General features: G+C 41.5%; 2 protein-coding genes across 3 annotated transcripts; one reads left to right on the top strand and one right to left on the bottom strand.

Moving 5' to 3' along the window:
- Window positions 1-6,714: 6,714 nt before the first annotated feature.
- On the top strand, window positions 6,715-7,056 carry LOC129114054 (serine-rich and transmembrane domain-containing protein 1). The gene has a single exon (XM_054626559.1). It carries the CDS (start codon window positions 6,715-6,717, stop codon window positions 7,054-7,056), a length of 342 nt encoding a protein of 113 aa, XP_054482534.1.
- Window positions 7,057-10,299: 3,243 nt separating this feature from the next.
- Window positions 10,300-100,730, bottom strand: LOC129113068 (neurobeachin-like). Of its 2 annotated transcripts, none has more exons than XM_054625193.1 (61): window positions 100,419-100,730; window positions 72,991-73,222; window positions 70,088-70,188; window positions 68,177-68,272; window positions 67,809-67,930; window positions 65,121-65,247; window positions 63,708-63,827; window positions 62,410-62,556; window positions 55,791-55,988; window positions 54,685-54,818; window positions 54,066-54,174; window positions 53,052-53,204; window positions 51,002-51,170; window positions 45,586-45,665; window positions 45,006-45,068; window positions 44,535-44,632; window positions 43,728-43,820; window positions 41,772-41,880; window positions 41,603-41,684; window positions 41,203-41,326; window positions 40,884-41,076; window positions 39,172-39,858; window positions 38,536-38,985; window positions 37,311-37,528; window positions 36,984-37,137; window positions 36,389-36,412; window positions 35,837-35,920; window positions 34,953-35,133; window positions 34,557-34,681; window positions 34,370-34,438; window positions 34,061-34,229; window positions 33,375-33,739; window positions 32,465-32,601; window positions 30,916-31,070; window positions 29,862-29,988; window positions 28,611-28,730; window positions 27,446-27,573; window positions 26,680-26,741; window positions 25,041-25,105; window positions 24,486-24,594; window positions 24,190-24,356; window positions 22,314-22,438; window positions 22,059-22,208; window positions 21,362-21,497; window positions 21,091-21,227; window positions 20,599-20,701; window positions 20,302-20,417; window positions 19,016-19,128; window positions 18,546-18,686; window positions 16,153-16,272; window positions 15,668-15,820; window positions 15,373-15,537; window positions 14,895-14,984; window positions 14,001-14,193; window positions 13,037-13,108; window positions 12,620-12,775; window positions 12,249-12,419; window positions 12,039-12,140; window positions 11,647-11,843; window positions 11,274-11,425; window positions 10,300-10,992 (listed from the first exon to the last, which is right to left on the bottom strand). In XM_054625193.1, the coding sequence occupies exons 1-61, from the start codon at window positions 100,728-100,730 to the stop codon at window positions 10,902-10,904; spliced, it is 9,141 nt and encodes a 3,046-aa protein (XP_054481168.1). In that variant the 3' UTR covers window positions 10,300-10,901. The 2 variants fall into 2 exon arrangements, with proteins under 2 accessions (XP_054481168.1, XP_054481167.1); XM_054625192.1 differs by having other exon boundaries at window positions 21,091-21,208; window positions 21,361-21,497; window positions 27,440-27,573.
- Window positions 100,731-106,378: the final 5,648 nt, after the last annotated feature.

Here is a 106,378-nt window from a genome sequence, read left to right on the forward strand (position 1 = left end):
AAATAAAACAAATGTCTCGAAGTCTTAAAACTGTATGCATGTAAAAAAAAATACACACTCTAGTAAAAAACTTTATACAAATAGCCTACACCTGAAAAGATAAAACCGTGTAAAATATACAAGAGCACAGGATATTTATGTGGTCAGAACTCATCAGACAAGACAAATTGTGCCAAATATATACTCACTAAACGCAGACAGTGAGGAAGATTATAAGGAGATGATGAGAAAATAAAGGAATGTGAGGAACAGATTGAGAAAGTGGAGCAGAGGAAGCTTCACGGCACTGCGTCTCAGGGGGAGTTTTGCTGAACATACTCCACCGGCAGAGAATGAGATTGTTTGGGGAGGGACTCAGGAAGGAGTTTGATCAGGACAAAAGGGAGCGTTGGGAGTCAAAGCCTACTCTCAATAAATTCAGACTTGTGGAGGACAAAACATATGCTCAAGTTAAGACCAAACAAGCAAAGGGGGGAGCAGAGTGAGAAGAAAGTTGTGGAAACTCATGAAGAGAAATTTGCTCAAAGCAACCCGGTTTGAAGAGTGTGCAGTAGAGTTATCCAAGGCTATACCAAAGGAAAAAAAAGCTCTTCACATCACAGCTGACAGTGAAATGTAAAAGCATTTCTACTAAGGTCCGTTGATGGGCTCAAGGCTCCAGGCTCAGGAGGAAACGGGAGAGAGGAGGCTGAAATGCCTGAACTCCACAAGGCCCTGTCTGGGAGTGAGGGGGACGTACTTCTATGTTGAGTTGTTAAAGAAGGACAGAGACGTAGGCCATGTCAAAGAATGAGCAGCTCTTGTGATGTCCAAGTAATGCCAGTGACTTGTGAAGACCAGTTAGAGTATTGCCACTTGCCTCTTGGAGGACCAGCTTACAGCAGCTTTCATTATCCTGAAGCAGCAGTCAAAGAGAGAAAAGGCCATATCAGCTCAGAGAGAAGTGTAGAAGAAGATCACACCTGAGTCAATTTCAGACTAAGCAAGACTCCTTTCCTCAGTTAGAGAGAAAATGACAGCAAGAAGAGCATTTAGTGTCTGTACATGGTGTCAATTAAACTTTAAAAACTGTGGCAAGCTCAATTTACATTGTCAGATGAGCTGTGTGTAAAAAAAACAATGGCATAAATTGCACGTTTTTTTATCTGACCTCGATAAAACCCAATATGTAAGGGTTTCCGTAACGATTGTAGTTGTAACACTTCAAACTGGGCTTGCACATAGGGTGAATGTTCATTTTTGGAAGCAATCCTCATCAATTAGAATAAGTTGTGTGTGTAACTTAAGCTGATGTTGTTGTATGTTTGTTTGAGCTTTTAAAGAAGACCCAAGACCCAAAACAGAACATTAGGGTTAAGCAAAAGCTGAAGTTAAGCCAGGCTTATGTTACAAATACTCAGATAAGATTACAGCTCAGTGGTAGAGTGATAAAAAAGAAAGATAAAATCACAATTCTCTTATTCTCTTGTCTCAGAAAAGAAATACTGGGAAGCTTAGCTGACCAAAGAACTGACCAAAGTCACACTAGTCTTTGGGATGTGAAGAGAATCAACTAAGAGAAAGAGGATCAGCTGACTGTATCGATCATCACTGTATCCATCCGAATGAGTAGCAAGCAAAGCATCATTGCAGAAAATTACATCTCGAAGAAATACGAAAACCATCACAGTCAAAAGAAAAACTGAAATAATTAAAATACTTTGTTGTCACATCCAAACTGTAAAACCAAACAAAAGTGTGCGTTAATGACTAACTGCTGCAAGACACACAGATAGTTCACACAGAAACCCCTTCATTCAAAACCCATGATATTACCATGCCCCTGGTTGAATGCACCCGCCCACCTAAAGGCAATGAAAGACCCTTTCTGTTGTAAACCAGGGAGATAGACTTCACAATCCAGTGAGAAAGCTGCTGTTTGGACACGGCTTTGCCCTTGGCTGGATCAACAAAACAGATAAACAACCGGTCTATGCAGGCACGAATCACAGGCACAGGACAAAGGGAACGCATCCTCCTCGGTGGAAAAAGCTCAGGAGCTCATAAGCCATAGAGCTATAGGATGCAGGGACAGTTAAAAACCAATACGCCTCTTTGTACTTAATTGTAACCTTGGATATCTGTATCTGAGGTGAACGGTGTACAATATGGGTTCATGTATATCAATAGACTCAATGGGCTCAAATGGGGATCCCAAAGACCCTCAAGCACCAAGGCCAAATGGATTTAGTCCGCTTTAAAAACGCATGGCAAGAGAGCGAGCTTGGTGTCACCTGGTTAGCAAGGAGAGCCTCTTATCCTGCAGCTTCTTAAAATAATATCAATACATCCACAATGGAGCACTGAAATGGGAGTACATTTTGGTCCAGACACTATTGCTCGATTGCCCGGCATGAAACTGAGCTAGTTTGGACTCTGGCAAAGGAGCATATTTCCTGACCTAGAAAATATAAACTGCTGACTCTGGATAAGAAAGCTTTTTTTTGCATATTTACTAAAAAGCCTGAGATTGAATGCTCCAGAGCTTCATCCTCCGACTAGCCATGCATGTCTAAACCGATGTCCAGCTCCTCCTCCTCTTCATCATCATCATCATCATCATCGTGGTAAGCGGCCAGCTCCAGCGGCTGGACAGGGCTCACGGCGGGCTCAGACTTGAAACTCCTCGATGTGGTCAGCCCAGCTACCAGCGGGGACTCAAACCAAAAGCTCTTCGCTGTCTGACTCAGACGAAGTTTGATCCCTTTTCTCACCACGGAGGGGAGAGGATCATGCTACAGATATCGTAGCTTCTTTAATTCTTACAGTTATGAAAGTGTGACGTTCTATAAAAGCAAAATACGGTTAATCCCAACAACCCATACTGCTAGCACATCAGAGGCCCTGGCTGCTGCCTCTGTACCCTCCACAAGCACTTCTTCTATATACACTTGATTAGGTTTGATTTTATTTGAGAATTAAGCTCATCCCATGATAATGAATGTTATAGAGGTGATCATGTTAAAATCTGAAAAATATATATATTTTTTTTAATTGTAGGGTAAATCAATCTACCCTCCACCGACTCTAATCATAGGGTAGAAGCAAACTTGTTATTTCCTAGCATCAAACTGTTTCTTATAGCCTTAATTACAACCAATTGAATCAAGTGATTCGACCCAGCTACCTTCCGTCTACTAGTGCACTTCTTTAGCTACCTTCTGCCCAAGTTGCCCACCTGCTATTTCTACCAGCACACCCTCATATAGCGGGCTAAAACCCTGTTGCTTTGTTGCTTAGCACAAAAATACAGAATGCAGAAGATTGCTGATCATTTGGGGACAAAAATAAACTCAGATCCAACATTTCTTCCTCTCTCAACCAAATAAAACAGCCAAGACATTTTGAACATAGCTATAATTTTCTCAACAGGGAGGCTTCACTTTTCCAATTAGTCCTTGGTGTTTTCTGTAATGCCCTTGTAGCTATTTCTAAGAAAAATAACTACTGGTATATATTTAACGTAGGCGTGTGTGTGTGCGTGTGTGTGTGCGTGTGCATGCGATTGTGTGACCTCTTCAGCCTCAGCGGGACTGCATGGCTTGCCCCCTTAAAGTAGATTAGCTTGAAAAAGAACTGAACGTACCTTGTTGCCTGGATACAAAAAGCATCATTAAACCCAATTATCAGCCACTTCAGCTGACAATGAGCAAGCTTCATCACAGATTTGAAAACAACATATCATTCCCGACAGCAACCTATACAGAAAAATGGTGGCAAAGTAGAAGAAATTAGAGTAGAGCGATGGAGAATGAGCGAGCGGGCGGGGGTTCAGTGTTATGTTCGTGGACTTTTCTTTTCGTTGATTGACACATTTTCAGCGGAAAATTACAAAATTAGTTAATTTGAAAGTTAAAATTATACTTACAAAATTACAAGTGGACCTTTTTTCACCGCTTTCAGGGATTAAAACTTGAAAGGAATATAGTGTAAATATTCCTGAAATAAAGATCTCTCAGGAATACTTTACAATATGAAAAAGTGTTTCTCCTTTTCTAATGGAAAAAGGAAGAGTGACCCGATCAAGACCCTCTGATGGTTTTCTGCACCTCTCCATCACATTTTCTGACCCTTATGTATGTATAAATTTGTATTCTTTATGAGTTTGCAAATAAACCAACTAATGAAATAAATGAAAGTGATGATTGAAGACAGCAAAAAACTGATAAGAGAGAAGATAAATAGCCAGATAGCAGCAGAAGGAGGGAATGGCAACGCGCAGTGAAAATCAATACTGAACTCTGAAAGTTGCAGGAGAGAAAGAGACTACAAGTCAACAAAAGTGGCGAGACAGTTTTCATTGGGCTGGGAAGACCACTGGGAGTATTTGATAAATAAAACAGAGTTGGGGCAAGAGAGCATGGAATCACAGTCAGCCACAGAAAGAGCGCGGCCTGACTCTTCCTCCCTCATTATGCTGTGTATCTCCCCGGAGGTACAGTGGGCCGTAAATTAAAGAGAGCTCCTGTCAGCTGTATCATCCAGAGAGAAACAAAACGGAGAGAATAAAGGGGAGTGAATAAGTTAAGAAGAAAAGGAGTTTGGGGACAGAGTGGCTCGCTTAAGCTTCAAAAGAGACGCTGCTCAATTGAAGATTAAGAAAAAGTTTTGTACCAACATTGACAAGTGTTACAAGCTCAGAATGAACTGCTGGCAAAGCCTAATGCTAATAATAGTCAGCAAAGTTATTCATATCTTCATCTAGCATTAACATTATCAGCTCTGCTCATGTACTGTAAATGGGGCAAGAATATCTTCAAGGCATGCAATAAACTTCTCACAACACTTCAGTGTAAAGGCTTAGTACTTGAGGTGTTTCTACACTGCATCCACAATCAATAACATGTTCAAAGCCAAAGAACAAAAAGAAACCAATTAAACATAAAATAAACATATTTTGCCTGCATCCTCCGCAAAATTCTCCCATCAACTGTTTTATGGGTTGAAAACCACTTAATTTCCCTCTGTTTAATTTACTGTATCAAACATTATCATTGCTCTCCAACCAAGCATTTCTTGACAAACTAATTATCAACAGGCTGACGGGTTTGACTATGGAAGTTAACGTTAGCTCAGATGTCTACCAGGCTGTGTTAACGATTAGCATTAGCGGTTAGCTTTGGCATTTCATGTATTAGCGAATGGCCATTTGGAGTCGCTAAAGCCCCGTGAAAAGATACTTTAATATTGACCAACCCTAGTGTTATTGTTTGATGTTATTATATAGTTTTACTGTGATCTACAAATAGTTTTTTTTATGCATTCAGAGTGTGTTGAATTTAGAAACTTTGCTAGATGACAGAAGTAACCATTGCCAATCGCTTCCAGCAAATACACACATCCCAGCCTTGCACGTAAACTCAAATTTGCAGTATTATTTTTGTCCCAAATAAATGTTTATAGTGTTCAAAAAAGTGTACACTCTATTTTGTCACAGTATGAGGCCGATTGTAGCTCACTTACGGGGCTTTTAATAAAATTCAGCTTTTTTTCTAAACTAGTTTTCCCATGGAATATGTTCTATTAACTAGTCCACACATGCAGTTATTGCATCCCAGAGGCTCATGGTATATGTTCGATTATTTAGTTCAGGCTACTCTCCTCTATATAATGTGGCGGGGGGCACATATCGTATGGCGAAATGCATGACCATGAAATGGAGGGGAAAGAGGGAAATAATGGCAGATAGTAGAGAAATGAGCACACACGACTGTGAGGCAAAGAGTGCCCCTGCTTTCATTCTGGTCATGGTCAATCATTCCTCCCTTTGAAGTGTCTTTCTCCGATCAAATCAAGACACAATGCTGGTCTAACCCAAATACAAATCCAGCCTCCCTTTTCCCTGTCTCTCACCAACACAAAGACTTTGTACGTTTCTGCACTACAAAGCACAATCACATCCTTCAGTCAGTTTCGTGCCTTGCAGTAATTTGCAGTGGAACATTATTAGCAGTATTAATATGCAGCGGAGGAGGAGGGTAGGCTCTCAGCTGTCTTTGTGAAAGCTGATTATGAGGACTTTAATTTCATCAGATAAGAATGCCTTCGTTTATGAGCGAGGCCTGGTGCCTGACAGGCCTTTAACGAGACAAGCACTCCCCCTGCTGTTACTCTTTATTATGGTCCGTCAATATAGCACCTTCAATTTATATTAAATGACCACAACACACCAGCGTTCATACTGCAGGAGTTTTGCTTTTTTTTGTGATTAGCCAGAAAATCATCCTTATACCTACATGTTCACATTGCATCAACTTTTAATAATCAATCAAGAATTCTGCAAACCACACTTCCAAAAATCATGTTCTGTTTAAAGGTATATATGTTTATATGGGTATATATGGGAGTATTATTTGCAACTATTTGTTTTGCATCTGGGGGCATCTGAAGTAATTTGTTTGCCCTGATTCAGAATCGTAGAAGTGCTCTCTGTCTTCTTCTTAATCTCAGCCAAAGCTGAGGATGTGTGTGAAAGCTCTTGTGTCAGCAAGCATCTGCCATGCCGAAGTGTCCTGGAGGGAGAAAATAAATCCGTGGCAGCTTCATCAGACAAAAGAGAATTTCTTATAAAGGTCTTATAAATTATAAATGTTAAAGTATCTTTCGGTTGTTTCACAATAAATCTCACTCATCTTTTTTTTCTCTTGTGCAAAACTATGCTGGACATCAGCCAGGATGTCAGGGATAGAAGTCTCGTCAGTGGACCATAATGAGACTGGAATCTCTCCAATAGACGATGGGACCTTCCTCCGCTTCTCCCCAACCTCTGCTTCCACTTCCGCGGCCGCCTCGTCGCCAGGACGTCAGGGCAACCTTTATGTTTATGTGTGGCTCTTCCTCGGCCTGCTGGTATTCCTGCTGACGCTGCTCATCATCTCCCTCCACAGGCTGAAGAACATCATCTCCTCCTCTTCATCTGTCCCTGACTGCAGCAGCGAGGGAGGGAGCTCCTTCACCAACATGGAGATCTGTAGCATCTCCTCTCAGAGGTCCACCATCTCCTCACTGTCCACTTGAGGGAGACACATGGGCGTACAGTATTATGTCTGTGTGCATTTCCTTGTGCATGCATGCTGCAATTCAAACAGCAGGCAAGCATGCATACACACAAAGCACATGGAGGCCCTCACTGTGACAAATCAACACAAAAAACACTTGTGTCAGCCACAAGGAAGGTGACAGCACAGCAGTACACTGAATGCATGCATCTTTTAATCCCGATGGTCTAGTGAGTCAGGTGTGTCCATGCAATATCCATAAGCACGGGGTAAATAAAGCTCACATGTGATGAAGAGGTACTGAGAAGTGAGACTGACCTTTCTGAGCCTTATTTCAACAACGAAAACAAAATAAACTGCTTTCTCTCAGCAGATAAAAAGCATAATGAGGAACTGTTATCTTTCCTCTCCATTTTTGTAAAATAAATATCTTGCACTGTGCTTGTCATATTTACTGTGGAACAATAACATTGCTTTCAGGTTTGTACATAATGTATCATAATGTCTGTAGACTACATTACAAAAAACAGAATAACATATTTAAAACCATTACTCTGTACCGAAATGCATGATTGTGTCTCAATAAAGAGTGAGATACCTTAAAAACTGTACACATACCAAATTATTTCAAAGTCTCCTGGGGAGAGGACGATGCACAAGCCATCCTGCTGTGGAGGTTAAGGTGAGAAAGAAATGATTGTTGTGTCTCAGACAGGCAGTCGGCCTCGGACTTCAGCTACAGACCGGGACAAAACTGCCATAACAAAATGAGATTCTGGGCCTGAAGGACAGGTCTTCCAGCATGACGGATTACCCTCTCTTGACTGTCAGCTCATATGGCGTTTGATTGCGGTCTACATGGTGCCTGAAGTGTGAGAGCCTTGTGCAGCTGTCAAAACTAATTTTGATTCCAAGCTTAAGCTATAGTAATGGTCATATCACATCAGTTTTAATTGTGTGAGATGTAGTTTCTTTGACATGTCAATAGAAATACACCACACACTCAGAACAAATTATAAGAAAAAAGTTAATTCATCTTTGTCACTCTTTTCCACAAAATTCAATAACTGAAGGTTCAGAGAGCAGTGATGGCCACTGCAAGGCCACGAACAATTCATTCAGGTCTGTTAGTGTTCGGCTGTTGCTGAATCTGATTACACACCAGTATATAGGTTATGATCTCCAGAACCTGTTTGGTTTAATGTAGAAAAAGATTCAAAGTTTGATATCGTCACTCACTGTCTGTTTTTAAGTTAACCAGGAAGCAAAATCCTTGTATTAATCGTGATGATAAAGAATAAATGTGCAGATTGAACCGCCTGATTGAGTTGTTTTGTTATATTGGAGCTCTTATTTTCAGTTCTAGTCCTGCAAACACAGATACATAATAGAGCGAAGAAACAAAGTAGATTTAAACATTTTCCAGCTTGACTGACTTTTGTCTTTATCCTTATATGGATACTGGACCGTTCCCTGCATGATTTACTGCACTGCATACCTTCCGATCTTATATCTGTCAATTGTCCATGGGTTCAATGAATGCCACTAATGATTTAATTCTATTTTACACATTGCACTAATTATCTATTTTAATGCTTGTAAGGAATGTATCCCTACTTTTGTCTCTATTTGATTACTGGGTCTGCTGAATAAGACGCTTTGAAATCCTGTTGACTGAAAATTTCAGCACCATGAGCACAACAAGTCTACAGCAACCTGTGACATTTTCAATTATGAAGACTCAAACGTGAAACTTTAGTGTTTTAAGAGGCTTCACAGGAGTGCCTTTGAGTTTTTTCAAGGGAACTTTAGTTGTTTTTAATGGATTGGATTAAAGTAAAGAGAGACAATGCAGAGCCAGACCCTTCAGGTTGAAAAGGCATGCAGCTAGTGCTGAGAGTGAAACTTTATTAAACTCACATTTCTAAATATGTGTTCTTAGGAAGTGCTGCAGGATATGACCCCCAAAAACAGACAATGAAATGAAAAACACAGCAAGGCAGGTAGTTCAACAATGTTGTCAATCGTGTTTAGAGTGTAACATTTTAACTCGAGAGTCTCTTGAAATCATTTGATGAAGAAGGATTTCTTTCAGACTGGTGTCTCATGATTCGTGAATGCTACAATAAGTCGTCATTGATGGGTCACTCTCTCTGAAGCTACTGCCTTTAAGCAAAACAGAAACCTTTTCGTGAGACAAAATATGCGACCAATGAAAAGTCAAGTCATCAAATTCTTTGCATATTTTATTTTTCTTATCATGATTTTTTTTTTCAACTCACACATGTCATATTTTACATCTTTGCAATAAAACATGAATACAATAGTTTTTAGGGTTTCATAGATCCAAAAATATTTAACCTTTTTTTGGATACGTAAGTTGAACCTGTCGATAGAGTATGTGCATGTGCGCATTTGATCAAGATGGCTTCACACATACAGTACATCTCACATTTCATCCCCTCTCCTCCCTCCTTCCCGCCTCTATCAGCTACAGAATCATGATATTGCTTACAACTGTGAGGTTGTAAAACCTAATAATCACACATGAGCTCAACGCTTTAAATACAAACATCAATGCACAAATAATCCCGAAGGGAAAATGGACCTAAACAAAATGGCAGCCGACCAGAAAGAACCAAGCTAATAAATAATGATATGTGATTGGTGCAAAGTGCAAATACAAAACAAACTTTTACATTGATTTGATTCTCTTCTTTTAAATAATCAACAAATGTGGGTAAGTGAAGGTTTCCTTTGCGCTTTCTGTCTTATTCAGCTGATTAAGTCTCCCACCAAGCCTGAACCAAGACTATATGTACATATTTGACAAAACAATCACCAAATATACAAAGGAAATCCTGTCAGTCTTGTGTTTGTCATCCTTGGTGGCTCTGGCAAGATCTCTTTATCATTACCATCTCTGGCAAAACAATCACCATCCTTGACGCTGCCGTTATTATCATCAGTCTTGTCAACATTATAATAATTATTACACAGTATTTTACATACAGCAAGTCATTAATAAATTAAAGGTGATAAGCGCAGTTTGTGTAGTGAAAGAACACGTGTAGACTCTGAAGGAAGCAGAGCCTTATTTACATAAGAATCAGATTTAACCCTGCTGCGGGTAAAAAGAAAAAAATATATATTGTAACATTATAAAATAAAATAAAATCAGATAAAATCAAATAAGATACTGTCAAATAAAATGATAACCCCAGGCAATTTTTTCATGGGTGAATTTTAAGATCAAGCCAATAGCACCGTTCTTTTTTTTTTTTTAAAGCAGTGGATCATATCTGACCATTTCTAATCAGTTTAGACACATTGAAGGAGTCTTAATTTATAGTCCACCCAATAATTCCCAGACTAAACTCCCTTCAAATGAAAAGTATAGAACGATATTGATAAAGACAAAAATAAAAAGAATATAAGGGAAAACGAAACTTAGTTCTTTGTCTGTGAAGCATTAAGCGTACCAGGAACAGTAACTGCACCAGTCCTGTGAGTGGCACGGGTATGATCGACCTCTACAAGGTCTGCTTGACTTGCTCTTTTCCCCCATTCTGCGGTCTATTTTATTTGCAGGTTTTGGTGTGTATCTTCGGAGTGTTATGTGTCTGTGGCTACACACGTGTGTATGTAACCATGTGCACAGAGGAAGTTATTCCCACCAGCGCTGCCGCATCCTCAAATCAAGTAAACTTCAACAAGGGAATAGAGCCTAAGGTCCGGTTCTTGTTTTTCCTTCCTCTCGGTACCTTTAGTTTCCCTGCGTTGCAGATACACAGCAGAATGCTTCACCTCCTCACCCTCTTGTTCTTCTCTCCTCTCTCCTTCCGCTTCCTCACGCTGTCCACCTCAGTACCTGTTCTGGTGTTCGTAGTGCCAGCGGTTGAAGTCTATGTTGAACGCCACAATGCTGCCGGACGCCATGCCAGTGATCAGAGTCCTGAGGGCAGAGCACACAGAGCGTCACATCTGCAATCCAAACTATACACATAAAATACTTATTGTTTTTAGGGTTGCAGTGAATCAATCATTGTACATTTCCCCAGGTCTGGGACATCATCTGAGGTCTGGGTAAATAACTGCCCCATTATTGATCATTCAATATTTGCTGCTGCCCCCTTTGAAGTGAGCCAGTTCCCTCAGCAACAGCAGTCCTTAAAACAGGTCACGCTGTCTGCCTCTTCTCCTCTCTGTCAGAGTGGCACCCTGTGTCTGTTTTACCTCTGGTCATGTGAGAGGTCCATGGCCCGGATGCCTGCGTCACAGCCTGGATAGATGTAAAGCTGTTTGAAGTCGCACGCCTGCCACACTTCCACAACGCCATTATCGCCTCCAGTCACCAGGTTCTGTCCGTCGCTGCTCAACAGGATCGCCTGGAGGCAGAAAAAAGACACAGAGCAGTCAATAGAGGCACAATGGCTCCTGTGTGTTGTACAACGGTATATTGTATTGTTTATGTAAATATTTATATATTTTAAGCTCTTTAGTGGTCGGAAGATCAAAATGGCATTCTATCAATGCACGTCCAGTTACCATTTATCTATGCATCAATAAACCAAAAATAATATTACAGTCTTATCTCCTACAGCCTTACCCGTGTGGAATCGTTGACCTCCATTTGTGCCAGCAGTTTTCCATTTATGCTGAAGTTGCAGAAGCGGCCTCTCTCATAGTAGATGATGCAGTGGCCCTCGCTGGACACGGAGATGAGGCGAGGTCGCTGACACAGCTCTGGCCCCTCCAGGGCCCTGAGCAGGTCCCCTGTGATGGTGTGGACCAAGCACGGGCCCTCTGAGGAACAGGACCAAAGCAAGATAGCTAAAAATCTTTTGCCCTAATTGTACATGTTTGGTTTTTGTGGAGTTAGCCTAAATGTTCTGAGGTCAGTTATCAATATATTTGTTTTTAAATATGAAATATCTTTGTGGAAAACATAAAATGCAAAACTGAAATTTCTCAAAGAAAGACGTATTAAGACACACAAACCTTTAGCCCCACTGATGACCAGTCCAAGCTCTGCACAGACAGACACACACACCACCTCGTGGTCATGTCCCGTCAGTACTGCCCTCGGAGCCGGATAGTCACCTGGAAGAAAAGAGACACTGTAAACCTCTGGGAGCCGTATTGTTTCTGAACTCATTCATGAACTAGGAACTGAGGCAATCATTCACACATGTTGTTGTTTCCACTCACTGTTGTTCGGGTTGTCCCCAATAATGTGGTGTCGTCCACTCCAGTACCACAGAAGAAGAGTGGCATCCCTGGAGCCTGACACGATGTAGCAGTCTCCGCCAATGTAGGACTCTGATCTTGCCAGACACGTCACTACATCCCAGTGGCCAAAAACTATCTGGGTCAGTTTTCCTGTGGAGAGAAAAGGAGGAAGAAAGCCGAAGTTAAACCAGCAGGTCAGTGAGTAAAGTGTCACTAAATCTCTGGACCGACAAATACATAAATCACAAATTACAGCCTTAATAAGGAGGAAAAAAAACCAACTGCTATCTAAAAGTAAGTTTTTACTGTACTCAATGCTCAACGTGTCTCATAAATTATAGAAAACTTACCAGTTTCAGTTGAGTAAACACGGAAGCTCTTGTCCCAGAAGCCGCAGACCAGGATGTAGCGGTTGTCAGCAGTAACCACAAAACAGTGCGTGTTGATTTGGATGCTCTGGTCCACAAGGTCAGTGATCTGGCGCTTGTTCACGCCTGAGTTGTTTGCTTCACGGGAGCACAAAGATGTCAGTAGGTTAATAAGGGGCAAACAAATGCAATATGGCTCATAAGCTTTGTAATGAACTCAAACCTTTGCTGATCTTTCACCACTCAGGTTCATTTTTGCCACCTGCATCTCAGCAATATATGCACATAAACCCCCAGTGTATCATGTGATGTATCGACTTAAGTCCCATAACTTGTGTCCTTAATATTACTATTGTGTAAAACTAATTAAATCTGCTGTGGAGATTTTTGTGCACTGACCTATGAGAGGGTCCATCTCAATGGGTAGATGATGAGCCTGCTCTAAGGAGTATCCTGGAGCTCCACGGAGGCCTGAAGGATATCAGGGTCAAACATTACAGAGAGTCACACATACACACCCGCACATACACACATCATAAAACGGAGGAGGATAAATGCTCAACTACAGCCTCTCACATAATCCCCCGGTCGAGGGTTCTCTAATGAAAGCTCTGATGTAGGCTTATGTAAAAAAAACAAAACACTGAGAGCCTCGATAACAAAAGTCACTTGAGCTGCTTTATGACCTTCCATAATTACATTACCACAATTCATTAATCATACTACTCTGTGCTAATTAGGTTATTAAAGGTTAATTGGGGATTTGATTAACTAATATTTCCATGTCAACATGTGGACAAAATAAAAGTAAACACTAATATAATTCAATCTAAATTGGCTCTATAACTACCACTGAAATCACATCTCATTAGAGGCTTCCACAGTCTTAATTGTAAAGCCAGTGATATACTATTTTAATAATGTGATTTATATGAATATTTCTGATTATTCCTTTAATTATTTATACTAATAAATGTCAACCGATTTTGAAAAATGCTCATTACAATTTCTCAGGGCCTAAAGAGATGTTGTTAAATTTATATTTAGCCAAACACACAGCATGTGTTTGGTATTTCTCTTTGATAAATTAACTAATTTATATAAAATGTCAAAATTGTGACTGTGATCAATTTTCTGTTGCCTTACTGTATTTGTTACTGTATAATCAAGGGATTGCACGAGGGTAGTTTCACTTTTGTTAGAAAGCTGCTCAAAACAGTTAACATAATAAAACTGTATACTGTTAAGATAATGTGATGTCATCCTCTGTTCGTCATGATTGTGTAACTTGTAAATTTGCATAACTAAGGATCTTTGGATTCAATTTCCATTTCTCGATGATTCTTTTTCATCGTGCACTCACCGACTGTGTTGTGCCAGCGGTTGACGGCAAACAGCCGGCTACACGTGACGGTGACCGCTGCTGGTATGCTGAGGTGGGGGAGCGTGTTGGCTGCGACGTGAGTGACGGGGGAGTTGGAGGGGAACTTGAGCACCATGATGACGTCCTGCTGCATCTGATCCTTAAACATCAGCGGGCTCTGGGGAAGGAAACACTGGTGAGACAGACAGAGAAAGAGAGAGGGACAGAGAAGAAGAGGAGGAGGGCATAGCGGGGAGGGAAAGGTCGGGGGGAGGGGAGAGAGAGGAGGAGGAGGAGGAGGAGGGGAAATGGAGACGGAGGTAGAGGGAGAGACAGAACAGATGGGACGGAGGGAGGGGAGGGAAAAGGATTATTAGTGGGAGCACAGGGTCAGAGCAGGTACACACAATGAGGGTGGCTCTAGGCCTATAGGGGAGGAGGTGGAGGCACTGGTTGGTTCGGGGGTTCGGGGGACTGACAGGTTTGGGTTGACATGGATGGGTTTGACCTGAAGACACTGAGGCCTAGTTCTGCTGAGGGTAGCAGGGGAGGACAGAGAGGCTAAAACCAGGGCAGAGCTTACTCTGAAAAAACATAATTGGATAAACTTGTGTGTAATAAAAACTTATTTTTTAGGAAAAGATAAATCTTAACCTGTCCATAAAAATGAAAGATATTGTGAAAATCTCTCTTCCTGTTCTCAAAGTGATAATTTTCTCAATAACAACCTCTAAATAGAATAACATTGACTTAGGGAATATGCAACAAATAGGTATGTATATTTCTCTTGTGTATTTCCGTAGGTCTGCAGCTGAGGTCTAATATGTGAGTATAGCTGACCTGGTGTGTTTTTTGTTTTTTTTAAATCAAGCATATACGTCAAGGTATTCTCACCAGGTGCATAGCGGAGGAGCGAGGTGGGTGTGGCTCGATCAGCAGATGGGATGGGACCTGACCACATGCCTGAATCTGGGACTCAATCCCCTAGAGTTGGAGAGACAGAGACGGACGGGGTTAACATCGGAGAGGAAGAGGAAGGTTACCCACTTTTGAGGAACATAAAAACAAGTTTAGGAAACACACATATACCCCCCTCTACCTTCCCGTTTTCTCCACTTTCTTTAAATATGCATTGTCTTTTGTGTATGCTTCCTGAACTTCATGCATGTATTTTGACTTCATCCCTTGGTAGAACTATTTTCTCAGACAGAAAAAGTAATCATACAGAAACTATTTATCTCAGAGCTTTATATTTTACATCTATCTGATCCTACCACATGATGGAGAAGACATCAATCTCTTTCATGGCATGAGAAACTCATGAAGGGGAGATTTCTGCCTGCATTGTTGATGTGTTGTCATAGAAACCAACCTCTCGTTGGGCAGCGTCTGCATTGTCTAGGTTGATTGCTCCCTCGTAGGACAAGAAGTTGAACACGTTGAGACCTCGGACTGCCTCTGGCCCTCGCTGCTTGTAGCCAAATATTAGATCAATCCACTGGTGAAGCTGGCACGACACAAACTCGCTCTCCAAGGCCTGGTTGAAGTAACAGGTGCAGAGAGAGGAAGGAAGAGGGTCAAGAATATGTTCAGTGTCAATATAAAGGCAGAAGGAACAAGCTTTTATTTTAGCTTTTTCATATTCTAGAAAAGACGTCGTCTCTCACCATCCGGTTAATGCGGACAAAGTCTTCAGGTTTCTTTGCCCAGACGGGAAGCTCCACGTCGCACACAGAAACTCCATCATCACGCACCCCGAGCTCGTACTCATTACTGTTAACGAACATCTCAGGCAAGTAGTAGAACTCTGGGATCAGCTCCTGATGGACACCACAAAACACATTTTTAATGTCAACAAAATGATTACTTAATGCTGAAATTAGTTGATTTTACAACTCACAAATTCTGACCTACAGGTTGTGATACAGGGCATTAGAAAATGTGTGAATGTCTTCACTCCTTATACATTTAGATATCTTCAAATTAAAACTAAACTAAATGGCATCATTATGTTTTCAAACATATTTTTTACCTATTACTTTTGGTGCTTCCTGCTCTTGTGTTTTCAGTTGTTTGTCTCTATAATTAATTGTTTTACATATATCATAACTTAACTTGTGGGACGTTCTTTCAGCCCATCGGGAATAGTTACCTTGACATCAGCTGTGTCTCTCTGGCAGTTCCTCCACGAGCAGCCGATACCAGAGAAGGCTCTTTCCGGATGGTCGAACTTGTTATCGTTAGCGTTGAGGAAAAACGTTGTAAAGGGCTCCTACAGGCACACACATAGACAAATTAATTGAATACTCTCTATCTACTGCTAAAGCGGCTTTTTTTCTGCTCTAAAATCCTAACCTCTGCTTCCAATCCTAAAAACTCTTTGAAACTTTCTCTTCACTCCTCCAACCCCCACCCCCTCCTCCTACTTCCTCCCTTCTCCCTGATGATTTCGCCAACTTCTTTGACAAGAAGGTAAACGATATCAGATCCTCCTTCTCTCAGCGCCCCTCTCCCTGTCCATCCCCTCTCCCTCTCCAGCTCTTCCCCCTCAGCTCCCCCTTCCCTCTCCACACCCCATCTTACCCTATTTTGCTCCCCTCTCCCCTAACAAGGTCCTCGACCTTGTTACATCTAACCGCCCCACCACGTGCTCCCTTGACCCGATCCCCTCCCCTCTTCTTCAGTCTATTGCCACTGAACTCCTTCCTTTCCTCACCCACCTCATCAACACATCTCTTGTATCGGGATGCTTTCCCTCGGCTTTCAAGACTGCCAGAGTCACCCCCCTTCTGAAAAAACCATCACTTGACCCCTCTGATGTCAAGAACTTCAGACCGGTTTCTCTTCTACCCATTCTATCCAAAACACTTGAAAGCGCTGCGGCTGTCTCTAAACAACTGTCTTCCTACCTCCACCAGAACAACCTGGATGTTGCTTGGACCCCCACCAGTCCGGGTTCAAGGTGGGTCTCAAACTCATCAGAGACCCCCACCAGTCCGGGTTCCTCCTTGCGGTGACAGAGTCGCTTCACGCCACGAGAGCGAACTCTCTCTCCTCTGTCCTGATTCTCCTGGACCTGTCAGTGGCGTTTGACACGGTGAACCACCAGATCCTCCTCTCCACCCTCGAGGGGATGGGCGTCTCAGGCTCTGCACTCTCCCTGTTTGCATCCTACCTGACAGGTCGATCCTACCAGGTGACATGGAGGGGGCCATGTCGGAACCACGCATGCTGACTACGGGGGTTCCACAAGGTTCAGTTCTGGGCCCCCTTCTCTTCTCGCTCTACACAACATCTCTGGGTTCTGTTATTCGCTCGCATGACTTCTCTTACCATTGTTATGCCGATGACACCCAGCTGGTCTTGTCATTTCCCCCGGTGACACCCAAGTGGAGGCACGCATTGCTGCGTGCTTGGCTGACATCTCGAAGTGGATGGCGACACACCACCTGAAGCTCAACCTGGACAAAACCGAGCTACTGTTCCTCCCAGGGAAGGGTTGCCTGCACTGAGACCTGTCCATCACCATTGATGATGCCTTGGTGACGCCAACTCGGACTGTGAGGAATCTGGGTGTGACCCTGGACGACCAACTGTCGTTCTCAGCAAACATTGCATCGGTCACACGCTCCTGCAGATTCCTCCTCTACAACATCAGGAGGATTCGCCCCTTCCTCACTGACGAGACGGCGCAGGTGCTCATCCAGGCTCTGGTCATCTCCCGCCTGGACTACTGCAACTCACTACTTGCCAGAGCCCCGGCATCAGACCTCTGGAGCTTGTCCAGAAAGCTGCAGCTCGTCTGGTGTTCAATCGCCCCAAGTTCTCCCACACAACTTCCCTTCTCCGTTCTCTACACTGGCTCCCTGTAAGAGCTTGCATCCAGTTTAAGACTCTGGTGCTAGCCTACAGGGCAGTGAAAGGAACAGCTCCTTCCTATCTCCAGGCCATGGTCAAGCCCTACACCCCCGCCCGACCACTTCGCTCTGCTGCCTCTCCCTGCGGCCGATCGACCCGGTCACAGCTTTTTTCTGTCCTGGCCCCACAGTGGTGGAATGAACTCCCCACTGACGTCAGGACAGCAGAGTCACTGCCCATCTTTCGGCGCAGGCTGAAAACTCACCTCTTCAAGAAGTACTACCCTGAGCCTTCCTCGTAGCACTTATTGCATTCGTATTAGTTTGTTGCACTTATTGTATTCGTATTAGTTCGTTGCACTTATTCTATTCGTATTAGTTTGTTGCACTTATTGTATTCGTATTAGTTTGTTGCAATTATTGTTTTCGTAGTAATTTGCTTCTGCACTATACTTTTGCTCTGGTTTATGCTTTTAGATGCTTGTTTAAGAAAGGAGATGCACTTATGACTTCTGGTGACTAGCAGTTCTCTTGAATACCTATGTTGAATACACTTCCTGTAAGTCGCTTTGGATAAAAGCGTCTGCTAAATGACTGTAATGTAATAGCCTTGGGTCTCTGCCATGTGCTCAAGCGGCTCTCTGAAGGTTAAAGCCTGTAAGTGTGTGAAGTTCAGCAATGTGCTTACTATTCTGAGCATCCACATCAGCGTTGAATGAGCAGTGGAGTACAGGGTTGTATAGTGGTGAGGAGGCGTGCTGTCGTCGTCCCACGTCTCATAGCGTTCTGCATAAAACGCTGCTCGCTTGGGATTCAGGGCACCGATTGGCTGCAAGAAACCAGAGAGAAATAATTGGTTTAATTCAACGATGACACAAGTAAATCATACATTGGTCTCAGGGAGCATGTCATACATTATTCTTTAAAAACAGTCAACGAATTGACAATAAAAGCAACAAGCTCATGCTCTGATCCTCTCTGGGAAGAGGGCTGGCAAGAAATGACATACATGGTGTTATTATGTGGCTTTGATTTGTTTTTACTCTAATTGTTGAAAATTCAACAAGGATTTTTATCCTCTGTTTAGGTTTATAGCTTCTTCTTTGTAGCATACATGAAATTCATTGGAAAAAGTGCTGTATGTTAGAGTGCTCTAACCTTGGAGAGGTCTCTGAAGTTGCCAGGTAGAGTGAGGTCGAGCTCCTCTGAATCATAGTTGGTCAAGACCCAGGGGAAGATGGGGTACTGGTTCAAATCATTATAAGTCCTCCCTGCAGAGACAAAAGATGGATGGAAGAAGGAGTTATATTCAATTATAGCTGTGTCACAAGATGGTCCCATATTGCAACATGCTCTATTATTGTTCTGCTCATTACTACATCAGCTTGAGTTTTACACTGGAAAATGTTGGCGGTCTCCTGCTGGAGTCTGAGCCGAAAGACTTTCTGGTGAACCTTCATGATTTCATCTGATTTCATGTGTAATCCGACCCGGTGGCAACAATGACAAACATTAAGAATAACTATTGATAAATAGTCAATCTTTACTCTGATGGTCTTGTTTTCTTACGTAGCTAATATAGAGTCATCAGTATTACATTGAGACAGTCTCATACCCAGTTAAAAGTTCCTCTAAGTAAGTTTAACACATGCTACAATATGTTAACTGTACACTGCAACATAAAACTTTTGCTACCAATTTTCCGGTTTTACAACCTCCATGCCTCATACATAAGGCTGAAACGTTTAATTAATGAGACTAACTTCTTGATGCGAGCGAAGATTACGTGATAGACTGGAACTACAATTATGCGGACCAAGGTTTTTTGTTAGTTTGATAAAAGACAATCTCTGCAGGGAGAGACGTAAACGCACAAGCTGTTGACACACTGCCTCATGTCAGCATACATACATATAACAAAATGTATTATGAGATATTGTTTTTTTTTATGAATTTCAAATCCTTACCAAGTGCTCAATATGGCTGCTTTACTGTATTGACAGGTCACACAGGTGACTGCTAAAAAAGGTTTGTCTTATTCAAATCTACAAGGTTCTTTATCTGATCTCTTCAGTGAAGTATTTTTTTACATTGGCTTCTTTTTTAATTCACATGGAGAGAAATTTCTGGCTGTGCAGTTATTTTTGAACAACACAGCACCCCAGGAACTGTAACAACATCCAGATTAGGTCACATTAGTAAAATCGTCACAGCAAATAAGGTAGAAAATGTCAACATCACACGGTGGTAAGAGGGACAATGAAGGAAACAGGAAGCATGCTCTCAGTTAATTATATGATTTGGTCTGGGAACAAAGATGGCTACATTAGACAGGGTTGTGTGTTCGACCAATAACTGTTCATCTATTATTTAGAGACTAAGATCCACAATAACAGACTTAGCAGAATGAGAGCTCCTGAAATGTGATTGAATGTGGACTTTACCTGCAATCGTGTTGAGGAACATGAGGTACTCAAAGTTGGAGATCTCTCTCCTCTGCCAGCGCTGGGTCATGTTGGATGACTTGAAGAGCTGACGAGGGGTGGCCAAGGAAATCCGCCTAGGACACACACACACACACACACACACACACACACACACACACACACACACACACACACACACACACACACACACACACACACACACACACACATTGAAGTTCCTTTCCATCACACCAGAAAGAAACACCTCTCTTATACACCATAGTGGTGGACCAGCTGATTAAACCCTGCACCTACCTGGCCTGTGGCAGCCCGTAACTCGTTCCTACCCCGACCCGTGGGAGACTGTAGACCACCCGTTTGACCGTGGCCTGGTCAGGGAAGTTAAACATCACAGACGCTGGAGAGAGAAGGAGACAAGATATAGTCAATAGATATAATCACTCCCAATGACAACTAATGTTGAACAGGTACAAAACAGCTAATACAATACTTCATAGTGGGGACATTAGTATGGGTGGCAACAATGCAATATAACATTAGAGCCCAGGCAGTGTTAGTGCTCTTTATTGTGAACTATAGCAGACAGAAGGAACGATTCAGTGTAATAATACTTGGGATAACAATGATGCTATTTCTAATGTTCCTCATTACATGTTTTACTCATTAAATATTGCTAAGAGACATATTTCAAACATCAATTGGATATCTATTTCTAGTTCTTCCAAAAAAACATTAACCATTTTCTTAGACTTGTCATTAACGCTAATAAGAAATCTGCAGACTTACTTCTGTTGGCCATGAAGACCTCTAGTCCGGTATTCTGCAGCAGGTAGCGTCTGGAGAACACAGCTCGGATCTCACTGAACATCCATTTACCATGCAGACCCTCTGAGTAGGCCAGCACCTGTTGAGGTTTGACATCCATTGGAAAATATATTTTAACATACAGAAAAACCTACAAATGAATCCCAAATTAATTGAATCAATGAGTGAAAAGCAGAGAGTAAAAATGCTAACTTTTTCCTGTAAAAAAAAAAGAGGACAACTTGCCCTTACTTTAGCATCAGTCGTCTTGAATGTAGGATCCTCTTCATCCACCTCAAAGTAGATCTCAGTAGTGGTGACGGACAGAGTGCCTCGAGCCACCACCACTGGAGCCACCAACTGAGCTGGAGTACTCAGAACCACTGGGCCTGGCGATCCAAATGTATTACTTAGGTATTACTAATTCAGGCATTTAAAGTATTGACAACCTCCCTGGTACACAACAGTAATCATCACACACAACAGAAAATTAATAATCACACAATCTTTAATTGAGTAATTTCATGTTAGTTAAGTTGATTATTTATTTGCTTCTACTTTATATACTATTGTAGAAAACTCCTCAGATGTGTCAGAAGTCAAAGAGGACCACCGGATTAAATAAGGGATTTGGTCTTGCATCAGTTTTTTAGTGAATTATTAAATTAGATTAATCAGCTGGATGGTTAGTGCAGCTGCAACCTTTGAAATGACTTGCCTTTGGAGATAAAAAGTCTTGGACGGAAACGTACTAAAAACAAGAGTCATAGACAGTTTACTGTTCAGTTGTACTGTAGCATGGTGACTGTGTGTGTGTGTGTGTGTGTGTGTGTGTGTGTGTGTGTGTGTGTGTGTGTGTGTGTGTGTGTGTGTGTGTGTGTGTGTGTGTGTGTGTGTGTGTGTGTGTGTGTGTGTGTGTGTGTGTGTGTCTTTATGCGGGTACATCTTACCAGCAAGGTTATCAATCTCTTTCTCCTGCAGCAGGCTGACTGCGTCGTCGTCTCCCTCCAGCATTAACTCCGCCTCTGGGTTCTGCGTGACCACTGATTGGCTGCGGAAAGTTTTCTTTGATTTAAGCCCTTCCTCGTCTTCTTCTGTACCTGTTTTGAGTGTGTTTTTTTTTAAGTGTTCATGTTAGGAGTGAGTGTATGCAAAAAGAAAATTTGACCAAGTACACTATGTTTACATTGGTACACATTACTGACCGTATTCCTCCAGATCTTTGAGTGATATGTCGGCGTGAGTAGATCCAGAGGCATTTCGCACAAATCTCCTTCTCCTCCTCAGGTCGTCCTCCCAGTAGTCTAGACGCCAGAAGTCATGTAATTGGCTGAAGACATAAAACACGAGGAACACAGATGAGTAATTTCATCATTTCATCATTTCAAAATACATAAAATTGACCTCTTCAATCTTGACAACATAAACATTTGAAATCGCCACCTTCGTTTTTCCTGTTGCAATGGTAAAGGTATGTTAATACATTAGCTGACAAGGAAACTATAAAAGATAGGAGGGTCATTATGACTGCATTATATTTTTGCATTGGTGCCAGACTTTGGTGCCAGTTCTATTAGAGTAAATGGAGCGAGCATGGCGTGTCCCATGGTAACCCAGCATATCTGTGTTGTTTCACCTCTGACTGAAGAAGAACACAACACATTATGTGATATTGACTGATGTTTCTTTATCTAAATGTTTGTTTTCCTTGTTATTGTACTGCAAACAGATCATGGCTCTGTCCAGCAGCTACATAGCGCTCAACTCAAGATATTACATGATCATGTTACATGACCAAATTATAATCCCTGACCAGACTGAAATTATACGCTGATGACCTTATTAATGGCTCTGATTATAACTGGCTGGATTTAATGACACGGTCTGTCAGAGTAAGGTAAACATTCTTAATTAGGACTTGATTATGAGCTAATGCCTTCAATTTGCCTCAGTGATTTACATTCATGCACGTCATCTATATTATAAGCTAGCACACACATAGGTCATGACAGCAATTAAGATAGAGGGGATGTAACATTCACCAACACCTCAGCTCACTGTCTGTTCTTACCAATGTTAACAGTTTTATCTCCAAATTAATGCAGATATTGCTGGCGAACGTCAGCTAAACAAAGCCAAAATAATAATCTAGTTCATTGACTAACAAAGTAACAAGTACCGGTATGAAGGCCTAGATTTATGCATATAAAATTTGGTGCCACCTCCTTACAGTTAAATTAAATTATATTGAGCTGAATAACATTAAAATTATTAAATATGATTTTACAGTTTGATGGTTTTTGAAATAAAAGATGCTTTATAACAACCAAGCTCATGCAGAATACTAGCTGCTAGGCACCAATGTGAGTTCAGTGACGTAATGACCCTTCCTTCCTTTATATGTTCCTTAGTAGCTGACAGGAAGTAAACTTGGACCAAAGCTGTTGCCCTAGCAACAGAATGGCAATGAAAAGGTCTATAGACCAACAGTGACATGAAGAAGACAGGCTTCAGATAACAAGCAATCATTTATTTAATATGTCTGAGTGTGCTAAATAAGGAGATCAGTCCTACACAGCTACTAGGCAGCAACAATGTTAGGATTCAGCTGTCTGAGTGTGCTGAAGTTGATGTACGATAAATTATGTTAAATGAGACCTGATTGCTTCATGAAGCCTGCTTAACACGGAGCACGTCATGTTTTATTAAAAGTATTTATTTCAGCACTGAACATACCCATGATATGGAAACTTTCTCAGAAATCAGATTTCCTGAGTCTGTGATGTAAAGCTGATGCTACTCTGTTGGATTTATGAATTTACGGTGTTAAATGATCCTACTTTTGCACAAATACAGCAATAATTTACAGTGGTAATGTGGTATAGTGCTGGACATGATGGACGGTGCTGACTTAATAATCGCGACACATACGGATGACATTTTCTCATTACATGCAAGAAATGCTCCATGTGCACTCAGCCGGTGTACCGTCTGCTGTCAAATGACATCCTGAGGAACAACAATCTTAAAAATGGCCCCGAGCATAATTTGACACGAAGTTCAACCCATCCTCATCCTCACCTCTGTGACATTGTCCCCCAAGCTCCGTGCTTATTGGTCAGGATGTTGAGGATCTTCTGTTTCAGCTGGTTAGCGGTCACATGATCTCTGTGCTTGGCAGCGCTGATGAGGTGATCGCACATTTTCTCCTCCTCTCTCCGGTCTGCAGCGTACTGGGCGCAGTTAGACTGCAGGAGAGTGGGAAGTAAAATCAGTAACAACAAAGAGCATTATACATTAGATGCTTTATGTGTCTTTTGACCTGCAGGCTTTAATGACACATATCATCATATGTATCACATGTATCATATTGTTACCTCAAATTCAGCATGTTTGTGTACATCCTCTGCCCTCTGTCTGTTCAGGATGAACTCTGCTTCGTTGGCAACACGCACAATATGGTCCTTCATGGCGTGGCAGAGAAGTCTGGTGAGGGATTGAGGAGAGCGACAGACATTACAGGCAATAGAAACACCTCCATTTACAAAAAAAATCTAATTTTCAACGACAGGGAATGTAAGCAAGTTTCCATCAATGTGTCAACCTTTTCTAAATGACACCAATAAGACTTATCCATCCGCTGCTGAAGCTTATGTATGTATTGGTAAACAGTATGTTTAAAATGTAGCTTCTTTTATTTTAATGCATATTTATCTTTTTTTTTTAGTTGCACTTCAATTTTGTACAGTTTGGAGTAAAACAGGCACTGTGAATAGACCTGGACATATCAAATGTACACTCAATTGCACTGTAATGATTTGACTTTCTACTGAACTCACATGGCACTGTGCACCTTAAGACTCTATCATACCTATTACCTGTAGTTGCTAAGCGCTGATAACAGTGTTGCTGTCATGTGTAAATCACATTACCTTCCTTCGTTGATGAGCTCAATGAAGGCCAGTCCAGCGTTCTTTTGAATGGAGTTTTGCCACTCCTAAGTGTAGAGGATGCATCAGAATTAACATGGTAAGGGGTATGGGTGTATCATATGGATGAAAAAACGAAATAGATCATTTGATGCTGATATTCATTTTCTGGAGTTTTGTTAAAAACTTGTTCATAAAGCCATATTTAAATGTCGGATTTGGCTTATGTTGTTTATCTCAGAAATCCAGATATTGCCTCACTAAAATCCTGTAAATTCAATATTGCCACAAAGCAATCCTGCTTATCAATTTGCAACTTTGTCCACAATGGCCAAATGAAAACTTTGTAATGTTACCAGAGCTATTTGGGTATACATAATATAGCAAAATCCTTTTGTCTATGTTTTCACAGTATATATGGTCACAGAGCTACGGTTTAACAGCTGATCAACATGTAAGAAGCGTCAGTGAATACCAAGATAAAAAATAAAGCTTTATTCCAGAGGAAATATACATTCTCATCATCTACCAACATTAGTCTAAAGGTACACTAGCACAAAACTGCAAAACATAAGGGAGAAGAAACATCCTAAAAGCTTTCTAATGCACCCGTCCGCCTAAGAGGACGTGAGTGTTTAATGTGTATGTGCATATTAGAGGGGAGACTTCTGAACAGGATGAGAGTGTTGCTGAAAGCCTCAAAATATCAGAGCTCCATTAGCTCCACAAGCTTTCAAGGCTGTCGAAGGACACGTGGGACCATCTCAGGTTACACCCGCCCCAATCCGGAGGATCGATATCTGAGATAGGGTTCGCTCTCCTGGGCATCTAATGGCAGACAAGGCCGGAGCCAGGGGTAATACTATACATGCTGACGAGCCGCTAGGCAGGAGAGTGGAGGGGAGGAGAACGGAGAGGGAGTGGTGAGAGGACGGGGCAGTGTGGAGAGTGGTGGAAGATGAAAGCAGTTTCCACCGAAACACTCTGTTAAATTGGACCAGTAGAGCAGTGATGGTAAGGTAGGAGATGAAGCAGTAAGAGAGAAGAAAGTGGAGACTATAGAAGTAGAGTTGAAGAGAAAAAGGAAAGAAGTGAGAGGCTCCTCTAAGAAATGAAGAGCTCTTAGAGGCAGCCAGCAAACCAGACACTTCATAATTTAAAAGAAAAAGAAGACTGGTCACCTGCGCCATCAGTGGAAAGCTTTTTAGTGGTAAGTACCTCTCTGTTGTCACCTTGTCTTTAGAGTGTTATTGAGGAAAATAAAGATGCTGGCTTTGCATGGAAGTTAGATAAACAACCCCAATACCATTAATTAAGTAAAATCAAGTCAGAGAAGTTTATGTGCATGTGATTGACATGGAAGAATATTTTTGTGGCCTTGCTATTGGTGATGGGAAATCTATGGTGCGATGATGCATATAAGTCAATATTATATTACATCTGCAATGCGCTCATTACATAGTCATCACTGCCTCACAGGGCAGGGCAATAACTCAACAGCTTCCCGTGTGCAGCCGACTCAGCCATTATTATGGGCCTTAAAACACAAAAACACTTTCAGAATGGGTTAGAAATTAGATAAATTAAGTGGGTCATATGTGTGAGGACAGTAAACAGAGAGGAGAGGTGAAGGGTTACCAACCTGAGAACAGAGCAGCATTACGAGCTCCACCACAGACGTGCTAGACTTCATGCACACCAGACCTGCAGCACAGAGACACACAGCACAGTCAGGAGCCTCATTTCCTTTGTTTCTCTGACACACACACACACACACACACACACACACACACACACACACACACACACACACACACACACACTCAAACACACCGCCGCAAGACACAAAAATATCATCAAAAAAGACACTGTAGTGTCAGTGGTTTCTGCTATTGTATACAGTCATCGTAGTCAGGTTTATAAAAAGCATGCCACAGAGAAGACAGGAACAAACAGTAGAGAGAAAGATGAGAAAGGAGAGAGCAGGGGGGAGGGAGGAGAGGAGAGGGAGAGATCAACATTGAGACAGTGGATCACAAAAACAGGACACCAGGAAGCGGGTGGGCAGAGGGAGGAAGCATCACATTTAGTACAATCTGCAATACTAGTATTAATGCTAACACTGATCATAATCTGATTTACGAGCTTCATCTTCTAGCTAGCTGTTTTGAAAATAGTAGTAAATACTGACTTCATACCTGCTTGACGGATGAGTGAAGCAGCCAGCTCAAAGACACTCACCCACTCATTCACTCACTCTCAACTAGTCACACAGTAACACATCCGCTCGTCCGCTCACTCTCTCTCCGTCTTTCACATACACAAAGATCGCGGTGAGGGACAGTGAATGGGGAGACTCCACAGAGAGACGCCAGTTAGAAAAAAGGAGCCGTGTACAGCACCTGTACCTTCTATGAGCAGTTCCTGCCCATGGCTACCCAGCAGCGTCCTGGACAGGAAGGGAGCAAAGTCCACAAAAATCTCCCTCAGCAGGGGCGCCACTTTCTCCAGAGCGCGCTCCAGCTTGGTGGTGATACTGTGGCAGGAAAATAAGTCAGAGAAAGATGAAGAGAATAGGAGTGAAGATAAGAACAAGCAACATACAGATGATGTTGAAGAGCTTGTGAGGAAGAACTCTGGGGATATACGGCATGGGGGAAAGGGAGCGAGAAAAACATGCAAAATAAGAAATGAATAGAGATAGGTGAGAAAACGGGAGGAGGGAAAAGCACAGGACAAATTAGAAAGGAGAGGAGACGGGAAAAGGCAAGCTGAGGTACGTTTAAGAAAAATAAATATTAAAAATGTCTGAAAAGGACACAGAAGACAGAAAAAAATTACAGAATTAAAGCGTATGTAATGATGGTTTGGCATGGAAGCACTATGCCGGGGTTAGTATTGGTAGGGAAAGGTTGATGGTTATATAGTTTTAAGGCTAATTGTTAATCAACTTAGCATTGTGTGATGGGTGTGCATTTAAAGCTAATTGTCCTTTAAATTCTCCTCACTTTAAACTGCACTAGAAAAATATTGTATGTATTGTATCTTGACTTGCTATACATCTTAATATAAGTGCTTAAGTAAAACACTTCTCTTATCTACGTTCAGTTAACAAATGGAGAAAGCAAGGCGAGAAGAGAATAAAGCCAAGCAGACTCACATATGGAGCCGTATAAGCATGTGACTTCTGAAACAGACCTGGGTCACTAGTGTTTACAAATTCTGAATTTTGCTCAGAGTAGCAGACTGGTGACATTTGCAAAAGTTACAGCCAAGGTTAAAAACAGGAATTTGAGTTGGTTTAAGCAAAGTGCTGCCACAATTTATTTGCAAAGACTCAGGTCTGATTTTGAGTTTGGGGTTAGTGTAAAGAGACGGCCGTGCCAGAAGTGACAGAGTTGACTGTGCTAATATGAAAAATAAAAAAAAGTGAAAGATGTCTATTGTTTCCTCCCATGGTATTCTGGGAACATTTAGTAGTGGATTGGGCGTAGCAGTGTGTGTGTGGTGGAGGTGGGGGGCAGAGGGGGAAGGGGTGGGGCAATGGGGGGAGAAGGACGAGTATCTCCTTGCCTAAAACACTGTCCTGCATCTCGGGGAGCTGCCTGGAAGCCTGCCAGAGAGCTAAAAGACTTGAGCTCAGGGGGCGTCTGACCGCTGCGCAGCGCACACTGCGCCACCTCACAATAGGCACTGCAATACAAACCACACACATACAAACATACACATACAGACACTGATTATAGAACACATGCGCACACACGCACGCACCCTCTCACATGCGTGTGCACTTACAGAAGCACACGAAACTGCAAATATTACAAACTGTCTAACATGTCTAAGGAGAGAGTACATTGACAGAAATGTTATAGTACAAGCTGCTACAATGTTCAAATTAATTATATATTATTTATTATTGTAATGCTATTTCTTAATTATCAACATGTCCCAGATCAACTTATACTTTATTAGCGAGTGTCAGATGTCTATACAAAGTATGGAAACACAACTAAAACACAGATTTATGTTTATTACAATCTCATTTACATGTTTTCAAAAAAGTAATCCAGCGGGACGGCTGATATTTTCATACTATACTAAAGTATATTGTTATTGTGACATTAAAACAGAGTGCCATGTCAGGGATGAAGAGCACCATAGTGTAGACTGAGTGAGATGTGTGGGAGGTATGCGTGCATGTGAGCAGAAAATATGAATGTGAGAATTACCACAGATTGAGTAGTTTTACTATCTTTCAGAAGAATATTATTATAAGTCGATATCTGGTTTAAAAAGAGCAATATTGGAATCAGTCCAATTTCCTTTTCATGGCTAATAACCCAATGTGAAACTGCCATTTTTGTGACTTTTGATTTCTAGTAATTAGTCACCTAGTACAACTATCAAATTTGCAATTAAAGTTTTCTCTTTTGGTTTAAAACGTGGTGAATTATTCTAACATGTCAGCATCTACTTTGTATCTGACGGCCTTTAAAAGTGATAATGATCGATTAAGGAATTGTTACCTTGGCCTCAAAAATCATGTGGGTGCACCCAAGTTGTCCCCAATGTAACCCTGATGTATAATATCAGTGATGGCTGTGAGAGTGAGCTGCTAGTGAGAGTACTTTGGGGAATGATGAAGACCTAAGTGTGAAGTGAAAGACGGGACAGGAATGGAGTGGGAAAAGACAGGCACTCAAGAAAACAGACAAATCAACGTAAAAACAAAAAGCCAAAGGGAGGAAAAAAGAAAAAAGAAAGAGCGGGAGGAAAGTGAATGGGTGAAGCGATAAAGAGCTATGTCATGTCAAACGCTCTGACCTCATATTCTCCATTGAGTCTTCCGGCATGGGGGCCACCGTCTGCACCGCTGGCAGATTCTTGCTAGTTGCACCGTTTACAAACGACGAAGAGGAGGAGGAGGAAGAGGAGGCAGAGTCTGTGGCACCTAGACAGGACAGAGAGAAGGTAGAGTAAATGATGAAAAATAAGACAAGCATTATTGTAACATGAATCAAGCGTGACCAAGATTATCATGCAGGATAACAAAAAATTAAATGTATTATTGTTCCGGTCAGTTGCGACGAAATTCAATTTGGATAGTATTTCACCGGCCGTGCTGCTGCTTGTCTTCTGGTTAATGGCCCCCTGTTTGTGAAAACAGCTTTGCAATCAATATACAGAATCAACCCCAGGGAGCAAAATCCCTTCCTTCTCCATTATGCATGTATGATACAATGAATCTGCTGCGTACGATGCTGCATGGAAACAGCACTGATCTGCATGTCAGCTGATGTGTATTTGATTCCTATGTTGTTCTCAATTTATTGTAATTTAATACATATTTGGGTCAAAGAATATCTAACAGGCTTTTGTCTTTATCTGGTTTTTTTTCCTGCATGGAGTATCAAAAGTTTGAAGGGTACATTCTTTACGGTATCGGAGAGTTCACCGAATAAACTTTCTTGTCAATGGCCAAGATATTTAACACTTGCTGAACGGTCTGTGACTTCATTGATCTGGATCTCGCCCTTGAAATATTCTAAAACTAACCATGAAAGCATCTGCTGGTTCAATTTGTTCAGTTTGTTTCTATTCTGGTTTGTTGTGGCTGTCAAAGGACAGCAGAGTAAAGCTTCTGAGAGTATTCTCACAAGAGAAAGAACTCTCTCCTTCATGGAACAGCCTTTGTATTGCTGGAGGCCTTTCGCACAAACATCTTCGTCATGCGGGTGGCTGTCTGCTGCCTCTTCTAATAATAAACAGCAGATAGATACAGTGCAAAAAGGTAAATTGGTAACAATTTACAAAGATGTAGATCCAGACGTGGTGTGAACAGCACGTGTTTGTATTGTAAGTGTACTATATCTCTCACCTGTAGTGTTGATCATGCTCTTGGGTGTTGCTGTCGCAGCTGCAAAAATGTTGGGTGTGCTGCCAGCAGTGACTGCTCCGCTAGTAGTGGGCGTACCCACAGTGTTGACTGACAGGCTGCCAGGTGGTGGCTTTTTGACCGGAACAACAACACTCCTGTAAGAGGGGGGACATAAAGGCATCAGACAAACCGGCATACACAATACTCTTTATCAAATGCTCCTCTGTGATACCTTGGATCTGTGTGTTGGTCATTGGTAACTGTTGGTTTATGTCAATATAAAAGAGAGCAACTGAAAGGGTTAACCATCATATGAAAAATAATTAAGCCTTTGTTTGGCAAAATAGTTTTTACCTCCAATACTTGTCATCACTGTAAACCATTTTTTAACAAACCCTTTTAAGATTCGCTCCCAAACCATCTTCAATGTGTTAGAGGAATATTTGGGGACTTGGGTCACAACAAATCAACAAATCACAAAACATATAGCATGCTTTTTGAAAACCAACAGTATGATTTGCACAATAACTTAGTTTCTATATGGTGTAAAGGTTTCAACGAGGTATCATCCCCTCAAGCTTTGTTTTGCAATGTATATACACATACATACATACAAGCGTATAACTAAAATATAGGGAATGTGGCATACAGCACCGATTGTTTAGAAGAACTAACAGTTTTGTTGAAAAACACTGTTAAAATGCAGTTTCTTAGTATCTATGTAATTGCCATTCATTTCTATGAATCAGATGTATCATGCCTGTCTGCATGGGTCAGACAGATTTATCTGGTGGACATCTTGCAAATGGATATGGAGCCATTCGTGATCTATTATGCACACTGTCTACAATCAATAACCGAGCTCTCAAGGACTGCCACAGAGCAGGATCAAGGAGACTAAGTGATGCACAGAAGGTACAAACAGGTCATCACTCAGCGGAGAGTCTATATGTTAACAGTTTGGACAAGAGAGGAAAGTTTGAACTTTGTTTATGTCCTGTCTTGTCATGTCCTATGACTCTATTATTCAGCAACAATATCTCTATCCCTATAGGATTTTAGTCTGACAGGGTCTAAAATCATAACCCAAAAATGGGAAGTGACAAAGAATCAACAGTGTCTAAGTCATGTTTTATTATTGTTGTATCACCGCTAGTAAAAAAAATCATAGTTTTTCTGTTTTCATATTGAATTCTCATATTAAACGTGTCTGTTCACAAATATGTAGTGCACAGTAAATACAATCAATTAAAAAGCCTTTTTTGTTTTACTGCAAAATGTAAAGAACATTATGCAAGTATGTAAATGTTACCATCAAAAGGCAAAGGTAATATTCTAAATACTAATCAATTGATTGATTTCTGTGTCCATTGTTTTACCAAAACTGATGTACAGCAATTTGACAAACAGCCGTACACTAAAAGGCATCACCACAAGATCAGTATTGGCTTGACAAATTGATTCATTGATGGATGTGTCAGGCTTTTAATGACTGATGACTCTGTCTGGTTTTCTGCTTCTTGTAGGTCAAACAGTATCTGGGACTGACCTGTCGAAGGAGTGGAACTGCATGGGCAGCATGGGGTGCGTCTTCAGGGCAGGGTCTGGGTGGTAGGGTGTCGGCCCAGAATCCTGTCCCAGATCCCCCCCATCAACGGGAGCTGCCACCAAGCTCTTCAGGATCTCCTGCATTTCAGAGAGAACAACCCGTCTGGTGACTACAGGACACAAGTTGTGAGGAGTTCCAGGGCATGACAAATTTTGGGCTGTTTTTTTTTTTTAAGGCTATGTAGGGTTCATACAGATTTTAAAGAGTAACATTTAGCACTTTAAAAGGTACCTCAACAAGAAATGTACAGGCTGTGGAAGCCTTTGTCATCACATAGAGATTTTAACTATAAATGCAATTGTGAAAAAATAAAGTTTACAGAATTCCTTTATACACAAAGCAATCAATTGATATTTTAGATTTTATGAAATATGACGACAGGATTGTTTCATTTCAAATATCCAAAGAGTTTTGGTTTACATGAGTGATTGTGTAGATTAAATACCAGATAATCATGAAAATCCAATATTTTTCAAGGATTACATTCAAATTCAAGCATATTCGTAACTTTGAAAAAAGAACTGTTAAAATGAAGCATTAATCCGAACTTTGAAGACTTTGTATGAACCCTGTACATGATTAAGAGAAGTGCGCATGTGTTACATAACTGTATACTGTGCAACCTCACTGAAGGTTGCATTTGTGCTCGGACATGGGTCCTATTCAGACCTGGCATTACAATCTGTCTTTAGGTGATCAACCACACAGCTAAAAATATTCAATATATAAATAAGATACATGGGACATTAATAATGTACACTTAATGCATAATTTCAGACCACTTTGGACCAGATGTATTATCTCTGGATACACACAGCCAGGTCTGAATAGGGGGCTCACACAAACCAACCTTGACATTGATGCCTTTGTTTGTTTGGCTGATGCTGGAGATGGACGAAGGCGGAGCTTGGCTGGAGTTGGGGTTGTGGGGAGAATCCAGAAGGCTCTCCTGTGACCTCCTAACATCAGACAGACTACACAGCAGATCTGTGCCTCCTCCCCCACCTCCTCCCACCATGTCTCTGTCTCTATCTGTCTCTCTGCCTACCAGGCCGAGGCCGAGCCCCAGACCCATCTCTGAGCCGTTCAGGGATCCGGCCACGTGGCCCTCCTCCCCGATGCCTGAGTCTGTGTGGGGGAGACCAGCCCGGGGAGAGTCGTCCACGGGGGTGGGGGTCTGTTTGTCACGGTCAGAGAAGGCTGTGGATGGGTTCTCTGGAACAACACACACAAACATCCCAACAAAAAAAGATTTGTAAAATGCCTTGCCAAGAAATTCCACAAGAAATTTGGGTTTTTATTCATTCTCAGCTATTTTCTCCTGCTTGTAAGCTTTATTTCTCTGTCGAGTAATACCCATCTTTTTTCCTTCTTTATTTTTCATCCTCTAATTTTCTCATATTCTTGACAAAGGTATTGTTGTTTGCCTGAAGCGAGTATTCACTACACAAATGCTACAAGCATGAGTCAGCAGCAACCCTTCCAAGATTACTCTCTAATGCTGACGATTTTGGAAAAAAGAAAAACAAGAATCACCTGTACTGGTTGGGGAGTTTATCTCGTGGCGTATGCTTCTCCCTGATAGGCTGGTGGACCTCCCAATCTCTCTCTGGGGTTCCAAAATATCCCGGTACTTGGACACCATAAGAACTGAGATAAAGTAGACGACTGCCAGCGCCAGAAACTGAGCCTGCTTACTGTCATCCTATGGCGGAATAACACACACACACACATTTATTCAGTAAAAAACACACACAAACAAAATAAACAGGTGTTTTTTTCCTTTGCACTTGTACCCACATGCACACAGTATACACTGAAAATTACACCCAAACACACGCTTACCACATCTCTGAAAACCACAGCTCGAAGACGATTGATGTCCACGTCCTGCAGGAGTCTGTCTGGATCCTGCTACATATTGAAGACAGAATGTCAAATGTGGTGCGCATACATACATGCATGTTTCTGTGTCAGATTTAAAGCACTGTGTGGAGGATGTGCATTTGATTTGAGTGTGTGTGTGTGGTACCTTGCTGTTGGTGGAGGCACTGTGGAGGCTGTCCTGTGACTTGCTGCTGGTTAAGGAGGACTTGCAGCTTCTATCTCTCTGTCTCTGCCTGCACTCCAGACAGTTCCTCACTGCCACGCAGCATACTGAAGGACGCAGAGAGATGAAACGTGTAAGTATTTTGTACTGGAGCTTGCTCTTTTACATATACAAGCAATTTCTATTGAGAAGAAAAAAAAATTGTAGTGGGTATAGTTCTTGCAAATTATTTATTGGCTTCTGTTTCTTGGCTCCTTTGAGGTACTTTTGATTAAGCATTATTCAAAAAGGCCATGAAGCTGTCTGTGAGTCTAACGCCGTAGTCAAAATGGTTTTAAAATTCCGGTCAAGATTGAATTGAATCAAACTAGAACGCACCCAGGCGGAGGCATTGCCTCATCAGCCCTCCTGACGACATGTTCTTCTCTGCTTCGATCTCGCTGAAGTTGAGAGAGCTTGCGAACACCAGTACGTCCACCATGGCCATGAGACGAGACAGGAAGGTGACCGCCGTCTCTGAAGACATGCCCTGTGTCGCCTCGATGTTCTCCAACTCCGTCTGGAAGAGGGAGGATAAGTACACACATGCTTGCCAGTTATTCATTGACAGACTAGCATGTAGATACAATAAACTGGATGCTCGCTCACTGCTTTTAAAAAAAGGTGGTGAGATACTGTAGTATCGTCTTTTTTTTTTACATTAGAAGTATCCTTTTGAAAACAAACTATAATCATGTCTTACATGACCACAGCGGTCATGGCTGGTTGTACCCTTGAGTAGCATGCTGCTTAAGTAGAATATATATTAATATGATGAAATCTGGCAACATGAGTTGTTCTACACAACAAACAGGAAGTACAGCCTGATGACACACAGGTAATGGTAACAGTGGGATTGTGACAGTTGCGTACAGATAAACCTAAAAGCTTGCCTAGAACGTATTTCATAGGAAATAAAACAAAGTCCCCTTTTGTTGACACCAACCAAAGTATCAAATGTTTAGTATATCTACATTGACAATAAATCTGAAGGCAGCAAAGAAACTTGCAAACCAAGTGTGTGGTTTGCTGTGTCTCTGCTTCAGTAAGCAGGATGTGAAGGGCTGTGGAGAGTCGACAAAGTGCAAGCATCTGGATGCCCGTCAGAGCATGTCAGCACAGACATTTGGGGAATAACAGACACACAAGGTGAGGACAGAGGGACTTGGGTTGGTGCTCTTAGCTCTTCTGGTGATGGTGGGAGTCTTAGTCTCATTACGCACCTCTCCCCCTGCGCCTCCTCCCCCAGGAACAGGGGTCACCTCCTCTCCCTTTGACCCCCTCTGGGGTACGGCTCCTCCTGCCTTCTTTAGTGTTGATACAAATGGGACAGGCTTAGCAGATGCAACCCCAAGGACTTATGGAAAACTCTCATGCTTTTTTTTATTTTATAAAACATCTATTTTCACCTCTAAATAGATCTTCTTACTATAATTTATCTGATTATAAATCCAGCCTTTTAAACTTTTCTTTCACTCTCATTTGTATATTATTCTATCCACTTTAGAATATTATACAAAGGGTATGTCTCTATACAAATGTATCTAGCTTAGTATATCTAGTTCCTATAACTTTAAGAACTAGATACACTAGAGAGACAGAGAGGTCAATAGATACAAACAGTATAAGGGAGAGTATTGATTAGCAGCAAAGAAGCACAACAAATAGAAACACTATGGATGCCAGACAAGCAAGGTTTAGTGTCAGTCACAATGGTAAATAAACCAGAACAAAGTATTAGTAGAATAGAAAGAGAGGAAGAAACTGCGACTTACAGTGTTGGCACTACTCTTAGAATTCTGCACATGCAAAAACAGACAAAAACAGAGACAAAAAAGACAAGAAAATACACAGAATACATGTAACACAGAGAGGAAAAGAAATAAAGAAAGATAATTAAAGTAAATCCATTTTCAAATTATCAAAATGAAATAGATTGTTAATTAAAGGATTAGAACAAACCTCAAATAAAGGTTAAAATACTGCACAAGAAGCTTTAGATGGACAGTTAATAGAGATACTAGTGGGAGGAATCCAGAAAATGTTATTGAGAGTTTAATTTGTTACCTCATTTTTAAATTCAAGGCAAAACTAAACAGACGTTTTTGCAAGTATAAAATTAAACCTTTAAGGTTTATGAAGCAAAATTAGATTTTTTTATCTCTTATGATTTTACTTTATTTACTTTAACACATTATTTAACCTATTCATCATGCACGATAAACACTGCCCTGAGCTCGGGGGGAATCAGATTCAGCAGCTTCTTCAGAGTCGGTATTTGGGGTTAACTTTTGAGTAACAGGCCTATGAGGCAGCTGTTGACCTGCAGTTTTCCCTCCTACCACAGAGGTGCAGAGTAGAGCCACTTACAGAAGGGGAGGTGGCAGCAGACAGGAGAGGCAGGATGCCTCCACAGGCGATGATGATGTTGTCCACCATCTGAGAAATGAGGTGGATCGTGTTGTGGACAAAGATGATGTTCTCATTGCTGTTCACAAAATCCATCACCGACTTGGTGGAGTGGCTGAAATAGAATATAAAGAGTTGGACGGACGATACAAAAATACAGCTTGGAAATTGAACCATATCGCCTTCTGAATATCCTCAGGCTAATCTAATTTTAAATACATGTGTGATCAATACAGATGCCCGGAAAATCAGGTATAAATGTGAGTAACATAAGCTTAATAAGCTCACCTCCTCCACACATGCACGTCAGTCTCCAGGGCGAACAGCAGGTCAGTGAGCAACCTCTGGTGCATCGGAGACCACTTGAACTCTGGGATGCGGAACATGGTGGTGCGTGGGCCGGGGCTGAACTGCCGGCGCTGCTCCTCCGTCATGGGCATGCCCCTGAAGCCCAGATCAACGCGGAGGTCCCGCTCCAGCTGGGCTGCTGTACGACCATGGAGGGCCTGCAACACGGGGCATGCATACAGTTATGAAATTCAATTTCAAAAGAGAAACCACAGATGACTCTCTGGGACTTCTTATTCTGTATTCCCTGATTTAGTAGAGAATTAGTTCATATGTGGGCAGCCACTCGGCTGTCTACACACACAGCCATCACATTGGGGCAGATGTGGCCTTAAAGTGGCCCTATTTTGCTTTTCCACTTTTCCCTCTTCTTTAGTGTGTTATATATTTTTGTACATGTAAAAGGTCCGTGGAGTGTAAAACCTGAAGTCCACGCCTAAAAGGAGTTACCCTCCCCCTCAGAAGCTCCTGAGCTGCCTGAAACGGCTCCATTGAATTATCTCCTTCACTCCCGTAACTTTATGAGGTCATAATGTTACAGAAGTGACGTAAAACTCCTTCCGGCTAGTTTGGCCCACCCTCAAACAACAAAAGAGAAAGACGAAGCTGAAGCTCCGGAGGAAGAGTTTTTTGAAATGTTAAACGTTGACCAATCACAACAGAGCTGACCAATCAGGGCAGACTTTGCTTTCTGGAGGGAGGAGCAAGCGTACAATGGAGTGTTTCAGAGAGAGGGTGAGAAGAGGTGCTGCAGGACAGCCATGATGAGAAAAACAAGATGGAGTATGAGCATTAACGCATGTAAACATGTTGTAACTGTAACTTGAGATAAAAATATGCATCCGGAAAATAGCATAATAGGATCTGTTTAAGGTTGGAGAAGAAGGCTTGTGACAAAGATGTGTTAGGTTTTAGTTGAAAGAGAACAGAATGATGCAGTATATACTTTTGTTCTATTCTCTTTTCAACATCTTTGACTTGCTAGCTGACTATCACAACCCTGTATCTTTATATTTTTTGATAAATAAACAAATACACTTACAGTAAGGTTTATAGCTGCCATTACAGTCTAGATGTAGGCACAATTGCAGGCCACAATCAGTACAATTAGAATAACCCAGCAGCTTTCTTGCAGACTTGTATGAACAAGATAAATCAGACACACCTGAGTGGTCGCAGTAGTTTGGATCTTCTTCGTGTCCTTGTCTTTCCCATCATCCGACCTCTCTGTATCAGAGGTGGTGCTGGCTGTGTCTCCACCTGTCTTAAGCCCTGCAGTCTCTCCCTCTGCCCCGGATGTTCCCTCTCCCTCTGGGAAATCTGGTCTCGATGCTGCCTGGATCTGAGCTTGGCTCTCAGCCTCAGCAATAGAGCTGATGTCAGCAAGAGGGCTCTGGATCTTGAAAGGCCCGTCCTCTGGAAGTTCCCCAGAAGCATGGCTCTGGGTCTGCGTTAGATCAGAGCCACAGCTAGTCATGTGGGCCAGCAGGCTCAGGTCATCACTGGCGCTGGTGGTGGAGAGAGCCGGGACTGGGCCGGATGGAGTGGGCTGGTCTGAACTCGGCAGTACAAGGGGGTCTGTGGCTGCCAGAGCCGGAAGCAGCTTCTCGTCAACCTGGAAGTGATGAGCGGGGGCAAAGAAATAAAGGAACATTAAGGCATTAGGAAAAGTCCACTTTTTCTGGCAAAGTAGAAAGACTTAGATATAAAGAGAGCAGTAGACTGATTGTTGATATTATATTTTAGGTCAGCAGGGGAAGATTTGGCTCCACAAATAGGATTTTAAGAAATCAGAGACTACCTTGCTGAAGAGAAATCCGTTGTTGCTTGGGACACTGTCCTTCTCGTCAGCCAATGTGATGAGCGGACCCATGTTCCCATCATCCTCAAGGCTGACTCCCGAAAGCCCCAGGCTTGACCCGATCCCGACCCCTGAGCCTGGCGTGTCATCTTTAGGCGCCAGGTTTCCATTCAGATTTTGAACTACAGCGCAGTAAGCACTGTCCAGAAGAGAATCCACCTCAACCAGAGGTCCGTTCTCTATTCCTCCCCCACCTCCTACACCCACACCTCCACTGAGGCCTTCTGGTGACAAGTCCAGGTCATCCAACTTAACTTCTGTGGCCTCTACCTTCTCTGCTTTAATGTCTACCAGCAGGTCGTGGACCTCCACCCTCACACCAGGACCAGCGCTCTGCTCGCCGGGTGTCAGGGCCTCCCCGTTGGGTCGCTTCACAACGCCCTCTGCGAGGAGGTTGCGCGAGTCTCCGCCAGCCCCCTCGCTGTACTCGGCCTCGCTCTCGGGTGTCTGTGTCTGGGAGTTGTCGTCGATCTCGAGGTTGCCATTGACGACAGGGACGGGCGTAGCGGAAAGCCCAGAGATGGTGGACACAGAGCCTTTCTTCCCCTTCTTCATGTTTTCCTCCTCTTGGCGCTGGTACTCTTCGTACATCTTAGCCAAGTACTCCTTATGGGCTTCGTAAGTCACCTGTGACAGATGGTGGGGATATAATTGGTTATGTGATCAGAACACAAGCACTGACAATGGTTAACCTCCACATCAATAACTTCTTCACCAGGTAGTCCTTAATGGGCTCATAGATCATCTCTATCATCTGACACTAGCCTAACAGAGCTATTCCACCATCATCCATAATGCCCCCTCGCTGTCCACCACTGAACAGTGAACAGTGAGATGATCCGTTATTTAATATCATATCTATGATGAATTAAAAGTCAGCATGTTACTCCCCATGGACCTTGCAGGTCACTAAAAAAGAAATACGATAAACAATCGTCAATATGTCTGAATCAATAAGGCTTTTTAGGCATTTAATTGAAGCTTCACTCAAAATACCAATAATGTACCAACAAAGCTATGTCATCAGCAGCATTTATTTTTGGTGCAATAGATTCGAAATGAAGTTTGAGCAAATGTTAACCAAAGATCTCTCCCAACTCCATTCAGATTTGTCAAATCAGTATCTACATCAGTGAGTATTTTTAGCAAGAAATACATCAGACAAAGAGGAAAAATTACATGTGGGAGAAGACTAATACTGCCTTACAGGGAAAGTCCATATTCTATTGTATATTATTGATTAATTAATCTGCAGTCATCAATGGAATTAAGTAGTAATTGACCTTGTTATTGGGTCAACATTCCTTGTCTTCTTCTACTTGTACCTTTACAATGCTTCTAATATCTCAAATTGCCTTTCAACAACTTCCAGAAAACAGGTTGTAACTTTTGCGTGAGGCAGTTACAGTGATTGTGTATGCAACGGTCGGAGAACCTGGGAAGTTTTGGTTAAAAAGAATGATATTTCATGCCTGAAAAATGTCAAATGTAATTTGGATGCATGGCATTCTGGTCTATTTTTTTTTTCTATTAGAAATTAGTATTTCTTCTTCAAGTCCTTATTAATTGATTTCTTCATGTTTGATGCAAAACTTTGAGTGTATGAATATTGCTTTGCTCCTCAATGCTTAAAGTGCATATCTTAGTCTCACCTTGGAGTGTGCGATGGATAGGGTATCAACCCAGACCCGCCACCCTCCCCATTCGTATTTGATAGCATGGTAGAGCAGGATCCTGAAGATGTTGTACACCATCTCGGTTATTTTCTGCTCCTCAGGGTTCTTGGGGTTTATATACCCAAGGGAGAACATCCAGTCCTGCCAAACAGAGCACTGCAGCAGGCAGCTGGTGCACATCAAAAAAAGTGTATGAGGCAGCGGCATGAGCTTAATATCAAGGTATAACAATCATCCTAAGAAGCAAAAGATATGTAGCTGAATAAATGCTATATGGTCATTTGTGGGCTCTTACCGCCGGTTTTCACGGCTGTTACTGAAGAGTTTTATCATGTCAGAAAGAAAGAGTCTTCTGACTTCCATCAGCTCAGCACTGGGAGAGGAGTTCTTCAGCAGGGTGGCCACTACCTTTAGAATCACTGGGTGGGAGGAAAACGTAGAGGAATGGGGAGAGGAAGGGGAAGAAGAACAAGATGAGAGAATAAGAGAGGGAAATATATGAAAGGTATTTTGTATGAGAGAGAAAAATGTTAGTAACAGGAGAGTGAGAGGCAGATCAATAAGTGGGAGAAGGCAGCACTGTCGGCTGCTGAATTGAGGCTTTGTTGTTTGTTCACTGGCATTAAAACAACACCGCATTATTGGCAGACCAAAGAACACTGCGAGACGGCAGGCGACGATGCTTTTGTACTCACTGGGATTCTGGATCTTGACCGTGGAGTCGGGCTCAGGGTGGGGTTTGTGAACCACCTGAGTACAGACCTGCTCTGTCAGAATCTGCACACACAGAGGATTAACTTTAACAATTAAATGCCACGACTAGTGTACGTTGCCATAGTGATGTCAACGTGCCAATCTACCTACCTCATATAGAGTGTTGTAAGTGGTGACAGAGACGGTGTTAGTGTGCATCATCAGCCTCTCTCCCAGCAGTGTGAACAGACTGTGCGTGTGCATGATCTCTACCTTCCTCCTGCAGGGAAACACAGACACACACACAGACACACACACACACACACACACACACACACACACACACACACACACACACACACACACACACACACACACACACACACACACACACACACATTCATAACAGGATTTATGACAATTGAATCTGACATTGATTGTCACCAGCCTGATGACGGTCTGATATTGGCAGGCGGCACCATATGGCCCTGTCAGTTGTGATGGGACCAAAGAGGACGGGAAATGAATACCAACAAGAGAAATTAACTAGAGACATTAACAGAACACTGCAGGCGTCACTGGGGCAACGCTCGTATGGCTGCAAATTATTAACTTTGAAGATTAACCTTGCCATTGGGCGAAAATGATGTCTCTAAGGGGCTTTTAACTCAAGAGGCTTAGAAATCTGGTTGACTAACTTTGAGGATTTTTTTTTATTTAATTAAGCGAATAATGCTCAGGGCCTCTGTATATTCCTGACTGTAATCAGGTTGTTAGAAATAGAAAACAAAGTAACGTTTGCATATTATGTAATAATTTATTCCTAACAAATCATTAAACTCCCATTATTATGTTTTAACTACTTTAATCTTATAATGTAATTAAACAGAATAATTACATTTAGCAGAAAGTGTTAATTGTTTTTGACATACAGTCCCAGCTCTCTATGTATATTTGAACAAATTGAATGTAAATGCAAAGGGAAAATATAAAACTGAGGGTGTGATGGCATACTTTACTACGGAAAGAAATGCATTATGTCTATGAAGCTTGGTCTGTCATTATAGGACAGCTTGATGACTGTGATTAAAAACAAACCCACACTCATCCTTAAATGAAATATCAAAATAGCAATCTCCATCGTTTATTGAACTGTTTTCAAGAAACAGAGCGGTAAAAATACCATCCACTACAGCTCTTTTGTGGTCTAAGTGATGCCCTCATGATGCACCTGCAATGCAGTTTCACTTAGCTTTCAATCCGATGTGAGAATAAGGGGCTAAATGATTACATACATATGTAAGAAACATGAATATCAACAGCAACACTGCAGAAAACATCTGAAACAGCTGCTTATTAGATATGACACTGGCTCTCAAACTACAGTGTAGACCCCGTATATTACAAATTGGTATATATTAATCTTTTCGATCAACAATAGTGGGAAAAAAACATGTTTTTTTAAGCCAATTAATGCAATTTATTTAACAATATTATGATATCATATTAAATATATTGAAATGTCTTTCAAAAGTATAAATGCTGTTTTATGCAACACTAAATTGCAATCTGGATCAATATTACATTTCCATAAGTATTGAGGAGATGTGTTAACTTTAAGAGGCAGCCCTACAGGATGTTTGGTTGGAGCAGATGTTAAGTAGGTGGAGGACTGAAGTTGCAGGGCTCAGGTGCAGCTTGGCAGCCTGCCCCCATGTCGTGCAGCAAGAGGCATGAATGTCCCATGGGATGAATAAATCCCCCAGCATTCATTGCTGCTCATCAAGGTTCCACCTTCCTGCCAGTGCACACTGTCAAAATGATTATTCCGCCTGGACGTGATGATGGGGACATTATCTTCACGTACACACATAAACAAACAGCCCTTCTAAGGCTCACTGGAGGCGGCGCTGCTGTAGGTTTTCAGTTTTTACTGCAGTGTGTTTTCTCACACTCTCTGCGAAGCCTATAAGTCTCACTACCCTGATGCAGTATTTCTGTGTTAGCCGTGACAGAAAAAACTGATTTAAATGCTCCCTTATTGCAGTGGTTCACCATTTACCGAGCACCAAACATCAGACAAAGGAATATACATGACAAAAGGCACAAAGACAAAGTGGTACTGACTTGTGACCAAGGTGCTTGAGGAAGTAGCCCAGGACTTTGAGGGCTTGGACCCGGATACTCTCGCTCTTAGAGGCCAGTAGCTTGCAGATCACCCTGTAACACACAGCCATCCTGATTACATGTCAGTGAAAAATTATAGTACCTTAGATGCAGGGTAAAAGTAAAAAGTTCATCTGTGTTTGTAGTAAAACACCTGCTGCCTGCTGCTCAGTAAACATCCTCAAAGATAGCAACACGTGCGCTGACTTAAGCATTTTCATCAAAGGAGTGTACTCAGAGGACATGAAAGTGAAAAAAACAAAACAGTTTGCTGAGTAGCTTTCTGGAAACAGAAGATTTACCATAGCAACCAGAACACATCCATGTGAAGATGTGCTTTAGGGGACTTAGCAGCACAGTTAGACTCATGCTGCTTGGCTGAAGCTACGTTTCGCATTAGTCACATCAGTATTGTAACTGAACATGTACACAATGGACTAATCATGCAGGAAAGCATTTATTTAATGGCTGCTACACAAAACATTGCTCATCAGACAAATTAAACAATAAAGAGAAATGTTATAAATGGTATTTCATACAATAAAAACAAGGGAATACAACTGCCTTTAGTACTTTCACTAGTATTTTAAAACAGTCAATGCATACAGTAAACGGTAAAGGTCTAATATATTTTTTTAATAAAATCAGATAGACAATGATCAGAGTCATATATAATCAAGAAAGATCTATTTCATGTTAGTAGGCATCAGATGTTGCATCAAATCTTTACTTGTGTGTTTGTGTGTGTGTGTGTGGGACAGCATTCACCTTATTCCATTTCTCTGGTCAAACGCAGGGATCATGGAGGCCGGATGTTCAGACATAAGAGCCACCAACAGCTGGAGCACGTCGTGGATATTCTCATCCTGCCGAGTAAAGAAATCAAAGTTGAGCAGGTGAAAAAAGGAGGAAGAGGGTTAAGAGGACAAAGAGAGAGTTGTTGAGGTGGACAAGGAAGGGGGGGGGGAGGATTGCGGAGGAGCAGGTGGTATTTCAGAGCAAGAATAGATATAATCATTACAGAAGAGTACATTCTGTTCAGTCCATTGTTGTGCCATTTTTCATGCTGTCCGGCGCCAAAGCTGACTCACACTCTCACTCGTTTAAGTGGACCATGACTCCGGCCCACAAATTATAATGCACATTTTGCCGCCAGCTAGACTCAACCACACTCACTGTCTCACTGTCTCCCTTCTTTTGCCCTCTCTCACAGTGTCTCTTTGGCACAGGAGCACTTACCTCATGCATGGTCAATAGGTAGTTGAGAATACTCTGCAGCTCGTCCTCCTTCACACCCCGGTCCTGAAATAAAACAGACATGGTATCTTTTAACAAAAAAACATTCATGATCTTCAGTTGTTTTTACATTTTCTTAACCTCAGATGACTTAATTTATTCTGTTCCTGGTTGATGCATTTTGACTGGGAGGCAGCAACACCCTCACACACACACACACACACACACACACACACACACACACACACACACACACACACACACACACACACACACACACACACACACACAAACACACACACACAAACACACGCACACACGTGTAAATACAGGAACAAATCAATACAAGCAAACAGGAACACAAAAGATACAGTGTTTCATTCAGGCTGCTGATCTATAATGCGATTCTCCACACACACACACACACACACAGAAAAACACAAACACACACACACATTTCAGATTAAGCCCACAGCTCCCAGAAGCAGGAAAAACAACAGAGGACATAATGGAAAAAAAAAGCCATTTCTTGCAACTTGAACTTTGCGACAAAGATAATGGTAATCAGTTTCTCTCACTGTACCTTTAGTATGAGTTGTTTGAGGAAGAGAAGCATGAAGGCTCTGAGGGAGATGATCTCCTTTTGGGATGGTCGTGGTCCGTCTAAACAAACAAACCCAAACAAAAGAATAATTTCCTGTTAAAAATCCATTTTTATGCTGATAAGGATCAGCTATATAAGTCTGTAGCTCAGTCTGAGTGAGCCCTACTGTATACTGATATTACGTTTTACTAGGCTTCCTGGAGAGCAGAGGAAAACATGTTAACACAAGCACACACACTCTACGATTGAACTGTAAATCACTGTCATTAACTCTAGAAGCAATTTAGCAATCTGGATATTTTATAGTTGAACTAATCTAACTGATTACAGTAAAGACATGACAATTTACAAAAATGTGATTGACGGTCTAACTGATCCAAACCAAACAAGCACTCTTATCCATCGTATGTACTTTAAAGCTCTGGCACTCCACCAGCTGTTTGCTGTGGTGGGCAACAAAAAAAATAATCAAACTAAAACACAAAAGCACTGGATGCATTACACGAGCAATTCATCATGTTATTATGCTTCTTTTTGAGAGGTCTCAAGTCTTTTGCCATTCTTGAAGCATTCAGCTCAATGGTGCTGTTATTCAGAACTGTGTTTTAAGAGCCACATAGAGCAACCAGGTTTTCAACAGCTTTTATTCTGAAATTTGGCTGCAATTAGCGAAAAAAAAGGCTTCCTTTAACTATTAAAACTATGGCACATTAGCCCTTTTAGGAGATGAAAAACTGACCACTCAGATGTTGGCATTGCATTTTCATTTGTTGTAACTGTTATTCATTCATTTTCTAGGTGTTTAATGTGTGCGCCAGACAGGACTGTGATAAATCGGCTCAAAAACGCCTGCCAAATAACTAACTAATGGAATATAGTGCCAAATAGAAAAGGATGCATACGTTCAGATCAAAGCAAGAATGATACAACATTTTGCCTGTAATGATCCCAGTGGCCACTGCAGTCAGATAATGTTGACTTTCTGTTCCCTACTTTTCTTCTCCATCTTCCTCAACTACTCTTCCCCAGTTGTCATTAACAAACAAACTGTCAGTTAGCAATAAACCTTACAAGCTACCTGTTCTTATCAGCATTCAACATTCCCAACAGAGGTTTGTTAAATTCATAAGGCAACAATAAACACTGATGATGCCCAGCTTATGTGCATTTGCCACCGCACACTTTGCTGTATCAGGATGTTTGGAATTGACCTTATTTGATGGGAGCTACAAAAGGGAGAGTACTGCAATAGCAAACAGAGTTTATTGTAAGCTCAATAAAAAGCACCTCGTCCTCTCAGAACACTTAAACAGATATCTGACCCGTAGCTGCTTGGCCAGCGGGAGTAAAGTGGAGAGAAACATAAAAGATTGAAGGGTGTGAAAGGAGCGAGAATCACAGTGTCTCCCTCTGTATTTTTATCACGCTGCGCTGGCCTTGAATCACATATGTGAGTATGGGTTTCAGTCTTTTCACCTGCTCCTCTCAAAGCCAAAACATGACACTGAAAAAAAACTCCTGTGCGATTTATCATCGTTATCTGTCAAGCTGGAACATGTCGGCGGATTGGTGACACTCACCATCCATCATGGTTACACAGCAGCTCTGTGTCAGACTTGGATGCACCAGGTGAACGTGTGCCAGTGCAACCTCCTTTAAAATGGTCCTTTAAGAGGATTTGAGCAAAGCTTATATTCATCGAAACCACTTCCCAGGGGCAGCTTTAATTATCGTCTTTCACTCTTTGAAATTAATTTTCTTTCTCTTGTGCTCCTTTTATCCTAATCTAACTCAACAGTTTTATCCAGTCATTGTGAAAAAAAACTGTTTGGTTCTGCCATATAATGACAACCTGTGAGGAATCAAAGGGGTGCTTTTTTGTAATGAGCCTATGTTCTCGGTCTTTTCGTGTGTGTCTAAATATAGATGGGTTTTTGTTTTGACTTTGGGATCAATGCAACAACTAAACAAATTAATCGATTTGATCCAAAAATATAGTACATTTCTGCAGCTTGTTAAAGTATTTTCAAATGAGGTTCAGTCTGTGAGTGCTCAAGATTGCTAACGGACATTTAAGATTTTTGCTAGAGATTTAACACCAACCAAATAGCACGTTTCAATACATAACCGGGCAAACCACAGTAAACAAAGAAATATATGCAAATTATTCAAATTTGTATTAACCTTTATATACCCGGGATAATCCCTTTGAGATTTTGAATCCCATTTAAAAGGGGGTGCTAGCCATAATGACAGCATATAAATTCACAATAGCACAAATAAAACAATAGCACAAATAACTGACTTTAAAAGAACAGCAAAAAGTTGAAAACAACATTAAAACGTAAAAAAGAAATCACATAAAAGGGACGACAGACTCCGAAGAATTGTCATTCAGTGTTATGACAAGTATATTCAGTGATCAAATGATCCTGATCCTGTTTTTAAAATCTTGCATACTTATTAATTATCTTATTAAAATTTTCTCTGTAGCTCACACCAAGATAACGTTTCAAAAAATTAAAGAGGGCTTCTACCAAAAACGCTGTGGATTCCAGGAGTGTCGTACCTAATTTGTCCACATGATCGAAGGTTACAGCTACTGATTTGTGTTATTTGGGCTTATAAAGAAACATTTACCAATCTTCCATTCTACGATACTATGACAAGGACAAATCAACCTTCTCATACAAACTGCAATATGTGTGGAAACCCCAATCAGTTACAAATTGTAACGGGGCCTGATACACTTAATCTAACATCTTAGACGAAGATGCATGTATATATAACATATCACCATAATTTGCTGATAGAAGCACTGCATGAATACATTTTTTAATTGCATCCAAAGAAAAACATAATTTGTTTCTGTAGTAGAAACTGAACTTCACCCTGAGTTTTTTGTAAGATACTCGATATAATGGTTAAAGAATTGGTATAAATTGATACTCATTAAATCACATTATTTACAATAACTATCTGATACAAATCTTCAGCTGGCTCTTTGAACTTGAGGAGGACAACATTTTGGTTGTCAACATTTGGAATAAGTTTCAATTAACAGAGGATTCCTCTGAACAACATTAAAAGAAGATTGCAGGTTCTCAATCCCACTCGCTACAGCCGAAGCAGAGCTATACATAATGGTGTCGTCCGCATAAAAATGAAATTCAGTATTTATAACATCGCAACATAAATGTTAGCAAAAAAAGGACCTAATATGGACCCCTTGTTGGACACCATTTTTTACATTAAAAAAGCTAGAAAATAATACATTAACTTTGACACTTTGCAAATTTCTCAAGTAGTTTTCAAAACACTGAACATCATTTATGATGTCATTGTAGCTGTGAAGGTACTGTGGTTTTATTCAACAAAACTCCTTTTACTGGTTTCTTATAAACCCTTCCAAAATCCTAGCCAAAATTGAAAGGTTTCCACCCTTCAATAATTGAATAGCATGTGCTACCTTCCAAACTTCTGGCATTTTACCATCTTCTACAGTCAGGTTATAAATGTAAGTGAAAGGATTATCAATATTCTCAGCAGCAATCTATAAAAACTACAGTTATCAGTGGTTCTTTTCGGGGCTGAATCCCAGCAGTCGAACAGCAATATCGCCAAACAGAAAGGAAACCAGACAGCCACTTGATTAGAAATTCCAAAAAGCTCCCTTGGACCTGCCAATCAAATCTGTCTGTTGCCATGGCAACATTGGACACATAATCATAGCCAGTGGAGGGTCCCGGGCAAAAGGAGAGGTTGATTAAAGGGAAAGGCCTGCTCCAACCTTTATGAAGCGGCTGCATTAATTCTATTCTCTGCTGAATTACAAAGGCAGTGAAAATATAAAATCGGATTTGTTGCCGTCGTTGTGTTTAGAACGTGTTTTATAAATTCAATTATTTTTCAAATATGTCTTACAGTTGGATTTGCACACAAAAAAATGTAATAAAATGTATTACTGTTAACAAAAAAAAAGAAAATGCATTATCTTTTCTGGAATGGTCTCATTCAAACACATATGAATGAGACCATTCTGCATATGGGAGCTGCTCAGCCTATCTCAACCAGACAGTGGTTGTTGAGGGAAGTGAGAGTTACCCAAGACACCCACCAAATGCATGTATGTGTCTTGAGTAGCATAAATGACGACTTCCTTTCTTGCATTATCTTCATGTTAAAACAAGGATCAAACGGCCAATATGTATGTTATGCTATTTACGGGAGCAATAACGAATAATCTGACCTGACATTGAATAAGATGTTTTGTGCAAATTTCCAAAGGGATTTGCACAAAACAAATCACCACAGGGTTTCTTCTTCTCAGCTCTGTGCTGAGTGACGCCACACTCTAGCACAGACTGATCTTGCAGCTCCAGTCTTGGGGTTACTAATGACAGTGACATTTGTGTTTTTGTTCTGTTGACTTTTTACTGTTTCCTTTTCTTCTCCCCGTTTTTTTAAAGACAAGACTTTTCTGTGATGCACAGTTGTCCTGTTTTGTACTTAATCTATTTTATTAAATAAAAAGTTATTATGGCTGTTTAGTTTCTGTTGGTTATTCAAGTCTCATAGACTATCTATTTTTTAGGTCTTCATGTCGTTGTTTTAAGCTGAAAGCAAAAACTGATTTGACCAATTTAAAACCTCTAGCACAGTGACTCATTTTAAGAAGCTAGTCTTCATCAACCGCATACAATTAAAAGCTCTTCTTCTGTGCTGCATGTAACTATGGCTACTGTAGAGTTAAGGCTCAATGACTATTATTAGAAAGTGTTGGGAGTTCAAACCCTCCGTACTATCTCACCTCTGCATACCTGGCAAATCGCTACGTGCTTGTCAGATTGTGAAAGTAATGGTTGGACACAGCCCCTTCAATTCTGATGTCAGAAAGGTGTTGGGGGAGGGGGTTTCAGACACCTTAAATTGCTCGTCACTCCAACCAAAGTGACGAGCACTTAGGTTGGAGGTTACGACACCTTAAATTGCACACAGGTGTGAATGTCACAGTGAATGTGTTGTATCTTTATGTGGTAGATCTGTAATGGGACAGCCTCCGGCACCCTGTGACCTGACACAAGACAGATGGATATGTAAGGATGCTGTAAAAATCTTGTCACCAACAGATGTTTAGCATGGTTAAGACTAATATAGACAGTGAAAGAGAAGACGGGATACAGTGTGCAATGTCTGAGTATTTAGGACTGAAATGGAGGGAGAATAAATCGAAACAAAGTACTTTGTAGACAGATACACTAGGTCAGGAAAACTGTGTTTTAACTCTCTAGTGGGGGTCTTTAGAAGTGTAAAAGGGGCTGTTGTTTACCTTTTCCTTTCTTCTTACAATGAGAACGGCTTTATGTTTACAGATTGTGTGCAGGTGTGAACCTACCAAGACCTTTGGGGCTGATTCCACTGCACTCCAGCGGGTTGATGGCCCAGTAGTAGTACTTGAGAGTGTGCATCAGCTGCAGGACAGTACCGACACGGCGGATGGTGGTGTAGATGGTGGCGGTGCCGATGAACTCGGACGACAGGTATGTGTAGAGGGAGAGCTGGACCTGAATAGACAAACATCCATTAATAGAGTACATATAGGTTCATACAAACACACAAACACACACAGGTTGACAAACAAATAAAAATTGTCAGACATCTATTGGGTAGATACAAATGATTATGTGAGTGTTTCTGGTGTTCGAGCAAAAGGCAGTTTTATTCTGAAAAGACAGCCATAGGGGAATGAAAGGAATCCAGCCTCCAGCAAAAAGCGCCAATGTTTTTCTGCTTTGTGTTATTTTTTTGATGTTTTTCTGTGCCTGAAGCCGTCAAGCATCTGAGGAGCTCCTTACGCAACGCTGACATTTAAGGAGTGTGCTCTCCAATTGCTTATTTGCTCCTTCCCTGCCTCCTTCTGTTCCTTTTTCCCTCTCTTAATATACCTCTAACAAAGCCTCTCCATCACCCATACACAGATTTCAGTCTGCTGCTCGCTCACAAATCTCTGAGCTCATTACAGTGACCACGACTCTGAGGACCAGCCCTAACGAGGTAGCGCTGGTTAAGGGAATGAAATTAGCGGAGTGCCGCAGACTGACCACGCCGCATCACAGCTCATCTAGAATGGAGAGCGCACTCAGCTGGCTTAAATGGCCTTCATTTCATTGCATTTCACACATGGAGCTGATGTGTTTTTGCTGATGTGATTTACAACAGGTTTCGGCTGCAGAAAGGCTTAAATTCCTTGATCGTAGCACAAGCGTTTGGGCTACACTGCTGCAAAATAGCTTGCAACAAATGTTTCTCCATCTCTGAGGGGATTATGTTTACCAGAAGTGCTTGGCGAAGAAAACAAGCTCTTTATTCTTCAGTGCGAGCAAGGAAGATGTTGTGAGATGTAATTTCTTCAAGTTTCCTGCCCTGAACATGACCAAGGCTATCATTGCCAATTATTAATATGATTATAATACCCAGAGAGGTGGAAAATAATAAAGCTCTGCGGGAGACAAGAATAGTACAGCGGAGGTAAGTAATTAAAGGATTACTATTTTATTTTTTGTGTGTGTGTGTTGCTGTTTAGAACATTAGTGCTTGTCTTGTTTGTCTCATTATGGCCCTGCTGAGTTGTGGTAATGCTCACTAGTAATCAATTGTCATTTCCTGTAATGGCCTAAAATTGTGAGAAAAAACCCAATAGTCAATAACATGGTCGAGCCATTTCGCACTGTTTCGATGCGTCAACTAAGGTTGATGTGTTTACTTTGTTGTTGGATTCTGACTTTCACACCCTCTTTATTCTCTGGAGCTGCATCAACTGCTCAGTTGCATTTCCTCTGTCTTAACTCTAGCATGCCCTGGAGAGCGATACTGCCGTACCTGGGAGCCAATCACGTCTCAGGGTCAGAGGGAAGAAGACTAGGATTCAGGAAGTTATGAAAATAATAGAGGCAGGAGCCGACTGGCCCCGCGGGAACGCCAGGAACACTCACATCTAGTTCAGAGTGAGAAGGAAAAAAGGAACTACACATCTCTCTCATGTCCTGGGGTCTTTTCAAATGTCACTTTCTCTCTTTGTTTCCTTCGTTTGCCTGTTCTGTCCTTTGCCTTCGTGATGGGCCAGCTCCCCCCTCCGTGTCCTGTAACCTCCTTTGTTATATTGTTGTAAAGGGCAATGGGCACCAAGATGTCAGTCCCTCTTCGTTTTATATTTCTGCTTGTCTCAATTTTCCTGAGCACTTCTTTTTCCAATTTGTCTCCTCCTGAGTCTGGGTCTAGCACGCCATGAATTCTCTCATTCAGACCATCACCTTCAGTTTTTTTGCAGCAAAGGTCATGAAAACACAGACACACTCACACACACACACACACACACACACACACACACACACACACACACACACACACACACACACACACACACACACACACACAAATAAACAGACCTTGGCAGGGGTGTGTATCCAGATGGCGGCATTGAAGAGGACATGGTCACAGAGCTGTTTGAGGAGAGGCGCTCCATGAGGTAAACCATCCAGATACTTGGCGAAGGACAAGAACTGTTCAAGTACCGCCCTGGTGATGTGGACTCGTGACGACTGGATAAAAGACGGAAAATATAAACTGTTATGTAACTTCACTGAATGGTCACTCAAAAGACACTCAAAAGTTAACTGAACCCATACAATATAGTGGATGCTTAGTTGCCATGGTTACTGATTGACATTTTAGTGACTCAGAAGACACACAAGCCGAGTGGGAAGGGATTTAGCACAGGCAGAAAAAACATTAAAAAAAACAGATGTGTATGAAAGTACAAAATTTCAATTGAAAACATTTTTTTCAAAATGGTAAAAACTACAAATATGAGATGTTTAACTTATATAGGTTTTATTTAAATGACTGTGTCAGGAGATGTTAACAGCTTACAGGTTAGCGACTGTAAGCCTGGTTACATGGTACCTGTGTTGTCAAAGGTGTTAAGTAATTATTTTACACCAGGAACCGAGTCTCTATTGGAATTCATGTGATCTCTGTCTTTTTGCACATCTGTGGCATACTGTTACTTCCAGTTGCAGCGAGAACAAACAACACTATATCATCCATTTGTTGAAAATTATGTTAAGAATTCATCATGTTCGTTTTTTTAATCAACTGAATGTACTTTTAGATGTAGTTTGTGGTGCTGTTGAACTGTACTGGGTTATACGGATAGATGTTTACTTTATTTTATCCTGACCTCAATGATTTAAATGGGTCGGACAATTTAATAGAAACACCTGGCTGTACCCGATAAACAAGCAACTGAGTGTACAGCAAATAAACATGAGTACAAGGGCAAGTCAAAACATAATGCATTATAAAACCGGCATTAGGTCACGGTGAATATCAAGGTTACTCTCCTTATTCACCCAACAACAAATAAATATGACATGCAACACAAACACTTTATTCCTGACCTTCTCCAGCAGGTATCCAATCACCAGAAAGCCCTTCCCTCCCAGCATTTGCTCCTGCATCGCAACTGAGCTCTTCAACAGCTCCACCAGGAACGCCAGCAGAGTGGCACTGCAACACACACATTGTTCACACATATTACAGTAACATTGTATGGAAATCATTGATTGATTTCTACATGTTCTCTTTTGGAGTATGTGAGTTAAAGAGGCAAGAAAAATTCGGTCCATGTCACTTCTCCCCATACACCACATTCACCTTCTCCATCATTTATCTTTTATAGGAAGGTTTGTTATTATTGTCTTCCTGATGATATATGACAAATAGTTCCTGATGCTGCTAAACGTGTAGATGCTGCCTGATATGTAACTGCATTAAGGCTTGTGTGATGGAGTGGTATCAGGATGATCTTGGAGCAAGACGAATGCAGACACTCCAACTTTCTAAAAGCAGCTCATCGCTCCAGGGGAAACCACATAACTCTTTTTGGAAGATCATTTTCACACATAGATGGTGCAAATTAAACTGGAAAAAAACACATTTTAAAATTATTTACTGTAACATAAGTCATATACTGTCTGGCAGTCACTGAGTTCCAGGTATTTTTGTAGACCTGCTCACCAGACTGTGGTGTCCACGCTGCAGTCATTGAGCTGTTTGTAGTCCAGCTGAGCGAAGAGAGGGAACAGGACCTGGATTCCTCCTATAGAGTGGATGGCACTGTGGATGGAGTGGGTAACAATGGCCTTCACATCCTGTGGGACGGAAATGGACTGTTAGTGCTGACAAAGACTAAACTGTACTGTATGTATGGACACAGATAAAATCACACACTCACTCACTGCCAATTAAACATGTCTCATATCAGACTTACAGTAGAACTTCTACTGCAGATACAAATAAACCTTTTCTACAATTTTGAACGGTATTTCTCAAAACTTTGTCGTTTCTACCAGAATATGGGATTTAAACAACAGAATATATTGTTGTGTTATTGTATTATTATTTATTGTCCATTAGCTTCCTTTCACACGTACTGATTTACATTTATTAAAGACTAATTGATGATGCTGTAGTGCAATAAAGAGCATCTATAGTTTTCAGCAAGAAAAATCAAAAAAATGTATATTAATTATGCCAAAGCTCAGAAACACCATAGTGCTGTAAATGCCACCTGTTTAACTCTGTACACTCTGCCTTTTGCTGTCTTAACTCACTGAACTGAAGATGATTGCGGGACCTCTGATTGAAATAACCATACAACTAGAATACAATAAGACCAATTGGCTGCCTTTGTATATGTGAATTACATTAACTGCAGCCTGAATTGCTGGTGCAGGAGGACATTCTTGGAAATCTCGAGATACAAAGAAGAACCACTTTTAACAACCAGCTTTGAATAAAATACACTTGGAAAGAAATTTGCTTTGACATTGGTGGCAACTGTCTTCACAATATGTTTTTATATTATAACCAACATCTGTTATGTCCTTCTGTGCTCCTTGTTCTATTACAGTGCTTTGGTCAGGGTGCAACAGACTTTTTTGCAAATGCATTTGAGGCAAGTGCAAACAGACTGTGACAAACTAGCCTGATAATCAGGCTGAACTGTTGTTTCCTGCTTTCATACATGAATTGATGACCAACTCAAGAGCTTTGGCAGTGATTCAGAGCTCGGTAAACAGGTTAGTGAGGATCAGCCCTCAGAAAAATCCAGCCGGACTGACCTGTAGCATGAGTGCGTGCGGCGAGTGGACGAAGATGGAGGGGTTTTCCCTCGGCGACGACTCCAGGCAGAGCTGGGCATCCGTCGCCTTGGCGTTGTAGGTGAAGGAGATGGAGCTGGCCAGCTTGCCATCGTACAAAACCTGCTTGTGGTGCTCGGCCAGGTGGATGTCACTCTCCGACTTGAACTTGAAAGTGCTCTGCAGTGATGGAGAAAGATGTCGTCAAAGGTTGTGTTAAAAAAATCAACTTTAGAGAGACAAATTAATTGTCCACATGATGAGAAGTGTGAGTGTGGGTCTGTGTGTACACATTCAACACCCAAAATGGAGTCTGCTTAATTGCAGCATGTGTAAACAACCCAGCATTAGCCTAATGAACACAGCACTAACCCGAGCACTAATTCAATTAGCATAGAATAAGAGATGGAAAGGGCCAACGGATGAGTGGGAGAAAGACATCCACAGCTCCAAATGTATCTCCTCTCTTTGTAGTCGACAAAGAAAAACCAACAAGTACGGATAAATATTTTTGTTATTCAATTTCTGAATATTAGGTTACATTTGTCCTGCAAATAACACCAACTTAAATCTGTTGTGTCTTTATCTTATTGAAATCTAAACTATCATGGACTGCTTTTGTTGTTATTTTCATCCTTGAGAGAATCTTAGTCCCTCATATAGTTTGGCATGTTGTCTCCTCAGCTCACATACAGAAAAATGATTAGTAGAATTTAATTTATTTTGTCCATGCAGATATTGTAGGAAGTCTAGGCTCCACTACAGTTAGTTTGTGTGTGTGAGTTCGATACATCTTTGTCTATTTCCGTCTCTGTGCACAGGTCTCTTGGTCCATGTGTCCTGCAGCAGTGTTGATACGCGCATGAAGCCCTGCAGATGAAAGGCCAGAGAGTTGCTCTGCCACCCTTTGCAGCAGCTCCAGGAAAGGGCGCTCTCCCCTTCGAGCGGCTGGGTCCCCAGGTGCCTTGCTCAGCCTGACTGCACAGGAAAACCCCCGGGCTGCTCACAGACCTGCAGGCCCGTCTTGTTCTAAACCTTTCATCTGAGGTCTGCTGTAGAAAAACGTGCCCTGAGCAGTGTGAACCATGCAAAATTTCACTTTGAAGCAAAGAGTGCACTGAACAATGGAGACGACGTCTGAAGAAAACATCCTTATCTCAGTCCAGCGAATACAAATCTACTGTTTTCTAGCACTAGTCTTAGTCTTCCTTCCATTCATCAGGTTCAAATGTGACCCTGAAGGCTTAGTTGTAGTAACTGAATCTGAAGCACATTTTACAAAAAGAAAACACCTCACATACTAGGGCAGCAACGGTATTAGATTTTCACAGTATGATTATCATCTCAGAAAAACAGTATTACACTATTATTACTATAAGTAGTAGTTACAATGACCCTTAAAGGATTGAGAACGAAACCAAGTAAATATAACAAGTTGTATAGCAAAATAATGTTATTTGACATCACTATAGCCTGTTAAATGAACCACTAGATAAAAAAAAAACATTAGCTTTGAGTCTTTAAAATAATGATCTACTGTATGTTTACTGACAAATACCATTTTGTAGGTAGAAGGGCAGCCAGAGAGCTCCTGTCTGTACCTTTAACTAACACACAAACTCACCTATGTTAGTTTTTTTTCAAAAACATTTGATAAGCAAATATACATAGTATGATAACGGTCAATTTTCATACCATGGTATAACATGAAACCAGTATACCACTGCAACCATGACACCTACACACACATTAATGCCAGCGATACATTATCTCAATGATTAATCAATAGTACCGTATTTTCCGCACTATAAGGCGCACTTAAAAGCCTTTAATTTTCTCAAAAAACGACAGTGCGCCTTATAATCCGGAGTGCTTTATATATGGATTAATTCTGGTTGTGCTTACTGACCTCGAAGCGATTTTGTGTGGTACACGGCGCTCTGTCAAAATGTTTTAGTACGACTTTGGTAAACTACAAAGCCGCACTGCTTGCAGCATTACGGCTACCGTAGTCAGGAGCGTCGTGGAGTAATACATACTTCACCATAATATTACAGTGTGTGTGTATAAGGACCCAACATGGCTCCTGTCAAGAGACACGCTTACGACGCGGACTGAACACTCAAGGCTATCAGTCACGCAGTAGAACAGGGGAATAGAGCAGCTGCGAGAGAATTCAACGTTAATGAATCAATGGTAGGAAGTGGTCCTCCACCACCACTCAGTTTGACTGACTGACTGTTTTGTTTCGCTTAATGCGCCTTATAGTCCGGTGCGCCTTACATATGAAAAAAGATCGAAAATAGACCATTCATTGACAGTGCGCCTTATAATCCAGTGCGCCCTATAGTGCGGAAAATACGGTACTTGGATGGTAAGCCAATATGCCTCTGATAATATTTCCTGACTTTAGAACATAATACTAAATACTGAGCGGTGTTAGAACATGTTTCCATTAAATGCTTATCCATTAATAGTAACCTAGAATACTGCAGCCATATGCACGGATAATCAATCACAAACACAAATAAATAGCTCTTTTGGGCTATTTTGAAGGTGAGTGGGCCCTCTGCACAAAAAAAAGAATTACTGAATAGCCTGAATGTGAAATTAATATACTTATTAAGATGCAAATTTTTTGCAGCGTAAGCCCATTCATTGTGGTGCATTTATGAAAAATGCGGGTTTATACTTGTGCATATGTGTAGATGTAGCTGGGTAACTGTGTTAAACAGGTAGCTGAAGGTGTAAAAGAGCTTTGCTGACTCTTTAAAGCATTAATGGATACACAGATCCTCTAAAAATGTAACATTATCGAGGCAGCAGAAGAAGCATGCAAGAGAGAAGGAGAGTGCACAATGTTTCACACGTAAAGCTTTACAAAGCTGGGCTTAAACGCATACTATTCCTCACCTGGTTTCACAAGCACACACAGAGGAGTGAAAGCGACAACTCCCGTCTTTGTCACACCTGACAGCTGCAGATACCACACTAGCCTGCAGTGATAACAGCACACACACACATCTACTCCATTCGGCTCAGCCTCCACACAGTTTGCTGGAAGACGACTAAAGCCTCCAATATGAGACCAACCCAACATTAGGGAAAAGGGTTGTAAAACTTATTTTGGCCACTTATTAAGGTTATCAGATGAATGAATTACTTTGTACATACAAATCTAGTTTTGGGTATTATTTGATATTGTTCAATGCTAAAAACAAAACCTTTACGAAATACGAATACTTTGAGTTTGAGTACTGATGCCAAACAGCCTTGCAAGAACTCTATCTAAAGAAAATCTAAAATTGATGACAGAATATCTAAACAATATAAAATCTCTAACAAGTCATTTAATGGCAGCTTTTAGGACAGTTACTGATATTCTGTCAGTCAGCACCAAACTGACTCCTACACACATCTGTTTTCAGAGGACGCTTCTCTGAATATTAAAACGCAAAGAACAAAAAAAATGCAATAATGGTATTCTTAAGTCTGACAATTACACACAAGACAAATGCGCACGCTGAAACACACACAGACATACAATGCAGGTGTCCAGATACACACACACGACACGGTCCATTAATTAATTTGTGGCCAGATTGTTGGCAGTGCGCCGCAATGACGACATCTGGACTGGATGATGAAGAGAGCAACCAGCGACACACAAAAGACAAAAAAAATGGACAAAACTTTCTTTAAACCATAGCTCACACTGGAAAACAAGATGTTACAGTCCACCTTCTTCTGTTGTTAGGAGAGCGTGGAAGTGTTGAGCTGCACACACGTAGAGACCTTCAGTACACATAGCGTGTCGGCCATCATGAGCCGCGTGGAGCGAGAAGACCTTGAACACCCTCACTGTGCTGACGGCTTGTTTAGCAGAGCGAGCAGAGTGGTTGTCTGCTTTTTTTGCTGCTCATTACTGAACAGTAACACTGACAGTGGATGAGACCAAGAGGCTGCATAGACCTTTGCACACACACACACACACATATATATATATATACTGTACGGCACAGATTAGACAATACTCCGGGAGCAGATTGTCATACATGCACATCCTCCTCCGTTTGAAGTCGTGGGAAAAAAGGGACGGGCCTCTATTCGCATTAAGACAGGAAGCTGTGTGACACAAGCCGAGTCCCGCTGGCGCTCTCCTTTAGCCGAGCGAAGAAAAAACCTGCACACTCATCATTACAATAGCAGCACCGAGGCCAGCGGCTTTGAAACAACTGAGCCATTTAATGGTCTCTTCTGGGCATGTGAGAAGCCCATTCTGCACCACGCAGAGAGGCAATCATCTGACTGATCAGCCCCAGGAAACTGTGGGCTGTGACAGAGAGAGGAATCAGTATTCATGGCCGAGCAACAGCAAACCCCAAGCATGCGATCATTAGGAGGAACATGAGAGGACTCCAGTCTGTACGTGAGAGAGAGAAATTGAGAGAGAGAGAGGATGGTCGGTGCTCTACCTCATGCAATCGTTGTGTGTTTGCATGTGGTCAATATGTTTCTCTATTAGTGTCACTTTATCAAGTCTTTGGTAATTAAAGCAAATTCCTGATTCAGTGTATACCCTTTCTAAGGAGCTGTTGGAGAATCAGCAGCTGCTTCCACACATCAGCAGCCTCAGATATCCGTGCGGTCTCATGGTGCTGAGATTTGGACACCTTCATAAACAAGCTATAAGAGGCCTGAGGCGTGCACGTCTGCCAAAACAAGAGGCAGACAGCTGGCAAGGTGTTGCGACATCTCAGCTGTCTCCGATAGCCAGGCCAAAAGGCAGAGATAGTGATTTTCCAAAAACGCTCGGTGCTCAACACCCAACATTGTGAAGCCTCATTTGAATAATTCTATAGCGCGACAGGAACGCAAAGTTCTGTTTCTGTTTAAAGGCAAAATCCACCCTCATGTAATTATAAACTGCAACTTCCAGACACTCATTTGTGAGTTACCGAGAGGCATTTAGTGATAGTTTAGTCATTTACTTTTCATTGTGCCCCTTTTATCTCAATCTGCTTCATCTATTACAACTTTACATTGTGACAAGGATGCATTAAAAGAGTGCGGGCATTTAAATCTAGGTAACCAATGAGATAGTGTGTTAGTGTGTCACTGCAAAAATGGCCCTCACTCACAACATGTCTTTCAGCTGCACGACATTATGATCAATTGTTCCAAATGTTATATATATCTATATATAGATATGTATATCAGCTTCGTCTGAAACTCAATAAGAAAAGCCCACCGATAGCGGTGATGTTCTGGCTGACAGGAGCAGAATTAATCAGAATGAAAAACGTTCCTACACCTATTAGATTACCCAGATGAAGACAGCCCCCCCCCTGTCAAAAGCTTGGTTTTGTACAATTAAATGTGTTGCATCAAGGGTACCTTATAAGTGTGAAATTATGGTTTACATATTATGTGCTTCATATATTACCTCTGCCTCTTGTACACAGAATTTTGTTGAAAAAAGGGTTGTTTAGCGCATTGCAAAGTAGATTTTTGCTTCATACATTAATCCATAAAAGGAAGATTCTTTCACAACATAATACTGTACTTCAGTCCAATGACTCCCAAACAGCAGTACTTTTACAACGAGGGGTACATGTACCTCCACTTACCAGTGGGTAGGTGTAAAGATTGAGGACTAACTCAACTAATAAACAAAAATTGGAAAATATGGTTTGATTGCAAAAAGTGATATACAGTACATACATATCCACATATCAGCTGTTACACCTGAATACCATGTGCTGTGATGAGAGTGTTCGAAAACTAAAGTTAGCCAGCGAGCAGAGCAGTCATCCGTTACAAGTAATGAAGAAATGGTTCAAATAGTTAGATACAAGTAACAGATAAACAGTTGAAATAGCTTGCTTGTGGATAACTGGTGAAATGGCTAAAAGTTATCGTTAGCTAAAAAGATAAATGGCTGTTATAATAAGCCAACAAAGGATAAACAGTGTAATTAGATAATCGTTAAAGGGTGAAATAGCTTAAATTAACAGATAAATTGTTGAAACGCGTATATAAAAGTCTAGCTTCTGCAACTCTAAGTAGTAGTAATTAGAATGCATATTTTACCCGACCAACCTAAACACTGAAAGTTCAATTGCAAAGAATTGTTTTGTAAAATGATCCACTTTTATAAACATTACAGTGTTAAATAATATATAGTTCAAATCAATCATGTTAGGAGCCACTTCTCTGGCCTACGCCCAAAGCAGTACACCTATTTGTTATAAAACTCATGCCTCAGCATTAATGCACTATAAGAGAGGGTCCACAGTATGTGAAACCTAAACTATATACATCAACTGACAACAAAAACTCAACCTACCAACCACAGAGGCACCCTGGCACCAATACACAGGCTATTCCTGCGTTTGACAGCCCCAAGAATGATTGATGGCCTCAACTAGTTCTAGCTGCCGACGTGAACGGGCAAAGACGGCATTAAGTAACATTGATAATGAAATCCTCAGGTTGCCAGGATATTCTTCCTGCCAAACGGTGACATTGATGCGCAGTAAAACATCCAGAGAGAATGCAGTACGGTGGGTGATGAGGAAGTACGAGCAAGCTGTCTCACCTTGTATCCCGGGCCAAGTTGGTGAATGGCGAAGATCTGAGCTGGGTTGAGAGCTTCGCTGAAAACATAAATGGCTCCCAGCTGACCACAAAACACCCTGTTGGCATCTGCTGTCTCTGATGAGCCCAAGAAACACTTGTCGTAGCTCTGAAAAAAGGGCATAATACAGGAAAGCATTAGCTATCATATCAAACATTTCTAATTCTCAGAGCTGTATTGGAAAGAGAGTTTGGAGCGAACACGATGAAACGTGATTCACTGTTTAGGGTCATTTTGAAAGACTGTTTTGTTCAATACTAAAACTTCTAGATTGTGTGTTATTTTCAGTTTTAGCACACATTAACACCTTTAAAAGGAAAAGATTATTTAAAGTTTGATGATCTTTACATTTTAAGACGTCTCAAGAGTTAATTAATTATTCATTTTGAATCTCTGGTTATAAATATGTGGTATTCTGCAGCGATGAGGACAGTGAATGGTGAAAAGGCTGATCGCTGCTTGCTTCTAATGGCTCTGTTACAACGTTTCCATCAGCTGCTATAACTTTCTGTCCTCTCGTCTTTCATCGACATCTGATACCCTTTTATCACAATGAGATCTTAACACTTCTGCTTCTTTAAAGTGATGACATATGTTGCATCTTCAGGCTTCAGGACAAAACAAACCCCGATAGCATCAACACATCTTCAGACGTGATCATTCACTCGTGTACTGTGTGTTCTTTTTTTTTGGTCTTTCAGGAGAGCTGTTTGAACTATAAGACATTCCACCCCAAGGCGAAGGAGTTTCTTTTAGAGAATAACACCAGTTCTTGGTAATTGTAGCAATGTCAAGAGCCAACAGGGAAGGAAGTGTAATGAAGGCGCTGCAGCCACTGAGAGGTCAGGCTACCTGTCCCCTGCTGAATGGAAAAGTTGGAGTTGGAAGTTGGAGTTTTGGGTGAGCTGTGCTGGAACGGGGCCCAAGGGCAACTCTGCCCCAGCTGATGAATGCAGAGGGTAAACCTCAAACGTTTGCCAATATCACGATAGGAGGGAAGTGTAGCGCCAGAACAACTCCGGATTTTTTTTCGAGCAAAACTTGTGGAAGCATCTTGTGATTTATAGATTTTGTTTTGTTGCAAAAATTTAATTTTAACCAGAAGCAGTTCAAAAAATAAACTTAATATTCATAACTGACTCTGCATCACCCTCTGCTTCGTCCTCAAGTGTATTTTTCCGAAATGTAAATGTAATTATTCTCCATAAAGATCAGTCCATTTAACTACACAATGCCTCTGTAACAAGCAATTATCTTACATCATTGGTGTTGACATGCCAGGCCATATCGCCATAGGAGACCAGTTGACCGTTGACATAGCAACGGATCTCGGAGTTCCTCCAGCGGTTGTAGATGTGCACGATGCTGATCATGTACCACTGGAAAATACAAAAACACATTCAGAGAGAAACAAGATGATTAATCCCCCCAAAAATATAAAAATAATAATATGAAACATTGCACCTAATTAAAGAAAGAGAAAGTCAACTTTGTTTGTTTTCCTTTAGGCTTTTATATTTAAACTCTACAAGTGGGAGTTTCTCTTCAGAACTATCATGTTGATTGAGGTATTATGATATTTTTGATGTAAACTATTTTAATTTAATTCATTTTCCTTTTTATTGTGTTTTTTAAATTGTGTCCTAATGCTTTATGTATCTCAAAGGTATTTACTTGCCTTACATTGTGTGTACTGTTCATTGTATTGTAGATTATTTTGTACTTTGCACTTTTCATTAATTCATGATATTGACTAAACTACTGAAATGTGTTGTTTCACCTTTACACTCATCTAATGTTTGGGGAATATTAATACAAGCCTTCTGCTGTGCAATCATTCATTTTAGACCTTTTAGTCAAGAAGATTTAATCAAGATGTCTGGCTTGGTCAAAACTCATGTCTTTGCAATACTGAGGATGCATCCTCTAACAGCATTAGCTCTCTATAAAAGGGTTAACCAACATGAAAGATTACAATGTGTTAATATCATACATTCTACAGAAGTCTCCTCCAAAGCTATCACCTCCCCTGTCTTAATATACCATTAATAGAGTGCACGTGTGTATGTGCACATATGTGTGCGTGTCTACAAAGCACCTTCCCCTGTGGACAATACACACAGATCCCCTGGAGGCAAGACTGAAATGGGGAGAAAGACTGCGATGGGGGGGAGGAGGAGAAGCCAGATTTTTTTGCTGATGTATGCATAACTCAGGAGTGGACAATACCACATGTATGTGCAAGCACACACACACACACACATTAACACATGCACACGGTGGACAAAATGCTGTGAGACATGGTCACTTATAAATTGATCAAATGGAACCACTGGGAACTTTGTTAGGCAGTGCAGAGATTCTACTGGGTCAGCAAATACTGCAGAAGGCCATCTCATCAAGTGAATGTGTGTTTATGTGTGCATGCAAGTGTGTGTGTGTGTGTAGAACAGAATGCTGACAGTGCGGAATAAGGGCTAGTGTGCAGGTCTTAATTGACAGGCCTTATCTACACTCATCAACACTCCTAGTGAGTGCAAGGATAGGTGGAAGAAGAGAGCAGCAGCACACTCGAGGTGTTCTCTCAACTAACAAGTGGCACAGGGCGACCAAAGTCTGCACTGACTAAAAATGCTTCGGTTGAGTGATTTGGTTGGTGTGTGTTTTCTTACCTTGCGGGGTTGGAAATCATATTTCACGCAGTGCTGAAATCCTTTTCCTTTTGACTTCAACGATGTCACGATGAGACAGTTTCCCACAAAGTGAGCGGAGTAACCTATTCCTTTACTGGTGCGGAAACTGCGGGGGGAATCAGACAGAGTTACACCAATGTCAGTTTGTTATCACTTCAAGATCTGTGTTTCAGAAAAAAAACAACTACTTCTGTCAAAAATGAATGGCGCTAAATTAAAACTAATTATGGTACTCCGTTATAAACGGTACAACATTCGAGTTTGTATGTGACTGAATCACCATTAAGTTTCCTTTGATTTGAGTGATAATGAATGATTCTAATTTTTGAATCAGGATATATAAAAAGTACAGCAAACATTTGTCAAATAAATTACATTTCGACTGTGTCCGGTTTGATTTGTCAGACCAGCTGTACTGTAAATAATATAATATTTGCACCAAAATAAACGCTTCCAACCAAAACACAATCATGAACCTTAAACACTCACATATCGCACTGTTTAAGCCAATTCCAGTCATAAAAAGCTGGAGTAGCAGCAGAACGAGAGGTCCCAGATCACAGGTTTGTGGAAAAACACTCCTAAACCCCTTCCCTCCATTTCCACCAAATACTGTTTTCTCTTCCCGTACTGGTAACCTCCATGTAAAACCCTGTCTTACAGCTAAGCTTCCTCACAGAAACAACAACACACATTTCCCTTCTAGAATAGGCCCAGAAGGATCACACACACAGCAGAGCCAGAGAGCAGATATAAATCCCTCTCAAGTGAATCCCTGGTGCATGTTAGCAGAGCTCACGGTGTGTTATCGTGGCCTTCATGCTGCCGTGGAGGCCACTATGAGACAGGCGGCTGGAGTAGCAGCTGCATCTGGAGGAGGACGATAAGACCTGGGCCAGAGGAGAGGAGGGGGCGCCCTCACGCTCTGGCTCCACACTTACCATGACAACTTGACAAACGGTTACTAAGGCAATAGGATTACATCCTGACACTTTTCATGATCAGAGCTCATCCCTGCAACGGTACGGAATAAACAGATAACTGTCCTCCTTCCTGGAGACGCGTAGCTCACCAATTCTTTAGCTAAACCTTTTCTGCTCATTATGAATTAATGTTTGACTGTGAGGGGGAGAGAGAGGTGAAGGGAGGACGCTGCTGGTTAGCGTCACGGAGTGAAGAGGTGGAGTGAAGATGCCGAGCGGCGGAGTAAAGGAGTTCAATTAAATGAAAGGTCAAAGCTAATGAAGCTTCATAGTGGCTAACGGCTTGCACTTACAACACTAACGTCGAGGCCAGCGAGGTCCGGAGCTGACCGGCGTTAGTGTAGGAGTCCACCCAGCAGCCCACTGATAATGGAGAGCCTTGACATTTAAAGTTATGTTCTAACTCATTATCTATTAACTTCCTCTCTGTGTCATTCAGTCTAATGAGTTAAAGGTTCATCATGTGCCAGTTAAGGAACTCTTGGTATGTTAACAGTTATGCTGAATTTATTGTGCAGAACGAAGATGCAGAAACGTTTTAAAGACGAGATTTGTTAAGAAACGCTATGTGATCAGTTCTGTGTCTGATCTTTGGTTGATGGGATGTAACCAGGTGAGAGCATTAACACACTTGGTCAATTGAAAAATGTAATTATTAAGTCATTTAACACACATATAATATATATAAATGCAAAACTTTTTCTGAATAGTGCTTCTTAGATGTGAGGATTTTTTGCTTTTCTTAGTTTTATATCATTGTAAATTTGACATTTGATAGGTTAAAATATTAATTGTTTATGAATAAAAATGATTGATGGATGAAACAATCCTAACAGGATCATATGACCTTTGCTTTGTCTCCACCATCAGGATAGGCTTTCATTTCATGACCCTAAAATCTGTTGTGCTCATTTGATTATTTTCAGAATACAAGAAGAAACAAATCTTTTGATGATGGCAGCCCTCTTAAGCATCCTAGAATGCATCAGCAAGCAAAACTTTTGTTACCAGTACGTAAGCATTAAATCCTGTCCAGTGTTAACAGTTTATGTGGGAGATTATTCGACCAGAGCAAAAGTCTGCAGCTTTCTCGCACTGTGATTAAGTACAGTGCACTCACCTTAAACCTGCGTCATTCATGTTGACTTCACTTAGTTTCTTCTTACTTTAACCAGAATGCCTTTTGACTTCTACTTAATTCAGCTTTGTGCTTTTCCTTGCCTGGATCAATAGTGATGGCAGAAGCAAGAGAGGCAGTTTGTACGGTCAACAAGAGGTAAACTTCTTACATAACAAGTACAATTTCTTAAAGCTGTGCTGCAGTAGAAAAGCTGGTACTTCTGATTTTTTTTTCTTATATCTTTTTTTCCCTCTGTATGACTTCGGAAAATGGAGAGTCTACAACGAAGCCCTTCATCTGTGATCCTGAGGGACTGACACAAAAACCTGATGTTTAACATTGATGTTTTTGATTCCTCTTTAACTGCATTGGCAACAATATCAACACGTGTCATGGGGTCAACAAAACAGGCAAAGAAACAAAAGATGCATGGCCATTAGAAAATACTCGGACGGTACTATAGTGATAAAGAGTGGATTTCTAAAGATGCTTTCAGTACCAGTTCTCATTACAAGGATATTACTTTCATTACATAATAGTCCAGATGAATGGCGTTCTACTTACCAGTAGAGGTATGGTTTGTCTTTATCCACATTGATGTTGTTGAGTGGATCCTGTCTGAACCAAGTGTTGATAGTGAATCCGTTCTGGTAAGGCCATTTGGCAATTGGCGGCAATGCTATGGCCTGGTGGAGGAGTATAAAGACATCAGATCAGCTCTTGAAAGTGTTTATAGCAATCAATAAACTGATCAGTTAGTCATTACTTCACTTTTCACCATCAACTCCTTGCCTTAGTGAAGCAATGTACCAATTAAGAGTTGCTGACTGACTGCAACAAATAATGCCATGAAGGGCTCTTTAGCAATTTGGTTGCATAAAAGAATAAATGTGGCATTTTTTTTGATAATGACGCTCAGGTGTCACTCTCACCGCTGCACTGCGTCCTGGAAAGTTGAAGAAGGTATCAGGACCATGTCTCTGAGGCATCTGGTTCAACACTGACAAGAGCTTGATAGCATGTCTCGGCTGAGAGAGAGAGAGAGAGAGGAGAGGGAGGAGAGAGAGTGTTATTATTAAGTGCCATCTGCCGACTATAAGGGGAAGACTATCACAGGGAGATTCTGTTTGAAAAAAAATAAATGGTGTGACATCACATCTCTACAGCAACCCCACTGGATCAATAACTCTTCAATCACCTCCGCCCTCCCCGGACAACATCTCATCAATACCATGGCAACCCCTTAATCGATCTGTCTCTAGAGAGGGCTGCTGGGGGTGGAGGAATTGGAAAAGACTGGGAAATGGGAGCAAGGTTTGATGGGGGGTGGATAGTAGACAGACGAGGTGCAGAGAGAGCTAAGGGGATGGATGATGGTCTTGCCATGGACCACTGATCAGTGACCAGGGGTTGTTGATTGTGGTTGTACGGGAGTCTGAGTAGAGGGGAGATTGACGAGAAGGGACCGAAGGGTGTTATCTACTTAGCGAGTGGACACCGGCAGCTGCCGAGGCATCGCACAGCCGGTACACTAACCCAACAAGTGAGCAGATTTACAGAACAATCCCAAATGTCCACAGTTTGGTTTAAAAACATCAACTAAACCTAGTGACTGGCCAATCAGCAAACTGCAGGGAGCAATTGGGACAACAACTACAAGTAGCACTGTTAGTAGAATCTGTACTAAGCGCTCCCGACGCTCCACTCCTGAATGAATCTCATCCAGAGGTATTTAAAGTAAACCTGGCATTGTTGGTCTAAAAAGTAAGCACACATCAGCACCTGCCAGGCCTATTTCTCTCCATTATTTATGAACAATTTGGGCAAATTCTACAATTAACAGTGTAAAATTGGGTATTTTCAGGATGAAAGCATGAAGCAGGTGTAAGAGTGGTTCGTGAGGTTCAAGTGAAGGAGAAACTATGTCTGGACTACATCCACTGACTAACCACATTAAAGAAAATGCCCATTTGGCTGTACACAATAAGAAATGTTGCTGGGCTGGCTGCGCAAAGAAACAAGGACATTTTGTGGCCAAATGGAATCTCTATTCACCTGGCAAAGGTCCGACAAAGGGGAAGAAGAGAGAAAATGAGCCCTTGAGCAATGCATTTGAATTTCCATTTGAGCTGAAAAACCCTGAATTCACAGTGTCTCACCTTCACCGCTGATAAGCCTGCTGCTCTTTTTTCATCTGCTCTATCGCTCTAATAAAAATAGCACACTCAAACCTCTGTTGCATTAATAATGTTGATGATAAGAGGAAAAAAAAAAAGTTAAACGAGAGCTAAATTGCCCTTGTCTTGACATACACTCAGAAATGAATCCAAACATACACACATAGATACACACCCATCCGCTATTATTCTTGTCGATTAGCACAACCATCACATTAAGTGACACCCAGACTAATGACATACAAACAAGCTCATGCTGTGTAATTAATCTGGACGGAAATTAATTTGGCTTCCCCAACTATGAATTGTGGAATACTGGCATATCAGTAAAAGTTAAATGTATTTTTTGCAGGAAATAGACAATGTGAAATCCTGCATCTCTTAACAATTAAAAAAATGAAACACATACACAGATATATAGATAAATCCGCAGTGAAATGTTTATTTTACTTTGACAACAAAATATGGCAATGGGGTAATGTAATTTATACAAATACATATAATATAATGATGATGTTTTATACACTTTTTTTGCAAAATGTATGTTTGTTGCCCTGCAGCTGATAGATGTGATTGTGTCTTCAATATTACTGTGGTCATAACAACATAACAACAAACTGATAATCACACAGAATCTAAAACTCTTTCATGTGTCCACCAACTCACCCAGATGCCGTTGTCTCCCCTCAGCATACTGAAGAGCAGCTTCAGCTCCTTCACTGTGATGCTGTAACTGGCCATGACTCCCAGCATGTCCACCAGGAGGTCTGAGGAAACCCACACAGAGGCAGATAGTGAGCAGAAACAACCAGAATATCCGTGTGTCCGTGTTCTTTTGAGTGCGTTTGTGAGCTAGCCCTTGACTGTCACTTCACTGATAAAATAAAGTGAGGTCATGAATATCTGCAGTCAAAATGCAAATCGTGTTCAAGGCGCTCAGAGCCCCTCCACTGTAAACAAAATACACGTAACCTTGAATCTGAGGAGCAGCAGAGTTGCTGTGCACAGCATTACTAAATACCTTGAATGTGTACATCACAATGTAAATTCTTGCTGCGCTTTTATATTGATCTATATTGATTCTACCAGTCTGTGGTAGCCAGCGCCCTCTTCTTTGCTGTGGTGTGCTGGGGTGGTGGCATCAGGACTGGAGACAAACTAAATAAGCTGGTGAGGAACGCCAGCTCTGTGGTGGGTCTGGAGATGGACAGTCTGGAGTTAGTGGGTGAGAGGAGGATGAAGGTCAAACTCAGAGCCATCCTGGACAATCCCTCTCACCCTCTCCATGAGGAACTGTGGCAGCTGGGCCGCTCATTCAGCCATCGGCTCATTCCATCAAAGAGCAGGACGGAGCGCTTCAGACGCTCATTTGTGCCCACTGCCATCAGACTGTCAAAGATTACACACACTGTGACGGGAGTCTTGGACCAACTTGGGCACAATAAAGCTGCATAGCTATTGTTTTCTTTTTAAATGAATCTGAAAGCCCAATGTGTAAGATTTAAGGGGGATTTATTAGCAGAAATGGAAAATGACATTCATAACTATGTTTTCATTAGTGTATAATCACCTGAAACTAAGAATCATTGTGGTTTTTTTTTTTAGCTTAGTATCAGCCCTTCATATCTAAATAGGGAACAGATAATCATTAAGTCCACCATGTTGCTACTGTAGCCCACAACGAACCAACCAAACACTGGCTCTAGAGAGGGCCTTTGTGTTTTATGTTACCTGAAGGCCACAGTAGGTTCTGTTTGTAGGTTAAATATAAAGGTACACTAGCAAGTGATTAGCTCAGTTTAGGAAAAGGACTAGAAGCAAGGGGAAACGTAAAATAAAAAATATGTCTTTGCTAATCAGTGTCTGTTTTCCCCCGTTTCTAGTCTTAATGGGAAGCTTAATTAATCTCCTGCTGGCTCTAGCTTCATATTTATCATAAAGACATTAAGTTGTTTCAATCTTCTCATCTAATTCCCGCCAATAACGCAAATAAGTGTATTTTTCCCCAAAATATTTTCCTTTAATTTGTCCACATTTTAACAGTCAAAAGTCACTTGTTTCAGTATAAACACCCTGTCAACAACCGACAATGACTAGATGACATAAAACAAGTTTTCAAAAGTTTTTCCTCGAATATTCAGGCAGATAATTAAAAAGTACATTGTGTTAAAAGACATTTGTTTAGTCAAAATGACCTAATCGCCTCATTGACTTTCACTTTACACAGCCACAAAAGATCAGTGTGATACGGCGACAGCGCAGTCCTCTCAGAGCGAGGCAATCTGCTTACAGAGGCTCTTCTTTCCCATTAGGCCTGCTGGATATGAATAGAGTCTTCCCACAGTATTTCATTAGCCAGAGCCCAGCGATAGGGAATAAAGCAGAAGGCTAGCTCACTAAGGGTGCTTGGTATGAGAGGAAAACGGAATACACATTGTCCTAGATTCAAAACCCCTAAGCTCTGTTTTTGGTACAATCAATCCATGTAGGGCATTTTAAATAGTTTTTAGAATGTGTTAGATTCATGGATCAGAAGGGGAAGTCTGTGAGAATTGGCACTTAATTGATTAAACGGCGTATGTTCTGCCGTGGTGAGCAGTAATAAGTCATAGAAGTTATAAAGCACATTATCCTGCAGCGGCTGGTAGGACAAAGAGGACACAGAGGAGGAGGGAAGGAGAGGACAGGCACTCCAAGGCATCATTAAAGTCAAGGTCAATACGATCATGTAAAGAGACGGCTGTGTATGTGCCGTTTTGCAATAAAGCCTTCTGTTCGAATCGCAGCACACAAGGAAAACATACTGGGGTCATTACTCTGTTTCTGCAGCACCAGCAGGTTTTTATGGATGTCTGAGTGCAGGGCAGACATACACTCACACATTAAATAGTTCTGTTATGAAGGAAAAAATCAAAAGTGAGTGAAAGAAATCTTAAAATATTGACTATGGACACTGAGAAAAAGAGTAAGGGTGAAAGTTTTTCTTATTCACAAGGATAATGGTCAAGTGTAAACAAAGTAAACGCTTCTTCCACCGGTTTGCACAAAGTTCAAGATAATACACTGTAGAAGAAGCTGATATTATTATTATTATTATTTCTCCACCAGAAGCAGCTTTAATCTTCAGCTTCCGTCTGAACATGCTATGCTTTCAGCTTCTGGCCCATTTTAACGGTGATCAACATTTTACTTCTGATTTCATAATTTGTTAAAATACAGCACAAATTCATATTTTAAGACTATTGAATTTACATTTTAAACTTAAGATATATCATATTCAGCAAAGCTATCTCCGAACATGTGTGCGTTTGTCTTGCAGCCGGGCAGTAATGTGAATGTAATGTTGATAATCGGGGAAATTGTGTTATGATTTTAGGATCATATTTTGTTATTCTTTTACCTTTTTTTTTCCAAATGAATGAAATGAGGAAAGTAAAAAATAGAAATGTAATAATTTCATGTGTTATTGCTCACATCTAAATTTCCACATATGACCCCAACATATCTTTGTCTGCCATTGTGCGTTCAGTGTCTTTACGTAAATGCTCATGAATGGACAGCTGCTTCACCTGCTATCATGTCGTCCACCGTGCTCATCTTGAGCAGCACCTGCTGTATGAGGCCGACCTCCGTGCTGGTCTGCAGGTTGCGCACGCTCTTGCGGAGGATGGCGGTGAACATGCTCCAGATCTCGGCCTGGCACGTCACTTCGCAATGGGACAGCAACTCCACCATGCAGCCGATGCTCTCCGCCTCCTGGATGATGAAGTTCATCTCCAGGTCGAACTCGCCGCCCACCAGCTGGAGGAAGGTAGAGGGAGGAGGAGGAGGAGGAGGAGGAGGAGGAGGAGGAGGAGGAGGAGGAGGAGGAGGAGGAGGAGGAGGAGGATGGAGAAGACAGGAAGGGGGAGGAGGGAAATTGTTGGAGAGGCAGGGAAGGGAAGGGCAGGGAACGAATGTTAAGAAAGGTGGATAGTGGAGGTGTTAGGATGGAGGGAAGGAAGTGAGAGGAGAGAGGGAACAAAAAAAGAGAATGATTTAGTGAAGCATTTAACCTTTTGTCTGTAGGAGAGGTAAGCCCGGCATCTGATGGATGCTGATTATGGTGAGGGAAGCATTTCTTCTGCCGGGGGCCACACATACTGCAACAAACAAATGTCCTTCATCTGACCAAACGCACATGTACGCTCACCACATCTCCTCTGCTCTCTCTTTAATGTGAGGAGCACAGCACTCTCCTCTGCGAACTGCAATCACTCTCAAAATACAGCAGGCATAAAATAGGCCCCAGATACACACATAACAAGGCGAGCAAACACGGACACTGACTAATACACATTTCGGTTTCTGTCCTCTCAGATAGCATTAGTCAGAGGACATCATACTTTTGAAATCCACTGCAAATGTCCCGTCTCTTAATGGCTGGTGCTCTGCGATTACAAGTGCGAGAACAGCCATCATATCACTAAGCCTCGCAAACATACACACACTTGCGCTACATGGACACAAGCATACCCACGCAGTTCATCCTCAGCATTCTACACTATCCAGGAAGCGGTAGCCATGGCAACCACCAAGCTAAGAGACCTCCATTGAGGTTATTAAATCTGATGGAACAGAAACATGCAATAGGTTGTGAGACGCTAGCCGACAAAAGATTAGGAGCAGAAATAAAAATAAGACACCGAATCAGACTGTGACTACGGTCACTACACTGGCAGTGAGAAGGAAAGTAATGGATAACTCAAGTACAGGCAGTATGTTTCACAATGAGATGAAGAGAGGAGAGTAGTCCCCTGCTATATGAACGGAACAAGAGTATGAGTGGTGTCGGTGATATATGCAGGTCCAGGGTCAATTTGCATCCAGTCAGAAATGAAAACTGAAGCTTCACTGTGTTCAACAAAGTATTTATTCTTCATAATTCATTCTGCGTGTGACTAAACAACCTTTAAACAAAAAAAAATGTCCAATTAGAGCTGGGAATTATTCCAATATTGGCTTTGCACTTTCAGTTAACCCGCATCTTGATGAGATGATGAGATGTGGGATTTTTTTCTAACACAGTGGAATCCATTGCTGGCTTCAACATCTAAAGCTGAGCCATCTCCATGACAACTGGGCAAACTCCATGCACTGACATTAACCATTGGATGTGGTTAATAGGTCTGGAATAAGTTAGTGATTGAGAATATCTTCACATAAATTCTACAGTTTTATATCTGATATTGCCCTCCTTTGCTGTATTGGGATATATAAGTATATAAATCATATCAGGAATTCATTTCAGGAATTTCAGAAATTTAAAGTGAGACTATGAAATTTTAGAAATAAAAAATACCTCTCTTCATCTCACAAATGAAGAGTTCAATGTATTTATAAATCGACCTTTTATATGTTATTACTCTTGCTAAATTGAATACACTGAGTGGTTTTGCTTTCAACCTAATTGGTCTGGTATTGACAAGAAGTTTATGGGGGCTAGCGTTCGTAAAGGTAGCAGAATTTAGCTAAACATTAAAAAATATATATTTAGCACACTGATGAATCTTTTCAACCTGTGCTTTTATTACAGTAGGTTTTAGGCAGGTGACATTCTCTGGCCCTGAAAAGTGAAGCCAATGGAAGTGCCTTAAACCTGCATTCTTTCTAATAGATCGCTAATTTTAAGTCTTCTTCAATGGAGCATGATGTTTATTTTGTAAATTATGGTTCAATTTAGAGTAAAATAGAGCATAAATCAGGGTATCCTTTAGGGCGGGGCTACCTTGTGATTGACAGGTTGCTACTCCCGGTGTTGTACCATCAACTTTTATTTTATCCTTTCACAGTGTGTTTTCAGTTCATGAAAGCTAAGTGTAACATTTTGGCTGTTAAAAAAAAATCTTAATTAGCATTCGTTAAGCTGCACCCTCTCATGTCACCTTTGCAAAAAAACATGATGGCGACAGACAAGATACCTAATTATCGGCACAAACCAATGGGTGACGTCTTATTCATACATACAGTCTATTGTTTAATGTGACTTTGGGAAAAAAACATATTTCCTGAAATTTTCATTTAAATATTTGAGCTATATTAGGATGGAAACGTGTCTATGGTCTTGCTTTAAAGAAACTGACCCCAACCCTGATGCATGCTGGGCACCTTGCAAGAGAACAAAAATAAATTCAAGGGTCTTTGATAGGTTCATTTACAATATTATTGACATAAAATGGAACATTAGCTGCAGCAATCATTAGCAACACCAGCATTCATCACATGTTGGCCTATTGACAGACTTGATCTCAGCCCTAGTGAGACTTTCAGATTAAGGCTTAAGCCTTGTAGGTCGTCGTTCCTTACTTGCCTCAAGTTTCCCTCATGTCACCTTGTGATTGATCAGGTTTTAGACTTGGGCCCCCACCAGCTCCTCATCCCTTTCCTCTCTCCGGACAATCCAACTGCCTCTCATTTCTCACTCTCATTCTGTCCCTTTAACTCTTTTCTTTTTCTCTCTCTCTCTCTCTCTCTCAGTGAAGTGAATTGATCCAGTGCACTCTGCAAACGCACTAGCACAGATTAGAGAGGACCTCTGAACAAGGCATGGAACAAAAGGGGGAAGAATTAATTCATCCCGCATTGAATTTTCCCCTCTCCTCTGAGGTTCCCAATTAAAGAGCACTCTGGGGACTACTGCGTCCTACAACATCTATATAACCTGCCAGTGTGAAGGTGCTCGATATACCACGCAGCGGAAGCTTAAGGAGAGAGAGAGAGAGCAAGGATATTCTTCGGAGAGACGAGCAGATACGCAGCGACTTCAACGTGGAAACACACACATCCCCAGGGCATACCTACACATGTACAGCACACGCATAATCTGTTTTTGCTCGCACTTCCTGCCCGTACAGAACATCACAGCAAGATGAGAGGGGTGATGCAAACGACAGCAACAAATTGGGTCTCATGACCAACAATACTGAGAAAAAAGGAGGGCACGTGCATGGAAAACGCAGGGGGAGGAAAAGAAGGAAGTGCCACGGATCATTATTATCTCTCCTTCACCAGAAACAATATCTGGAAAGGCAACTAAAGCCTGGGTGGCAATGCCAAAGAGAGCCTCCTGGATATAGAACATCAGGTGAGGAGCCTTTGAAGGTGGAAAGGACATTCAGACAGAAAGAGCTGAAAAAAAGAAAGGATGTGGGAGAAAATATTTTTCGATATGAAAACACTCCATCAAACATATGTTCTCCATTTTAAGTGGCTTCCATAAAAATGATGGAGCATTTCCGCGCCCATTATTGGCTCGAGTAGGGCCTTTAATTGATGTATAAATAAACATGCTGACTAGATGGCGGTAAGGTTGATCACGAGCAGCTTGAGCACACTTGAGCGCACTCAGGCGGCATCCTCGTTGCCGCTCTGCACGCGGACAAAAGATTACTAATTAGTTTTATGAGGGAACATGCTCGTTTTGCATAAACACTCGCAACCTCCGATCTCTTCCTCAACCCGACCCTGTGCGTCCACGATGTCGGGTTCCCGTCGCCTCGTCTTTGCACCAGCGACCCACTGGGAAAGTTCTCACAAAAGGGACGAGTGATCACATCAATGAGCACGCACAAGAGGCCTTTACTACCCCGACACGTACCCCTGGTGGTTAAAAGGACACACACACTTAAACAGGGGCCCCACATTATGCCACTGCCTTAGGATAAAGGGGGCTTGGCAGTGCCACCACCTCTCTCCTCCCATGTGAGCACTGACCTCATTGTCTTCTTGGCAACTGGTTGAAGACATTTGTTTTGGCAGCGCTATGACAATGATTGCTCCCCAAGTACTGCTTATGTCTGTATGTTGTATTCCTCAAAAAAAACAAAAAACAGCAAGGAAACAAGCGGGTGAGTCGGGGAACCTGTCGTCAAGCAGTTGCTAAGGAAGTGACAACCTCTTTACCACAATCGACGTTCCTCTGGGTTTTATGGACATTTGACAGGTACACACCGTAGGCTGGGATGTGTTTGTGCTTATGCGTATGAATGTGTGTCTGCATGTTATATGCCTCCTGTATATAGAATATCAAGCCGGGCTCACACTGGAAATAAACAAAACTCATTCAAGACTGCATTACATTGAATACAATATTCCCCTTGTGTTGTGACTAGACAGAAAACTGTATTCCTTTTTTCAGAGCATCGAGTGTGTCATGACTGACCTTGAAACACTTTCAGTAACAGTCTGAAATGTAAGAATAACTTCCACTGGATTTATCAATGATGACTTATCTACTTATATTGTCGTGTGGACATTGCTGACTTTTTTCTCTCTCCAATTTTGGTTAATATAAAAGTCAAATTTATATTTCTTATTTAAAGGAGCAGTTCTGTACACTTCTGTGTTACCTTTCCCCCCTGTGATTTCTATTTCTGACCAGCTTTGCTGCTCATTCGGACCCTGGAGGAAGCTGGCACTCAGCTCGGCATCGCTCTGGCTGTGTCGTGGAGCTGGGGGTTTGAGGAGGGTGGAGGTCGGTGCCAGGACCGTCTTCCCACCACAAAGAGCTTATATGGGCAGACACCTCGAAAAAAAAACCAGCCAAGCCAAAACCAGCTCTCATAAGAGGTTGGTAAAACAAACACTCCCTCTGTGCATCTGACTCTTTCTCACCAGACGCACTGCTCACAAACAGTCCTCAGTCGCTCCGAGGGCAAGACGCCCTTTTCACTGAGGACATTCTGACATGTCACAGTAGGAAAGGCACAGGCGCAAATAAATAAAAATAAAAATAAAAACTAACGATGGCGGAATTCAATTTAGCCGCTTCAGTGCCAGGGTCCTGGTGTTGTGAATGCTGGCTCACTGTCACTCTGCTTACTGGGGCACTTGAATGGAAACCTGTGTCTCCTCAAAATGTCTGCTGTTGTTATATAGGTCATTTGTCATTACCTTAAAAAGGAGTATTAATTTATACTCTGCCACCTAAACAATAACCTAATATAATTTAATAAGGCAAAGAGTTGGTTGTTTACACATCCAGAGGTTACAGAGAAACATTATCATTAATTTGGAGTCATGCTTGTCTCTACTGACCCCTGACGGAAATATCTGTCTCTTTAGCTGCTAAATGCTCCACTATGTTCACCAGATAGTCGCTGACTTTGTCTGTGTGCCCTTTGGTGCTACAGTGGTAATGTACAGCGGGGTTTTAAGGGCTTTTTCGCTGAAAAATCTGCCTGCAACGACCGAAAGCCAGACAGCTAAACAATGAGAAGAAACTCACGAAGATGCTCTGTGAAGCTGCAGGGAGTAAGAGATGATTCTCTGCAGGTTCATCACTATGAACAACATCTTTCACAATGTCATATTGTTTTTCATCATCATTTGACACATTAATCAAGGTTTGGTTAGGTTAAGGCAACTTAAACTACTCAGTTAACATTCACGGTTAAGACGGTTTAACGCGGTTAAACCATGTTGACCCGTTGAACACTTTGTGGTTTGATGTACTTCTGTTTGACAATCCTATCCAATCAGAGAAAAGCTGTCTGATTGGCCCGTGATACTGAAGCAGCTAAATGGAATCCAGCCATCATTCATTTTATATTTACACCTGTATATTTTCCTACCATGACACGTTAAATAATCTTTTGTGGAAGAGGCCTGTTTGTTTTATCAGTAGTTCCCTAAAATATACCGACCTGTTAATTTCTTCTTCTTTTTTTCTTCTTTCTCTTGCCCTTTATTCATACTGTTGGCTTTTACCTCATTTGTTTTAGCTTAAAACGCCACTTTCTCACTTGTACTCTGAAAGGGTCCACATTAATTAAAATGATCATTATTCATTTGAAAATAATCTCACACAGACCCACCGCGGTCCATTATGTAGCGCTGTGATGGCACATCAAACGAGCCATTACGCTGGCTGATTACTACGACTGACTGTTGAATATTGGATGACTCTCACAGACCGAACCTGGCAAAAGAGGCACCTGTTGCTCATTACTGCTGTCAGAGATGACAGGTCAGAGAGGCAAGTGGACGGTCAATAGCCACCTCCTCTTCCTCTGCACATTCAATTGAGCCTTTGGAGCTGGCATCATCAATATGCAACTTCAAAGGCCCATGAGAGCGAGCTGGAGAGGCGCGGGCACGTGTGTGTGTGTGTGTGTGTGTGTTTGTTAGGTGTGTGTGGGTGTGTGTGTTTGTGTGGCTCATTACTCATTTGTGTCCCCTGAGTGAGCCGCGGCCATTCAGTCCCTTTGTGCGCCGAGCGAGTGCGGAGACGAGAGGCCCATCTAGACATGAGATCACAGATTATACACTTAACGCTTCGCCAAGAGGGCTCGACAGAGCGCAGGAGAGCAGAATTGAAGGAGAGTGAGGAAAAAAACAGGGAGGGAAAACGAAAAAAGGGAGAAAAAACAAACACGAGAATGAATGCCATAAACTGCGGGACGAAGCCGATTGGAGAGAAGAGAAAACAGCGACGAGGAAAGTGTGTGTGTTTAAGCGAGAGAGATGGAGCGAAAGAAGACAATGAGGGCGAGACGGCGGCTGAATGCTATTGTGCTCCCTTATCAGGGTGGCAGAGCGGTTTTATTGCCCACAGCCTCACAGTGTGCAGTGGAGGGTTTAGTGCCTCCATGATGAGCGTAGCAAATCTCTAAAAAGAGATATGGATTACATTGGGGCTAAACTGGCCACTAAACACTCAATAATCCACTTTCTGTTTTCGGCATGACCTCATTTCTGCTCAACAGCATCGATAAAAGCAGCAGTTAATTCTATCATTGGCTCAGATTCATATTCAAGATAAACTTCTCCTAATCTTGGTTTTCCGATGCTTTTGGTTGAGGATCTATGTGGGCTCACTGGCTTTTGGAAAGACAAGGGCAGCAGGACTATTTAGATCAAAGCACAAATATTGGCAATACCTGTTATAGAGAGAGTCATTGTGGCACAGAAACAATTATTTGATAAATCCACAGAAAAAAGTCATACGATGATTTAGGGCATTTGTAATGCAAAAGAGATGTTCTTTTCTTTTCATTGGATTACATGATACTAATCTTAATATTAGGGGATTTTAGACTGATTGCCAGACAAACGAGCATTCTGGATCTGTCAGCTTGCTACTATTCTTTGTTTCATATCATAGTTAACTGAATATGTTTGGGTTTTAGAAAGATAAAAAAGCAATCTAAAGATCTTTGGCTCTGGGACGTCACGATTCAAAAACGAAATTATTAATTGAATAATCCAAAAGACATAATAATTAGATAAGTGGATATACAAAAAATGATTAGTTGAAGCCCTAGGTTACCAACTGTGGAAAACTGCTGTAAAAGATAGAAAAAGATGGAAAGCTGTAGAGGAGGGGAAAGGAAAAGTTGGGGATGAGGAGTTGCAGTCGAAAAGGGCAGCGCATGTGTCACTGTCTCTGTGATCGTGATCAACAATGACATGTTGACTGAGTGTAACCTCCAGACACAGAGGAAGGAGGTGGGGGTAGCCCCCTGGACTGCATTTCCCATGGGCCTTTGTACCAGTGTATGCACAGATGGCAGATGGGACGACACAGCCCCCACTCATGCAACCCTGTTCTGGGCGACAAACGTCACAATCACACAGTCAACACACACACACACACGCACACACATATACACACACACGAGTCAGCAAAATAAACGTAATCAGCGATAAGAGTATGGAGTAGTTACGAGCTGTTGTGCATAAAGTGGAGGGCTTTCACTTTAGACGTTTAGTCAAGTACGCTGCAGAAATCACAGCAGAGCAGTTTCAGGAGGTAGGTAGAGAAAAACAAGGTTCATCGGACACTGAAAAATTATAATAATTACATTAATCCACACTGGGGTTATAAGGCCACAAGCGAGGCAGGTTTATGGGGTGTGCATGTGTGGGTGTGTGTGTGAGTGTGATTGTGATTGTGTGTGCGTGTGTGTGGTAGTGGTGAGGTCAAAAAATTATGAATATCAGAACCTCATAAGAAATGTTTGATGCAGACCACAAATGGATTTCCCCACCATGAAGCATTTATTCATTATACATCTATAAATACTGCATGCTAAGTTACATTATGGATGTGTGATGAATCAGTTACAGTAAATTCTAAATGCCATGCTCAAATGTTTATGTATATGTAATTTCATCTAGCTGTCAAACAATATCTCAGAAACGCCTGTGAACTTGCTAGCTTTTTTAGACTCACATGATTAACATAAAGTGACACAGGCACATGCCTTCAGTCTGCAAGAAACACAACAAAACAACAGCGACGCTGCGAATCCCTCACGGCAGTAAAGTCTCCTCAGTGACATTAAAGGGATTTGATTGAACAAAGTCTGACACCAAACAAACCACTGTGCTGGAAGTTCGTCATATCTACAGTGAGTGTTACTGCACATGTACAGAGAATGCATGTATAAACCTGTATTGTATTTATTAGCAACGATCGCTCACAAGATGGTAATGTCTGACCAGATTGAAGTATCAAAACAATTATTTAATGAAATGCAATGAAATTTGGCACAGCCGTTTGTGGTCCCCAGAGGATGAATCCTACTGACTTTGTGATACCCTGACTTTTATCTCGCACCACCGACAGGTTGACATTTTTTTTATCCATTTTTTTAATGTTTTGAAATGTAGTTTGGCACAAACATTCATGTTCCTTTCAGGACGAATTGTGATACCTTTGATTATACCAAACCGATCTAGCGCCATCATTTGGACTGCTAACTATCAGTATGTTAGCATTGTCATTGTGAGCATGCTGACATTAGCATGTAGCTCAAAGCAACCCTGTGCCTTAAAGGAGCTACTAGCATGGCCGTCTCTCTTGGACTTCTAGTCTTTTTTTAAGTGTCTGCATATGTTTTAAATATGTTACAGGTTTTTTTGTTATAAAAAAATGAAAAACTATATGAATAATAACAATATCTTTAACAGCATGTGTATTGCCCCAGCCCAAGGTTGCCTTATATGTGTAAGAAAGGGCTTATTGATCATGGGACACTAACAGATCTTAATCTGACCACTCTCAATGACAGAGTGATGAGTCTGGACCTCCTTCTATCTCCCCCTGCACAATGCTGTTGTTAACACTAGACTTTTGCTAACCAACATCAGAAGACAAGAACCACAGGGTTCAAACAGCCAACAGAAACTAGAACAAGCCAAACAACATGCACTTTGCTTTTTTTATACACTGCATTTCCCCAGGAGTGAAGAAGGCAAGTGGATTCGTCAGCCACATACAGCAGCTCCGTGCAGAAACCACACATCCTACTTTGACATCAACACTGTTCTCATCCCTCTAACTTCTCTTTCACACATAAGCCATCCAATCTCAAAGCCAATACAGAGAAAATAAGCTGGTGTAAAGGTTTGGTTTAGAGTGCTTATCCGCTGTACTTTTGGATCAGGATTTGCATTTTTTGGAGTTTACAATGGAGTAGAAGTGCTGCTGGGTCTTTTTGGAGATTACATACAGGTGCTATTTGGATCCTTTAGGTGTTCTGTGCTTATGCCATCTTGTGAAGGGGTCACTTCATGGGTGGAAAATGGGATAAAAACATGTGAAATGCAAGTCTCCTTCAAAAAATAATCGAATATAAAACTGTAGGGCTTGTGTAAAATAAAAATGTCTTTTTTTATTTTACTTGGTAATATGTATTTAAAATCCCAAATTCCTTCAGACGGACAATACATGGATCTTCATCAGGGTCATTTGTCAGCGGTAGAAGGAGACTTATAATACTTTTTTTTTAGACCATATCTTAGCCATGCAATGATCCCTTCATAAGATGGAATATGCATGAATCTTGCATTAATACATATAATGAAACATCAAAGAAAGAAAAGTGTGAATCTGCAAAATCATGAAATCAATTTCTTTCATACATTTTTAAAAAGCTCTTGGGGAAAGTTGCAAACTAAATAGAAACTGAATTGCAAATTGTAGGTCAAATTGATTGCTTATTGACGTAGAATAGAGCCAGACGATGTGCGTAGATAGAACGTATGTTTTATGTGTGTGCTATCAAGATGTCGAAGCTGCAGCGACATCATGAAGCACTGAATGAATAATTTGCTATTCGGGACTGCACCATTTCATAGCTCGAGATGGCATCTGGGGAAAGTCACATATATCGTGGTCCCTTTTTCAAGGAAGGCTTGTTTCCAATCAGCTCGTGTGATCCTGTCAAGGGCGCTATGCAGCGAGGGTGACAAATTCCAATCAAGCGACTGCTACCTCCAATTTAGAAAAAATAACTGTACGCTTTGCAGTTCCATTAGATTCAAAATACAGAGCATTGTGTTCACAGTGCTATAGAGCTGTACCCTGGGCACAGTTTCCGCAAAAATAACCATGAATGTGAGTCTGTACATACATCAAAGAGAAGCAAAGCTATTGAGCATTCCCATGTATTGGCTTGTCAGTTTCTATTAACACTGCCAGAAACCAAAGAGGGGGAGAGCTGGATAGAAGAGCTGTGAGAGAGGGCGAGATAAGACAGTAATACCTGCTGTGATCTGTCTTTATGCAAGTCTCCAGTTCTCTGCAGACCAGTTCAGTGTGCCCTTTTTATCCCGCCTCCAACATCCAACTCAAAGCTTGTCAAGTGCAAGCTTAAAACATACTGTACACACACACATATGCAACCGAATGCGCACCAACACTCGCACACACTTGACAATGTCAGCCACGACACATAGACACATACTCAGCATTCAAAGGGCAAAAGCCTTTTAAACAATTCATCGCAAAAAGTCTTGTTGGTCTTAGTCATTCGCACATACACTCTCGCTCAGTTGGTCACTAACACGCTCATATATACACACACACACACACACACACACACACACACACACACACACACACACACACACACACACACACACAGCACAAGCAGTGATTCACATAAATGACAGCATGAGCACAGGAAAAAGAGGAAGGAGTGGAGATAGAGGAAGAGTGTGGGTGTGTAATAATAAGTGAGGCGCCATTTCATTAACATAAGAGGGGCTTGTTAAAAAAAAATATATATATATATATATATATATATATAAATATATATATATAGATATATATATATACATATATCTATATATATATAGAATTTTCCCAAAGTCTGTTTACTGGAGTGGGAGGCGGAGGGGCTTTAGAAAAAACAGAAAAGAAGAAGAAAACAGAGGAACAGCAAAGAGAAAGAGAGGAAAAGGAGACTGCTGGAAAGTGAGGCCAGACGTCACAAACAGGGCAGAAAGGAAATGCGCTGCAGCAGTAATGGTGTGAAGGTTTGCTTGGGAAAGCAGAGAGAAATGACAGATAGACAGACGACAAATACAGCAGACTCTTTTCAGCACAACGGACAGCTCCTATATGCTCTGCTGAGAACGGCAAGGATCTATAGTGGAAATCCTTTACTACGGCTGCGGAATTCATTGACAAACAGCTGAAAGTGCAAGTGTGCTAATTGCTGTATTAATACCGTCAATATTTTCAAGGACTTAAAGTCTGTGACAGCAAAATATGGCTTTGACATGAAATCCGAGGCTGTGAGAGCACAGAGTTTGTGTGCGCCACAGCAAAACAGAACCATACTGTTCTTGCCTGATATTCTCAGGAACAAAAAATCCAGGTCAGAAACACGCGCATGATCGAGGATCGCAGCCAAGTGATCACATCTCTGACTTCATCCGACTGCAGTTTAAAATGTCTGCCACCTGATTGGCCAAAGAGGCTTAGTAACGGATCTAGCAATAAGCCTTGTCACATGCTATTGGGCAACAAACAAAACAGTTTTTCCCTTTTTGTCTTACAAAAACACCAAACATAATACTCTCTCACACACGTGATTATGCACCTTGTTTATAGATTCACTCAGCTGTCACAGTTAGCGAAACTAGATGCTCAACAGAATATTTGCATAAAAACACATATTTTATGGAAATTCTAATTTGCATCACATTGGGAAGTTTTACAGGAAATACTGCAGATAAAAGAAAATAAAAAAGGTTCTATAAATGAAAATATTAATGCCACCTAATACACAAACAAATACGACTGCGTACAGCTAGTTTGTTCAAAGTTGGGCATTATACACCAAGAAGGTTGTGTTTTTGGCTTGTTGGCAGTTTGTCTGTCAGCTGGATATCTAAGCAAATATCTTCAAATATTTCTATTAAATTTGAGGGACAGACAGCATGTGAGCCAATGAACAACTAACTAGATGTGAGTGGTAATCTGAATTTGGAATTTCTTCCATTAAAAGTGATAATAATGCCACGTTAACCATAAGAGGGTTGGAGATTTGAATTTAAATGATACATATATTCCCTGCAAAAGAAATTTAGCATTTAAATGTAGTGACAGAAACTATATATTTGAGACTAACAGTGTTGGAGAATTACATAGAATCATGCCTGCCAGCTAAAATAATAATCCACTTCACTTTCTCATGAATAAATTTACATCCATCTACAACTGCAATTCAAGCTATAGCTTTTTCAATTGAGTATCTTGCAGTTCATCCAGTGTCATCGAGTGATAGCTGGGTCCTTCCCAGGAAAAGAAGACAAAGGGGAGGATTAAGCGTGGCTTAATAGAATGCACATACACAGTATTAGGACACATGCTTCAGTAGCGATAACCACAATGGATAATCAGATAACACTGGAAACACAGGAATTTGCAGAAAGTCAATTTTCATCTCCTGGAAACCCCCCCAAAAGATTAACAAACAAAAAACTCCAGAATCACCACTTGCTATGCAGGATGTCAACAAATAAAAACGTGACTATTGATAATTCAGCACTTGAAACTGATAACTCCATCAAAAAGGAATGGTAGCCAAGGGGACACCTCCACTTTGTCATGGAAATGCCTGGGCCTTAGAAATTGTAATAGAGGGATGTGTTAAGACCTCAAGACTTATGGTTTAATAGAAAAGGACTAAAGGCAACTTCTCTCACCAGGGGACAAAGAGGTCTAGAGGAAAATAGGGTGGACTATCAAGGCATACAGAGAGGGAGAAAGAAGAACGAGCTGAGAGAAAAACTAAAAGGCAGGGAGAAAAAAAGCATCAAGAAGAGGTGGTGATTGAGAGGGCACCATTGAATGGACAGCATGAAACAAATGGGACCTGCAATTGAATTCTACCAGACCCAGAGAGAGCAGGAAGGAGACATGAGGTGTAGGAGGAGGTGTTGACGTGTCTTTTAGCCATATTCTACTTGGAAAAAAACACATTCTATTGAGGACAAGAGGCAACTCGGTTTTTCCTCTCTTTTCATTTTTTCCTCAAGACAGGCAGTAACAAGGGCATCCTTGTGTGTTATGTCACGGGAGTTGAAGAAGGAAGGACTCAGGGCTTAGATACTTTAACAAGGCCTTCGCGCCTTGTCTCCTGACTCGACTCAAATGTGCTCATTTCAAAGAAGCTGACAGGAAGTGGAGTCCTACAGGGCATCCTGCATGTTGCTCACATCTCCCTGGGCTTATCACAGTTGAAAATAGACACGTGTGACTGAGAGTCACTACGAGTTTCCCTGTTCTTCCTGTGCACGGGATCAAAATCTGGTCCACTGGATGACAAAACAAATGTGTTTCGTATGACATGTCAGTGTTTTTCCTACTCGTTCGTGTGTCTGCCTGTGGGATGAGGCAGGTGTAGACTACCTGATGCTAAAATCAAAGGTCAGCAGATAAGCCCTGCAGACCCGACTCGGGCCAGGGTGGTGGTAATTCAGGATCACTAATCTGTTTGTTTGGTTTGGTTGAGTGTGTGTGCTGCAGCAGATAGGATGTGTGCATGCATGTGTGTAAGCACTAGCGAGCGCACACACACACACAATTGTGCGCACGTTCACCGTTGGCTGAAACAATGGAGAGTACTGTTCCACTGAGCCATAGCTGATGGAGGATAAGAGAGGCAGCAAGCAGCTCCAATGAGTCTCAGTAATCCATCATCATAAGACAGGGCCGGGAATGACACACACATGCATGCACACACACACACACACACACACACACACACACACACACACACACACACACACACACACACACACACACACACACACACACACACACACAAACACAAATAGAAAGTAGGGTTGCAGGGGTTCGTAGAGTATTATGTACTGTATGTTATTGTGCAAAAAGACCACACACATACTCTACATATAATCATGGGTCAAGTTAGACCACCAGAGAATTTAATTCTAGACGAAAACACACAGAAACCCATCATGCTGAAGCAAAACTACGCTCTAAACATATTATTATTTAAAACATTTAAATAAAAAACTTTATTATTTAAACATTTGGCCCAAAGAATTAGCTCCTTTGTCGACATGTCAATGGCCAGGTTAGCTGGCACAGCAGTAACAGTGTAACAGTTGTCGGAGGCTTGTGCTTAGGAAGTAAAACCTTAAAAAAGGAACCGTTAGAAGTTTGCATTTGTGATGATCAGCTAAGATTCAGATCTTCTGCATATTTTGACCAATGCGAAATTTTTACATAAACCATATTTTTCACATCAGCTACTTCTGTTTTTACACTGGGAAGTTTGCCTTATTTGTATGCCTTTGGGGGATCTAATACATTAATACTTTATCTCACAGCTTCCATTACGATGGAATAATTTACAAACAGTGCCATCATCCTGGAGGACATTTTCATGGATACTAATGGATAACTAATATATATTAAGTAAACTAAGTAAAACTTTCAGCTGCTATGAAGTATGAAACTCTGAATGACCAGAGTTTCATATGCTTCACAACTGCAACAAATATCTATTTGTTAATAAGGTAGCTGGGAGACTGAAATACTGATCACAAGATGTTTCATTTCCATTAGGTAGAGAGCTAGTGAACGGAGGTCAAAGTTAAATAAACCAATACAGCTGCCATTCAGTTGGCTACCTGTGGCCAATGAGGTAGACCAACTCCAGGTTCATTCTAATATTATTCAAATAATATAACATTTTCAAATAAAAACTAATTAAGGCATGTACTTACATACACACAGTTTTAGTGCAGAGTGTTATCAAAAGGTTTCCTTAAAAAGAAAAAGATGAGGATATCAAATGTAAAATCTGGCAAAAATAAATTCCTATCAAAAGGTCATATCAGCAGAAAATCCATTCTCAAATATCAAAGCCTATTGCTAGCATGCACTCGAAGCCTTGAGAGCTCACACTCTCATACACGAGAAGGCCAAACAGAGAAATTAAATAAACTGCTATTGCAAAGTCAAAAATCATATCAGGAAGAGAAATAAATCTTAGGGTCGGGTGGGAGGGAGTGTTAGTTCAGAAAAAACAAATACAAACAGATCCTAAATCTTAAATATTAATTTTGGGGGCAAAAATAATTCCAGTGCAAATCCAGTCCCATAAGCAAGAATGTTTTTTTTGTCTAAAATCATGTGTATTAAGTAGAAATATATATGATTCATGCACACTTTTTTGTTACTGCGATGCAATTGCAAATAAGTTAACACTAAATTAGTAAATTGTGTAACTCAGTATGATCTAAAATCTCCAGTTTTCCCTGTGGTAACATGGCCAAAAAGACTGTAAGCGAGACCCTTTTGGATCCATACATTAGCTTGATCATGGGAGTGTGCTTCTCAGCATTCACATTTGGTATTCCAACCTAATTGTGTTCCTGGAACCAGAGCCTGAATGTGGTGGTAACACGGTGAGGGTCGACGAGGGGAGAGGAGCAGTGTGGATGATGTGGACGAGGAGGCGGGAGGGGTAAAACGGTGAGTCACCACTGCCAGTTGTTGGCTGCAAAACCTCTTCCTAGATCTCCATCTACCAGCAGGATATTGTACTGATATCAGTACAGATAAGTACAGATGGGTCTTATCAGTCTATTATTTGATTATCTTTGTCCAATACTTATAACTACAATACTAGTTGTGGCCAAATACCTGCAAAACTAATCTTTCCTTTGTTCTTTGGGCTAATTAGCAAATGTTAGCATGCTTACACTCTAAAATAAGATGTTGACTTTGGTAAACATTATAGCTGCTTATTTGGCACTGTTAGCATGCTGGTGTTAGCAGTTAGCTCAAAGCACCGCTGTGCCTGAGTACAGCCCATAGACAGCCTCAAAAGAATGCTAGCATGGCTTTAGACTTAATGATATTTAAACATGCTAAATAAGAGATTTGTTAGCATTTCTATTACCTTCTCAACATGGCGAACGGCTGAGCCGGCGGCTTGCAGTTAGGCTGCTAACAGCGCAAACTACAGACTGACATGCTGACAGACCTAACAGTGTTCACGCCGTCGGTTGGGACGGCGTTATCAGTAAAGAGCGGTGATGGTAAAGGATCATACTAAATTATGTTGTTGAATAAAGTACTCCACAGTAGACTAGGACACTGTTCTTTATTTCCCTTGCTGGCATGGCTTTATTATGTGTGCTCAAACCGATGCCTCTGCACTGCTAGCCAGGCAGTATCACATCCACAGAAAAGGGAAACAATAAAGCAGCATATTGTGCCCATGTCTGTTCTATTGAACTTTTTTTCAGTGTTCAAAGCATTACCAAGGCCTGTCTCTTATCACAAGCTGAGCTGTTTTACAAAAAAAAAAAAAAAGCCCCATCTCAAATCATAAAAATCCTTGTTTAACCCTGCCCTTCATCCACAGCTCTCTGTCATTACTGAAGTGGATTTATTAGATGAATTCCTTTAGAGATCGCAGCTCTCATCTGCATTCACAAGTCTATTTCAGGGGAAGAACATGCAGTCCTGATATATTGTTCACCCAGTGCAGAATACAGATGTAAGCAATAAGAAACTACAGTAGAAATGTTTTGGTGTGATAGCGAGTGTAGATCTACTAACCAGTTTAACAGTGTTTAATGACTGAGGGGATGCAGGGGATGATGTGCATAGCAGGGAGATGCTAGATGGCTAAGGTATAAAATAACATTTCACATTCTTGAATGCTGAAGTTACACACACAAAATACACACACACACACACACACACTACAAAGTTTGCTATAATCAACCTCCGTCCACTGCAGTATGCAGCATGATGAATAGCTTCGCAGTTAGCCATACTTCACAGAAAAGCAGATGTGTGTGTGTGTGTGTGTGTGTGTGTGTGTGTGTGTGTGTGTGTGTGTGTGTGTGTGTGTGTGTGTGTGTGTGTGTGTGTGTGTGTGTGTGTGTGTGTGTGTGTGTGTGTGTGTGTGTGTGTGTGTGTGAGAGGAGCCAAGGGAGAAAAGCGAAGTAGGCCAGCATGAATATAAAATCACCCCTGCCAGGCAATGATGTGGGCTACAAGAAGGAAGGGAGCAGTGTGTGTGTGTATTTCTTTGTGTGAATTCATGTGTTGGTGTTCGTGTGTGCTGCCAGAGAAAATAATGTGCAGATGAAGGTGTAGGAGACTAAAGCAAGGGTTTGTAGGAACATTTATCAACTCTCTGGGATGTTTGGGGCACACACTCCACAGCGCACAAACACCAGGTAACTCAAACAAAGCAGCTTGTTATAATGTGAAGATTAGTGCATTGTAGGGATGCCAGATCGAAACACACACACACACACACACACACACACACACACACACACACACACACACACACACACACACACACACACAGATGCTAACATAGTAACAAAAACATTTTCAACAGCAATGTCTGATCCAATGCAGTTATAAGATTCTATGGAAATGACACCATCAACCCCCTCCCAACCATCTCTCTTGCACTCACGCACACACGCACACACACACACAATTTAGGGGAAAAAAACACAAAAGAGCCATACACAATGGCATGAACCTGCCAGACACAATAGTGGGGAAATAAAGGGCATATAAGGAGAAAACAAGAATAATCAGGAGCACAAGCTTCCTGTTTTTGATGAAAATGAACAATGACCAGCTGGTCACAGTTTCACAAATGCAAAGAGACACTTGTGTGTCTTCTGTCCATATTCATAACAAATACTTTGAGTGTTCACTGTTAAAGTAAACACATCCCACCAAAATCACTTGCAGGGGAAATATCTTGAACATTTATCGTGTTTTTTTTATCTACACCGTGATTGACAACTCTTTGAACCCCTTGTGTTACTTCACTTTCTAGCAGAATGCTAGATTAATAATTGAAATCCCTACAATTGAAATTGAGAGACGTAAAAAATGGAGCAAGCAGGGCCGTGATTTTTGGGATTAATAATGATCAAATCTATAGTTCTGTTGTTTGCAATGAGAACATGCTTTGCATGTGAAATTTCACAATATCCACTCTTGTAGCCGACCAATGCAATTTATTTATTATAGATTTCTGATTTTGGCATCAATGCAAACTTACTTGTTACAGCACTATTAAAAAAAGGTTGTGTAATACTCTCTTTCCATGTATAAGTCAAAGATACAATACAGTATATTTAAAGGACAACAAAGACCTTCAAAAATAAGTCTATTTTTGTCTTATCTTCACTTCAAAAATGAAAATAAGGCAAGAATCCTGAAAATAAAATCTGGAAACTATTTATCCACACTAACACAAGCATGGCCACAGTATGGCAGACATATGCTTCACGGCAAATAGTCTCCCTCCAGGCTTTCTTTTCTCAAAATGTAGCAAAGATGAGTGGAAGGAGAAAGTGAGTGGAGAAAAGGACCAGGGGGAGAAACGACAATGCAGACAGCTCCATTACCTCCCCACAATAGGGATCTTACACATTCATCCACCAGCCGCCTCACACAACTAGGGATTCAGGGAGCGAGGGACGAGATTACACCGAGGGGTTAGAGAGATGGATGTGCTTGGAGGAGATAAAGAATGGAGAGACAAAGGAAGCGACAGAGGAGTAACAAAAGGTGTCATTAAGGAAGGATTGGACATTTTTTTCCTGTGTTCTCCGATTCCCAGAAGTTGCCCTCACCCAAAAATCTGACATGGCTTATCCTCGGCACAACCCCCGCATTTGGAAATAGCAGCTAAAGAAGAATGAGTGGGAATTTAGAGAAGTGGAGCAGAATTCAGACACTGTAAGACGCGGAAAGGTCAACGGTTTAGCCTGGATGCTTAACACCTTACACTTTCACACATATAGAAATCAGACTCGAACAAGAATGGTGTTATGATTTAAGCTGACAAAAACCTGAAATATAAATCAGGGATCATTATGGAGAAACTTGCTGGTAAGAGCATTTTGGAGCCACAGGGTTTGTCTTGTAAGGGGCAAATTAACATTAGGTTTTTTTAATTGGTTATTCCTCTCTCCTTGGATATTTGTCAGTGGAAATGGTTTCTAGTTTGCCCGGCATGCCTCAGAGTGTGGATTCAATTTCACAGAGGAACGCTAACCATGCTAACAAGCCAATAGAGGCTAATCTCATAGTGTGACAATTGATGGATGATGAAAAATGGCCCAATTAAAACCCCAAATGTCAAGATATCTCTCACAGGCTTTGTGCTTTATGTAAAAAAAGTGTGAGAGCACTCCCGTCTACTCAGGTCCCCACGACTCCTGCTGGATTTCCACTCCTGTATCACCGGGAGCAAAGGAGAAGTGAGAGCAGTGATACGTGCAGCGTGATGAGGCTCCATAGGGGGGCCGGAACTCATCAGACCGCCACAGAACACCATACAGCCGGACTGGAGCTATGGTACGCTCAAGAAGAAAAAAAAGAACCTGAAGGACAATCACAGGCTTTCCAATTTCCCCCCTCTGAAACTCCCTCTCTTTAGTTTACCATCTGTCTCCCTCATCACTCTTTCTACAGTAAAGATGAGCATCCCTCCCATATCATCTGCTCCCACCTCTCTCTCTCTCTCTCTCTCTCTCTCTCTCTCTCTCTCCAGCTCATGCAGTGGTCAGGACAACCCAGCTGTGTGATAGATAGCAAAGCCATTCATGACCTTGCAGTGGTAGCCACACCCTCTGTCCTCCACCTCTTCGGCAGCACTTACGTATGTATACGTGTGTGTGTGACAGCGGGAGAAACACACATGAAGTGTGTGTTCATAAGTGGCAGCCCATACAAAAACATTTCCACTTGTTATTTTGTTCCTTGGGTCAGCACCAACACAGTTATTACCGTTAGCTAACATTGCTCACTAGCTGTAGCCCCCAGGCACAAAGTGACTAAGCTTCTCTACATTACAGAAGCTAATCTTTCTCAAAAATGACCCCCAACAGCATCTTTCAGAGGATGGCAAAAACACTTGGTGAAGACAAAATGTGCATCCTCTTTTTCAGACATTGTTTGTCTTGAAATTTTAGGGTTCCTCCAAACACTTTTCTTCTCCTAACCGCAGCATTAGCCTGAAGCTAATGTTCCCTTCCTTTCATGAAGACAGGATACACCAGCAGTTCTGCTATACTGAAATAATTCAGTTAAAATATAACTAATATTATATATTAGGGCTGAAACGATTCGTTGATTAATTAAGTTGTTTGACAGAAAAAAAAATTGTGTGGTACTTGAGAGTTTGGGTTAGTTGTGTACTTTAAACTATTAGGTAGCATACAGTTCATCGTTTGTGTTAAGCTAACGTTAGCATTAATTTGTTGGTTGCCTAGTAACAATTACAAAAAAAGAAGCAGGCAACAAATGATGCAGTCTGTCTTATCAGGCACTATATGATAATTTAAGACAATAGTTGGCAGACTAATTAATAATCAAAATAGTAGTTAGTAAGTGTAGCCCAGATTAAATTGTTCTCTGTCTTTGTTGTTGTCCCAACTTAACACAATAACTGCTAATTTAAATACAGTAAAAAGGGGTTACATGTAGTATTTAGACCAAAAATATAACTATAATAATAATAGTAGTATGAACAAATTAGACCACCGCTGAGCCCATTGGTGATCCAACTGGCCTCTACTCTATTTCACAATGTCTGCTACTTAATCAGGTTTCACATGAAAATCAGTTGAGTCACTTAATGGAAAAAGGCAGCACTGTCTGGACACAAACCAGGAAGAAGAGGAACGCAGTGCCAACGCAAATAGAAAGAAAGGCAAATTCTCATAGCAACACAAGACTCTCTTAGAATATGTTGAACATAATGCACTAAAAGCAACAAATGAAAGTGCTGGTGAAACAACCAACGTCCTCTTTGCATAATGGCGAAGAGGACGTTCATTTCAGAAACACTGCCGAGCCTGTAATCTTGACCGTGGTCTCACTAACAAATGGCAATAATACAAAACAACCACAATAATTAATTGAATAATAAAATAGGGACGCCGTAGAGAGCACATTTATTGTGTGCTATATTAGCAGTACAACCTAACCAAGCTTATGTTCCATAACTGAAAAACCTTAAAAAATGTTAAATGTCTTTTGTATTAATTAAAGTCTATCAAAGATAATGGTCTATGCACACTAGCAAGTGTGCCTGTAATCTTGACCGTGGTCTCACTAACAAATGGCAATAATACAAAACAACCACAATAATTAATTGAATAATAAAATAGGGACGCCGTAGAGAGCACATTTATTGTGTGCTATATTAGCAGTACAACCTAACCAAGCTTATGTTCCATAACTGAAAAACCTTAAAAAATGTTAAATGTCTTTTGTATTAATTAAAGTCTATCAAAGATAATGGTCTATGCACACTAGCAAGGCCACACATTTTCATTAGACAATTTAAGTCTATTAGTGGGATGTTTGTTACGAGAATCATCTGCATGACTGTGAGCACACGATGACGCATTGTTATTCCCCTGCATGGCCATGCAAGCAGATTACAGTTCAGCAGGGAAATAGTTAGCCTCTGCCCTCAGTGAGCAGCCACAGGGCAACCTTGGAAAACAGTTTAACTAAATTTTGCAATGCAAAAACCACCTCCGGGCAGAATAACATATACTCACATAACAAGTTTTGAAATTAGGTGACCTATTCCTTTAGAAATCTGCGCACTATAAATCAGCATGCCAATGTCATTCCTGACATAGGGTCAAGTGTTAACACATAACAAAACACAGAAACACTATTTTATTTCTAATGCTGCCCTCATCTTAGCTTTCTTTACTTTTTTGGTTTGTTTCTTTTTCAGAAAAAGAGAGACATCCACGGTTTGCTACTAGGGCTGGACAATATATATATTAAATCAATATTGTGATATGAGACTAGATATGGTCTTTTTGTAAATCGAAACATTGTTTAAGTGTCACTTCCTGGTTTTTAAGGCTGTGATACAGTAAAGTTATGTATTTTTATGAACTTTACTGTTTTAGCTGGTCAAACAGTGTGATACTTGATCACCCAGCCCTAGTTGCTACTGTTTGTATGCAATTTTTTGTGCCGCTATATGTCTGTGTCTGCATGCATATGTGTCTGAATATCAACATATGAACATCAGAGTGCACGCATGTGTATTTTTTGGGGGTCTGCGTATGACAGACTCGGTGTGTCGTGCTGACTCCGACTCTGCTTGCCATGGACTTGGTATCGGGTGACCTTGGTGATAATAGAGTGTGTGGACAAGAATAATGAGGCGTTTGCTAACGGAGACTCAGTGGGACCACCAAAAGGGCTCAGGTGGGGATTGACACTGCCAGAAGATATTGTGTCTGACCGAGAAGGAAGGTGAAAGAGAGAATGTAAAGCAAAAGAAGGAGCCAGAGAGTGAGGCAGAGTGTGTCACCAATCTTTTTTCCATGCAAGACAAACACTCCAGTTTGATCCCAAAAAAAGCATAACAACTAGATAAAGCTGTCTATAAATAAGCACGGCTGGTGCAGTATTAAGGCGAGAGTGACAGTACTGCCTGTAGATGCATTTGAATTATGCCTCTCGATTCTTCAAATAAAGCAATGATGGTACAGTTCACATAGATGACATGTCAACACTCTTCCTTCTGTCACACAACATTCCTCCTCATTTCTTCCAACACACAACATCGCAATTTAAATCATGGTAAAGCAAATAACCACAACCTCAAGTTGTGGACCATAAACAAAAAGTTCAGTTAGGGCTGCCCCGTCTTAGTCGATTAGTCTTTGTTTTATGATCTTACATGCTGAATGACTTCTTTCTAAGAAAACTTATTAGCACATCTCTGGTAAACACAAGACTCAGAGTGGTGCTTTGGTGTGATTCTTTGTGGAGAAACTTAGCTTAACAGATCTGCATTTATATCAACCAATCGATTAATCTGCAAAATCGAGTGTTAGTCGACTTCACATTTTGCGTCTAAATACAAGTGGAAAAAGCCATAGAACCAAAACCTGCGCACTGCAATGGCAATGATGAAGAAGTTATGGTTATTTAGCGGTAAGCCGTACAAGCTAAAAATGGATGACTGGATTTCCATCATTGTAGATCCATCACAGTAGCTTTACCGCTCAATTTGTCCGTGTCAATTTGTCTGACCTTTAAAAAACGAATGTTGTGATGTTCTTGGAGGGCAAGGGTGAAGCAAAGACAGACAGTAAAGCGCCAGGTAGCCCAGGTAGCCCTCTTTCTCACTTTTAGGCATACCTTACTCGTGTCTACTTTGACAACAAAGGATTTGAAGGGGAAAGTAAAGTATCCTGTCCTGTTGTGTATTACAGTGGTCCCTTATATTTTAGGCCTATGACAAAAAAAGAGAAATATCTACTTGTGACCCATCATCACTAGTTGAATATGTCTATGGGTTATGACCAACTCGACCCAAAAAAATTTTGATTTTGAAAATCAGGTAAAAAAGCAAAGATTAGAAAAAGCATCTTAAGGTTTCATTATCATCTAATGACCCCTCAGATTTATCATATTTTACTCAAAAGACTTGACCTACATGCATATAAGAAAAAGGTGGAGACATAACAAATGCAGATGCGTTCAACTGAATGGTTTGATGAGTATGAAAATGATGTGACTCATATGCTTCCCAGCCACCAGATCTCAACCCAGCTAAACACTATATATGGGAGATTTTAGAGTGACCTGTCCAACGTGCTTTTCACATAAAAATTAAGGAATATCTTTTAGAAAAATGGTTCATCCCTCCAGTAGAGATCCAGAGTCTGGTGGCTCATGGTGGCCCATCACCCAATTGTACATCCATCATGAATCTAATTCACTGATGACCCCACTAAAATGTAGCTCTACTAGTGTGCACCTTTTTAACATTATACATGTGCTGTTTAGCTTGTTGTTGCTGTTCAGTACGAGAGGCCTCCAAGCCATGAAAATATTATCTCATAATAGGAGACTGAGAGACAAACAGACAAAGAAAGAGGGTGAGAGATAAAGAGAAATGCCGTGGCAGCGCACTGTGACGAGAAGTCCGGAAGTGGAGAGCAACACCAGGTGGTCGAGCGTCTGGAGGCAGGCAGTCAAAGAGCAGTGTTGCCTTGACAACTGTGATGCCTTGCTGATGATAATAACTGAGCACCTCGCCACCAGCAGCCCACACACATAATGCAAGTGTTTTTATACTGTACGTGTGCACTGCATGAACTGCATCTGTACATTTTCTTTATTTAAAAAATATATATATTACTTTATTAGAAATAATAGCATGCCCTATGTTTTTGGCTACACAGGGAGCAATGCTCTCTGGTTTGCCTCCTTATCAGCATCAGTACAGCCAGCATTCTGGCCAGAGTTGATTATTATTGTCTTCTCACTGCTTTTCTTCTCTTTCTTTCTAGAGACAGCACAGTTCATCACTCGCCAACAGCCAGCATCATATCGTATAGAACAAGGAGAGTATCTGATCCGGCTAACAAGCCCATCTGTTCACCCAAGCCGCAGTAGGATCTGATCAATACAGCCACGGTGGACGGTGAATGTGGCTGCTGTGGTCGCCCACATTGACTGGAATAATGGATCAGCTTTTGGGTCACAGTGGACTCATTGTACCAGCAGCATGACCACTGAGGTTCCAAACCTCCACACCTCTTTGTTTCAACTCTTTTAATTAAGGAGCTGGGCAACAGAATTCCCTAACAGGCTTAGCTATTGGCAGCCTCGCAACCCACAACTGATTGTTCAATTCAGGATTTAGCAAGTAAAGCTTTGTATGGACAACACATAGTGCTTTAATTTGTCAGGGTGTCGGGCCTTTGTGTGCTAATGCATCAGACCAGCATTCACATTCACAAATAAAGTGTGGGCCTAAACGCAGGTATCTATGCAAAAATGGGGGTCCATTTCAGTTGAACGCTCTGATGATCTGATGCGGACCAATCCAGAGTCCTTTCCTCTTCCGCTGCATCAGCTGGTGATTTCTGAGCACATAGCCACTGCAGCATCCTACCACCTCATCCTCCTCCACTCTCACTCTCTCTCTCTCTCTCTCTCTTGCTTCTCCTCCCCCACCCTCCATCAACCCCCTCTTCTCCTCCTCCTCCTCCTCCTTCTCTCCACCTGCTTTTAAATGCATGGCGCTGCCCTGCCAGGCCAGTCTATGCAGGCAGCATCTCTCCTCTGAGCCCCTCCAGAGTGAAGGAGGAGGCCTTTGGAAACAGGATGATTGGTTATCAGCCTGTGCATCCGGGGGGGGGTTGCAAGGGTAGGAGGCAAGGTCGGAGTGAGCAAGAGCAAGAAAAGCCCCTCTACTTCTCTGTGTAGTACCAATAATCGATTGGGAGATGAGAGGCGACCTGAATTTGGACGGGCTCACCAGTCTGGCTGAGAGGAAAAATGGTTTAGCCCAGCTGTAGGCTGTCCTGCCTCCAAGCATCCAGAGAGGAAATAGGACACTGGCTACATGTAACCCTGAAATAGTCCAGAACAGAAATCAGCTTATAAATAATGTCTATTTAATACATTATTCGACTTCTTCCTCAAAGGAGAATGAATAATGATCAGAGACCCCCCCATCTTCATGGCAGATGTGTAATGCCATGCAGTATACGGCATCGCCTGACGCATGGAGGAGGGAAACCAGCCTGGCAGCATCCAACACACACGTCCTATATCCTCCCAACGCATTAGTCCTCCAGACCCCCATCTGCTGTACATTTTGCTCATCTGTTTCGTAACGGGAAACAAGTCAAAACCCCCCCCAGATGGATTAAATCCTCTCACGTGTAGGGGTAGGCCCAGCATCGCCGACACAACCTCCAATGGAAGGATAAAGATGGAAGAGGAGGAGAGGGGGAGGAGGCAGGCAACGTATATCTGATCCATAAATAAAATGATCGCTGTTGCACTGGCCGCTTCTCAGCTACCTATACATCACTGCTTTGCGCACAGGATGCAGGGCCCTGCCTCCAACAATAGGCCCATGCATAATTTTGAGCCATTCTCACACACACACACACACACACACACACACACACACACACACACACACACACACACACATATGTCGATGGATAGCATACTGCTAGTCGGCCTTTGTTCGGGTTGGATTGATTTTGTTTCAGTGCTGAACAGACACACAGCATATCTGAGTGTTGATTCCGTTTTTTGGGGTATCGGTGCTGTGCGCAACATTGTTCCCTTCTCCGTGTGTTGGAAGCTGCCAATGCATCACTTCAGGGTCCACATCGGGGTCAGGAGAATATCCTGCAAACACTCCCCCCTATCCACTACAGTTTAACTGCAAATGTGTTTTCATGTGGCCCCGCACACTGGTCATTTAGTAAACAATGGCTGGTGATGAGACCACCCTTCGTGCATTAGTGGGGTCACATTCCTCCTTTAAGTCCGCTCGGCTTTTACAATAATACAGCTTCAGCCTATTTATCCTCCAACACACTGCCTCATGTATGCTCTTTTATATATATATATATATATATATATATATATATATATATATATATATATATATATATATATATATATCTGCAGAAAAAGAAAAAAATCCCCCACATACATCCTCCGAGCAAACAAATGACATCATCTCCTGAAAGCCACACAACCATGGGAGTGAAGCATCGTAAATAAAACATAGCGGGGCAGCACAGCGTCTCCTCCGGCTCCATGGCTGCCTCTCTGTGTTTCTAACAGTGTGATCGTGGGGTTTTTCTTTTTTTTTCCACTCACCAGGTTCAGCACTGTCTCCACGATGTCCCTGTTGCTAACCTCCCCGACCTGGATCAGGCCCACCAACACGGCGAATTTCATCTGGATATTCCTGATCGGGACGGCGGGGTTGATCACCCCGGCCGGGAGGACCATGGAGCCGGCTGAAGACACCATCCTTTCCCCGGCGGCTCCGGAGCCAGCGCCCGCGGTGACCTGCTGCTGCGGCTGCGGCTGCACGGAGGAGCCCGGCGGCGGATGGGAGTCTCTGTCCGTGTCTGCGAGCGAAGAAGTAGACCCCGGTGGTGCTGAAACCGGCTTCTCGCTCGACATTTCCCCTTGGAAAACAGGGAGGAGAGGAGCGGTCGCCGCTGTCTCTCACACCTGCTCTACAAGCTCTGCTGCTGCACAAAAAAACATCCACTGCGCAGGAAAAACGAGGGAGAGCAGTGATTCAGAAAAAAAACAACAACAACAACACAACTCTGATTTCACCCTATCCTCCCTGAAAATGTGTAGGGATTCATAGGGCTGGAATAAAAAGGGATGGAGGTTTGACAGAATGGTAGCCTCCTCTCTCTCTCTCTGTCTGTCTCTCTGTCTCTCTCTCTCTCTCTCTCTCTCTCATTGGCAGGCTGCAGTCAGTGCGGTCGTCGAGGAGAGAACGCCATGTTGACGCCCCCTGTCTGCGGTATCGCGCTCTAGCCACACATGCGCACTCGGGGAAACTTTCTGGTAGGGCGCTGAAGCAGAATAACATGGAGCCATCCATGCATGGGGTGCATGTAGATAGCAGGGCTACCTGAACAACTGTGTGTGTTTTTTTTGGTTTGATTTAGTTTATATTTGTTTTTTAATATGTAATGGCTCTGGAGATGTAAATGTGGAATAGTGACGACGAGCTGATTAACAGTGATTTAAAAAGAAAAAGCAGTAATGCATAAATACTGGTGGGCATATTGTGGGTGCAGTAAAGGGGCAATTCATAATGAGTTCAAGCAGTTTGGGGAGTCTGGCTTCCAGACGGAGGCTGTTTAGGTATTCAGAAGCCATCCATCTGTCCTACTTATTGCTGTCCCTAGTTTAACCTTTGTTTCCGTATTAAGCATCACAGGTTTGCTCTCCTGACATTAAACTCAAGATCTTGTGTGATTTTCTCACCTCTCTTCCTCTTTTTTTCTAATATCCTCACCTCTTCTACCTCCCTGCAATCATTTTCAGTTTTGCACTTACACCACCTCTGTTCTGCATCATCCTCGTGCCCTCTGTTTTAAATAGCATTCCTATGTCTTGCAGGTCCTAATGTGGAGTATATCACCCTCAAACAATTAAGTCTTTGTGTGGCAGAGAAAACGAATGCACTTCTAGCAAACAGCTCTCTTCTATTTGCACAATTTTATATGTTTCCTTCAGGCTTAAAACCAGCACCACACATGCACATACATACTGTATGCAAACAGTGATGTTTACACGTAGTTTCCATGGATACAGTTTGGATGGTGCTACAGTGTCCTGCAGACTTTTTTCTTTAATTTTTCTGATGTCATCCTCTCAGTATTAGTGACTCACAGGTCCAGCCAGTGTCTGTGATACACACATACTCACTCACACACCTACAGTATCCTCTGGTGGCTGCACAGACCGTGGCTACTGTTTCACAACCTGTGTGCGGACATAAGCCTGTTTCACACTCCATGTGTTCTTCCAGCAGGACACATCTGCTGGGTAGGATTCCCATTAGCAAAGCCACTATAGAGGCTGATTCGTCTGTCTGAGTGTATTTTCATATAGGCAGTGATGCCCGTCTCTTTGATGTCTCGCTCCCAATTTTTCTTGAGATGCTGGCTGTTGACAGGGGTGACAAGGTGTGAGGGACATGGGAGTGACATTCACTGGCTGCGTGTGTTTGAGTGTGTTTCACATTGGGCGCACGTGCATGTGCACACGTGACATCATTAGAGAATCTTACAGTCGAGCAGAGGGCGAGGACCATCTCGTTTTATTTTTTCTTACTAAACCCAATCTCGGCACAAAGGAAGTGAAGAACACAATCACACTTACACTCTGTCAAAGGCACACTTGAACTAAAAATGCATCTCTTGCACACTTCCCTCACACTCAAAGAAGCAATCTCTCAAACCAACACATGCTATCTTGCTGTCAGATGTGCACATACTGGGGTTCACATGCACGCACGTGGACACACACACACACATACAACCACAATGGCAGGCTGTCTCTCGCACACAAACACACTCCTCTTTGTTTTCAGACAAAGGCTTGCTTCTGCAGCTTTGTCATGATTCCACAAAAGACTTCTTTAGCATAAAGAGAGGTCTTAACCGGGAACTGGTGTGTGATTGGGTGAAAGCACTAACATTGTTCTTTTCTCCCTCACTCTCTGTCTCTTCCACCTTCTCTTTCTCCTCTTTCACCTCATAAAGGTGCAGTGCTGGCAGGCAGTCCATCAGTTCCCTCTCTGTTCAGTTGCACCTTTGTAGAGAAGTGTGGAGGCAGTGCCAGTGTCTTGCGGGGGTGATGATCACAGTGCTGGAGCTTCCAGCGGGGACCAGGACTCAGTGAGGTGAGCAGAAGAGGAGACATCTATCAAAAAGGGTTTAATCAGTGTGTGACGGAGAAAATGCAGTTTGTAGCTTGGCAATTTTTTTCTGCGTAGTGGTGACGGTTGCAGTTCTATTTGGTTTGGTAAGTATTAGCGTTTATCATTTAAATGACTGATAAATCTGTCAATGACTGGTCAAATAGGATACCACATTTGTTAGGAGTTAAAAGATCAAGATCCAAAGGTTTTAATTTAAGATGTTACTTTGTCTATTCAGCCTTCAAATATCTGTCTCTGCTATTAGGAACAATTTGAAAGCAGACTTGTTGAAAGGGCTGACCTCAGACAGCAATTCAGGTAATAACTTCCTGTTTACAGAGACGGATATGAGTCATCATAAAAATGGCCGTGTGTGTGTGTGTGTGTGTGTGTGTGTGTGTGTGTGTGTGTGTGTGTGTGTGTGTGTGTGTGTGTGTGTGTGTGTGTGTGTGTGTGTGTGTGTGTGTGAGAGATGGGAGATGGATAGAAACTGATAACGGAACTGGCTCTACACAGAATTTTGCTGTCTCTTTACATGTAATCCGTCAGTTATTCAATTTCATATTATTTCAGCAAACAGATACAATTTTACTTTGGTTTTCTTTTCTGCCGTTTTTTCAAACAGACATGTCAACCCTGCAGCTATCATATTGTTAAGATGGTTCTAAACAAGATGATGATGATGATTTGTATTAATTTCTCATATGTGTTGCAATCTTATTTTTTGTATTATTTCATTTGCGTTACAACACAAAAACATTAATTTAAAAAAAGTTTAGTGTCAGCTTTTAAAACGTTCTACTAATTCTCCCAATAGGCACGTTTTCCTTTGTTTGTATATTGTATATTAAATTCGGGCAGAATAAAGCAATTCATTGTGCACAAATCAAGAAAATCACATGCTTGAAAACTATAACTATAAATCTCTCCCTGCTGCCAGTTTTCATCACTTGTTTGCTAAAAATAAAACTCAGTAACAGACTAAAAGACTCACTCATGAGGGCATTAGACAAGATTTTCCTCATTGCTCCTTTACTTCGATACTCTGCAATCTTGGGACTAAATACTCTCAACAAGCAGGTCATATTCCCTCTCGCATTCACTCGGTTTACCCAATACTGGTGGATTTGCAGAGGACAATCCTCAAAGGACACCACAAAGTAGCTTATTAAAGTTTTAAAGATAAAGAGTGCCTATGTATCAGTCTGAAGGAAAGAGCGCATGAGAGGAAAAGAAGGTCATCCTGCTGAAATCTCATAACCTCAATATTGGTCATTGTCATGTTTTAAGGATTACACACTCCTCCATGGGTTAAGAAGATTACACCATCTTTGCTCTTAGGAATCCTTTTCAAAAAACCCTCTGGATGAACTCAGAAGCGTGTGGAGATGAAGGTTTAAACAAGCTTCAAGGAAAAATAGACATTTTGAAACATTTTCTTCCATGTAAACTCCATGACACAGTTTCTCATTTTCATTATCAAAATGGAGGCATCGGTTTGTAGTAGCCTTCCCTTTGGTCTGGAGAGCTGTCACCAGAGATGAAGGCGCCGGTTCTTTGACAGGGGTCACGACCTGGGATCAAGGACTTGGCTCTTTTACTGGGCTGGTACGCTGGGCTCCCGAACTGTGGTGGTGGCCATGAATAACCCAGCTATGATGAAACAGGCACTTCAGTTTGATGAGAAAGCTTCCGTACAGTATGTGGCCCTGACGGCTATCGAGTTTGCAAGGCCAGCTCTGAAAGTGTGTACACCAGAGAACAGTGAACAGTGTACAAACACATGTGCTTGTTAGCAGCATCGGCTCTTGTGTTGTCAGTACACGTAACAATGATCCAGTGTGACTCAATCTTTTCAACCCCATAGACCCTCAACCCCCTGATGAGTTAATTATTATGCAGCCAAGCATTGTTCAAACCCGCAGAAATTTATTTAAAATTCTACTCAAGATTTCCATCAAATCTTTCACATTGAATCACGCCATTACTGAATGCACAGCACCAGAATTTACTATGAGTTTAGACGTTTACTCAATACAAAAGTGTGAGATGGCTTCAGACGCAGTGGGATTAAATCGTACTTCACAGATGACATTATTGGACGTTGTGAATAATTCATCTGTGGTCCCCTAGATACCTGCAGACAGACAGAGAACAACTAGCTGGTGAACATAGTGGATCATTAAGCAGTTAAAGAGCCAGATATTTTCCTCAGTAGTTGGTGGAGACAGAGCTAAAGGAGAGTGAACGTTGGACTCCAAATTAATTATAAACACAAAGCACATTGTGATAATTTGTGTGTGTTTCAAGTGTACAAAATAAAATCATGCATACTTTTACACTCTCAAAAACCTTTATCTTAAAATACCGCAGAGTTGCCAACCTAGCAACAATCAGACTAAATGAAACCATGACACTCAGACAACACAGTTTGTACCTCTCACAGAGCTAAGCATCTCATGTTCTGGAAGATAATTACTAAGCAATCTTTGAAAAACCTGAAGGGTCATTTAGTAACAGTTGCCAATGTCATGAAGGGATTTTCAGAATCCTCAAAGACTGTAACAATCTGGGTTGAAAAATATTTGATCCTCTGTATGATTAAAAGAAAATGGACTGTCCTAAACTGCACCTCTGTTTCCTAATCGGAACAAAGATGTTACCTAGGAATGCTCAATTTGTGCAACTTGAACCAAAATTTAACATTTTCTTTACATTTCCAGACATGCTTACGTTTTCAAACATGTACAAAATAGGGCATGCATTTTTTGTTTGTGTTTTATAAATAGAGCTTCGTCGAGCAATAGTCGAAAAATATTCTTTCATCCAAATGGTAAAAGGATTCTGAAAAAAACCTTCAGATTAGTTGTAAGTGCTGTAAAATAACCTTTCAAAGGTCGCTGGGTAATTATTTTTCAGAAAACCAGCTACTTTAACCCAATAAACAGTGATACATTAGAGGCACAAACTCTGTTCATTAGTACATTACATTACATTACATTACATTACAGTCATTTAGCAGACGCTAAATGACTGGACTTGGCTGGACTAGGGTTTAAAAGTGCCCTATACCCCTACATACGGCACCTTTGCTCAGGCCACACCCATCTTGGAACTTGCCTTAATTTTGATCTCAACTACACACCTGTTAAGTGTCGTAACTGCATCTTGTGCAGTTGTATTGCTATTGCGGATCTGTCCAAAGACAGACCAACAGAAATATAAACACCTGGCAAAGTACTTAAAACTGCTTCCGTTGTAGTTGTTACAGTCTGTGTCTCCGGGACCACATTTTGCCTTGATGACACACACACACACACACACACAGAGTCACATGATGAAAACAAGACCAGGGTCGCTGTCACAGCTGGTAATCAGT

This window comes from Anoplopoma fimbria, chromosome 24 (genome assembly GCF_027596085.1).
Source record: "Anoplopoma fimbria isolate UVic2021 breed Golden Eagle Sablefish chromosome 24, Afim_UVic_2022, whole genome shotgun sequence".
Lineage (NCBI taxonomy): Eukaryota > Metazoa > Chordata > Actinopteri > Perciformes > Anoplopomatidae > Anoplopoma > Anoplopoma fimbria.

Coding starts and splice junctions, on each gene's coding strand:
- LOC129113068 (XM_054625193.1), bottom strand. CDS start 100,730: ATGTCGAGCGAGAAGCCGGTTTCAGCACCACCGGGGTCTACTTCTTCG. Junction 65,248..67,808: donor GACAAACCATACCTCTACTG/GTAAGTAGAACG, acceptor TTCCCCCCGCAG/TTTCCGCACCAGTAAAGGAA. Junction 35,134..35,836: donor GAGGAGGCGCAGGGGGAGAG/GTGCGTAATGAG, acceptor TCCCTCTTCCAG/ACGGAGTTGGAGAACATCGA.
- LOC129114054 (XM_054626559.1), top strand. CDS start 6,715: ATGTCAGGGATAGAAGTCTCGTCAGTGGACCATAATGAGACTGGAATC.